This window comes from Camelus ferus, chromosome 2 (assembly GCF_009834535.1).
Source record: "Camelus ferus isolate YT-003-E chromosome 2, BCGSAC_Cfer_1.0, whole genome shotgun sequence".
NCBI classification, from domain to species: Eukaryota; Metazoa; Chordata; class Mammalia; order Artiodactyla; family Camelidae; genus Camelus; species Camelus ferus.
In genome coordinates, this window is record NC_045697.1 from 10,172,074 (window position 1) to 10,298,008 (window position 125,935).

Below are 125,935 nucleotides of genomic sequence, written 5' to 3' on the forward strand. Positions count from 1 at the left end.
TTTACTATGTACCAGGACTTGACGAATATTAACTTCATAAGCCTTATAATGACTCGCTGGAGTGAGTACTATTAGTAACCTCACTTCACAGATGAGGAAACTGAAACCTTGAGACGTTAAGGAAGTTGACCGAGATTCCTCAACTTTAAGAGCCAGCATTCAATGTTTCGCCTCTCTCTCTTCTCTTCACTCCACGAGACACGGTGGACCTTGTCAGTCTCTCCTCCACGTCCTCCAACCACTCTTTCCTACTTTGCATCTCTCTGTGCCACATTTGATTTTTTTTAATCTATCTTTTATATCACGCATTATTTTCCAGTGCTCTCCTCTGTAATGAACCCATCCTTTGCTTTAAAAAAAAATCATGACTTTATTATTCACTTCTAAAAGCTCTAGCTGGTTCTTTTTAACCTTTGCCTGATCTTTTTAACAGTATCTCACTCTTCTTTCATATTTTCAAAGCCTCCTTTTAAGTTCCTTTACGGCCGTTGTTTTTTCCCAGTTCTCCTGTGTTGTCAGAAGCTCTTGATGTCTTTCAGCACCCTCTGATTGTCTGCAGACTCCTGACCGTTCGCCCTCGTGTGTCTGACTTTGGATCGTGAGTGCATCTTCAGCAGTGTTTCCCTGTGGCAGTCCTGAACTGACTACTCCAAGGTGTGTCCCTCCAGAAACCTTCTGTGTCCGCTCTTGCCTCGCACCCCACGGGGATACAGTAGTCTGAGACTATTTTTTAAAATGTGTCACTCGGGGGGTTCCTAAATGATGTAGGTAGCATAAATAAGGCAACTTAAGCAGCATGGCACCAGCCAATGGTTCTGAAGTCTCTGGAGAATATTTTTCCCACCACGCACAGAGCACCAATGGAGAGGGACCAGTTTTCTCGTGGGCTCCCTGTGCCAGCACTAGCTGGTAGTCTCCTTCAATTCAAAGACTTCTTTCAGTTCTGAGAGTCTTCCTTGGATGACTTCTTTGATAAATCCTACCTTTTCATTTCCAGGTTCTCTCTTTCTGTACAGCTACAAGTACTGAATTTCCTAATCTGTGCTCCTCTCACTTTCTCTGGAATGCTTTTCTGGAAAGGCCAGATGCCAGTTCTCTCACTGGAGGGTGCAGAAATGCCAGTGTTGGGGGGGGGGGGTCTGTTTTTTGTGAACATTGAACTCCTCCAGAAAATCACATCCCATGTTTTCCAGTTTGGTGCTGGTGGAGGCGGGGCAGGGCATCGCAGGTGTGTGTGGTCGGCTCAGCTGGTGAGAAGGGCTCACAGTGTGCCCCGCCCACCTCTCCATTTCATACCCAGTTTTCAGCCTGGAGAAACACCCACCCTCTGCTGCACCTGAACTTGAGACCAATGTCTCCAGCTCAGCTTCCCTGGAGAGGAAACCCTGAGTTTCTCTGGGAGGCAGACAAGGGCCCCAGGGAGGATGGGCATGCTTCCTCAGGCTGCCAGGGGTAAGGGAGGGTCTGAGGACCCAGCCCCCCAGTTCACAGACGTTCACATCCTCTTCCATGCTCAGCTTCACGGCCCTCCTCACTTGTCTTGGCATCTGACTGTGGTTATTTCCTGGGGCCTCCATAACAAGGCACCACACCCTGGTTGGCTTAAAACAGCAGAATTGTCTTGCCATTGAGGAGAAAAGGGTGAGAAATCACGGTGCTAGAGGACTGGTCTCCTCTGTGGGCTGCGAGGGAGAGTCTGCTCCAGTCTCACTCCCACTTCCGGGGGCCTCGGGCCTTCCCCGCCTGGTTGGTTGGGCTCTCCCTGTGTCTCCCCGTGGCCTTCCCTCTGTGCACGGCTGGCTGTGCCCAAATCCCCCCTTTCTATAAGGACACGGTCCTACTGGACTAGGGCCCAGCCAATGGCCTCATCTTAACCTGACTACGTCTGTGAAGACCCTGTGTCCAAATAAGGCCACGTTCGGAGGTGCGGGAGGTTAGGACTTGAACGTATCTTTCTGGGGGACACCACTCAGCCCATCACGCTGCTGAGACAAATCCCAGTTCTCTCTGGAGTTCTGCAAAGTGGGCCAGCTCACTTCCTCCTTCCTGCGCCTGGCTTGCCCACCCTACCACGCACATGTGCGCGCGCACACACACACACAGACACACACACACACGCACACACACTAGTGTACTTGGAGTGTGGCTTTCTTTGGTCTGTTCATTCCATTTCTCTGCCATCTGCTTTGCCTCTTTTTTTTTTTTTTTTTTTTTTTTTTTTTTGCTTTTTGAGCCATAACAGTTACACCCCCATCAGTAAGTTCAGTGGGGCTCACAGACTACACAGGGGTTCATCTTGCACATTTACTGTTCCATGCTGAACCAGAAAACACTCCAGAGCAACCTCCAGGGAGCCCGTGCCGCAGATAAGTTAGACATCCTTGCCCTGATGCTAAACCACCCGCCCCTGAGCATCGCCTGTCATTTCCCAGAAATGCCCAGTGAGCAGATGCCATGCGGGAGGGGACGGCTCTGAAAGCTGGACTTAATTTTGACCCAGCTCCCCCACGCCGATTTCTCTTTGTGCTTCTCCTGCAAGCTGGGCGCCTCTGCTCACCCCGCCTGCCTGTGTTCCACTGCTACAAGTGACCTGTCACTTTAAAAGAAAAAAAAGCCAGCGAGTGACCGTCCTTAGGAACGGGTTGCTAAGCGGGTGTTTTTGCTGAGACGTGGCTGCAGCTTCCCAGGGAGCAGCCCGGGGCGGCCCGACCTTCAGCCTTTCCTTCCGGGATTTTTTTTAGAAGATTCAACAGTAAGACCCATCTCTCTCCACTTTCCTTCCATCCCAGAAAGCGGGACCTGCAAAGTGCCTTGTAAAGTTCCTTAAGGTAAATCGGTTGTCCCCGGGAGCAGGGCTGCAGCAGCGGGAGTCCGCTTTCCGTCGCGGGCTTGGAGTTCAGCCTCTCCCCTGGATACCCTGAGCCGATTTAATGAATTGTTCATGCAGGGGTCCTTGTTTTTTACGTTTTACTTTCTGGAATCAAAACATAGAGCATGACTCGGGCTGCTTTGATTTGAGCCACTGCCTGGTGTCTGGTTTGCAAGAAATGTTAAGTCTGGCTCGTGCCAGCCTCTGGGTGGGATTCCTCCCAGAAGGTCTCTCTGCTTCCTTCCCGGGACTTCCACGCCATCCTGTTGTGCTCTGGTCTCCCGGAAACACTTGCTGCTGCATTTCTGGGCCCTTTAGTTCAAACTGTTCGAGAGGCAAGATACTAGTTATTGCTAGCTTCGCATCCCTTGGCACGAGAGGAAGGGCTGTTGCAGACAAAGGATGGCTGCTCTCACCAAAAGACTACAAGGAAATCTACCCTCTGCGATTTAAACTGATTGTTTCCCTTCATTGCAAACAGGTGCTCTGAAAGGCTCATAAAGCTTAACAGGAAATATGTGTATGTTTACTGGGTTTTCGTATAACTTATTCTGCAAGTATATTCAGCACCAGAATGAAATCTCTCTCAAATGATCTCCTAGAGCTCATGCAGAGTCATTCTTTCAAACATTTATTGAGCATCATCAAGGCACCAGGCTGCAGCAAGGTGCAGATGTTTAGAGTGAGCAAAAACGTGCTAAAGCAGGTCAGAAGCTCAGAGCTTACTGGGAAGACAGACCTATAAACAGATCATCACAGTACAATGAGCTAAGAGCCATGAGAGGTTTATAAAAGGGTTTGAGTGCTTACAGCACAGCGAGACTTCTCCCAGGGAGGGGCCGGGAGCACTCAGTGCATCACATAAGTGCACTGGGCACGTGTCACCTCACACAGCCCCACTGTGGTATTTCTGTGTACTCTTTGGAGGCGACATATGTTATCCTGAGCTGATGAAATGATTCCATAAAGCTATTTGTCACTAACCTTGACTACAGGGAGGTGTGGCTGGAATAACTGGTAGAATTAGGTAATGAAATCAAAAGGGTGCACATGGCACCTGCCCGGGGATCCAGGCTTTAACAGAATAGGACAGAAAAGGCAAAGTGCTGTCTACAAGGAGCACACGCTCAAGGGTGTGAGGGCAGCGGGAGGTTTCAGAAGCACCACACATGGAAACAGAAAGGAAACTGCCCTGAGCCCAGCGGGGAGAAGGGAGAGAGGGGCTATGGTTATTGGTGCCAGAGATTGAAAATTGACAACCAAAGATGATAATGGGGAATTTGGCGTCACCTAAGGTCTTTCTTACGACTTTTATTCCTGTACCCTAAGTGCTTTCCCCCACCCCATCCCTTTCTCCTCCTTTTCCCCATCACTTTTTCTTGATAGTAACACTTACTAGTACCGAGAGCCTGGTCCAGGCCAGGCATTTTACTCCAGTCTGTCATTTAACCCTGATAAAATAATCACTCACCGAGGTAGGAATTATGATCACAAGTTTCCAGACACAGAAATGTACCTCAGAGAGGTGCAGGCATTGCTCCAAAGTCACATAGCTGATAAATAGAGCTGGAATTTGAACCCAGGTCCATACAATTTTTTTTTTTACAAAGGTCTCCCTCTTTCTGTAAACCCATGTCTTCCCTGTTCTGGAGTAGGACGCATATGCTGTATTATTTTTTAAGCAGCTAAGGTTGAATTGTGTTACATACAGTGCTGCCCTTTCCATATACCTTCATTCCTTTATTCCTGCATCCTGTAGAATTCCCACAGGTCCTCAGAGTATCTGACAACCCTCAGAAATGGTCCATTTGTTTGGATGAAGATGTCAGTACTTTTCTTGAAAAATATCTTCTGTTTTTTTGCACTGAGTTAAACTAAATAAATCATTGACCCGGGCTAGCCAAAACCCTTTCTCGTGGGGTCAATGCTCTGCAGTTTTCCATTGTAAATATTTCCAGAATAACAGGCTAACAGAGAAGAGTTTCTATATAGTTACTGACATCGCTAAAGCAAGAAAAAGTGTGGAGACAGAGGCAGAGCGGCATGGAGGAGGACTCTGGAGTCACTGAGTCTCAGGGGTCAAACTCTGAATGTGACCTGTAATAACTAAGATGGCAAATCACGTAAGCTGTCAGAGGCTGACCTCCGAGGAAAGCCCGGGTGTGCCCTGTGTAAGTTACGGCATGTGCTCCTAAGCTGGAAATGCAACTGTGAGACCCAGTGGGAACACAGAGCCAGGGCAGTAAATCGCAGCTCTCATTCTGATGCTGCCGATAGGAATCTACTAACAGGCACTCAGGGCACATCAGGATGACAAGCTGCATATTAATATTGGGTAGAATTGATTAGTTTTCTTAGCAAAAGTGTTCATAGAAAAATAAATTTGAATGTCATCTGATTTCCTTAGAAACTCATTCAAAGGTAATGATCAGAAAAAAATGAGGAGAAAAAGTCCGCCCTGTTACATTTTTCATTTTCTACTTCTCTTTCTTTCATACATAAAATTTTTTTCATTTACTGAGAATTTTTTCAGTTGCTAAGATATTTCACAGCTCTTTTTTTTTTCTCACTTCATAATGCCCAGAGCTGGGGTTTAGAGAGCGTCCATGCTCTGTAGCATTTCATTTTTATCACCTGCCTCCTCATTCTCGTTAGATTGCCTCCTCACCCTTTTATTTTCTTTGCTGCTTTCACCATTTCCCTTCCTCCATTTTTTGTCACCTGTGAGGAGGTCTGAACGGGAGACAATAGAATTTCAGATGCTTTATTTCCCTTTAATGTGCTAACTCCCCATTAGGGTCAATGAAACCTTGAACATGTCAGATGAGCTGCTTACAAGACTAGGTCCCAGTTAAGATTCAGATTCCGTGGATGTTAGGAAGGGCTTGTGATTTGTCAGGCCTGGTGTTTCTCCCCGTGTTCTCTTGTTTAATCTTCATAGCAGCCCAACGAGGACAACACTGAAGCTTTGAAGGGTTCCAGAATGTGGCCAAAGGAGACACAGACAATAAAGAGTGATTTAGTCATTCATTCGACACACATTTGTTGTGTCTACTAGATGCCACAGTCCTAAGCTCTAGGGGTAAACAACAAGCAAGCGCTCCTGCCCTCTTGTAGCTTATATTCTAATGAGAATGGGCAGACAGTAACAGATCAGTGCAGGTGTCCGCTGCTGATAAGTGCGATGAAAAAGAAATCGTGATAAGGTGGTTAGGTAGTTTCAGAAGAGGGAGGGTGGGAGGTTATCATTGTTTTATGGGTGTTTAGGGAAGATCTCTCTGATAAAATGAAATCTGAGCAGAGTCCTGTAGGAATCGAAAAAGAGGAGGGAAGATGTCTCAGGAAAGAGAGTTCCAGGCAGACGGAACAGCAAGTGCAAAGGCCCTGAGGTGAGAAGATTCAAGTGCAGATCCTCTGAAAGGATTTAGGATTTACTCTGTTGAGAGAGGGAGGTCACTGGAGGATTCTGAGCAGAGGAGTGACATGATCTCACTTGCATGTTGAACAGTTCACTCGGCACCAATGCAGAGAACTGGCTTTAGGTAGCAAGCACAGTGAGAAGCAGCGATGTCAGGAGGCTCTCGCAAAACCCCTGGGAGACGAGGAGTGCTTGACCAGGGCAATGACAGCAGGGCGCTTAGAGGTGCTTGGTTTCCTGGTATAATCTGAAGGCAAAGGGGGCAGGGTTTCTGACGGACTTGATGCGGTGTATCACATGACAGAGAGGACTCAAGAAAGACGCCAAGGCAAACCGGCCTGGGGACAGTGGAGTTCCGTGTATTGCAGCATGGAAGGTTGTGGGACAAGCAGGCCAGGCATTCTGGGAGATGTGAATTTGGGATTCAGTAGGAGACAGGACGAGCTCAGCAGGGGAAGGCGTTGAGGTGCTGGTGTGCTGCTCGGAAGATGGGGGAAACCGGCCCAGGAGCCTGAGAGGAGACAGTCACCAGTGGGTCGGAGGAAACCAGGAGAGAGCAAGTCTGAGATGCCAAGTGAAGAAGATATTTCAAGAAAAAGAAAGTGACCAGTCACTTTCATTACTAAATGCCTCTGACGGGGCAAATGAGGTGAGGGCTGAGGACTGATCACGAGCCATGGGGATGCCGGGTTACAGAATCCATTACAGGACCTGGCAAGAGCAGTTTCAGGGAGTTCAGCGCTCAGGAAAGAGAGGGTTTGAAGAGTTTTCCTGTAAAGGGCTGAACAACTGAGTAACGTCTAGGAAGAGATGTGACGGCCAGAGAGAACTTTTTCCAAGGAAGGAGCCTTTGTACACGGGCAGGAATGACCCTATTATGATTATGCAGGTGAGGAGGGAAAGTTGTCTGGGCAGGGAGGGGAGGGGATGGGAGCAGAGGTCCCGGAGGGAAGCAGGGAGGGGCCACAGCAGCAAGCAGAAGCCCAGAAGGGGACATGACTCAGTGTGGTGGGGGTGGGGCTGGGGGGGTGGGAGGTTGGGGAACCCCTCTCTGGCTTCATCTCTTTGCTCATTTCAGGGGGGGGCGGTAATTAGATTTATTCATTTTATTTCTTAGTGGAGGTACTGGGGATTGAACCCGGGACCTCATGCATGCTGAGCAGGAACCCTACCACCGAGCTATACCGTCCCTCCATCTCTTCGCTCTTGAAATGAGAACCAAGGCCAAAGGTAGAGCGTGAAGGTAGAAGGGAAGGTGAAGGTTTGAGGGGAAAGGAGAGGCTGTGAAACAGTCTTTTAGGAGCTGGATTCCAACCAGGCCACTTACCCCAGGGGCAGAACCCTTTCTGGCTCGAGCTCCTACACAGGAGAGCCAGGCTCACCACCAGGCTGGTGGAGACAGAGGGCCTGGCCTCTTTCCTTCTCTGGGGCTCATCACCACCTATCCTGGGACCCGCAAGAAGGCACTCCTTGTGAATAGCAGGTCTGCTCAGCCCCAACAATCCCCTAACCATCAAAGTCAGCTTCCGGTTTGTCAACAAGAAGGAAGATGTTTTCCCTGAGTTCAGCTGGCCTGACTTCTTTGTTCTTTGCCTGGCAGGGAGGAGCCGACACAGCACAAATGAATCCCAAGGAAGAAAAAGTGAAAATAATTACAGAGGTGAGTGGCTGCTTAGATGTCCCTGGGGGGTGTGTCTGTGTGTTAAGGCTCATGTCACACGGGCTGGTGAGTGAGGAAGTTAGGCCAGCAACGAGCCTTTACTGCACACCTACTGCATGCAGAAGGTGCCATGTCAGGCACGTGGAGAAGAGGGGCAGGTGGAGTAGGAAACTCAGCTCCAGGGTGGAGTGCCGTGAAGTGGCTTTGTAACCATCTCATGAATTCCAATACACGGCAGTTCTGAATTACCACCTACCGTGGGGTCCAGTTCTGCTGAAGCACATTGATTTCTAAAGAAATTCAAAATGAGGCCAACAATGGCAGATTACAACCATTAATAGAATCCTCTGTCTCATGGAGTCCTGCAACTTCTAACTCACTGTATGTGAAGCATCATTAAACACCATGTGGACCAGAGAAGGGAGGCCGTCTCCAATTTGAGGACTGTAGCATTCCGAACAGAAGGGAAAGTCTTCCTCTCAGTCCTTGCTTCTCTCTTGGCTCCAGCGTTCAGTCACTGGAGACCACAGAGGTAGAAGTGGAGACAATACGCTATTTTCAAAAAGCCTGAAGGAACCCAGATAAAACCATGCAGAGGAACTTTAAGCAAGATACCAAGTACTGACAAATCACCTGAAATCTACACATGCTCATCCGTTCATGCAACAGATATTTACTGTGCCTCTGGTCCCAGGGGAGACAGCAGCGAACAAAAGCCCTGAGCCCTCATGGAGTTTACATTTGGTCTAATTTGAAGTTTACTACTGGAGTTTTCCATGGATGGAGGATCAAAACATTATTGGAAAGCCAGAAAAAAAAAAAAAAGACATAGTTTTCTCACAAGTCTACTTCTAAGGTAATAAGAACAGTGTTGAATTAAGAACCACAATTGCACACCTCTGTACTATCATCTTAGAATTTAAGTTGGAGAATTCCCGATAGGCCCTGAAGAAGGAGGCCTGGGTGAGGATGGGCCTTGCACCCAGAAAATCAGTCAGAGAGATCAGGTCCCACAGACAAAGGAAAAGCCCCAGCTACACCCATCCCTGGTTGGCACCTCAGCTCCTTCGTCTGCAACTGAAGTTCACACCGTCTCTAACCTGACGCCAAGGATGCCGCTGTGTGGTTGGAACCTAGCCCAGCAACCTGCCTGCCGTGTCTTTTGACATCTTAGATGATTAAAAATCTATTCTTTGTGTTCCAAGTTCGTTTCGGTATAAAAACAGAAATTTCCCAATTTTAGGGGAAAAAAAGCCTAATAAATTAGATGTACCAGGAGAGGTTCTGGGTTCCTCTTGCAACTTCTCTTATACCCACAGGTGCTGGTGCTCTGGTTTGTGAAACTCTAGGACTAGAAAACGTGAAAGCTTGAAACTTGAGAGGGTTTGGCTCTAACATTTTATGACTAAAACTTTAGAAAGCATAATATGGGAAAAGAATCAAAGTTTGCACTGTTAAAGGATTTCTCCCTTTTCAAATAGACCTGCAAACATTTCTTTTAAATTGAGACTTCTGTGGTGATTTAACATGGATTTTCACTATTCTCCACCTGATAGTCAGGCTAGGGAGCAGAGAAGCACAGCCCTGGAAAAAAAAAAAAACCCTAATATGATTCTGATGTCACCCTGTGCTGGGGTTGTCTGTCCGTCTGGGCCCGAACATCTGTCCTGGCAGATTCATTTGTTCGTGGCCTTCATTAGATCACAACTTTTGAGGGAAGTCACGGGGAGTATCTCTGTGTCCCCCAAGGCCGGGCACACACATTAAGCACTCAATAGATGCCCTGTGCATGAACAAGCAATGGAAGCTCCAACAGCATCTCATTGACTTCCCATTTGGATATGCTTTTCAAGAACATATCAATTTGGGGAAAAGTAGATGGTGGTGGCTGCTTAGATGGGTCAACTGTCCCTTCACACACACTCAGCGTTAGTGGGTGGAGGCTTCTGGGCAAGATGATAATTTTAACACCTAAAAATCACACCCCTGGTCCTCGCTTACCACTCTTTCCCAACTTACACACACACACACACCAAGTGACAACTCTTCCATTTGCATTTTAACAAAGGAGTTCATTGAAGATGGTGAGGATGCAGATGAGGGGCAACGGAAGAAGACCAAGAAGGTTCCAAGACAAAAAAGAAAGAAACAGGTAAGCAATGACAAGAAGCACAGTCTGTCTAGCAGGCTGTTGGCTAATAACCCGCTGCATGCAGAGATGCCACGCATCCTCCTGTGGGTACCAGCATTTGGCCTTCGCTGGGAGAGGCAGGGATGCGAGTGGATGGTCCAGGTGTGGACCCTGTGCTGGGCCTGACAGAGGACCCTCACAATGAAGCCATGGGCAGTATTTGGAACATTTTTCCTCTAAAGTGTTTCCCATCCCCCAGAGAGAAGTTTAGAAATGATGGAAAAAGCCCCTTCCAACTTGTCATCAAAGGTCATAAACTAAGACCGGCGATAGATGGCAGTGCAGGATTACAAACCTTGGGGAACTCCCACTCTCTCCAACTCCAAGCCCAAATTCCACCTCAGCTGAAACCAGAGGCTGATTCCCGTCTCCCGGGCCTGCAGGCAGCCCCTCCCCCAGTTCTGCCCTCTGCAGAAGTTGCCCTCTGGCCGTGATCATCCCCGTGCAAGCTCCACTTTCTCAAGGTAAATAAATTCTCTTGAAAAGGAGTCGTCCTCTGAGGAGGGAGGCAGGGACGATCTCGTGGATGGGTGATTTGTTTGGAATCAGCCAGATGCCAGCAGGGGAGGGAGGGGAAGGAAGCGCCATTTTGAGCCAGCAGCCACGTGATGGGGCTGCCTGGAGAAGGGTGGCCGGGGAGATGGGAAGGGTACCGGGACCGAGAGCCCAAGTCAGAAAAGAAACCCCTCTCCCTGCTCCCCCTCACCCACAGCACTCCTGTGGGGACGAGCTCCGTCCGGAGCCCCCTTCTCTGCAGCTGGTGTGGACCCGTCCTGGGGAGGGACCAGGGGTGGGAGGTGCTGCCTGGCCATACCGTTGGTCCCTCTGGACACTGAGAAAGCTTTAACCCCATCCTGTAGGTCAGCCAGGGGCTCTGCATCCAGGGCCAGGGGGCCCCGCGACAGCAGATGGGCTGGTGCGGATGGAAAGAGCTCAAAGGCCACAGGCACAGTGAGCAGTGGTGACCAGGCCTGGGGGGTGGAGCTTGGACTGCCCGGCAGAAAGCGGCAGGGATGGAGTGGAGGAGGTCATTCCAGGCACAGCACTTCCCTGAGGCATCTCACGCACTGAACTGCACAAGAGCGTCTGTCACAGACAAGGTGCAGTTTTGAGGGTGTTGGCAAGAAATCTGGAGGAGTGTTGCTTAACCCTAGTGGCACTTCAAAATCACTTGGGGATTTTTTTTTTTAACTAAATGCCTCAGGTCCACCCCAGGCCATTTATTTAAACCAGAATGTCTGCACTTTGCATGATGCTTGATATATAGCAGCATCTCAGTGAATGGGCTATTTTTAGTTCCTTTTTTTCAGAGGAGGAAGGAAGTTTAGAAGTTCAATACTTCACCCAGGGTCCCATAGTAAATCTGAGTTCAGAGCCAAGCCTTTGTCTGGTCCTAAGGACATCACTCACCCATGGCCTCCATTGCCACGCTTGCCCCTTCCTGCCCTCCTCTAAGAGTCTGGGGCAGGAACCAGAGGCTATTCTTTGCCCTGGATTAACCAGAGGCACTTGGACAACTGTTTCCAAATGAATTGGGAGTTGGGATCAAATAGTTCAGTTGTAATTTCCCTGCTTCTCTTTTCCTCCAGATTTCTACAAAGTGCTACACATTATACCTAGAAAAAGTGAAAATATTCATTTTATTTTGGGATGCTGCAAGCATTTTGCCCAAGAAACCTCTTAGAGAAACTCAGGATCCACACCGCTTCCCTGGAGGGATGGGGAGGGGAGGACCACATCGACTCACATGGCAGAGATGACAGTTATCTAGATCTGAATAGTATTACAATCTGTCCCTTTGCTAAGTGACCCATCTCATCCTGAGATAGGATCTGAGTCAACCAAAGCCCCGGGAGTCACAACCTCTGACCATCTGCCCACAGCTGCCAGCTGCTGGCCCCAAGGAAATGGTGTCTGAAAACTCCCACCTCGAGGACCAGCAGGAGCCCGTGCAGGAAGGTTCTGACACTCACCTCCTGAGCATGACGAGTCGACGAGGCCCACGAAGTAAGTGTCTCTCAGTTCTGTTCAACCAGTAGTTATTAATCGCCTCTTGTGATCAGCACAGAGCAACATTTGGATTTCTCATGGGTATTATTTTTCATATATGTCCACTGCCCACCCCTATGCCAGATTTCAGCCCAATTCTGTGGGTCATCTTCTAGGTGAGCATCTGTCTAGGAGACAGGACACAATCCCAGGATATATTTATATAACCACATAAGTTTGGAAGCATTCACTGAAATAGAATGGTGCAAATAGTCAAATAGGTAGAAATTCAAAGGAGGGTGAAATAGTTAGGAAGGCATATTTGTTAATGAAATCGACTGGAATGAGATGTTGGAAAACCTGAGGAGGTTTCTGAGGCTCTTGGGGACCTTGCTCCTTGTGGACCCCTGCTTTTATCCCCCCAGCCCCCCCGACACACACTCTCCCTTCCTCGTCCAGAAACCGTGGCCTGTATTTTACAGCATTATTCTTCCCCACTGCGGTCAGCATCAGTCATTATCAGATCATTGTAGGGAAACTTACTACCCCTCCCTTGTTGCTTTTCATGAAAAATGGAAGAGACCAGAGGAGAAGATGAGTTATACTTTTCAGTTGTTACCTAATCATTACACAATTGATACCCTGTTTCCCTGGAGCTGAGCTGGGGAAGAAAGTAACTATTGGAAATTAGAAGGCTTTGGAAGCAGGCTCATCTGAAGGCCAACCCTAAGAAAAATGCAGTTCCCATCCAAGAGCAGTGACACAATAAAACTGTTACCAATTAGTAAAATAGAGCCAGGATTGATCCCAGAGAGTTGCTTCCTTTCCTAAATGGGCAAATTTATTCATTAGTGAAGATTACAATTTGTCTTAGTATGCTCAGGCTGTCCTAACACAGTATGCCATAGACTGGGTGGCTCAAACAACATCTATTTTCTCACAATTCTGGAGGCTGGAAGTCCAAGATCAGGGTGTCAGTGTGGTCAGAGTCCAGCGAGGCCTCTGTTCCTGGCTTGCGGGCGGCCGCTGTCTCCCTGTGGGCTCACTCTGGTGTCTCTCCCTGTAAAGACACTAATCCTTTTGTGAGAGCCTCACCCGTAAAACCTCGTTTATCCTTCACTCCCTCCTTAGAGACCATATCTCCAAATACAGTCACATTGAGGGTTGGGGCTTCAACATATGAATTTTGTGGGGACACAATTCAGTTCACAGCACAACTATTGAATATTTAAGCAGTTATTTTAAAAATCAAGGGGGGAAATGTCAGAAAGTGTAGCTGATAATGAAGGCTCAGTGTTGTCATGGAACGTGAGTTCTTTTCTTATTCCCAAAATGGGGGAAACACTCTTCACTGTCACCATGGGAGTGATTGTGAGGATCAAATCAAAAAAAAAAAAAAAAAAGAATGTGGAAGGATTTTAAATAGTGTGCACTGTTTTAAACATTTATATAGTCTGCACTGGCGTTTTAAATAGGTAAATGAGCAGTAACTGAGGTGTTTAGAGTAAGAGACAATCTATGTGTTAGTCAAGAGTAGAAAGAAACAAGACAAAAACAAAAGCTGCTCTTTATGATTTGGTGAAGGAAAGAACAACACAAAGCTAAGATTTGCCGCCTGAGCAAGGTCATGACCAGCTGGTATCTGGCAGCCCAGGGTGGAGCTGAAAGCTGTCTCTGACTTGGTGGCACTGATGGGTCAAGATGTAGAAAAAAAAATCCCTGGGAGTGAAGTGGTAGGTATCTGATGGATAAGAAGCCTGGGTGGTCAGGCATCACTCAGAAATGAGCGGTCAAGACCAGCAGAAAGTCAGTTTTGTGGATGGGAGAGTGGAACAGATTTCATCCATTATGTCAACGCACAGTAGAGTGAGAGGCAGAGAAGTCCAGGGAATGAGGGCCACAAGGAGTGTTGACCTGAGATGGGCTGGGCAAGGCACACAGCAGAGGATGTGCGGCATCTCCATGGTAGACTGCTGAGTGGAGAGGACTCCAGACCGAGGGCTCGGGAACGCGTGGCCACATGCAGAAAGCTGTGCATCCAGAGCGAGGCGGAAGCACCCGTGTCTTTTATGACCTCGCCTGGGAAATCACACATGACTGCCATTTGTTAGAGGCATGAAACGAAGTCCAGCCTGTATTCAAGAAGAGGGGAGTTAGGCTCCACGTTTAAAGAGAGGTGTGTCCAAGAAATTTATGGATGTACTTTTAAACCACCACAGTCATCTTTCTTTAAACCTCTACTCGGAAATCTGTAATGAGCATCACATAAAGTCCTCCACAGTCTGGCCCCATCCAGCTGTGTTCTCACTCCTCTCCGATCTGCCTGCATCCTGGTTGTCTGCTTACTGGCCTCTGAAGGCCTCGGGACCACCTGGCATTCCCGGGCTTTGATGTCTACTCAGAAAGCTCTCCATTCATCCCTTTGTTAAGACTGTGACAGAAAAGCAATAGAGTGTGTCAGTGAAGACCACGGTCTCTGGCATCAGAAAGTGTGGGTACCAGCCTCTGTCAATTCCTTACTCGCTTGGGCAAGCTCCCCCACCTCCTTAAACTTCAGTTTCTTTATTTGCAAAATGGGGACAAGAATAGAATGCCTTAAAGCTTCCAATGAGTTTAGATTCCAGTTCCAGGATGAGAGGGTAAAAAAGAAAACAAATGAAAAAAGAAGAAGAAGCACAGTAGATCTACTGTATGGCCAGTGGTGAGAAGTGTTAGAGAGAAAGATAAATTAGCAGGACAGGGCTGCCGTGGCGGTGAGAGCAAGGCTTGCTGTTTTATAAAGGTCATCGGGGGAGGCCTCCCCAGGAAGGTGATGTTAGCACAGAGGCCTGGAGGAAATGAGGGATCCCTGAGGAAAGTGGCCTTAAAGCGCTTGGTGAAGGGCTTGGTGTGTTTAAGGAACAGCAAGGGGGCAGGAGAATGAGTAAGAGGAAGAAGAAGGAATAGGGTCAGAAGGGAGGAGGGGAACCGGACCAGCCTTGTGGGTCCTTCCACTCTTGATTGGAGTGAGATGAGAGCCAGGGGAAGGTTGAGCAGACGAGGGATCTGGGCAGACTCCAGGCTGAAGTCTGCTGGGCTAAGAGCTGACTCTGGAAGGAACAAGGACAGAAGCCCAGAGACCAGGTAGAGGGCACCAGCAGAAATACAGGTGGAGGCGGGGGACTCGGGCCAGGGTCATCGTGGATGGGATGGACAGGAGTGTGGGGATCTGGGGGTCTGGAAGGTAGAGCCAACAGTCTTGTGCTGTATTGAGCCGGGACTGCGGAAGTAGGGAAGATGACTCCAGGCTTTTCAACGTGAGCAACTGGGGAAATGGAGTGACCATTTACAGAGAACAGAAAGATGGTGGAAAGAACAGGTTTGAGGGTAGACAGCAGGAAAAGACGTGCAAGGTTTCAGATGCCTATTTGATATGCATTGGGGATGGATGGAGGGGTCTGGATGTCGGGGAAGAGGTGGAGGCTGGAGTGGTCTCTGCTGACCTTCTACCTGAAATGGCACTTCCCCACCCCATCACCTGCTCTGTCCTCCCCTCTGGGTCTATTTTCCTTCAGAGCACTCATACTCAGTTATCCGGCCCACTCCAGGTACCTGCCCCCCCCTCCGGACGGAAGTTCCCTGAGAACAGGACTTTGATCTCTCCATTCACTGCTGAACCCTAACCCCAGTGCCTAGAGCAATACTTGGTCCATGGCAGAGGCTCAATAAGCAAGTTTTTTCTGTACAGCACAGGGAACTATAGTCAATATCGGGTAGTAACCTACAGTGAAAAAGAACAGGGAAAGGAATACATGTATGTACATGGATGGCTGAAACATGATGCTGTGCACCAGAAATTGACACAACATTGTACACTGACTATACTTCAATTTTAAAAAGGGGGGGGGGGTTGGAAGTTGTTGAGAACTCTGACCTACGCATAACAGCAAATGCTTCAGACACAGCCCGCCCACTCAGGTTGTGTAGCCTTGTGGCAGAATCAGTTGATGGGAGAGGCTACACTGAAGCTGGACTGGCCAAGTGATGGGAGCATCTTCCATAGTCCTCCCCATCTGCCCCATCTCGCTCCGGCTGGCTATAAGAACACAGGGTCGGGAACATGGTTCTCCCGTGACTTCAAGTAGGCTGGCTGCTTTTTAGAGAAAGGAATTTTCATCACACAAGCCCATTTTCTCCTCTACCCCTTTTATTATTATTTTTTTCTCCAGCAAAATTGGAAACATAACTCTATTTCCTCTACTAACAACTCTTCAGCCCATCAATTAAGGCTTTATGTGTATGGTAATCAGCACAGCTTTTGATACACTTAAAGTAAATCAGATGACACCAATTCAACTGCCAAACCATTAAGATCCTAAACATAATGCCCTCTGGAGCCTCTATTTTTTATGAGAAAAATTCAAGCATACACAGAAGTAGATAAAATCTAGTGAACCTTGTGTGCCCATCAGCAGATTCAAGGATTAACAAGATTTTGCCTCATTTGTTTTTCTTTTTTCATCTCTGCCAGAATATTTTTTAATTGTAAAAAAACACATAAAATTTTCCATCCTAATCATTTTTAAATGCATAGTTCAATAGAGTTAACTCTCATCACATTGTTGTGCAATAGAGCTCCAGAACTATTTCATCTTGTAAAATTGAAATGCTATCCCTTTTAAACGATAACTCCCCATTCCCCTGCCCCTCGGCCCCTGGCAACCACCGTTCTATTTTCTGTTTCTATGAATTTGACTACTTTAGATACCTCATGTAAGTTGAGTCATACAGAGTTTGTCTTTGTGACCGGCTAATTTCACTTCACATAATGTCTTTAAGGTTCATTCACACTGTAGCATGTGACAGGAATCCCTTCCTTTTTCAGGCTGAATAATATTCCATGTCTATACCACATTTTGCTTATCCATTTACCCTTCCTGGACATTTGGGTTGCTTCTACCTCTTGACTATTGCTCATAATGCTGCTTTCAATATCAATGTGCAAGTATCTTCAAGATCTTTCTTTTAACTCTTTTGGAGACATACCAAGAAGTGAGATTGATGGTTCCTGTGGTATTTCTACTTTTACTTTCGGGGAACCATCATCCTGCTTTTCACAGTGGGTGCACCAACATTTTACATTCCCACCAGCAATGCACAAAGGCTCCAGTTTCTCCACATCCTTGTCAACACTTGTTATTTTCTGTTTGTTTGGGTTTGAGGTTTTCTCATTGTGGATTTGATTTGCATCTCCCTTATAAGTAGTGATGCTGACCATTTTTCATAGGCTTGTTGACCATTTGTATATCATGTTTGGAAAAATGCCTATCATTTGCCCAGTGTCTGGCCAAATCATTTGTTTTTATTATTGTTGAGTTGTAGGAGTTCTTCAAATATTCTGGGTAATAATCTTTTATCAGATATATGGTTTGCAAATATTTTCTCCCATTCCAAAATCTGTTTTTTCACTTTCTTGATTGTATCCTTTGATGCACAGAAGTTTTTAAGTTTGAGGTTGTCCCGTTTGTCTGTTTTTGCTTTGGTTGCCTGTGCTTTTGTTGTCATAACCAAGAAGTCATTGCCAGATTCAATGTCATGAAGATTTCCTGTTATCTTCCTGGAGTTTATAGTTTTAGGCCTTACATTTATGTGTCTTTAATCCATTTTGAGTTTATTTGTGTAAGGTAAGATCCAACTTCATTCTTTTGCATGTGGATGGAGAGTTTCCCAGCACTATTTGTAGAACACACCACCTCTTTCCCATTGAGTGGTCTTGGCATCTTTGTGGAAAATTATTTGACCATATTCCCAAGGTTTTATTTCTGGTTTCTCTATTCTATCCTATTGGTCTGCATTTTATCTTTATGCCAGTACCACACTGTTTTAATTGCTGTAGTTTTGTAATGTGTTTTGAAATCAGGACATCTGAGATCTCCAAATTTGTTCTTCTTTTTCAAAATTGGTTTGGCTATTTTGGGGTCCATATCAATTTTAGGATGAATTTTTCTTTTTTATGTGAAAATGCCATTGAGATTGTGACAGGGGTTGCATTAAATCTGCAGGTTGCCTTGGGTAGTACTGACATTTTAACAATATTAAGTTTTCCAATCTATGAACATGGGATGGTTTTCCATTTACTGTGTCTTTCATTTATTTCAGCAGTGTTTTGTAGTTGGCAGTGTACTAGTTTTTTGCCTCTTTTGACAAGTTTATTCCCAAGTATTTTATTCTTTTCATGCTGTTGGAAATGGAATTATTTTCTTAATTTCCTTTTTTTAGATTTTTCATTGTTAGTGTATAGAAACACAATTCATTTTTGCATATTAATTTTCTATCCTGCCACTTTGGTAAATTTGCTTCTTAGTTTCAACAGTTGTGTGTGTGTGTGAGTGTGTGTAATTTTTAGGGTTTTCTCCATATAAGACCATGTCATCTGCAAACAGAGATAATTTTACTTCTTCCTTCTCAATCTGGATGCCTTTTGTAACTTTTTCTTCCCATCTTAGCCTGTTTGCCCTGTTAAGATAACTATAGACAGAGTGGCATATAAACAGCAGGAAATTTACTTCTCACAGTTCTGGATCCTAAGTCCAAGATAAGGTTCAAAATAAAGGCACCAGCAGATTTGGTGTCTGGTAAGGAGGGCCTGCTTTGGGGTTCATAAGTGGCTGTCTTCCTGCTGTGTTTTCACACGGTAGAAGGGGCAGGGAGCTCTCTGGAGTCTTTTTCATAAGGGCACTAATCCCATTCATGATAGTTCCACCTTGTGACCTAATCACCTCCCAAAGGCCTCATCTCCAAATACCATCACACTGGGGTTTAAATTTCAACATATGAATTTTGGGAGGACACGAACATTCGGTCCACAGCACTTGCCTACTTGCTCTGGCTTGGACGTCCAGTGCTCTGTTGGATAGAAGTCGTCAGGAGGGCATCCTTGCCTTGTTCCTGATCTCAGAGGAGACACTTTTAGTTTTTCACCCCTGAGGATCATGTTAGTTGTGGGCTTTTCATGTATGGCCTTTACTATGTTGAGGTAATTTTCTTCTATTCCTAGTTTGTTGAATGTTTCTATCATAAGAAGATGTTGAATTTTGTCAAGTGCTTTTCTGTATCAATTGAGATGATCATGTGATTTTTGTCCTTTGTTCTGTTAATGAGATGTATTATATTGATGGATTTTTTTACAGAGGTGCTGGGGATTGAACCCAGGACCTTGTGCATGCTAATCATTTGCTCTACCACTGAGCTATACACCCCCTTGATTGATTTGCGTATATTGAACCATCCTGACACACTCCACCCCCACAACCTGGGCTGGGACTGATACTCTGTTATAAATGTTTCATGATGCTGTCTCTCATGACCAATTTATAAACACAATTTAGCTACATTTTTCTAGGCAAAACCTCAGATGCAGTGGTTTCCCTGGCCCAAACAAGAAAGTTTATGCTAAGAAAGCTCATATGTTTCGATTGTATTTTTCTTTTCTAAGCATTTACTTGTTTACCTGAGGCATCCTCCTCTCCCCCAGAAGGAGAGAGAGAGAGAGAAGAAAGAAAAAAGAAAAGAGAGAAGGAAGAAAGGAGGGAAGGAAGAAAGGAAGGAAGGAAGAAGGGGTGAGTGGACAGACAAACAGATGACTCATCTGACAGCCTTGAATTCTGAGAGCTTAATACCATTGTTCCGAGCCAGGCAGCAAGCCTTCTGATAAGATTTCCATCAAGACTCCTCATTCTCTTTTCTTACTCACACTCCATTCTGTTGCCCAAGGTATTAAGAGAAATAAACAACATTTCAAGTCAGCAAACATTCCATGAGACCCGTAGGAACTGAAATCAGACTCACTACTGCTTGTTAGGATTTTTGGTCATGGGACCTTGAGCAATCGCCCAACCTCCTGAAGCCGCTGGAGTCTCGTTTATAAAACGGGGATCATAAAAGCCTTGGCTTCACGCAGCTATTATGACAATGAAATCAGATGACATACAGAAAGCGCCCCACAGAGGGTCTGGCACATACACGGTAGCTTCCTCCAGCTGGAAGAAGAACTTGATGCTAAATATCCAACAAAAACAATTACCTCTTTTGAGTGTTCGACATGGCAGGAGAGTAAGCACTTTACGGGCATTACGTTACTTCATTCTCGGAATGGTCCTATAATCAGGCCTTGTTTCACAGATTAGGAAACTAAGGTTCGGAGAGGACCAACAGCTAGAGGCGCTGGAGCCAGACTCCAGTCTGTGGACCTTCGGAACCTGTGTTCTTAATCGCTGCATTACAGCATCACTCTACACCCATGAATCTTAACTCTGACTAGTAGGCAAAGCTAGTGGTTGACGGTTGCCCACGGAAGCTCCAATGGCAGTGTACAGCCAGCCCTGTCATCCATGGCTCCCAGGGCCCCCCAGAGGACAGGGGACATAGTGCCAGCTTGGAGTCTTTGCAGAATTGTCATCCTGGCTGTGCCCCATTTTTTCCCCAAAAGAGTGTAAATCACCCACGTCACTCTCCCTGCATAGACTAACCCCTTCTCCTTTGAGAGTTTTTGTTTGTTTTATCCTAGCTTGTTACCTTTCAAAAATCAGTATCCACATCACCTCTGGGAAGTTTCCCCTGTGCCCAGTGTGGGCTGAGTAGACCTTCTTAATGCTTCATGGACCCGGTGCCCATAGGCATGTCTGAAGTCATCCGTTTATTGGTACACAGCCCTCTCTCTCCGCTGGACTAAAAATCCTTGAGGGTGGGGACTAATGTTCAGCTCTGCTTAGCACAGTGCTGGTACACAGAGCGCTCAGCAATGCGTCCTCAGGGGACAGATGTCTCAAGCTTGCCTCTCTGCTTTTTACTCAAGGCCATACTCTGGTTTGGGGACACTCACTTACCACGCCCGCTACCATGCCCACCGCCTCTTTCCAGCCAAGTCTGCTCACCTGGACCCAAATCTCTGAGTCTCTCTGGCCTGTCCCTCAGGGCCACCACCCCAGCGACTCCCCTCGGGCCCACAAGCCTCTCTACACTGTAGCCTTCCTGCAGGGCTCCGAGTGTTACTGAAGGCAGACTGGATTCAGATACTCAGCAGCTTCCCTTGATCAGACAGGCTCCCGCACACGCACATGCCCAGAGGTGCCACCTCCCTGATTAACAGCAGCATAAAACCATGTGGAAAAATCTTTGGCTTCTGATTGGCTATTCAAACCTATGCATAGTCATGGAATTCCAGATAAAGAAAGGATTTCACTGAACAGGCACCGGTTCCAAATCAAATAAACATCCAGAAAAAGCACACACACACGTCCCCTGTGATTCCAGCTCACACCATCTCTTAAGGGAGTGACTATCGAACATTAAGTCATTTCTTAGGAACATAAATTTCTTCATTACTGACATCTGTTTTCCATTCATTCGTGTTAGTGTCTCTGATTAAAGCATCATTTCAGAGCCAATTGCTCAGTATTGGTTGACCATAAAGTTCAGAACCCAGTGAAATTTGGTGCAAATGAAAGGAAATAGAGTATTTATTTCAGGCTTACTTTTTAAAAGTCACCAAGACCTGGAAAGCCTGACCCAGGAAACAAATGTTATAAAGATCAATATGGGACAAAGAGGAGAACTTCCTAAGGGAGCTGGTCTTGGGAGTTACTTTGGAGCTCAGCAGCTGGAGAAGAAGAAACATTCTAGTCAGAGGAGGCACCTGGGAATGTAGGAAATGTCCAAAGTTGGCCAGTGCAGGAGTCTACCCCCTCACGTAGTACTGGGGGCACTAATTTACAGTGCTGAGTTAAATATTTAAGTAGAAAATGAATCATATGTTGTATTTGATCAAGTTTTGGTTTTGTTTGGTTTTTTTGTTGTTTGTTTGTTTTAGATATGATATTTGACATCTTGAGGGGGAAATAAAGCAAATAAAAAAAACCTTTCTGGTTGGAGAAACACTAGGCAATTGTTAGAGATAGCAAAGGACCAGCCTGGAGCACGACCATGATATGAAAACTAACCAGCCCAGAGCCCTGTCTCCTTGCTCTGGCCAGTACAACCCAGGAAGCAGTATTCCTCTGCCTGAACCATCCCAGGGCGGGGTACCAGGCAACTGGAGACCATCCTTACAGCTCAGAACCCCCCAGAACTACTCGAATCGGCCAGTCCTACACTGCTTACCCTGCTCTGTCTTGTCTTTCCCTCAATAATCCCAAGAAAGGCTGTGACCTAGGCTCTAAGCTCTCACCCCCTCCTGTCTTCGGCCTCCAGACCACCTCTGCATCTTACCCTGGCATGCCCCACCTCCTGGCTCTAGGACCTGGGAGTTTACAATGAACTTTGTTTCCTGAGCCTGTCCTCTGTTTCCTCTTGTGGCCCAACTGACTGCCCATCTCATAAGAGAATAAAAAGAATACAAAACAGATCCATTATTATTATTAGTTATAAAGAAAGACACTTTCCAAAACACTCCTTTATAGCAAAACTCCTCCAGAGTCATCTGTCCCCATTCTGTCTCCAGGCTGGAAACTGCTCCCACTCCCTCTCAAAAGTGTCCTCGTTGAGGTCCGCATGCTAAGTTCAGCGGTCAGTTCTTCATCTGCCCTGCTTGACGGTCAGCAGCATCCCCAGGAGCTCACCGTCCCTCCTCCTCTGCACTGCGCTCCCCGGACACCACTCCCCCGGCTCCTTCTGCCTCGCTGGCCGGACCTCTCGGTCTCCTTGCTGGTTCCTACACCCCCAACCTCTAAATGTTGGAGTGCCCTGAGCTCAGGGCGTGGCCCTCTTTTCTTTATCACCATCCATTCTTTTGGTCACCTCAGGACTTTAAATTCTATCTTATAGATATTGTATGTATAACTGACCAGTCCCAAATTTTTATCTCCAGCCTGGGCCTCTTTCAGACTAACTGTGCACCTGCCTACTCAACACCCACTTTTACATGTTTAATAGGATGACTCACACATTTAATAGACTTACTGAAGTATAATCTGCATATCAGAAAATTCACCCACGTGAGGATACAATTCAACGATTTTTAGTACATTTGTAGACTTGTGCAAACATCACCACAATCCAGCTTTAGAGTGTTTTCATTACCCCAGAAAGTCCCTTTATGCCTATTTGCAGATAATTCCCCTTTTCACCCCCAGCCCTGGACAAACACTGATTTGTTTTATTTTCCTAAAAATGTGCCTTTTCTAGACATTTCATGTAAATAGAATATACAATATGTAGTGTTTTGCATCTGACTTCTTAGCATAATGTTTTTTGAGATTCATACATGTTGTAGTGTATATCCACATTTTGTTCCTTTTTATTGCTGAATTGCATTTCATCACCTGGATATACCACATTTTATTTATTCATTCATCTGTTGATGGATATTTGGATTCTTTCCAGGTTGAAGCTGTTATAAATAATGCTACTATGAACTGGGTCATATGATAAATTTATATTTAACGCTATAAGGAGCCGCTGATCTATTTTCCAAAGTGGCTGTATCACTTTACTTTCCCACCGACAGTTTGTGAGAGGTTCAGTTTCTCCACTTCCGGCCCGACAATGTATATAATCTGTCTTTAATTTTAGTCTTAATAGTGTGTGTATGGTGGTATTTCATTGTGCCTTTAACTTGTATTTCCCAAACGATTAATGACACAGAGTATTTATCACATGCTTATTAGTAACTGATACATCTTCTTAGTAAGTCTATTTAAGATTTTACACGTTATTAATTGGATTCTTCGTCTTGCTGTGGAGTTGTAATAGTTCTGTACATATTCTGGATACAAGTACTTTATCAGATATATAACTTGCAAATATTTTTTCCAAGTACATGTCTAATCTTCATTTTCTTAATGATATCTTTTGAAGTACAGACGTTTTTAATTTTGATGAAGTCAAATTTATCACTTTTCTTCTATTATGGATTGTACTGTGGGGATTGTATCTAAAATTTTTTTGTCCCACCCAAAGTCGTGAAAATTTTCTTCTATATTGTCTGGAAGTTTTGTGTTTTTAGTTCTTACATTTGGTTAGGTCCATGGTCTACTTGGAGACCATTCAAATTTTACTCAACTGAAACTGAGCTTCTGATCACCTTTTTCCAACCCCAGCCTGTTTCTCCTACAAAAACATTCCAATTTCAGAAGCTTTACATATGGCTTCCCCTCTGGGAAGTTCGTGAAGCTTGTTAAACAACGTCATGAGGGTGGGGAAGTCCTGCTCTTCCCCATCTCACTAAAGAGACATTTCATTTTTTCCTATTGCTTGGGTCAAAAACTTCTAGTCACCGTAACTCATGTCCTTCTACTTGCCTACACCCAATCTGTCCATGAGTCCTGTTTGCTGTACTTTCAGATCTAAAACATGACCATTTCTCAGCATCCCCATTGCTACCATCCTGACCCAAACCATGTTCAACTCTCACCAGAAGTGTTGTAATAAAATAAAGTGTTGCAATAGCCTCTTATCTGATGCCCCTGCTTCTAGTCTCACCCTCCTGCTCGCCCCAGCACCCAGCGTGGTCTTGGAAAAGTAGTCACGTGACTCCTCTGTTCACATCCTCTGAGGGCTCTCAGTTGACTCAGAGTTAAAGCCAAATTCTGTAGAATGACCTACGCAGTGTGTCTCCCCCTTATCTCTATGACCTGATATCTTAATATTCCATCTCCTACCCCTCGTGGCTCCCTGTTCCGCATATACCCTGTATACACCCTGTATACTTTAAATCATCTCTTGCTTGCTTATAATACCTAATACAACGTTAGTGCTGCATAAATAATAATTGCTGGTTTACAGCAAATTTCGGTCTTGCTTTGTGGAACTTTCTGGAATTTTTTCAGAATATTTTCTATCTGTGGTTGGCAGAATCTTCAGATACAGAACTCCTGGCATGAGGGCCAACCATACTGCACTTCTAATTTTACAGCAAGTCCTTGGAAAGTCCTTGTATCCCCCAAAGTATACAAAGAGCTCTGGTCTGGACAGTGTGATTCACAGAACAATGGCCTATCAAGAAGTGTGGGAATTTCTGCAAAAGTACAGAGAAGAGAGGAGCACATCCAGATGGTGCAGTAAAGACCTTAGAAACCCACGTCTCCATAGACAACACGTCACATCGACTCAGGGACGGTGGACGAGAAGATCGGAAGATTATTTCAAAATGCAAGACCTTTTTTATTAGAAGGTGGTTGTATGTTCTGAGGGGTCAGGTATCATAGAAGTGGTTTAAAGAAAAATGGAACATGTCCGCTGTTTTATTTAGTCTGTAAGGAGAGAGAAATGGACTCAAGCACGTATGGGAGGCAGCACGGGCAAGATCTGGAAGCCACTTGCAAACATGCGGCTGATGAGGCTTTGGGATTCATGGGTTCACTGAGAACCTGTGAGCATGTCCCTGCTGCCTCTGACGGAAAAGCATCACTTTGCCAAGGAAATCCATATTTCATACTAACGGACATTAGGTACATATTTGTAATGGCATGTCTTAAAATTCTCTCTTTATCCATAAGTTCTTGCATGCCCTCGGATCAAATCTTTAATAATTTAAAAAGTTATTTTCATTGCATTCTTTGCATTGCAAGTGGCAGAAACTTTATTCGTGCCAGGTTTTCTCAGCTGTGTCACAGAGCTTCTTTAGTAAATGTGAAATCACGCCCTCTTTCAAGTTTGGCAAATCACTTCTTATCCCTAGGACAGGAAAAATAGAGACAGTTTGGGACCACAAAGCTGATTAGTAATGTAGCGGAGAAACTGACAGTAAGGAGAAAAAAATGCCTTATGAGGGATGTCTTAGTATTTCTAGCTGTTTGAAGAAACTCTTTTGGCCACAGTCTACCAACATAAAAATGAGAAGTCCCTATCAGTTATTACATCAGAGGGAGTGAATTAGTATATTTGGTTTTCCATGGATATCAAGTTAGTAATATTACCATAAAAAAATAGTTGTCATCATCAGATTTCACCCAAATGAGGATTACGTTTACTTTATTTGAAATTCCTCTTTAAGTATAATATCCCTCCCACCCTCATGGTTCCTTCATGTGTTTTCCTTCACTCATTTAGTGCCACAAGGCACCAGATACAAAAGTCACCAACGGTGTCCTTGCCCTCAAGCTGGCCCCATTCTAGCTGAGAAGATAACGTGTCACCACCTAGTGGTACGATCGGATCTGGAAATCTTTGTATCCCCCCGATGCCTTCCACTAACAGAGGGTTTTGAAAAAATCAGGCAGAACTACTTTTTATCATTTCAAAAATTTTCAAGGCCTTTAAAGCTAATACTACTGAAGCCACTTCGGTTTGTTTATTCAGAAAAGAAGGTGTTTATATAAAATATCTTGCCTCTCTTCTAAACAATAATTTATAAAATTATTCTAGTGAACTCCATGTAGGTAGTAGCTATTTTAAGTCAACTTAAAAAATTAGATCTCATCAAAAAAAAAAAAAAGAAAGAGGAGTAAATTAACAAGTTGTTCTTTTCATGTTCAGAGACATTGCGTGTTAACTTAAAAAGGCTTCTCTTTAGGGGCAGAAGCACGGAGGATGGTCACCCGGAGAACAAGAGGGGAAAGCCCCAGGGGCCTAGGCTGGAAGCCCTTCTTTCTTCGCCCAGGTGGGCCACACACTTTCAGTGTCACCTGTGCCCGCCCTGCGGGGCGGGGGACCATGGAACCTGGGGGAGGAAACAGGTATTAGTCGAATAACCACACAAATATGTAAATTCAAAATGCGACAGGACAAGTCTCGGGCCTCTGACGTGGGGCTGTGATCCACCATGTGTGCGCACGTGGTCTATGAAATGGAAAATAATGACTTGAATTTTCTTTAACGAGTTAAAAAAGGGATGCCAAGGGCCACTTCACGGAGCTGATGGAGAGTCTCCTACAGAACTCAGACCTCAGCCCACACATGCAGGACTGCAGTCGTCACTGTGATCACTCCGTGCCTTCGCACAGGCACTGACGACGTGGTACGGTTGGAGCCCAATCAAGGAGCATTTTACATCTCTGTGTCACATGAAAGGAGGAAAGCGCAGCCCAGGCCCCGAGCGGCCAGGCTGCAGAGACAGGTCCCCCGACCGACTGTGACCACCATCTTCTTTTGCATAAGAAGACGTGACGGTGACTAACGGCGGCCTCTGCCTGTCACCTCTTCACTTCCTCCTCTCGGCCGCTTGTCCCTCTACCGCTAATAACACACCTTGTCTTCTCTTTTTTCATTTTTCAGCCTTTCTCCCTTAACAGTGCCGATGGCCAGTGTCAGAAGCCTCCTCTCCCTGCCCTCCCTCCCTCGGGTACGGCTCTCTCAGCACGTCAGCATCACCACGGTAGAAGTGCTTCCTGAGTCTTTCTCTCCGGGCCTGGACCCCTTCCCACCGCTCGGTGTGCAGGGCCAGCACACATTCCCGTGTCCTCCCAGCACCCCAGACTCACCCCACCTCCAGACTAAGTCACTCCAGTGCCTCCCCATCTTGGCTTCTTTCCTCTTTTCTCTTTCTCCCTCAGGAGCGCCAAGCCACTACTCGCCTCAGTCAAGACCTCAGACACCTTCGCCTTCTCTTTCTTGAAACCAGGGGTCCTCCAACTTAAGTGTGTCTTTAAATCACTTAGACGGAAGCTCCACCTCCAGATTCAGATTCAGGGGGTCTGGGGCAGGGCCGAGAACTGGCACGTCCACCAAGAGCCCAGGAGATGCTGCTGCCGTGAGAACTAGTGCCCCACCTCTCAGGGAACGATCAGACTGTCTTTGTGGTCTCTTCGCCGTGGCTCCCACTGACTCTCTCCTCTTATCATCTCACCAGGGCATCCCAGCTGGGGTCCCTGGTGCCTGCGTCCCAACTGCCCTGTACCTGCACCCCCAGGTGCAGCTGCCAACATTCACCTCCTCTTCTCTCCACATCCTTCGAGACGTCCCCCCTGCATGGAGAATATATTCCAGACTGACGTCAGTGGCTCCCCATAACTTGACCTCAAACCCTTTCTGCAATTTCATCTTCTACTTTGTCCCAGTAGAGCCCTCCTGCTCCAGGCATGGTAACACTTTTTTTTTTCCCCAAACACTTTGCTTTGGTTCCACCTTTTTCATCATGATGTAGCGTGTTTGGGAACACTGGGACTGGGACCAAATTCCAAGCACCCCAGCTCCTAGCTCTGTGGTCATCATGCCGGTCGCTGATCACGGAGGACCTCAGAGTCTCCATCTTCAAGACCCCGGGTGATAGTAATACCTGTGTCCTCCTAGCTGGGCTGGCGTGAGACTGATGAGAAAATGCATTCCACACATGTGTCACAAAGCCCGGCGCACAACAGCTGAACGACATTCCATGATATTTATGTATAGTTTTAATAATATGGACAAAATACATGCTGCCTCTAAGATGTAGCCCAGGGCGACAGCCTGGGCTTGCAGGAAAGGTTTCTCTGATTGAAGTTGTGAGCGCTGTTGAAAGTTGAGCCCCAAAATCAATAGCCATCCATTCATCTGACGAGCCTGTTTCTCAGATCATCAAATTTGCGAGCCTCTTCCCAGTGGTAATTGAATCGCTAAGCGTGTCTGTGCCTGGACTAGTCGGGTGTCATTTGTTTTATTCTTAGTTAAGTCGATGTGACAGTCCTGATAGGACCAGCATTTTCACTGTCGGACTTAAAGAAGCCAAGACATGTACGTCTTACATCAGATGGACGGTTGTCAGCATTATCTCATGATGGCTTATATGAAGTTCTAAATTTGCAAAGCAAAGTTACATTCTTTTGCTATTTTTTAATCTACTGTTTCCTTTGGGGGGGGAATGTTCTGTTTAAGTAATATTCTTGTATTTTTTAGGCTTACCTCCAATTCCCTCAGCTTCCAGAACAGGCTTTGCAGAATTTTCCATGAGAGAACGCATGAGGGAGAAATTACAAGCCGCAAGGGTGAGAGAAACCACAGGAATATTTTGTTCAGTGATTGCAGCGCATCCTTTCTGGTTGAGCTTGTTTTGTTTGCTCAAAACTGCATGAATCTGAATACAGCTAAATTTGTTTTTCACATTTTAAATGTTAATGCAGTATTTAACAGTGACACAGATGACAATGATGCTTAAAAAGAATTTAACGTCCTTTTTCTAAGCTATTGCTCTTATCTCGTAAAGAAGTATGATGTGTATTTTTTTACTGATTATTTTCTCCCAAGATTGTGACCGAGGTCTTCATAGCACTACTGACAACTTATAGCAGTAATTTTCTGTTTGATTCTTCAGTCCAAAGCAGAAAGTGCATTGCTGCAGGAAATCCCCACCCCTCGGCCCAGGTGCTCACGAAGTCCCAGTGAGCAACAAGTGGAGACTGAGTTCGGCGCGGAGGTAAGAAGTGGGCCATCCCTACTTTATGACCAAAGACAGTGAAGCAGAATAGAAATTTTCCAGCAGAAGTTCTTGAACAGAGCTATGCAGAGAGGAGGCGTTGAATTCTTACTGAGAATTACAACAGCTCCTATCTATAGCTCAGTATTACTCAGTGCCAGGCATTTTGCCAAGTCTCTTCCCCATGTTATCACATCTTTATCCCAACACTCCTATGAGGTGGGTACTAATAGTTTTCTTTCACATTTGACAGATGAGAAAACTGAGGTTTAGAGGGGCTGCAAAGCCATCCCCAGGTCACAGAGCACGTGTGTAGAGGAGTCACGATTTGATCTCGGCTCCATCCCAACCCCAGTCTGTCTCATGGGCCGGCGTTGCTGGATCCATGGATCTTGCTGGGAAACAGAGAAAGAGATTAGAGTAGAATCGGATGGCGGGGGCCTTGAGGGTTACACTGAGGGGCTCCGATGGTTTTCTGCATGCCCTGGAAAGCTGTTGACAATATAGGATGCAATATTGAATCTACTGGACTGATTTTTGTTTGAACATGAGAGGCTGGTGGGGCATCTCAATGTGTGCTCCCCTGGAGATGCAGACAGTGGAAGGAACCAGGCCTGGAGAAGCAGATGTAGGAGGCAGCTCTACTGTGAGAGTTTTGAAGTTCTGAGAGTGCCTTTGTTTCCCGAGGGCAAGAATGAATGAATGAAGACAATCTTACACTTGGGAAAAAACTGACCATCAAGGCCCGTGAGGCAGAGAGGAAGCCAGTAAAAGAAAGAAAGACATCAGGGATGCAGATGAAGGACAAGCATGTAAGAGGGCAGAAGAAGGAACAGGAGGAGCGGAGGGCGCAGGGAGGTGCTTGCAAGTCTAGTCCAGCTGATGGTTGTTGATGACAGTTCGGGTTGTTTTCCACCCTGAGACAAAGAAGCCCAGGCTTTTAGGGATATTTCTGGAGCACAACCAGTAATTTCTTAGATGATGCCATTTCTTTTCCTATGAGGAGATGCCATAAATTTTTACCTGTATTCATCCCAAACAAGCCAAAGGTTGCGTGATTGTAAGGAAAAGTGCAGCCGTGCTCATGGGCGGGGGCCCGTGGTAGTAGGAACAGCCAGTCAGTTCACAGAAATGACTTTACGACTGTTCGCAACCCCATTCTACTGAGGGCACATGTCTTTTTCTTGAATTCCAGTTTATTCTCTTCCATTAGAGCCATGATTGTCAGAACCATGATTCTAAAATATTGGAAAATAAAGGAAAACTACCTAAAGTCCCCTCAGCTTGACACAGACACTCTGCTGTTTTGGTAGGTGTGTGAGTCCTGGCACCTAGTCAGCTGGGCTACGTGACGGCTGGGAGGGTCTGGTCTCCCACACCTGGCCTCATCTGTACCTTCTGATGGGTAGTTATTTCACAAAGTCACGGTAGCTCTCATTGTCCGTGGGCCGTGAATATGATAGCCCCAGTCCAGCTGGAGGCTTTGGAAGGAAAAATATACTCCCTTGGCTCTCAGGGCATTTGTCTCTCCTTGTGCGCGGGGCCTCGACCTGCGTGTCCATTATATTCCGTAGCCCCTAAGAGTCATTCTGTGCATTTGAGGCAAACATCAGCTGCCTTGTCTTTAGACTCGATCTCAGGGCCCTAAAGGAACATGGCACTCACAAGCATACTTCTTCATGTATATACCTCGACCCGGATGGGACGTCTAAAAAGTGGTCCTTTTATATATATCCCATGGAGCAAAGAGTGGAGAACAGGAAGAACATGGGAGCTGGACCGCAGCTGCCCAGCATTAAATGCTGGCAGGCTCACTCGCTAGCAGCGTGACCTTGGACATGTAAGAGAAAGGAAATAGCTTTGCATGGTCTTGAAAAACAGGTAGGACTTGAGAAGAACACCTGAAGATCCCCAGCGCAGGTACACTACGTTTCATTCCTAGTGATGAGAAGTGTTCCATGCTGTGGAATGTCTCAGTGTGGATTATAATAATAAGGTTTCCATCAGAGGTAGAATAAGTTTGTCCCTTCTTACTGTGAATATCTACATATATGGCCGGGACGGCTAAGACTTGCCCAGAAGGAAGGCTCGGCATTTGGATTGTACTTGCTGAAAAAGGAGGAGTGGCCTGGTTCTAGAAGGAGTGGATTAGGAATGAAGTTTTCCTTTACTGGAGGGGGTGGGTAATGAGGTTTATTTATTTAGTTAGTTTTTTCTTTTAATTGGAAGTACTGGGGATTGAACCCAGGACCTCGTGCATGCTAAGCACACACTCTACCACGGAGCTATACCCTCCCCACTAGAAGGGGTGGGTTTGAAGGAGAGATGAGGACAAAGCAGTAGCAGCACCTGGTGGACTGGCTCTCAGGAGAAAGGAGACACCCAGAATGACAACGAGAGCATCAAGCCCATGTGAGCAGGAGGCTGAGCTCCCCACGGGGACAGCAGGTCCAGAGGCGCCCGAGGAGGACTGGCCTGCACCCTGGAGTGTGTGTGCTGCACTTATTTACAATTGGACATTATAGATGCTTCTCATCACAGGCTGTTTGCCTTTTGTTTTTGTTTTTTTAATGGAAGTACAGTCAGTTACAATGTGTCAGTCTCTGGTGTACAGCACGATGTCCCTAGTCATGCACATACATACAAATATTCTTTTTCATTAAAGATTATTACAAGATATTGAACATAGTTCCCTGTGCCATACAGAAGAAACTTTTTAAATCTATTATATTTTTAATCTATTTTTATATGAAACTATTTAGAAATGATCCTCTGTGAACTGGATAATCTATTGATCTGTAGGAGGAAATAAGACATTTCATTTTAGGGTTTCTTGATGATGAAATTTTATATTTGTCCAGTCTTGAGAGAGACAGAGCTGAGAAAGAAAATATTCAGCAAACCTGAACCTTCAAATATATTTGAAATTTGTAAACATTTCATGAGATGCATCAATGGTCAGAAGATAAGCCTTTTGAGGGTTAATGCTTGCTCTAGAACATCCTTAGTTTCTCGATTTAAATGGTGTATCTATCATTTTTTCCACTTACATAGACAGGCAGAGAGGTACAAAGGACTCAACTAGAAGAAGACTCCCGAGCTTACTCAAGAGTAAAGTTCCATGACTCGGCACGAAAAATCAAGTCTAAACCCCCGGTGAGAAATCCTGTCTTTTTAAATTATGCTTGTTTTAAATTATGCATACTTTACATCAAATAGTTTGTTGATTTGTTTGTGGTTTTCAAAACTATCCAATGAGAGATGACTATGTCCATGAGTTGACCCCTACTGCCATGGACTATGTAAGAAAAAAGTATGAGAAGTGATTCCCACTTTTGAAATCCTGGAATCTAGCTGGAGAGATGAGAATACTGCCTGACTCGGGGAAGGGAGATGCCTGGAGGGGCAGGAAATGTTTATGATAAGACTCCTTGCTCAGCTGTACAGTTGCACCAGCTTTTATTATGGGGAAAAGGGGCTACCAACTCAAGAAGAATCAAAACAAACCAAAATATTGTCTTTTTTTAAAAAATGTTAAACGTGTTGCTCATAATTAAACAAAAGTATCTTGCGCTGTTCTGTAAAGTATTGAATCCACTTTTTGGCATTTTAATCATCTTTTTTAAAGTTTTTACTGCTGTAAATAATATAGTTACATGTTTGCTGGAATGTAAATAACTGCTGATTTATAAAAAAAAAAAAAGTGACTCATTAAAGCTACTTAATAAAGGAGGCCTGTTGCACCTGTTAAAGTTGATTACCTTCAACCGAGGTAATGTGCTTAGGAAGCCTAGGGTGTCCCAGACGTCATTAGCACCCAGCCAGCTGTCAGTGAGCCGCGTGGAGCTTGTCCCAGCCCAGATTATTGAAATTCTGTTGCTTGCTATACTTCTCGGCAGGTTCCGCCTGGCTTCCCTTCTGCCGAGGAAGCCTACAACTTCTTCACTTTCAACTTTGATCCCGAACCAGAGGAATCAGAGGAAAAACCAAAAGCAAAACATAGAGATGGAACTAACCAAGAGGAGAAGGAAGGGGAGGAAGAAGAGCCACCTGTGCAAGAAGGAGCAGACAAAACGGTATTTAGTTCTCTGGTGGGAACCAGGACAGGGATGAAGATGATGGTGGTGGTGGTGGTGATGGTGGTGATGACATCCTAGCCAGGAAGAAAGCGGCTGAGGACAGACTCACCACCACCACATAGAACCGTTCATCCATGTCTTAGCTGAAAGCAGTAGGACTACTAGGTTCACATGACTTTCTGAAGCCCTGATTTCATCCCATAATTTGGGCAATGAGGGCCCTGATTAAATCCGTCCATCTTTCCTTTGTGGGAAAGATGAAAGCAGAACAATGTGGCTTGCAGATTTTTCTGGCTGGATTCCACACAAGGATTAATATTCATTTCACATGCAAAATATTTGCCTCTCTGAGGCAAATGCAACCTAGCTCTCTCTCTCCCCACCACCTTACAGGTGAGCATCTTTTTGCGCCCCGTATCACACCCCCGCGACAACTCACATTCCTTAATGGTGGGTGGCATGTGTGAGATAAAAGAAAACAGGCCGTTAAAAAACGGGCAGAGGACTTGAATAGCCATCTCTCCAAGGGAGATATAAAATGGCCAATAAGGACATAAAAAGAGACTTAGCATCACTAATCATTAGGGAAATGCAAATCCAAGCCACAATGAGGTGCTGCTTTACACAAAGCAGAATGACTATTATAAAATAGATGGTAGGTAGATGGAAGAAGGAAGGAAGGACGGACACAAAGAAGGAGGGAAAGAAGGAAGGACGGACAAGTGTTGGCAAGGATGTGGAGAAACCGGACCCTTGTACATTGCTACTGGTGATGCCAAGTGATGCAGCTGCTATGAAAAGCAATCTAGTGGATCCTATAAAATTCAAACATAGAACTACCACACAATCTAGCAGTCCCACTTCCGGTGTATACCCAAAAATTTGAAAGCAACCACTCAAACAGATATTTGTACACTCATGTTGATAGAAGCATTATTGACAATAGCCAAAAGCAGAAGCAATCTACCTACCCACCAGCAGGTGAATAGCTACATACAATGTAGTCTATACATACCGCAGAATATTATTCAGCATTAAGAAGCAAGGACATTCTGACATACGCTGGACACAGATGAACCTTGAAGACGGTGTGCTTAGTGAAATAAGCTAAGAGGACAAATACCGTTTGATCTCACTTCCATGAGGTACCCAGAGTTGTCAAGTTCATGGAGAAAGACAGCAGAATGGCGGTTGCCAGGGGCTGCAGGGGCGGGTTTCAGCTGGGGAGAATGAGAAAGTTCTGGAGAAGGATGGTGACAGATGGCTGTATGGCAGGCTAAATGTACTTAACGCCACCAAACTGTACACTTACATATGCTTAAAACGATCAATGTTACGTTACTTATATTTTACCATAATAAAAAACAGTAATGGAAGCACATCAGCATTTGTACAGTTGACCTATTTCTGGACTTACCTTTTACCACTTTCTTTGAAAAATGGCTCCCAGAAAGGTAGTTTCTCACCCAGGCCTATGAAAACTCGGCAACACTTGAGCGTGTTCTGTAATGATTGTTTTACAAATCCATGTTCGGCTCGTTCTGGCTCAGGACCTCCCTGAGGTGGCAGACAAGGCGGCCCAGGCTGCAGGCATCTGAAGGCTTGACTGAGTCGGGGGGCTTTGTGTCCGAGGCAGGTCATCCGTCTGCCCAGCAAGTGCTGGCTGGTGGCCGGAGGCCTCAGCTCAGACATCCCCGACGAGCTCCCCGAGTGTCCTCATGACATCACAGCTGGTTTCCCCAAAGCAAGCGATCCCAGAGGGAGCAAGGAGGGAGCCAGGGTGCCTTTTATGACCTAGTGTCAGAAACTACACACCGCACTTATATGTTACTCACAGAAGCACGTCCGCACAGCCCACGTGGAAAGGGAGGCGAGTCAGGTCCCACTTTCAGGAGGCAGGACTGTCAGCAAGTTTGTGGGTTTCTTAAATCAGGACCCCTCTCTCCAAAAGCCACGTGTCCCTGGAAGCTCCGTGCTCCTAAAGCTGCCCTTTTAAGTCATGCCTACTTTGAAGCCGCTCCCCTGTAGCCAGCAGTCCGGGCTCTGGTCTGTCAGACGCTTTTGTAGTCTTTTCGTGCTCAAAGTGGATTTAGTCTTCCTGGTGGAGGGTTTGGGTCACCTGCGGGTCCCATCGCTAGCTTCCCTCTCCTGCCTTCTCTGCAGCTTTATGTCTTCACTCACCGCAAGGCAGAGGTGGAGGGCGAGCAAGAAGGATCACACACTGACACGAGGCGGTGTTCCTCCTTTCACGTTTTTGACGTTTTCAGCATTCTCTGTCTTCAGATTAGGCGGAGAGTGTGGGCGCCACGTAGGTTTACCTCTCCCTGATCATTTTGCATATCTGGGGAGGAAATATTAGGAGGAGGGAAGTGAGGCTACCTCCGTGGGCTTCAGCTCCCTGGCAGTCTCCACGGGCTCTTACAAGGTGGTGATCCTAAATAATGTCAAGTTTAAATTTTTAAAAGAAGAACAAGAAGGAGAAAGAAAAGGAGGAGACAGGGAAGAAGGGAAAGGAGAGAGGAGGAGAAAGAAAAGGGAAAAAAATGTTTGGAAAATATTCAAACTAAATGAACATACTTCAGCTGACATATGTGATGTCAGGCCCTGTGCTTGGAATTTTTACATACATCATTTAATTTCATTCTCACAAAACCCTAAGAGGTAAGCTCTATTAATATCCCTGTCTTACAAGGATCGGAAGGGCAGGTTAGTTTCCCTGCAGTTGCCCAGGCAGCGTGCGGTGAAGCCAGGATTCAAGCCCAGGCGTCTGCTCAGCGTGTGTGGGCCCCGCACTCGGTGCATTTGCCCTGGGGTCGCTGCCAGGGGGAAGGTTAAAACACTACACAACTTATGAACCCAGGCTCTTTAAGTGCCAAAGACTCAGCACCCTCATAGGAGGTCAGAGTCCTTGAGGTTTCACTCGCTTTGCTTAGCATATGTCTTCTGACCACAGCCCATTCTGATTTTGACATTCTTGAAATATGCAGAATAGGGAAAAATAAAGCTTATTAAATATGAAAGGCCATACAGTTTTATGCTTTCATTCGGAGAAACGTAAAAGGAAAAGGTAGCTTTATTGTAGGATATGTCGTCTGATGCATTTAGTATCTTTGATTGTTCTTCTAAGTAAATTAATTATCTTTGCCTGATTGTTTCTTGTTGTTGATGTCATGCAGGGTGAGGAGGAGCTCCTTGAAGGCAAGGATGCTGAGGATCTCCTGCTGGGCTTAGATCACACGGATGCAGATTTTGTGGCAGTCAGACCAGCAGATTATGAAGGTGTCCACATTCGGCTGCAGATGGAAAAAGAACTCCTGTTCACACCCAGTAGGCTGACAGGTTCGTGCTCTTTTTATCTTCCTGCTCAGCACAGGCATCTTCATTTTCCTCCAAATGAAATCTGGCTGGTGTACAAGGATGCCCGATTTCCACAGCCAGTCCCAACTTCTAATCTGATTTAATAATCTGGAAGAAATATGTTCAGACAAAAAAATGCAGAAGGTGAGAAAATATCCATTCAACAACACTTGTTGGTGGGAGAGCAGAGGAAATGCCAGGATGCTGTGGGAGCCCCTTCACCAAATCCGTGACCAGTTCTGGGCACTGAGAGCATGTGAGACTCTCAGATTTGGGCCGTGAAAAGGGAAGACTCTGTTTCAGCCTCTAGTCACACTCGGCACTTCTAGACCACTTCTGTGACCAGTTGGGAGGGTTCCTTCCTACACTGACCAGTTCTCCACCACCAGCACTACAATTCAGTTCCGACACTACCTGGGGTTAGCACAGAACCCACAGAGGAAGGGCTCAGTCCCACAAGACTGCCCCTCCTTCACGTGCCCACCACAGGGTGTGGGTCCCCAGGTTTCTCACACTTCCGTTTGACTCTGCGACAAATCAGGGGTACCCATGACTTCCTCTTCACGTTCAATAAGTTGCTACAACAGAACATAAAACTGGTTATAGTTACTGGTTTATTCTTTATACAATACAGAATATGATAGAGGATACAGAGGAAGAGAGGCGTTGGGCAAGGTGTGTGGGAGGGACGTGGAGCTTCCATGCCCCCTCCAGGCACACAGCCCTCCTGGCACATCCACGCATTCACCAGCCAGGAAGCTCTCTGAACCCCTTCAGTTAGGATTATTATGGAGGCTTCATTATCTAGGCAGGATGGAGTAAATCGTTGCCTTTGGTGATTAATATAATCTCTAGTCCCTCTCCTGTCCCAGAGGTGAAGGTAGAGAGATGGGGATGTTGGGGGTCCCAGCCGTCTGCTCTCATGCTTGGTTCCCTGGCCACCGGCACCCATCCTGATGCTATGCCGAGACTCCCAGGGCTTGAGATGCTGTGCGCCCGGAGGCAGGTTGACAAAGACTCCTCCCCCATGGGGCCATGGCCAGGGTACCAGAGCCGGGACCATTTGATTAGCTCCTAGGTGTAGCTCCTTGCTTCTTCTTCTTCTTCTCCTCCTTCTTCTTCTCCTCCTCCTTCTTCTCCTCCTCCTCCTTCTTCTTCTTCATGGAGGTACTGGGGATTGAACCCAGGACCTCGTGCATGTTAAGCACGCACTTACCCCTCTCCTTACTTCCTCTCTCTCCTGAGTCTCCCTTAGCTCCTTTTTCCCCTGGAATTGCCTTTCCTCCTGAGAGTACCTGAGGAATCCCCCAGTTCCAATATTTCACACCCAACAAGGCAGGGCAGCCCGAGTCCTGCAGGAGAGCCCCTCAGGCTGGGAAGGGGGCCTGTGCTTACCTTACTTGGAGGTTGGCTCTCTTTTCATTTGTCATGTTCTGAGTTCCAATTAAATTATCTAAGTTCTAATTAAAGGCTGAGCTATGGGTAGACTATTGTTTTGTTTCGATGGGTCATTTTGAACCATCTGTGTTCAAAGTATCGGAATTTGTTGGCCATCCCAGGTTTCTTTTAAAGCAGGCGGCTGGCCAAAGTGTGCGACAGCTGTAACTTTTCATGATAACAATAGTAATAATAATAGTGACCGTGTTCGGTGCGCTCACTCCACCAGGCACCTTTCTAGGTGCTTGATGCCAACTAACGTGGCCCGACCAGGGCTGGGGAGGTGATCTTTTCAGGCCCATTTCACAGATGAAGGAGCAGAAGCGCAGAGAAGTCAGAGCTCTGGCCCGAGACCACATGGCTAGCAAGGCAGGCAGGCTTGTGATGCCGGCGGCCCGCCCCAGGGGCCACCCGCCTGCACCTGAGTCCTGATGCTTCCCGGGGGAGAAGCACTGCAGCTGCCCCGGCCAGGGGGGAGCTTCGTCACCTGTGGATTTGCTCAGAGGACTCGCTGTTAGACCTCCCAGAGCCTACCCGGGTCGGGGACAGGGGTTAGCCCCCAGGGGCTGGCTTAGACAGGGCCAGAAGCTGGGAGTCGGCAGGGCCATGGAAGAGGCTTAGGGGATCCTGGTTGCACTGCGCCTGCTCGGAGCTGGGAATCGGAGCAGATCCGGCCTCCACCCTGCTCTGATCCACAGGGAGGGCCCTGTGAGGAGGCGGCCGTGGGGCCAAGCACACAGACCCAGCTCTTCCTTCACGAGGTCAGACCTTGAACATGTTCATCTATCCTCAGGTGCCTCACCTGAAGCCAGGGGGAGATGAAACCGTCCTGTAAGATGACTCAAGGCTTTTTTTTTTTTTTTTTTTTTTTGAGAATTGAGGGGATAACATGACTGAAGTGCCTGTGTTGTGACTAGCACATAGCAGGGGATCAAAACTAATAACTTCTAGATGGGGAGAGCATAGCTCAGTGGTAGAGTGCGTGCTGAAGCATGTCTGAGTTCCTGGGTTCAAGCCCCAGTACCTCCATTAAATAAATAAACCTAATTACCTCCCCCTCCAAAAACAAACAAAAACCAAAATGGTAAAAAAAAATTTTTTTAATTAAAAAAATAAAGGTTGCACTCCATCTATAATAATAATAATAACAACTTCTAGTGCCATTGCTGTTATTCTTGTTACTGCTTAGAGAATGGTCACCAGAGCAGGTGAATTCACTCCAGACACACAGGAAGAAAACATCAAGATTTCTACTTACGTGTATTTTCACTCTCATCCTTTCCTGGTTTAATTCTGTACGTGCAGTAGTACATGCATTTACTGGCCGAGTGCCCAGGAATGTTTTGACGACAAGTTCTGAAGACCACTGGGATAGTGGTGGTGTGGTGTCTAGACATGTGAACGGAGGGGTGGGGGACAGAAAAAAGAGTAAAGCTATTGTTTGCTCCTCATTTTCTGCGGACCTAGAGATAGGTTTTTCTAGGAATCCTGGGAACAATATTAGTTGTGTTTTGCAGATGGGTCTGGGGTGCAGTGTGCCCAAACGGCCACACACTGGAAAATGAGCAGATTCGGGGTTTGGTGTGGTTTCGAGTGAGATCATTATAAAACTGGATTAAGTCTCTCAACTGTCATGGTCAATTCCCAAACGACCTGACCCTCAGGTCAGCATCTGCTGGCTCTCCCGTAGCCCACTGTGCCAAAGAGCGGCCCACACGTGCTTTTAGAATCGGGAATCTGCTCCATCACTCCCAGTGCAGGGCCTTCAGTGATCCCAGCCTCTGGACCAGAACCCAAGCTCCTCCAAGACCTGCCAGCCTCCGCCTCCCACCGCCGCACCACTGCACTCCCGTGTTTCTCCATTTCCCACTCCGTCGCGCACGCTCTTCTCTTGGGCAGACACACACACTTGTCCCATCACCTTCCCTCTCCACCTTCAGCTGTCTGCAAATGTAAGGGCCTTTCTCCACTGCTGTGGCTCCAGTCTGTCGCCCGCCCGCCCTGAGTTACTCTCACCGCTGTGTTCTCTTCACCTCACCTATTGCTCTCTGTCTCTGACATTTTGTCCAGTCCTTCGCCTACGGCTGCTGCCTGTCCTCCCACTGAGTCCGCAAAGCGCCGGGCACGGGGAGGCTCTCTGCAAAGATCTGTCCATGAACCAATCAAAGAGTGAGGGAATATGTGAGGTCACAGTCACATTGCCTCACATAAAGCTTTTTAATTTACAAAGCACTTTGTCATGCATTACCTCGTTTAAATCTCCCAAGAACCCAGTGAAATAGATATTATCACCCTTTTCTCATCTCCTGGTCCAAATGCATTCCACTAAAGAGCAGAGTCGCTCCTTCGATTTGAGAATCCCCTCCTCCCAGTGTATGAGCCCCACGGGTCGGTTAGGTGTTAAGTTCTTTCATGATCCTACAACAGGATTCTGTGGGTAAACACATGCATCTCTTCCTTGGTTCTGCTTCTAGAAATCAGCTTGAAGCATTTGAAGCTTCCAAGCACATAACTAAAATCTGCAGGTGTGGTTTTAATTCACCAGATTGCGGTCTGAAATGCTTAGGTGGGCACTAACGTGGCTCGCATTTATTGGTGAACTGTCTAGTGCCTACGTATAAAAAGCTTCCTGAGAACGTGCAGCCCAGATACCTGGAAGACGAGGGCCTTTACATCGGGGCGAGGCCAGAGGTGCCGCAAACCAACCAGAACATCATGGAGAACAGGCTGCTGACTCAGGAGCCGGTGAGCACTCAGCCCCTGCTCCCAGTGCAGCCCGTGAGGGACTCGCAGAGGCTTTTCCCTGAGGGACCGTCACTGCAACCTGGTACTCCTTTCCTCCTGAGGGTGTCTACGGAGTGGGTCCATTTTTTTTTTTTTTTTTTTTTTTGGTCCTCAGTACGTTTAGTGATCCTCAAGCAACACAACCCTCTCCACTGCTCCAGTCCCATCTTCTGGAAGCTAGATTCAGGCTCCTCCTGCTAAATCAGATATTGGCAGCCTTTTCCCAACTCACAGAAAATTCTTAATTGTCCAAAGGTGGAATGTTCTCAATTGTTTTTCTCCATGGTTCTCTTTCTTAAATTTTTGATGAATAAATAATCCATTTTTCTTAAGCACTCATTTAAGCTTTTTCTTAAACTTCTTTTGGTGGGGAGGGGGTTGAAGACTATACCTTAAATTAATTGTGAGAAGCATTAGTGAAGACTCAACTTTTTTTTTTTTCTACTGAAGTTCAGTCAGTTACAATGTGTCAGTTTCTGGTGTGCCGCACAATGTCCCAGTCGTGCATATACATACATATATTCATTTTCATATTTTTCCATTAAAAGTTATTATGAGGTATTGAACATCATTCCCCGTGTTATACAAAAGAAACTTTTTAAAATCTATTTTTATATATCGTGGCTAATATTTGTAAATCTCAAGCTCCCAAACTTACCTCTTCCCACCCCCTTTCCCCAGTAACCATGACTGTTTACGACATCTGCAAGTCTGTTTCTATTTTGTAGCTGAATTCATACTGCCTGTTTTCTCTTTTTTCAGATTCCACACTTGAATGATCTCATGTGGTATTTTTCTTTCTCTTTCTGGCTTACTTCACTTATAATGATGTTCTCCAGGTCCATCCATGTTGCTGCAAATGGCATTATTTTATTCTTTTTTATGGCTGAGTAGTTTTCTATTGTATAAATACACCACAGCTTCTTTATCCAGTCATCTGTCAATGGACATTTAGGTTGCTTCCATGGAAGACTCAGTTTCTGATGGAAATAGAGACTTTACAAGCAGGGGTAGGGAGGAGGTGCGTGAAATGAGTATGTTGACAGAGAATGGCCCTGCAAGTGCTGTTTATTCTGTAAACCATATTCTGTCGGTCTGTGTGCTCCACAGGGGAGGAGATGGTTCGGAGATGATGGCAGGATCCTGGCGCTGCCGAACCCCATCAGGCCATTTCCTTCAAGACCCCCAGTGTTGACACAGGAGCAAGACATTAAGGCAGAACTTGAAACACTGTATACAAAGGTAACCCCCACCTTCCCCATTTTAATACAGGAATTTGCTTGAAAGTACTTTGCTTTTTGAATAGCTTGGAGTGGTGAATTTGCAGCACTCTAGAACATCTTGTTTTAAATAATTCACTATCTTACACATAGAGAACAAACAGCAGGCATATTACATGTAAGTGTGTCTCCTGCCCTCACCTAATCCCGTCTTTAACAAGGAATGAGTTTCTCTGGGAGGAATGGCTAAGTCAGCATCTTTTTTCACATTCCCTTAGTGAGCAGCCCTTATTTTTCCTCTTCTCTCTCCGTCATCTCATATACTGCAGGATGACTTCCCACACACTGTCTCTTTATTATATAACGGGAGATTTTCTGTCCTCGCAAATCCTTTTTATGGTAATTTCCTCAGCTCAGGTACCACGCTGCCTGATTTAAGCCCCAGCTCGGCCACTCACTGGGTGAACTTGCCCTCCACCCCTCTGTGCCGTAATTTCTTTCTCTCTTTCTTTTCTATTTTTAATTGAGGTATAGTCAGTTTTCAATGTTATGTCCATTTCTGGTGTACAGCATAATGTTTCAGTCATACATATATATACATATATTCCTTTTCATATTCTTTTTCATTATAGGTTACTAAAAGGTATTGAATAGAGTTCCCTGTGCTATACAGTAGAAACTTGTTGTTTATCTATTTTATATATAGTAGTTAGTATCTGCAAATCTTGAACTCCCAATTTATCCCTCCCCACTCCCTTTCCCCCTGGTAACCGTAAGTCTGTTGCAATTTCTTCATCTGTAAAATGAACATCATATTAGCATCTGCCTCCTAGGATTGTTGTGCAGACTGGTTGAGATAGCACATAAAATGTCTTCGAACAGAGCTCAGTTGAGTGCTGGCTGGTGTCGAATAGACAGTCACCTGCCTTCACGATGGATTGCCTTGCTCTTGCTTTCCTGAAGTGTCAAGCAAGGATCACCTCCTTCAGAAACCCGTGTAATCATGGATTTGTAACATTCCAACACTGCTCAAGTAAGACAGGATGAGGGAATGTAATGATTCTATACAGCTACAAGTGGGGTGATGAACAGAGAAGACAGTGGTGCAAGTCAGAGAATCTGAGCAGAGTCAGGAAGGCCTACCAGGTGGTGGCTTCAGGCCTCTCCCTTTACATCTCTGGACCTGTTTCCTTCATTGAAAAATCCTCCTCCTCATCATCTCTACCTCATACCATTGTGAGTATTGAGATGATGTGATTTAATTGTGCATTTCTATAAAATATTATTGCAAACAAATATTGATGAATGGCTACCTTGTGCAGAAATGTGACCCTGGGAGTAGATTTACAGAACAAGCATAAACCTAAGTCCCAGTTCGTGAGGGATTTATCATCTATTGGCTTATATGACAAAGATACATGATATAATTAGTGATCGAGATAGTATCAACTTATGCATATATTGAATAATCCATCAGTTTATCTCTTCACCCATCCATCCATTTCAGCATAAAACACTGATATAATGAAGCACTAAATTATGGGTTAAAATTAGAAAATAGCAGGATAATTACTGTGGAAAGTAGGATCTTGAAAGAGCCAATTAATCTTATGTCTCCTGCGGAAGTTCTGAGCTGACTGGGAAGTGCACAGGAATCAGAGAGGGAGGCAGATTTCAGTTGCCCTAAGGGTGAACATGGACAAGGGAATGCCAGTGGGACCCAAGGCCAGTTGGGCTTCCTGCTCTCTCTGCAGTGAATTATGTCCCCCCCGCAATCCAAGTTCACCGGGTGAGCCACCGGTTACTTTGTCCAGCAAAGAACCTGGACCAAGGGCTCTCAGGCTCCAGCCGACTCTCCAGTCACATTCCTCCTGTTCTTCTGGGGATGGAGGCAGTGGGGTAGGAGAGTGCGGAGAGCACAGGGGGTTTCCTCCCAGGATTCTGAGAAGGGAGAGCTTCCTATCTTGTGGGCAGAAATAGGACAGTAGAGGAAGAGGATAGTTCCACTAAGAGGAGCCGGTCACCCTGCATGAAAGAGCGGAAGAAGTGAGTGAAGGGAGAGACCTAACGGGGCTGATGCCTCCCAGGGTCGTTTTACAGAGGTTTAGGCTTTGAACACAGCAGAGCACGGAGAAGCCGTGCAGGTGCCTAGGAGGGAAGCAAAGCGCTTAATCAGAGGGCCGCGATGCTATGCTTACCTCTTTGTTTCTCCAGAACAGGTTGCCTATTCATTGCACTGTTGATTTGTATACCTCAGTCTTTTTTTTTTTAATGTGGTCATGGAACCCTCTGGTGATTCAAAACACATTGCATTTCTTTCAGAATTAGTATTTTTACAATTTTATTTATCTACTGACTTTTACCTTTTCTTACGTTTATTCATGTCTGTCTGATGCCAAGCCCATTTTTCCCCACTGGTCCATGTCATAGGCTTGCCTTTAAGAAACAGGAAACAGTGTTAACTTCATACGGCCTGTGTTTTCAATCTAATGTCCAAACGTATCTTACATCTGGGAGTTTGGAGACGATGCAGGAGCAGAGAAATTGATAAACAGGCAGAGATGGCTTTATTCATAGATTGTTCATCCATCTGCTCTCTCCCTCCTCCAAGACCCTGAGAGTAACCAGGGGCAAATACTGTTTTGTTCCTCTTCTAACCCTAGCGTTTAGCAGGAAGCCTGGCACGTAGTACACTTCAACAAAAGTGTGAATTGAGTATCATTTAAATGATTCAGCTGAGCTGAATGAATCTAGAAGAAATTCCTTATTTTCTACTCCTTTCCTTAACTTGGCTGTCTCTCCTGTAAAACTGTAGCTGACCTAGCACCTGGCTGAATCCTGGCAAGTAATGGAAAACCTAGTCAGCGTGCTCCATCAGGTACTGGAAATTCCTGGAGCCGTCAATGGAGCCTTGATGAATCACACCTCAGAGTTCCCAGGTCTGATAATTAATCAGATTAATCCCAGCAGGATTAACCAAACCCATCCCTGACTGGAGTCAAACTTGATTGTTCTTTGATTCAAAACGCTAGACTGCCGATTCAGATGCCAGATTGCATGCCCTCCCATTAGATAAATTAGGAGGTTTATTTAGAAGGAAGTTGACAAATACCAACTTCTTCATTGAACGTTTTCCTTAATTGCAGAGGGAAAAAAGTAGTTTTTAAAAGTGAAACATTCTGCTGCTTCTAAATTGAGAGTCTTTTTTAAAGCCCATTAAAGATAGAGAAACGCAAAAAGAAATTAGATATCGTGCAAAGAACAAAGGTAAACTTCCAATGAGAAAGATTGCAATTTAGTATCTCTCAAGAAGTAAGTAACCCAAAACTAAAAATTAAAACTGCCAAATAGGACATTGCAGGCAGAACGTAAACAACATTATGCAGTTTGCCTTAGCGTGTTGGCAAAGGAGGTTTAGGGTTAACACCTCTGACAGTTTTGGTTTTCAGTTTTCAGCTGAAGACTGAGGGATCAAATCAGTTTCAAAATTAAAACAACACACCCTATAAATACTGTTTATTCTTGGAGAAATTGTTGCTACTGTCGTCATGACAGTTTTCAGTGTGCGAGAAAAGAGAGCAGATACAACAGAACGAAAGACAAGGAACGAGGGGTCTTACTCCCTAAAAGGAAGGGAGTTGGGGTGTTTTGAGCAGCCTAACCCAGTGATCACCAGGAGTCCTGGGGGCTTTTTACACTTGGTTGAGCTGAGCTCAGGACAGAGACAACCCGCAATCCGTTACACGTGGGCTCATGCAGGTTTGGGGAAGGAGACGCGAAGTGCAGCTGGCCTAGGTCACCCTACGTGTAAATGGAGCCATGCTACCGACGCTACGTACTCATACCGACAAGAGTACAGGCTGGAACCTGAGGGCAACACCCTCAGTGACCTCAGAACTCTGGAACCTGAGTAAGAGAAAAGGCCAAAGCCAGAGCCAGCAGGGGCCAAGCAATTAGAGTGGAATTTTCCATTAAGTCTGTACATTGAGGTTTAGTTGTACCTGTCTTTGTGAGGTGGGAATTTTTTAATTTGTCCAGGTGGTCAGGGTGATCATCAGACACACAGTCGACACATGCAGATTGAAAACTTCCAATACGAATGCAGTTATAACTGAATACTTTTACCTGAATGAAAGAGAAAAGAGATGGGCGGTCTGAAGTGTGAGGATGTTAGTGTCAGAACTAGTGCTTTCGTAAGTTAGGAAATGCCGGTGGAATATGACCCCTGTAGGTATGGTCTTGCCTCCCTGTAAATCCAAATGAGAGTCAGGTCAGCACATTTCAGAAGGTTCTGAGGTGTGTCAGTCCGTTCCTATTCGAGCCTGCCATATCTGTAAACACATCCCAGTTGTAGAAGAACATTTTTAAAATATACAAAAATCTCTAGATCTTCTCATCAAAGACAGACGGAAGTGTTGTTTTATGGGAGAAAACTTGTTATTTTATGAAAATATAGGCTACCCTGGACTGCAGTCCTGTAGGAAATCACAGGACAGCACAACACAACAACACATTTACTGGTAAACAAAGACTCACATGTATGTGCTTTCCTGAAAATGCAAATATAGGTGCCATTTCAATGACTAGTAGTAACTGAAAAGCAGATCACACCATATATCAAAGGTGAATGTATTTCCGTACATATACATACACACTCACACACACAGTCTGGACCTCCCTTTTCCGTCCCCAAGCTGATCGAGGATTCTAACTCTGAAGCCCCCTCTTCCGGGTTCCCACCCCTCCCTCTACACATCTCAGGCTTTATCCTTCCTGCCCCACATTATAAAGATCAGATCACAGGTCCCCCCTCTAAATCTGTCGCTGCTTAGAAACAGGACCATCACACTGTAGACAACCAACCACTCGTCTCTGTGGCGTGAATGAGATGACACATGTGAAGTGCTTCACGTGATGCCTAGCGACCCGCAAGGTGCCCGCGGGAAGCTCTTCCTCCACCTCCCATTTCTACGTTAGAGAGACAGAGGCACGGACATGCGCAGTGACTGGCCCAAGGCTCCAGAGCAAGTTAGAGGCAGAGCCAGAGCCAGAATCCCAGCTTCCCGGCCCCAGTGCAGCATTTTCACGTGGCACCGTGAAGAAGATTAAATGGTGAGATCACTGAACACGTTACCCACAGTTTGTGAAGGGTAGAAGTTTCACCTCTGACCAGAGTAGTTGCAACTTCCATTTAACCTCGTAACTTGTAAGTAATGCTTTCGGGCTGCACAATCTTACACTGTCATCTTCCAGGTAACATGAGATAGCTTCCCAAGCTCCTCTCTGCAAACAGGGAGGATCGCATCCTCTTGGTGTCTGTGATGAGGAGAGAACACGGAGACAAAGGAAAAAAAGACACCTTGGAGCTCCCCAGCCTCAAAAACTAGACTCCCCAGGAACAGCAGAGATCAACATAGAATATCTTGATGACTTTAAGGAAGAAAAATGGAGATTTATCTGACACGCTGTACACCAAGCAATCCAGGAAAGTCCCGGTGGAAATTTCCACTCCCATTTTCTGCACACTCAGCAGCTCCATGTCCCTCTCCCTGTTGCTCTGCAGGCGGGTTTTCCTCTTCCCCAGGAAAACTCGGTGTCAGCAGGAAGCTCGGTGCAGTAAATTAGTCCCTGGCTGTTGTCTACACACTAAAAACTTCTCCACATAGAGAATATATCTATGATCCAAATAATGATCAGTTTGGACTAGAATCTATGCTTCTCTCATTAAAAGAATTTCAAGGTCATCAGCTGCAAAACCCAAGATTTCCAAGAAATGGGACAGTCACATGAGAAAGATGAGGACTGTCACTCAGTAGAGATAAACTCCAAAACACCTAGGAAAGCAAGGTGGAAATGGTTTCTTTTCTCACTCCTTGCCTTCTGTTTCACTTTTCAAGTGTTCAGAAAAGAGCAGCCCCTGAAAACAGCAGGGAACAGGGAAGGGAGCATCGTTCTCCTGGCTTGATCAGGGCAGGAGGTATTGTGCATCTGACTTTTCCCACTGCACATTAGCTCAGTGTCTCGTAAGGGTTTAACTGTGTCTCCCCCCACCCCCTCTACTCTGCTCTCCTCGGCAGGCAGTAAAATACATCCACAGAAGTCAGCATATGATTGGATCTGGAGACCCTCCTGGAAATTTCCAACTGGACATTGATATTTCAGGGCTCATCTTCACACATCATCCCTGTTTCAGCCGAGAGCATGTTTTGGCAGCCAAGCTGGCCCAGTTATACGACCAGTACCTTGCAAGACGCCAGAGAAACAAGGCAAAATTTCTTACTGATAAGGTACCTGTGATCTCTTCCACGCCGGTTGTGATGGGGTTGGTTCATCTGAGGAGCCCAAATAACAAAAATAGCTTCCAGCAGCAAATGCTCAGCAAACGCCTTTCTCGCTTCCTCTGTCTAGAATGTGCTATGTTGTCCTCCCTAGAGGCAAAAGAAAGGATACAACAGTGTTTAACGTGTGCAAATTCAGTGGCATACACTTGGCTTAAAGAAAGATTTGTGCAAACAGACAAGTGATCTCACCCACCAGGAGTGGGTGTTGGGTGGAAGGTACGGGGCTGTGTCTTGCTTAACGTGATCTCAGGTGCTGAGACCGCTCATGGCTTGAGAACCTTTCTGCCCTTAGAGATACTCTCATTATGTGTAATTTCCCCTAACGTGGTACCTAGACACAAGTCAGTTGTTTCAGCTGACGCTCAAAGAAATGGCTGTCCATCTTGGATTTACTTCTAACGTGATCGTACCCCGTGGGAGTTCCATGGGTAGTTTTGACTGTAGGCAATTTTAGTCTTATGCTCTGACTTTAAAACCTCACTGCCCAAACAAGAGATAACTCCACAGTACCTCCTCTTACGAGTCTATAATTTAATGCTTCCTTTATATCACAAGAATATCACTGTATGTCCAGGTCCCAGAAAGGCCCCCTCTCTACCTTGAAAGAAAACTTATTTCTGAGATGCTAGAGTAAAAATAGCATTTATCGCGAGCAGCTGGATCTGGGCCACAGAACAAGGATGGACACACACTGTTACTTATTATTCCTTCTTTTTTTAAAGAATAGAAGCAAAAGATCCCTGTCAAAGTTAACTTTGGTGAAAGCATGGAGACAGCTGGATGCTTGAACATGCATTTAGTTTTCTGGCAGCATTGGTCCTGGAGAAGTGGGTGCGTCCAAGAACATTGTTTGTAGTAAGGAGTAGGACTTCTAACTCAAAATGGGTATCCATATTTTTTTTCAGCTCCAAGCTCTAAGAAATGCTGTTCAGATGGGACTTCATCCAGCAAAATCTCCTAAGTCTCTGGAAACAACCCCAAAAGCCATCAATGAATATAAATCTGAAATTCGGTGAGTGAAGTCTGTAATTGTAACTACTGCTTTTTTTTTTTCCCTGTCCTTGTTGAGAGTTTATTTTCCAGAGTTCTTCTGAATGCACTGAATACATGTGAAATTAAGCCAAATGAAATGATAATGAGACGTCCATCAAATTAACACCAAAGTTGAATGAGGACATGGCGGTTCGGGGGTTAGGGTAACTTGAACTCTCTGCTGGTATAAACAGAGAGGAGAGAAGAGTTGAAAATTCCCACAGTCTAGGACCCAGAAATTCTGCTTCGGACACGTGTACACTGCTTCAGACATGTGTGCACAGGCCCACTGGTGGATTTCACAGCATCACTTACAAAGCTAGAAATAACCCCAAACCAGAATGAACACATCAGCTTTAATCTTATAATGAACGTCCATACCACAGTTAAAATGACTCAATTAGAGCTGCATATATCCTGGGTGAAATCATGTTGAATAACAAAATCCAGCTGTAAGAGGATTCGTGCTCTGGCATGGGTGACAAGATCTAAACAGCACGTGAAACAATACTCGTGTTCCAGGTACACGCATGTGTGGTACATACGGATGGAAAAGACACACATGCCAGTTTCTTCCTCCGAGGAGTGAGAGAAGGGAATGGAATGGGAGAGAGCTTCAAAAGTAACCCTAAAGGGGAGGGTAAAGCTCAGTGGTAGAGCGCACGCTTAGCATGCATGAGGTCCTGGGTTCAATCCTCGGTACCGCTATTAAAATAAATAAGTAAATGAACCTAATTACCTCCCCCAAAACAAAAACAAACAAACAAAAAATAAATAGATAAATAAACTATTTTTTAAAAAGTAACTCTAACATTTTATACAAAAACAAACAAATGAAAAAACTCTGAGAAAATGTAACAAAATGTTAAATATCATATTTTTATATGTGCTTTTCTATTTCTTGGACTTTTGCATAATTAAAACTCAGAATTCAAAAATTAAAACCCTGACCATTACCAAACAGTGGGGAAATACATAATGTAGAAGGTGAACATTTTCTAGAGTCCCATCGCTCATGGAAAATCAAGATTAATAGTTTTTTGCTAGTTCTCCCACATACATATCACATGTGTGTGTATATATTCATATATATACATCCATGTGTTTATGGGTATATATGTGTATATTTTAAGGAATCATACTGCATGTACCATCTTGCAACTTGCTTTTTTATGTAAAATGCATCTTAGACCTTTTCCTATCATACTACATCTAGTGCATTGTTTAAATACTGACATTACATCGATTTGCAATCCCCCGTTGATAGGCATTTGCATTACTCCTATTTTTTATTATTTACATTGTTCTGTAACATGTCTATACGTATATATGTATGTACCTGATGAGTATTTCCACAGCATAAATTCTTAGAACAGGAATTAATAAATCAAGGAGTTAAAATATATACTTTCCTATATATAATCTACACTTGAGTTGGAAATTCTTCCACCAAAGCAGAAATTAGTGATGTTTGTATACTATTAATTGTAAAAGTATGAAAAGCATGCTTACAAGTGAAAATTCTTACTTATGTTAAAAGAATTGCACACTGCTGCCTCCTTGTGAAAGGAATTTTGTTTTACATACACTGAGTAAGAAAAAGTGAGGAAAGCTGTTCTGGATACAATGAAGGTTTGATATGGAGTCGTATGGATGCATCAGTACTCGGAAACAGTAGCAGGAGTGTGTGTGAGACCCACAGACCATGCCAGGTGGACCCCTGGACCACAGCCCCACTGACATCATTCTGCCGCCCCTGAGGGTAAAAACCTCTGAGACCCAGCATTTCTGATCCAGTGAAAGAGTGGATGTTAGTCCTTTACTGACTTTTCAGTTGGTGGTGAAACAGATTCTAAGCAGAGGACCTGTTCCTGGATGTCTCATCAAGTGAACCCATTCCCTGGAGCCCCCTGCCCCTGGCATCCGTTGAGTCCCCAGTTGGTGCCAGCACCACGGGATGCACTTTCCTCCTTATTTTCCACAAGCAGATCCCGGCCACACGGCTTGTCCTCTGACCTGGAGCCAAGCTGTATAAGAAAGGAGACACGGGGGTCCGTGCGGTACAGGGGACACTTTACTTAACCTTGTCCCCTGGATCTTAACCCTCAGACATGCTCAATCTTGAACAAATAAAAATTCTAGGACCCCCAGATTCCAATCCGTCTACCGCTTTATCTATTTCCCTTCACAGCGAACTTCTGGAAAATATTTACTAATGAATACTTTAAATATAACTTCTGGCAAATACGCTGTCACTACTCCCTCCCCTCCCTTCAGTGTCCAAATCATCAACCATGCTCGTTCCTGCGCCCCCCTCTCCTCTGAGGCTGCTCTCACCGCGGTCCCGGGGAACCTCTGCGTTGCTAAGCGCAAGGGCACATCTAAGTCCCCCAGTGCTTGGCACCGGGCACTGTTCCCACATCTCCACGTCCAGGCACCACCCTCTCCTGGATGTCCTCACCCCTTTCCAGCTGCCCGTCCTTCCCACAGTCCTTTGCCTAATCTCCCTCCTCTGCCCAGCTTCTAAGTGTTCAGAGTTCCTCACAAGTTTGGTTTTTTTTTCTTTTTAAGTCTTTTATTAATCTGCACTTTCTCTGGAGATGAATCCAGTCCTGAGGTTTTAAATACCATTTAGATGCCAGTAGCTCCCAAAGTTTCACCTCTGGGCTGGACCCCCTTCCACACACCAGACCCCGCCTACATCAGGCTTCAGGAAAGTGTTACCCGACTCCCTGCTCACAATTGTCTTTTCTCTTCTGCCATAGCTCTGGCCACAATTGTAATTAAATATTCTTTCATTATTCTTTGCTCCTCTAGCTCATATGTCAAATTTTACTTGCCCAAGTTCTTTTTAGCATTTCTGAGAGACTATTTTGTCAGGCACTAAAAAAGGAAGTAGGAAATATATCAGAAGGGCCTAAGCTGTCATATATCTCAGTAAAATAATTTTATATTGGAGGATTTTTTTTGTTGTTGTTTTTTTTTTAAAGAGGCAGGGGAGTTAGCAGCTGAAGGCATAAGGGAAGAACAGACCATTTGGTAATGACAGATTCCATTTGTGGACCACTTATCAGATGTCAGGCTTGGTTCTAGTATTAACTCTTTCACTCCTCACAACAACCCTGCAAAGTAAATTCTGTTAGCATCCCTAATTTACAGATAAAGCATGGAGAAGTCAAGGAGTTTGTCCAAGACCAGGCAGTAAACCAGAGAACCAGGATTTAAATCTGGGTAGTCGGATTCCAGCATCTGTGCTCTTAACCAGAATGCTTCACTGCTCCTCCACTGAAGAGTGTTTCTTATTCCAGATCATTGCTCTCTAGCTTTTCTAAGTTCTTCCAAGAGTCCCAAATCTTGGCTACCCAACCTCTTCCGCCATCTTCCTTTTCCGCAGCCACCAATTGAATGATTAGAAACCTTGACCTCTGTGCGTCTCTGTACCATCCCCATAGACTAAGTCATCACCAGTACAACCTCCAGACTCAGGCCTTCCCCCTGGAGCTGGTGCTGACTCACGAAACTGCCCGCATGGTTTCCTAAGGCACTCTCTTAGTCACTTACCCGTGTGTCTGTCTCCTGGGCTGACTGCAAACTCCCTGAGGACAGAGATATTTATCTTCTAGACACTGCTGAATCCTCTGAAGTGGCACTTGGTACTTGATCATGAAAAAGAAATTATCTAATTAATTAATTGACTGACTAATTAATGGCATATTGGAGCACACCTAGGTTCTGAATTTGGCTATCATTTTTAGAGGGGGCCTAAAGTACGGCCTTGAATAGTTCTCAAACACTTTAAATAATAGAAAGAAAAATGAAAGCATTTTCAAACAATGCCTCTTCAAATCGAAGTCAAAAATATTGTGAATTTAGTTAGCACTGAAAACTCTCCAAGGCATGTAGTAACATTACTTTGTCTCCTAAACATAGAACTTGTGGTTTGTGTCAATACAGGCAGGCTTTAATATGCTTGTTGCCAACTGGGACAGCAACATAAACATTTTCCTGTTTACAATAATTTAGTCCATGAGAACATTTACTGAGTCCTTTATTTGCATAACTTCAAAGGTGGCTGTTTGCTTAAGATTACACAGTATTAATAAGAATTTTAAATGGTAATTTAGTTTAATTGAAGTCAGATTCTCCTAGAGAAAACAAAATCAAGTAAGCTCTCAAAACAGACTGGGATCCTATTGACTTCAAATTTGCATTCACATTTTTGGTTTTCTAGTACTTTAGAAATATTATAGCTATGAAACGAGCTATACAATCATTAATTGTAGCACTATTAGTTTCTCTTTTTAATTTGCAAGCACACCTAAATAACTTTTTAATATATACCCACGTATTATATTTTGTAGGCAAACAAGAAGACTGCGTGATGCTGAACAAGAAAAAGATCGAACATTGCTTAAGACCATCATAAAAGTTTGGAAAGAGATGAAATCCCTTCGAGAGTTCCAGAGGTTCACAAATACACCCCTGAAACTTGTTTTGAGAAGGTAGGCTTTTTTTGAAAACTGTTCTACTGGGTTTTATCATGCACAGGAAAACATACAAAATATAGATGCAAGTTTCAAAATAATTTTAAAAAAAATAATTACAAATGAATAACCATGTAGCCACTCCCCAAGTTAAGAACTAGAGCACTGCCAGTGTCTGAGCAGCCCCATGTCCTCCCCCGCAACTACACTCTCCTCCATCCCGGAAGTAAGCATTCTCTGGACTTCTGTGATCAGTGTTTCCTCGCCTTTATTTATAGCTTTGCCATCTCTGTGTAATCCCTAAAAACATATAGTCTAGATTGCCTGCATCTGACTTGTCCACAAGTGAAAGTATATTGCATGGATGGTTCAGTGAGTTTGTGTGCTTCAGTGAATACACACGTTTCTTGTCTTCAGGACCGTTTGAGATTCATCCACTTTATGGCACATGGCTGTAGTTTATTTTCTTTGCTTTATAATGCTTCATTATATGAATATAACAAAATTTGTCTGCTTTACTGTTGATGGACATTTGAACTGATCCATTTTTCAACAGCACAGAAGTGTTATACATGGCACTTCTGTTGCCGGTGGATGTAACCGGAGTCCAGGTTCTTGTCCCGTCCCAGAAAGATTTCAGAGACAAGACGCAGTGGTGAAGAAAGCAAAGTGGGGATTTATTAAGGGATGGATAGTACACTCTCAAGGGGAGGGAGGGCAGGCTCAGGTGAGCGGCTGCCCTGAGTTTCTTTGGCAAGTTGGTTACATAGAGTGTAAAAAATGAATGGGCGGAATATTCATTAGGGAGGGAGGCTCTGGGGTCACATTCCCTGATTTATCCCAAATCCACCTTCCCAAAGGGAAGAGGGATTCTTGTTCCTTATTTAGTCTGGATCAGAAGTGCCCTGATGGGTACTTCCAATCTGCAAGGCTAATTTTATTGAAATAAGGGCATAATGAGCAAAAGGTCATATTCAGACACTGGAGATTCCTGCCTTTTCCCACGTTTCTTTGTCGGCCTCCAGGATACTTGTCACCCAAAAGGTGTGACCGCTTATCAGCCCAGAGGTTCCTGCTTCTCTCTCTGCTCAGGGACCCCTACTGCTTACATGACGCATGGTTTCCTGCATTTGGCCCGGGCCCCTCCTTTCTGCCCAGTTCGTGCCATTTGGCCTGCGTCCCCTTTTTCTGCTCATATGTAGATATCTGCCTGCTCTAACACTTCTAGAGACATGTTGATGCATGTCTTTTAGGGTACACGTATCTATGAAATTCAGAAATACACCTGGAAGTGGAATCATCGAGTCTTGGTGGATACGCTTCTCCAAATACTTACATGCTGATTGCACACACTTTCCCAGGGCGACTGTGCTGACTCACACTTTGACCAGCGCCCCCTGGGTCCGTGTCAGCCGCGTCACCCACATCCCTGGTCTTGTCTAGCATAACATTTTGCCAATCTGATGAACTGTTTTAATCTGTATTTCCCATGCATGAAATGGCCACTTCGAATTCCTCTTTTATGAGGTGTCTGCTGAAGGCTTTTGTCGATTTTTGAACTGAATTGTTTGTCTTTTTATCTCTTCTATAACTTGTGGGAGTTTGGTGTATATCCTGGAGGTTGGACCCCTGTCAGTGACATGTGTTGCAGAAGCTTTTGTGGTTGTCTTTTTAGTAGTTTGCTGTTTTGTTTTGTTTGGTGGAGAGAGGTACTGGGAATTAAATGCAGGACCCCGTGCATGCTAGGCACACACTCTACCACTGAGCTGTACTCTTCCCCATTGTTGCTTTTTGAAGAATAGTAATTCTCAATTTTAAAGAAATAGAAGGTTTTCGTCTTTTATGATGGTGCTTCTTGTGTGTTGCTGGAGAATCCTTCCCCTGAGTCAAGCAGATATACTAGTATACTGTCTCCTATAATCTTTATAGTTTTATCTGTCAAATTCATCTTTAATCCGTTTGGATTTGATCTTCACATATGGTGCGGAGAAAGTATGCTTTGAGAGTCTGTATGCTGCCTAACCGGCTAGACTCCGACACGTGATTAAGAGCGCAGTTCTCCCAGCAAAACCATGCTCTGCAAACTAACTCAAGAGCATCTCTGCTGCGGGTCTGGTCCCTCCCCGTCTGTTTCATCTGAGTAAGCATGGTGCCCGGACAGCTATCTGAAAGTGCCAAACGCGGGCAGCCATCTGATACTTTGCTTTGAAAACAGTCAGGCTTTAGCCAAAGATAGCCGCAAATTGTGATCTTCGGGGATTGCAATTATCATAAAACTGAGAAAACATTCTACAGCTTCCAGAACAAATACAAGACTCTATTTTCCGAGGGAGGGGCCTTGCCACCATGGGCTATCTGATCCCAGATGGTGCACCTGCCACTTAGTGTCTGCCCAATTAACAAAAAACATGTAGTATAAAATAACAACAAATTCAAAGAGTCTGCCCACAGAAACCATGGATGTTCCCCAGAAATTCCCATGTGTTTCGGCTTCCAAATTCCATCTTCCAGGCCACCCCTCCCATCCAGAAGCAGAACATGAATATTTACGAGATTGTTTTCACCTTCCTTACTTAAGTTTAGGATAAACAAAAATTTATAGAAAATTTACCTTTAAAGTCCCCTCTAGGTTGCAAACTTCCTTTTTGTGATACTTCCCATCGCTTTGCCCCATTAAGTAGCTGTCTCCTGAATTCTTGTGGAGGGCCTTTTTTTCACACTCTTGTCATCCAACTACCTTATTATATGGCATAATTTTTTTTCTGCAAAAATATTTAAATTTCAACTAGCTTATTCATGCCTCTGATTAACAAGGAGAAAAGCAGATGGTTCCCTATATATCAGAACCTAATGTGGAGGTCAGATTTCCCTGATGTTTATACATTTCACGTGCCACTGTGTTTCCAAAATGATTTCTTCAGAAACCTAGAGATCTTTAAGAGTCTTTGCCTGGGGGGCTGTTAATTGCTAACCCACCAGGTCACACATGTACAGAAGCAAACAATGGTCAGCTCTGGGCACTTGACAAAGTTTCTCTAAAGAAGAGGAGGAACGTCAGGAGCGTAGAGCCTGTGGGCCAGACCACACTGATTGCATTAGGAGATCGGCACAGAGGATGGGTTGGAACACCTCTGACGCTCCAGGTGAGATGTGCTGGGTACCATGCCTGCCCTCTGTACTCCTGGGGAGTCACTCTGCCCATCAACATATAAAAGGCTCTGCAAAGCCCTTTAAAAGCAACAGGAAAACTTCCACATTTGTTCAGCCTCGTGTTGATTTGGCCACAGCACCTTTTTTTGTAGGGCATCTCACAGGACCAACGTTTCTACAGAACACACTGTGGGAGATGCTGCTTTGGGTTGGGCTGAACTCTCCATGGACTGTCAGCAGAATCAACAAAGAAAAACTCATATCATCAATCCAAAGTCAAAAAAAGTGGTTTCAAGGACTCAGTAGTGACATAATGAAGTGGTTCCTCAGGGACTTGAAGACTTGACAAAATAACTCCCATGAAACTGCTACCCCTGCAGGCTGAGAATTCAGCATGTTGGTGTGCCGTCTGAACGTTTAACTCAGCGCGGCATTGTTGCTTAGTGGTAAATAGACTGGGCTCGTATTCCAGCTCTTCCACTCACCTACTGTGTGATCTTGGGCAAGTTACTTAACCTCTCTGTGCCGCAGTCGCCTCATGTATAAAATGCTGATGGTAATAGTATCTGCCGCACTGGGCTGTGAGCTAACCTGTGCAAAGCTGTTAGGAGAGCACCTGCCACAGAGCAAGCCCATACAGGTACCTGCTGTTACTATTACTCTATCCCTTAATTTCAAGAAAGAATAAAGGCTCTGTAAATTATTTTACAGGGAGAAAGTTGACCAGAAAGCAGATGAAGAAGCATATGAAGCAGAAATTCAAGCCGAGATAAGGGAATTGTCGGAAGAGCACACAGAAGATTACTGAACAGAAGATGGAGGAATACAGAACCGCGCATCAGCAGTGGAAAGCCTGGAAGAAAGCTCAAGTCTGTAAACGGTCCCTGAGCTTTGAACAGAGCTGCCCCTGGGGACAGAAGGGGATGGGAGGGTGCCCCTTTAGACGGGAGGAGGGAAACTGAGCAGCAGTCTGGGATCCCCTACTGGCTCTGCTCTGTCTCCCTCCTGGCCCCCTCACTAGGGGATGAAAGGATGAGAGAATGCACTTGTTTCAAAAGCCACCCAGCCAGCTGGTACCAGAGCCAGCTCTCTCCTAAGCCAGTTCTCTGTGTCACTCTGTGGCTGAGGGAGCAAACAAGTAACAAGGTAATTACTGCTCAGATATGTGTCAAGCACTGTGCTAAGTATTGTATATGCCTTACCCTATTGGCTGTAGGGTATTGATGCTTCTGGTTTCCCTCAGAAAATTATATAACTTTGTACACATGACCGTGCAAAACGTAACCCAGTGGCAATAAGCAATAGATCAGGGTGAACGTCAGTGTCGGTTGTGCTCACAAGCCTTACTTTAATTTCAGGATATGTCCTTGGTCTTTAGAGCTGATACAAATGATCACTGAATAGCTGACATTTTTAAAACTCTTTCTAGGGGCCAGGCAGTGCGATAAGTGCTTCACAGGCATTACTTCACTTCAACAGCCCTGGGGAAAAAATTTCATGTGGTTGTCCCCACTTTGTAGATGAGAAAACTGAGGCATAGAAAGGTTGAATGGCTTAGCGAGCTGCCTGAGTGCACATGGCTGGTTGAGGTGGAGCTGGGTTTACATTCAGGTCTAGTAGATTCTGAAGACCGTGCTTTTCAAAGAAACGCCAGAATTCCTGTTTGACATAAGGCTGCCTCTTACCCAACAGAGGGCCAAGAAGAAGAAAAAGAAACAAGCAGTTGAGGAACATCCCGATGAGGAGATGGAGGAGCCAGATCCCGGGAGAGACTCCTGTGAAACCCCTCCCTCCAGAGCCCACGGATCGGGCTGCCATAGAGCAGCAGGTGAGGGAGAGAGCCGCCCGGAGCTGGAGGAGGCCCGGGGAGCCCACGCTGGTCCCGGAGTTGAGCCTGGCGGGGAGCGTGACGCCCAACGACCAGTGCCCCAGGTGAGCAGATGCTCCGACCTTAAATGAGGTTGACGTGTGACGCACACGCCGTACGGAGCGCATGGTGTCTCCTGACTGACGTGGGATGGTCGGAGAATCCTGCATTCTCTGTAGATATGGATTAGGTTGGACCTTATGAAATTGCGGGTATTTGTCCAGATTTTGGTGATTTCATGTGGTTCACCTACCCATTGCCTCCTCACTGGCCACTCAGGAGCGCAGTACCCGAAGCTGCCTGTAGGAGGTGCTCTGCACAGTGCCTGCCAGAATGGCTTCTGACTTGGAGCCTTTATCTGCAACCTCAGTGCGACTGTTCTGTCTCCTGCTGGCACGTGCGCCCTCTGCGCACAGACACCCAGGGCTCTCCAGCAGCAACACAGGCCAGCTTCTCTCTCTCAGGGCCTTGGAGAGCCTCCCAAAGGGATTGTAGGTATTGTGATTGAGCTAGGCCATCTGAGGCAGTCCTGTCCAGATTTGGTAGAAATTCATTTCTAGTCATTCATATGTGACGTCTAAGAGCTATCTAGCATATGTAAATCTATACACATAGTAAGTTCATAAACACACGTGTATGTTCATCCTCTTTTTAAAATTTATAATTTAATAAAAATATTTTTATTTTTTATGGTGAAATACATAATTAAAATATTTTTAAATTTCCCATGTATTTCCTCCCTACACACTACAGAGATGGCTCTCAAAGTGTAACCCCAGAAGCAGCAGCGTTAGCAGCGCTGGAGAACGTGTTAGGAATGCAGATCCCCAGGTTCCGCTGAGACCTGCTGGATCAGAAGTCCTAGCGCAGGGGCCAGAAAGCTGTGTTTTCATAAGGTTGCCAGTTGATTCTGACGCATGTGAAAGCGTACTGATATCTATTAATGGAAATCCACTGAAATAATCGATACCACCAGAGCCCAGGCTCAGTGCTCCAGTAACAGAGGCCCTGTCCTGGACACAGGGAACACCTCAGACTGGAATCGTCAGTATTCCACCGTAGAAAGTGAGCCTTCAGCTGAGTCAGCGAGCCTCAGCGATAACTAGGATTCAGGGATTAACTAGGATGTCATTTTAAGGCTCCCATAACCTTCTTGGTTTCAAACTTCTGTTAGCATGCTAGTAACTTACTATTAAAGTGTGGCTTCTTGTGCATTTTCATCTGTCCCCTCAACTTCATAGCATTCAGATGCTATATATCAACTATTCCCTAGCACTCAATTAGCTACTTTTAAGCCACAAATACTATACCATCTAACTAGACTATGTGATTACACGCATGCTTTTTAAAGGGAAAACTTAGGTTTGGCTTGACAGTCTTTTGTGGTGAGTCACATTTTGACCGAGAAGATGTACCTCAGTCTGAAGTTCCTGAGTTTTCACTGGGTTTGGGGACTATAAACCAGGTTACCCCAAGCCAATGATTATAATCCACCCTCTTCATCAGACCGTCAGGTAAGGGGGCCACGCAGCAAAAGGGGGTGTTTTAGGTTTGATTGTAGCATGAAGTTACTGGGAATAAGGCTTAAAACAACTCTGAGTAGAGTGTGTGGGTGTCTTGGAAACTTGTTGAGATTGACGTTAAATGTCTTTCATAGAAAAAAAAAATACTCAAATCATTTGAGCAATGTCATGTCTAGCATGGGTCTAAATTGCAGAGATGTAAACAGTTACAAGAACCACCCAATTTAAGGAGTACAGAATTTCTATTTGGAATGATGAAAATATTCTAGAGAAAGGTAGTGGTGATGGTTGCACAACGCTGTGAATGTGCTTCATCCCACTGGATGGGATGTTTAAAAAAGCTAAAACGATAAACGTTATGTTGTGTATATGTCATCATAATATAAAAAAAAAAAAGCTACCACCCCCAAAAGCCTGAGTGTGTTTTGGATTTTTATGCTCTAACTTTTTCATTTCCTTAACAAGCTTGAGTTGCTGTTGATTTAAGCAGTAACTGGTGTTTTGGGTGGGCATCTCTGCAAATATCTACGATGAAATTAAAGACCGCTCTGGAAGGTTTTGATTTTTTTTTAACTTCCTGGCTATAAGAATGATATGCTTGCCAGGATACCTTCTAACTTCTATTGGGGCTCAAATGACTTTTAAAAATAAGGAAAATCTGGGAGGAGGGTATAGCTCAGTGGTAGAGCACATGCTTAGTATGCATGAGGTTGTGGGTTCAATTCCCACTACCTCCATCAAAAATAACTAAACAAATAATTATCTCCCCCCAAATTAAAAACAAATGGAATCAAAAATAAGGAAGATTTCTTTCTCTCTCACAGCCAGTGAGCAGTGACTCACCATCGGAAAGTGTTCAGAAAAAGCTTAAGTCTTGGGAAAGGAGCCTTGACCCAACTGCTGCAACGTGCTGTTATATTTTTAGGATAAAGTACCCTACACAAATGTAAATCACTGCTAGCCCTTGGAGTCTGGATTCACTCCATTTAACAAATAATGTAATTCTGTTTACGTAAAACATTGGGAAGCAAACGTAAGGCTTGTTGGAACAAAACTAAGGAGGCTGTAGCACAGTGATGCTCGAGCCACAGTTCTAAATCCCTGTGGCCCTGTCAGTGCCTCTTTTCTCATATCACGGTGTACTATCCTCTCTCCCCACCTCCCCTTTTTTTGGTGGCGGGGGAGGTAGTTAGGTTTACTTATTTATTTACTTTCAGAGGAGGGACTGGGGATTGAACCTGGGACCTTGGGTATGCAAAGCATGTGCTTTACCACTTGAGCTATGACCTCCCCCTTGGATCACAATGTACTGTTGTATTAAGTTCTGCAAGACCCGTGACTGTCTTGGTTCAATGAAAGCTAAAGTGACTGGCAGGGTCTCCGCCTGTGTTCCTTATTCTGTTCGGTGCCTATTTGTCAAATGCTCACTTAGCCTTGGTGCATGAATACTCACCCCACCCGTGGACCGTCTCACTTTGCAGGGGGGAGGTCTTGCGAAGGGAAGACGTCAAGAGGCGCTCGTTGTATTTGAAGGTGATCTTCAACGACAAGGAAGTGTCCAGGACCGACAGTCGGCCGCTCGGGGCAGACTTCCGTGTTCACTTTGGACAGATTTTCAATTTGCAAATAGTCAACTGGCCCGAGAGTTTAACACTGCAGGTACGTATTTTAATTATAGTCATTGTCCTAAGAAGTTTTGGTCATCACAGATGTGAGATGGTTTTAAATCATTCATTGGCTCTGCTGGTGTCCTGATAGGCTCTCAAGGGACACCGGAGGTCAGTTTCCTCCTGGGCGTATCTTAAGGCCTTGGCAGGAGAGATCTGTTACCCACTCACGTACCGAAAGTGCTGGCAGAGTAGCTGCCTCGGTGCGCAAGCATATGTCTGTTTGGAGATGAGGTGGGGGCTGGGGGAGGACCGGCGTAGAGGGGTCTCTGATTCATTCATGGGGGAGTTTCAACATTACGCTGTACCAAGACCCTAGCATAATATTCCAGAGAAATCAGTTTCCATAATCACAGCTGGGTATGATGGGGTTGGGAGGTACAGGTGCCAGGATCCCCCCAAATAAATAAAACTCCCTACTAGCCTAAATCCCACTTATTTGTGTCTGTTTTAGTTTCCTAAGGCTGCCATAACCAAGCACCACCAACTTGGTGCCTTAAACAGCAGGCATTTATCTTCTCACGGTTCTGGAGGCCCTGAAGTCTGAAATCAAGGTATCACTGGGCCATGCTCCCTCCAAAACCTGCAGAGAAGCACCCTTCCTGCCTCTTCAGCTCCTGGTGGCCCTAGGCGTTCCTTGGCTTGTGGTAGCATCACTGCCATCTCTGCCCCATCTCCATCTGGCCTTCCTGTGTCTCTGTGTGTCCTTTTTTGTCTCTTACAAGGACATTCTCAGTGAACTTAGGGACCCCCCCTCACTCATCTCCATTTTTATACCTGGGAAGCCCCGATCTCCAAGTGAGGTCACGTTTTCTAGTTCCCGGTGCACGTGAATTTTTAGAGGACACTCTTCAAATCAACAGTGTCTTAGACCTGCTGATCTTATGGTGAAAACTCTCTTAAGATGCTGACAGATTCTCTTCCATGACACTAATAGGCATGCTAATTAGACTTGCAAATACGTGGCGCACGTGCCTCTGTTTGCTGCCCACCACCCACGCAGAAATCACTAATCCTCATCCACCGCTTGTGCAGAAACTTCTCATTCTCATCCACCACCCTTGCTGGAAATGACAACTGATCATGCCTCTTGTCCCCCACTGAGCCTAGATGTAGGTAACTTCAGAGCCCTTCTCACACTGTCGTCCAGGCTGCCACTACCTCGTGATTGTAACTGACATTGTCTGCAGATACAATTACAGCTGTATAATTATTAAAATATTTACACACTTCTCTACTGAATGGCAAATGGTTGCCATCCTGGAGCCCCAAATTGCCACCCTGGCCACATAGACCCCACTTCCAAGACCCTCTGGACCTTCCCACAATGGACCAGTTAAAGGGAGTGTCTGAACAAGGTTAACGCCTCCAGGACCCCGTTCCCTGTATGATTGACAGCTCTTCTGACTGGTTAGCACTGGGCTGTGAGCACTGCTCAACATTTTGAATCTCAACTCCTGTGTAGACCTAGGTAGCTGACCTTCTAAAACTGGTAGAGGAAGTTTGAGACAGGCTAAGATACGGGGCTCCTTTGACAGTAGAAATGCTCAGAACCAAGTTGGGACGCCAGGAAATGGGATGGGGACCGGAAAGGGTCAGCCCTGAGCACCCAAAGTCAGCCCCCTGGCATTGGGACTTTCCAGGGACTGAGGCTACTTTGTCCTACCCCTGTCATCCCTGATCTGGAGGTGGTGAGGGCAGAGGGCAACCCTCATAGCAAAGCGCCAGGCATCATGACTCAAGCCAAAGTCCTTTGCGTGCTGGTGACAGCTCTGATATCCACAAAAAGGGAAAATGTTTTCCTTGAAAAACAGAGCTAGGCTTAGTCCAGCTGCTCATATAATTCTTTAAAACCTCATCGAATTTTTAAGAAACATCTGTGTATGCTAGAACTTGAGAAAAACAGAACTTATTTTGCTGCTCAACTTAATATGGGTGAGAGGAGAAAGCAAGGGCAGTTTGTTAAGGTAAAGAATGGTATGAGAAAAGGGATTGAAGTTCTGCTGAAAAGCCTGAAAATTCCCTCTGAATATCACCCATGAGAAAACAATCTCTATACATTCTTGCATGTTCCCCCCTTGATTTATAACCCTGTGTGGATACAGAGAGTGAAGTGGGGTGACTGTGGCTAAAGCTGAGAGCGGGAGCCGCCTAGCTCTGCACCGGGAAGGGGAGGTGGGACCACCCCCAGGTGGGCAGCGGTGGGCTTACCCGGTACCTGCTCTAGGTGCCAGGTCCACACCGACTGTCCATCCTGTCTCCTCCAGAGGCCCTGCGGTGCCTGACTGCCCGGAGCACGTGGAGGATTCCTCTCCCACTGTCCTTTCAGCCAGGCTGTGTCTGAGGGGCTCTGGGATCCAGCTGACTGCGTTTCATCCCCTCACCTCTCCCTGTGACATGCACCATTATTTGTGTCACTTAACCACCACGCATCATGGACCAAAAGACACAATCCCATTTCAGATATGTTCAAATTAGAAAATCTAGTATTCTCCGTACCACGAACACCTGGCCTTTCTTAGCCAGAGATTCCAACAGTGAGGAGCCGGAGGGTAGGTCTTTCTGTTTGGATGATGAGGGGCTATGGAACATTTAAAATCTGAACACCTTTGGGAGAAAGGTCGCACTCTGCTGGTCCCAAAGCACCCCACTCCCCTCCCCATCACAAACCCTCCTGCCCTGGCCCCGGACACATGCACTTAATCTACAGTTTAAAGTAAGACTTGCTGCACATGGAAAACTGTCCAAATTAAGAATAAAACTTGATGGAGAAAGTAAATGAACACAAACTCCAGAAGCCAGCGCAGGGCGTTCCTGTCGTCTGCTCTTAACAGGGAGGGATTGCGGGGGCCCAGGGTGAGTCTCACCCATTGCGCACCACAGAAATGCAATGATTTCAGCTACTCAGAGTTTGCCCCCTCCTTTGAGGTTCATCCTTAACTCCTCCTCCCCTCCTCCCCTGCAGAGGAAGAGCTGACTGAGGAAGACCGAGAGTAACATGAGAAGATAAGACAGGGGTAGAGTGAGGCCAGGGAGCGGCAGCCCAGCACGCAGCAGGTAGGAAGGAGAGGGCGCCCTGGAAGGAGGACCACCCCCTCAGGCCCCTCGCCCACTGGAAAGAGTGCAAAGGATGCGAGAGAGGGCCCTGCCCTCCCAGCACGTGCCCAGCCACGCCCCTGTTGCTTGCTGAGAGCTCAGACCTCCCGGCTGGTCTGCGACACCCTCTCCCGCTCTGGGCAGTTCTCAGTGTCCTGAATTACTATGTAAGGAAAAACATCTTCACGTTGCACTAGTGTGCCAATATTTTATTTCATATATTTTCTAAAATATAAGATAATCCTCCTAGACTATCTCCTGCTGACTGCCTTGAATATTAGCTTGCTGGGAATGTTACCATCAGAACAGTTTTTTTTTTAAGTAATGTGAAGAGTATTCTCTAAAATATTATGAAATGACTTTTTTAAATCAAAGAGCAAAACTTTATCCTATAATATTAAGAATATACTCGTAGGCATTTACCTTCGCCTTAAGAGCTGAATCATGCCATCTTTTAAAAATTGCAAACTAAGGGAGTCTTGGCTAAGTTCTTATTAAGCTCTCTATAAAGATTTGACAACTGATCAAATCAATGTTATAGCGGTTTAGAGGCATAATTTTTTATGATTGGGTAACAGTCACAGATGAAATTAATTTAGAGGACATTGTTGACTCTCTAGGAATAATACTGTGCCATTTGGAAATTTTCCATATAATTGTAAGTTCTGAGTTAGAGAAGGTTCAAGAATTATTGGCAACCTTAGGAGGGTAAGAAAAATCACCTTAAATGTATTTCTTTATGCCGCTGCTATCGCACTCTTAACTTAAGGATCTAACGTGTTTCAGAAGATGTTCTGAGATTCTCAGAACTGCAATGCATCAGTTGGTTCAACAACCAAGCCCTGAATGTTTGTTGCCTGATTGTGCAGAGCCAGCAGACTGTCTGATGCTGAGCCAGGAGTCTAGTGGAGAATTGGAAGCCACATAAAAAGTAGGGTGTAAACAGCCCTGCCTCAGGGAGCTTTAAATCCAGCTAGAGATGCGAGGGAAGCGAATGCAAAGAAACAGCACTCAGCGGAGTACAGATACACAGGACCACTGCAGGGAACAGGGCTGACGGAGGTGTTTGACTTCCTGCGTGTTTTGAACCACAAGCCTCAGTGTTTCCTAGCCAGGCCTGAGATGGGAATGCCAGGGCAGCCCTACAAAGCAGAAGAAAAGTCCACAGGCTGGCATAGAAAGCTAGGAGTGGGGGATGGATCGGGGCCTGGCAGCAGACGGGGGAGGAAGGAGTGAATTAGGGCAACATGGCAGCCTTGAAAGAAGAGATTGACAGGACTTGGTGATGCTTTAACTAGCGGGAGTGAAAAGGAAGGGAATCAAAGTTGGTCCCAAGGAAAAGTGAGATGGGACTTCACAGGATGGGAGCCGGAGCGGGGCCAGAGTCCTTCCAGAAAGGTCTTGAAAAACATGGTTTCTGAGGTCTCTCCAAAATAAAAATGCTTGGCCTTTCACAAAGATGAAATTTGATTTGGAAACAAAAAAGCTTTGTGATGATTACCTTGACCCCTTTATCATTCACATCTATAATATCACCCCATAGTCATCTTCTTGACTCCCCAAAACTAGCCACAGTGTGTAAGATCGCTGGGCGGCTTTTAAATGTGCTAGCATTATTGGTTTTTCCTTATGAATCAATGCAGTTGAGCTTTCATATTCCTAGCATGTGGACTGAGATAGGGAAATTTTCCCTTTAACTGAGCTGGCAGGAACATGAGTTTCCCTTCCTGGAGCCTCTCCCAATTTCTCTGGCTCGTCTGCAGAATTGGACCATCACAGTGGGAAAAAGTCCTACTTGGAGAAGTGTCCTTGATAACCCTCATCTAGCTCACTGGGGTCGGGGACCTAAAATGAAGATACCAAGAGGAGGCTCCCCTCCCAGAAGCTCAGCAGGGAGGAGAGGGAGGGAAATGAATCAGGGGTTTGAAAGGAGACCGCGGTTTACTTTAGGGTGTGGTTAATTGGAGCACATCTGCCAGCCTGAGAAAAGCAGCCAGTCCAGAAAAGACTGATGACTGTGAAAATGAAAAGGAAAGTTGCTGGGGAGGGTGGGAGAGAGGAAGGAGAGAGGGTGGGATCAAGCTGTGTTGAGAATGCCCTCCAAGTTGGGAGTGATAACACAGGGGAGGGGTGGAAGGCAGCTGGGAGGGGGTTCACCTCAGATGCGATGCCCACGGTCTTTCCAGTGAAAGAAGGGAGTCTGTGGACCCGAGAGGAAAAAAGGTTTGATTCCACACTGAGGGGAAGCGGGGAGGGACCTCTACCAAGAGATGACTAACAGACTGGTGAACAACATCACTGGCGGCCGAGATTAAACCGCAGCCACTTGTACCAAATCCAACACCACCAAGTGGAAGAGATGAAACTGCTGTGTCTTGTTTTACTTTTTTTGTTTAGGTTTTAAAATCAGAGAAATATGACTTTTAAATCATGCAATATAAACTACTTCATGATGGATTATTGTCTGTCTTAACTTAATGCCCCTACATGTTTAAGATTTGTCTTACCTATGCAATTCTAAATACTGTTAGTGTAAATTTGCACCAGATTGCTGAGTTAAAGCAAACACTCTTTCAAATGCAGGGGAAGTAACAGTAATTTCATAAATGGTCCCAATTTGGTAGCAGTTGATATAATTGCTATTCTGAATTCACTGCTGCCTTGCTTTACAAAACAGGAATTTTTGAACAGTTGTACATAAATCAAACCATATTTCCTGTCTTGTTTCTTCATTAACATTACACTTACAAACACACTCATTTTGCTTCAAGCAGTGCTTTTCAATGGAGATAATGTTGCCCCCAGGGGACATCTGGCAATGTCTAAAGACATTTTAATTATCACACGTGGTGAGTTGCTGCTGGCACCACTAATGCAACTGAGGCCAGGAATGCTGCTAAACATCCTACGATGTGCAGGACAGCTGACCACAATGAAGAACTGTTCAGCCCAAAATGTCTGAGAACGGCTGACTTAGAAAGAAACCAAAAATTAAACTGAATTGTACAGAAAGTCATTTACAGATACCTATTTAAAGCCCAGAATGCCCATTTTCTGATTTTTAAAACTAGCATTTCACCCTAGCATTAATTAAATTGAGCTGCTATTTTAAAAAATGAGGGTGTCTCAGAAAGACAGATCTTACCAGTCAAAGTTTAATTTAAATAAAAGAAATTCTTATTTCACGAAGCTTACGAAAATCAATTGGCTGCCTTAAAAGAGTAGGGTGAAAAGTTAGGGAAATCTTTGGATTTTTTGGCTTTCTGGGATGGAATCTATTTTTATTTATTAGAAAAACTTTGATAATTATCTGCTGAGACAGTAGCCCCAATTGGCAAACTCTCCATTCCCCCAGAGTTTATCGTTGCCTCTGTCCTACCGACTCAGCACCGAGAATCTCCATTCAGTACCTCTTCTGACTCTAGGTATGAGTGTGATTGCAGAGACTAGGAACACAGCCCCCTCCACTGACATCTACCAGAAATGCCCCTTATGTAATAACTGCATGTTCTCTTGGCCACTTTTAACCATGGTGACCAGCACAGAGCACATCCACAGGAATTAAAAACCAAACAGAAGCTCAGAAGCACCTCTTAAGGTCCTTCCACAATAAAGTAGTTGATAAATGACTAACGTCTAGGAGGGATGTCTTTGCAAAGCAATTGGAATCATATAATATAGAAACTTTGTCTTGTGCAGCTCAGCAAACACTTGATTCTTCTATTATGGAAAGGGATGTAGGTATCTGAAAAATACTTGGATTTGTTCCTATTTTCAGATATGTTTTACACCCTGATTTAGCTGCCCTGGCTGTTGGGCTGCTTTGGAATTCTATAGTCATCAGAGTAGTTAAGAGAGACACAAAGTCAGGAAAGATTTAACAAAATACTAAATACTGTATTATGTCACCTTCTGAAGCATTTTACCAGCCTTAAACAGTATTTTCTGACTGGTGATTCCCTTAACTTGAAGTTATATCAGGATTTTATTAGCTCCTGATGTTTTTAAAGCATTTAAGCCTTACTATAGTTCATTTTTCACCTCCCTACCTTTGCGTGCCCAGAAACATACATGATGTAATTACAAGTATGGAATATGCCATAGAATTCTGGGCTCACTATTCTGTTCCATTGATATCTGTGTCTATTTTGGTGCCAGCACCATACTGTTCTGGTTATTGTAGCTTTGCAGTACAGTCTGTAGTCAAGGAGATTGATTCTTCCTTGTCTGTTCTTTCTCAGGATTGTTTTGGCTTTTCAGGGTTTTTTTGTGTTTCCATACAAATTTTTAATTCTTTGTTCTAGTTCTGTGAAAAAAATGTCATTGGTATTTTGATGTGGATAGCATCGAATCTGTAGATTGCTTTGGGCAGTATGGTTATTTTAACAGTATTAATTCTTCCAGTCCAAGAACACAGTTTATCTTCCCATCTGTTTGTGTCTCCATCAGTTTCTTGCATCAGTGTCTTGGAGTTTTCTGAGCACAGGCATTTTATCTCAAAGTGTATGAGTTTTGAAGGAAACAGTTGTAGATTCAGATCCCAGCTTTGTGACCAGGGAGGCCTCTCCCCTTCATCGAGCCTCACATCCATCAGCTAGAATTGCTGAGCCTGTTATCTCGCCTAATCTTTACCACAAACCACCAGATTCTGGTTAAGATTAAACGTGATAACAGACCTAAAGCCTCTCATGGCCTCATACAAAGGAATATCTCAATGAATTAAAACTGGGGAGAAAGTACAAAAATTTCTAAAGGGAAAAATGTCAGGATGAAACGTCATGCCAGTGAGTCCCTAATTTAACAGGTCACACCAAGCTCTCCTGTGCAATAAATGACCACCTGGCGCACGTTCTTGAGGCTCTGTGATATTCTAAAACTGCAGGCTCTTATGAGAGGTTGGGATAAGCAAAAAAAACAAACAAACAAACAAACAAAAACTTCTTTTAGAGTTCTGAACCAATAAAAATATGGTGAAAAAGTGTTAAAAATACAAAAAAGGGGGTCACTATAAGTTAACAGAAGTTTGAGGGACATTTCGATCATTTGGAATGTATGGAATACATTTTGATCTTGATCAAAGTACCACAATAATTTTTTGAGACTCTGAAGAATATCTGAAACTTACTGATATTTGATGTTATCAAGGAATTGCTGTGAAAACAGTATTGGCAATTATTTTTTTTTGTATCATTCTCTTTTAGTGATACATACTGAAATAGTTACAGATGAAATGATGTCTAGGTTCAGAATATTGGTGGAGAGGCAAGTTGTTGAGACTATAGATAAAACCAGATTGGCTCTAAATTAGTGGTAGTTGAAGCTAGGTGATGGGTTCATGGTATATTATTCTTCCAAAATTACATATATTTGAAATGTTCACTAAATGATCTTTCTACTATAGATTAAAATATTACCTTTTTTACTGGTAAAGGTGAATTTGGAGAGTGTGGCTTAAATGTACCACTCCTGGGCTTCTTGCTGAACTTCTAAATTAGGCGGAGGTAAGCCCTGAACAGTCAGAGGTGTCTTGGTGCACTCAGCCTGTGAGAATAGCTCACAGTGGTACTAAGTCTGGGGTCCTGAGTCCAATTCCTATGCGGTTTCTGCCTTTGTCTTTACTCCAGTAGCATCTCCAAACTCGGTCAGCCATCTTGCAAATGTGAGCTCGTGGGTACCAGGGAGACGAGGCCAGGATAGCAGCCCAGTACAAATTCACCTTCACCCTCATCCTTGGAAAAGAATTCATATCATGTGCCCTGTGAGGGAGGAAGGGTGGAGGGGAGCTGTCGTGTCATCTTGGTGCATTCAGGTGGTAAATGGAAAGTATTCATCAGAGGGGAACTCTACTGCTTAAGAAGAAAAATAGGAAGGTTGAATTCATGGAAATTTTAAAAGTCAAATCAGCATTTTAGAGAAACGTGTGCCAGCCAGAGAGACCTCATGGAGAGAAAGAGTAAAGTACAGGAAAAAAGCCAGCAGAGCTGTGGAATGTTTTATCTTCTTACCGCAAAGGTGAAATGAACCACAGATACAAGGGAGACTTGATCGAATGGAGCAGAGGGTCCTACTGAGGCCGCATCATGTCTTCATAATCTGTGGCTGCCAGGCAACGGGTCCTCCATCTCGCAGTGACGGCATTGTAACGAGACACACCGCAGTAATTAGCGTCAGAGCTACAGGTGGACTAGTTGGCTCTGTCGTGGGAGAAGGCCTGAGACGGAGCTGGATAGGGTTGCAGCAACTAACAAATAAAGTGAAATCTTGCAGGAAAGAGTTTGAGAGATTTACCGAAGAGCAGATTTGAACCTGATACCCTGGAGTACTTCCTACTGCCGTGGAGGCTGGCGCAGGCAGTAGCCCTTCTCGTGGCATGTCTGTATTGTCTCCCTTTTCTCCCTGATGGCCTTTCTCTCTGAAGTAACTTGAACCAGGAAAAAAAGGAAGCCCATTCTCCAAACTAATGTGTATTGGCTTGAAATAAGAATAATTGTACTAACCTGATAATTTGATTAAGCTCTCTACCCCAGGAGATTAAGCCAGGCAAGAGGACAGGATGTCCAAAACTTGACCATAAGTAGGGTATAATCTGTTCTCTATGGGAACCACAGCAACACAACTCAGCTTTCCACTCTGAGATGGTGCTCTGGACTGGAACAGTGACCAGACCAGCACAGCACAAATGGACTGATTATCTAGGACTGATCACCCTTTATTACCGTTTTTTTTTTGGCCGTTTCTCTTCCTCAATCTCAGGTATATGAAACAGTTGGACACAGTGGTGCCACCTTGCTAGCAGAAGTGTTTCTACCCATTCCTGAAACTACTGTTGTCACTGGAAGGGCTCCCATCGAAGAAGTGGAGTTTAGCAGTAACCAGCACGTGACACTGGACCATGAGGGAGTCGGAAGCGGTAAGGAAGGCCTCAGTGGCTCACCGTTTCACAGTCACATATGAAGGTTTCTTTTTTTTTTTTTCCCCACTTCTCAGACAACCAGACAATTATAAGATTTTTATCAGAAATTTAAATTAAAACAATAATCATACATAATTTTTTTGCAAGGTAATTTGCTATGTACTATGTTTGGCCAGTAAATTCATACAACTACACAAGTGTAAAGTAGTTTGGCCATGTGAATTCAAAGTCTTTAGATTGCCTTTGACACCTTAATTCAACTTCTGGGAAAGTAATTTGAAATGACAAAACCTTGTGCATAAAAATATGTACATCACAGTATTATCTGTAAGGCTTTCAACTTTGAAATAACTTACATAATTATAACAGATTATTAAATAATAGTCTCTCTTGTCTCCTTCTAGAATTGTGACTGGATATGTGATGGACTGTCTCACTCTGTCCACCATGTTTCTTAATCTCTCTTTAATATACTTGACATCTTTTTCTTTCACTGCTACATTCTTTGTAATTTCTTTAAATCTGTCTTCCAAGTCATGGATTCACTCTTTGACTGTGTCCAGTCATGGAAACTCATCATGGCATTTCTCATTTCCATGATAGTATTTTTCACCTCTAGACATTCTATTTAGTTCTTTTATAATCACCTGGTCAGTTCTGATAACGTTTTGTCCTTTTCTCACACTCTCAATCATTTCTTTTATTCATTCATTAATTCATTTATTTTTAAACACATAAAAATATTTTTCAATTTTACAATCTGTACCTGATCATTCCAATACCTATGTGCTTATTGGCCTGATTCTAATTCTGTTTCCTCATGTGACTGGTGATTTTTTTATTGTGAGTGCACACCTGGAACTTTGCAAGAATTCAGACTCCCAAATCCAATCACCAATCTAAAAGTCTAAAGACCTAGGCTTTTAGTTCCAGCTCTGGTACTGACAAACTGCATGACCCCAGTAATCTTGTAACCTCTTTGAATATCATCTCCCTCATTCATAAAATGGATCTAGTAATACCTCTCTTAGTGTCTTACAGGGTTATTTTAAGTATCAAGATGGAGTGTTCAGCCATCTACAAAACAGAAACAGCCTCACAGACACAGTAAACAATCTTATGGTTACTGGAGTAAAGGGGGTGAAAAGAGATAAATTTGGGAGTTTGAGATTTGCAAATATTAGCTATATATTTAATAGATAGAAAACAAATTTCTTCTTTGTAGCACAGGGAACTGTATTCAATATCTTGTAATAACCTTTAACGAAAAAGAATAGGAAAACAAATGTATGTATGTGTATATATGGCTGCGACACTGTGCTGTACACCAGAAACTGACACATTGTAACTGACTACACTTCAATTTTTAAAAAATGAAGTGTTCAGTATGAGGAAAAGATCTTGAAAAGATGCTATTACAGGGTTAGCAGTGACACTGTTTTGTGTTAATAATGTTAACTGGAACTCTAGAGAATGAAGCTGCTATATGTTGTGCTTTAAAACCTTTTCTTTGTTTACTTGAGTAAATGTCCTGCTCCAAAACCTTTCATCATTAATTTCTGATCAGTGGGGCCAAATCCGTGAGGCTTTGCTGTTGTCGTGACAGCCCAGCAGCAGAACTGTTGAGCGGTCAGTGTCTGCCCGGCCCCGTCTGAGTCTTTGGAGGTTCACCTCCCCCCAACTTAGGGCGTCTGCCCTTGTTCCTTCTGCTGAGGATGCTCGTTCTCAAGACCCCGACGTGCCTCACTTCCTCACTGTCTTCAGGCCCTTATTCAAAAGTGACCTCTCACGGAGCCTTCCCTGGCCACCCCACCTACAAGTTCAGCCGCACCCCAGCACACATGTTCTATACCCTTCCTGAATTTGTTTCTCTTGTACTTATCACCCTCTAGCATACTGCTCATTTCTCTTATTTATCTTGTTTGTAACTTGTCTCCCCTACTTGAATGCAAACTCATGAGACAGGGATTCCTGTCGGTTTTGTTTCTTTTTTTGTTTTGTTTTGTTTTGTTTTTTTCTCTTTTGGTGGGGGAGGGAGCTAATTAGGTTTATTTATTTTTGGACAAGGTACTGGGGATGGAACCCAGGACCTCATGCATGCTAAGCACACACTTTACCACTTGAGCTATACCCTCCCCCCCAAGTTTTGTTTCTTTACTCCTGTCTTCAGTGACTAGAATGATGCCTGGTATGAAGTAGGAGCTCAAATAAGCATCTACTAAATGAATGAATGAATGAATGAATGAATGAATAATATCTTCACCATAATCCTTTAGGGTCCACTACTATTATCCCTATTTTATGCATAAAGAAACTAAGGTTCAGAGAAGCTAAGTAATTTGTCTGCAGTCACACAGCTGTTAAGTGGCAGGGCCAGAATATATACACAAATGGTCCCACTCCAGTGTTTATCATTCATCATAATGTCTACACTCTGCTGTCAGAGAGAGAGCCACACAGTCAGCTGTGAGCGCCACCACCTGAAGAAGTTCAGTGATGTTACTGGAGTTGTGTGTTCCATCCCCACCCCTCCACCCACTCGTTCCTTTTGTCTGCCGTCTGCTTTCTCACCAGTGCTGGGCTCACTCCCTCTTCCTAACCAACATCCTGTATAATTTGGTGTTTCCCTAGGAGTACCCTTCTCATTTGAAGCTGACGGCAGTAATCAGCTGACTCTAATGACCTCGGGGAGAGTGTCCAACAGCGTGGCATGGGCCATTGGAGAAAATGGGATTCCTCTAATTCCCCCACTGTCACAGCAGAACATTGGATTTAGGAGGTAATGTGTGGCTAGAATAAACTGGTGAGTGGTGTCAGCATTGGTGTTAACGCTATACAGTGGGAAAAAAAATGCTTGCAATATCACATTCTTTCCTTTTATTGTCATGTGCCAGCATTTTCAGGGTTTTTTTTTTAATTGTTCTTAAGGTAAAAAAGTAAAATAGTAATATCCTAACAAATACTGATGTTTATCAGCGTCAGATACAGTGACAAGCACTTTATTTCATCTTCGCCAAGGAGTCTGTGCTGTATTCTTTCCCCCGTTTCGCAGATGGGGATAGCGCATGGCACACTTGTATGTATCTGGTCCTCAGCAGAGCTTCACTGTGAGTGATGTTGGTGTGAAAACTTCTGGTTATATGAACGCCCCTATTCTCAGTCCCCTTCCTTGATGGCTAGCCCTAGGTTTCTGCTCGGAACAGCAGAAAGGGACTCGGGGCCTCAGCAGTTCACCCCAGGCAGGCCCCGCTCTCGGCAGTTGATCTGTCCAGACTGTGGAGCCAGGTGGCGTGGGTTCGAGTCTTGCTTCTGTCCTTCCCCAGTAGGTGTGTCTTGAATGGACCATCCTACCATTGCAGGCTCAGTTGCCTCCATAAAATAAAAGGACTTATCTCGATCATCAAGAAGACATTGTCATTTTCAACACGTGGAAAACCCAAATGGGGTTTATTTTGTTCCCTTTACTCCCTCTCCAACCAAATGCAAACACCTGTGTCCATGTGATAAAAACAGCCAAGGACCTTCTCAGCCAGGAGACTGGCCGCGTTTCCAGTGGAGGCGTGTTTTTGCCTTTGAGTGTAAGCCTTTTGCATTCGTTGCATTGAGTTGCACGCTGGGGAAATTTGCTGGGGATTAAAGCTTCAGCTCCTCAGGAGAGGAGGAAAAACGGCGTGAGCGACAGGAGATGCAGCACTGTTCGTAAAGCCCAGCCCGGCCGTGGTGACCACTCTGGCCCCTCGGAATTCAGTCGTGTCCAAAGTTGGTGCTTAAGTTAGTTGCATAAGTGTTTATTTTTTTCTCTTTTATTGTAGCCTCGGCGATAAGTGGTCCCCAGCTGTCTGGGAAAGGAGGCCTTCAGGGCGTCCTGCACCAGTTGCAGCGGCTCCTTTCCTTGGCCTGGATCCAGGAACTCGGGACACTTTCAAGCACTGGGCAGAGTTGCAGGAATGGGTCACATTTGCACTCCTTCCATTTATGCCTCTTTTTTTCCAGTTTTATTGAGATATAACTGACACATAACATTGTATACATTTAAGGTATACAACGTAGTGATTTGATATTTATACATATTGCAAAATGATTATCACAGTAAGTTTAGTTAACATCCATCACCACATAGTTACAGGCTTTTTTCCTTGTGATGAGAAATGTTAAGATCTACCGTCTTAGTCATTTACAAGTATACAATATGGCGTTAGTAACTATAGTCACCATGCTGTACATTAGATTCCCAGGACTTGCTCATCTTAGAATTGGAAGTTCGTCCTCTTGACTCCCTTCGTTCATGTCTCCACCCTGCCTCCACCTCTGGCTCCACCAATCAGTTCTCTGTTTCTATGAGTTTGGTTTCTTTTAGATTCCACATGTAAGTGAGATCCTCTCACTTCGCATAATGCCCTCAAGGTCCATCCATGTTGTTGCAAATGGCAGGATTTCCTTCTTTTATGACTGAATAATACTCTGTTGTATATATCTACACCACATTTTCTTTATTCATTCATCCATCGATGGACATGTAGGTTATTTCCACATCTCGGTTATTGTAAATAATGCTGCAGTAAACATGGGGGTGCAGAAATCTCTTCTGGATACTGATTTTGTTTCCTTTTGATATTTACCAAGAAGTGGGATTGCTGGGTCATTCAAGTAGTTTCACTTTCAATTTCTTGAGGACCCTCCGTACTGTTTTTCACGGTGGCTGTGCCCATTTACATTCCCCGCAAGAGCACACATCCTAGTTTCCACATCCTTGCCAGCATTACTACCACTTGTCTTTTTGATGAGAGCCATTCTGAGACGTGTGAGGTGACACTTCATTGGGTTTTGATTTGCATTTCCCTGGTGATCAGTGATGTGGAGCATACTTCATGTGTCTGTTGGCCATTTGTATGTCTTCTTTGGAACAATGTCTATTCAGATCCTTTGCCCATTTTTTAACTAGATTCTTTGTTTTATGGCCATTGAGTCGTATGAGCTCCTTATATATTTTGGATATTAACCCCTTATCTGATGTGTGCTTTGAAAATATTTTCTCCCACCATTCATACTTCTTCATTTTCCTTGTAATATTTAATAGCAACCAACAAGTAAAGAAAAATAGCAGAAGTCCTTCCTTATGATTAGATTTTCTCTCCTAGAGAGTAGCCTCCTTAAGCAGTGCTGTCCCTGGGATTTTGGGGTCCTGACAACAAATTGCTCTGTGATGAAGTTTGTCTCATGGAATCAACTTTTTTTTTCCCAGTGCTTTGAAGAGAGCAGATGCCATCTCCTCTATTGGCACATCAGGACTGACAGACATGAAAAAGTTGGCCAAGTGGGCAGCAGAGTCCAAGCTCGACCCCAACGACCCCAGCAACGCTCCTTTGATGCAGCTCATCTCGGTAACGTGGCCAGAGATCTGCACACACACCATTTCTCTACTTGGTGTGATGAGAGCAGAAACGGCTTCTCTTTACCCACACTTTCTTTCCCACTGTGTCCTCCCACGCAATGGGGTTTAAGAACGTGAGTGCCGGGTTGAGTGACAGGTTTAAATTCTAGCCCTGTGCTCAGCTGGATGTGCAGGCACTCGTGCTTCTGAGCCCGGTGACGCCCCCACGGTGTTGCCAGGAGGAAGTGAGCTGCTGCAGGTCAGCCCTGAGCTGAGCACACGATCAGCGTGCGGTCAGTGTTAGCTCTTATTGTTGCTCTTACCTCTAACATCTGTGAAAGCCCTAAAGAAAGGTTTCACTTTGCCCTTTCTCTAATCTGGCCCCAGACACTCAGAGTTCCCTGCTCCAGGTCACACAGCTGGTAAGGACTCAGATCCAAGTCGAGGTGACTTCAGGGCACGTGTTCTTTCCATCCCATCTTGAAGGACTGATGGGGCAGTTTAAGAAACAGGGATTTTGTTTGTTTTCTTGTTGGATGATTAATTAGATTATCATTTAGGTTTCATTTAAGTATTCCTGAGATAAACTATTTGTATCTATCATAACATTCTAAATTCTTTCTTCGGTGAATTTACAAATAAAATGGAACATTAGTCAGTAAATGATTTCTCTTGGTATCAAGTACAATTGTTTTTACTCCCAAGTTCAAAATTTCCACAGAAACATAATAAACACGCAGATGACCCAGAAAGTGACCATAGCAACACATCTAAGATCACGTTTATTGGTGTGAGTTCGTCAGTAAGGTAACTATAACGGGGTGGAATTTTTCACTTCTCCCCTAGCGATTCTAAGATAAGTCCCAAAGCAAGCTTTGGTTTATTCTGACTTTTGTGTTTATAAATTCTCCTTCCAACATACTTCACAGTGCAGATAACAGAAATATTAGAAAGAACAGGCCATATTACCTGAAGTATAGCCTCTTCTATGTAAAGTTTTCAAATTATGTTTCAATTACTACCTTCAAACTGGTAGCGTTATATATAGGACACGTGTCACTTTCGTTTTTTTCTTTTCGACTCTTTGCCTTCTCATAGAAGGACCAAAAACTCAGGGACTGCCTTCCTGCCTGGCCTCGTTTCATGAACCAGGGTTTTCACAGCAGGAACGCCTTTCCCATCACAAAGCCCCAGCAAATCTCTGCTCCCTGATTTTCCCTCTGCCTGGGAGGAGGTTGCAGCTGGCAGAGCACCCGGGCCGTGGGTGGGGGAGCAAGCAGACACCCGGGCGGCATGCAGCCCACACTTGCACATCCCCAGCGTGGCACTGAAGCCGTCCTCTCTGGACCAGGGCACAGGGGCACTGGAGGTTGGCGCCAAGATCCATCTCTGGCTCGCTTTTCCCAATGACCAAGGCCATGAGGTGCTGTTCGGGGCAGGAGAACATGGCCGTGGAGCCAAGTAATGTGGATCAGCTGACAGTGGGGCCTTTATCTACATTTATGCATAAATATATTCAGAAAGTGCTTGTCAAAAATAGTTTAAAATATTTTTTAAATGTTAAAATATAAAAAATATTAAAATATTTTACAGATATATGTACAATACATATATTAGATTTTATAGACGCTATGTATGTGAGTAATCTTATTTGCAGTAGGCACTTGGTAATACACTGATGTAAATCTCTCATTTTTCAGTCTGTATATTTTCATAACACCTACTAGGGGAGCATGAGTACCAAAAATAAACCTTACAGTTTTCATTTCTTTGACCCATGGTACTTTTTATAGCTACTAAATGAATAGAACAGTGCCTGCCCCATCTTGTAATGTATTTCAGTGTATTTTCTCTTTAAACAAAATGCTGGAAGTTTCAGGTCTCCCAGCCTAAAACCCCATTAAACGTCATTCCCAGCAGCTGAGCCACGAGTCTCCTTGAGTGAAATCTGCCTGGCACCTAGAGGTTCTTATTTTCTGGTTTTCCCAGGTTGCTACCAGTGGGGAATCTTACGTGCCTGATTTCTTTCGCCTGGAACAGCTACAACAGGAATTTAACTTCGTCTCAGACGAGGAATTAAACAGATCCAGACGGTTCAGGCTCCTCCGTCTGAGAAGCCAAGAGGTGCCAGAGTTCCGAAATTATAAGCAAATTCCATTATATGACCGAGAAATCATGGAAAAGGTGTTCCAGGTGAGAAATTGCCGCAGGGGAGCTAATAAAATAATAAAGTCACCGCCGCGCCGTTTGGGGTGCTGTCATGTCCGTGTTGTGCAGTTGCTGCTGTGTTCTCAGCAGAGGTACTGGCTCCTCTTTTATAGCACTTTGCATAACCTTTCCATTACTTTTTCTTGAATCCAATGTTTAAATAATCTTTGTCTCAGTATAACGACACATAAACTAGGGAAAAATTAGAGTGTTAGGGTTGAAAAATATCTCAAGTGGTACTGAAGCCATCCACTTGAGGCTTTTTGCCTGGCTGAACTGCCATTAATGTGACAAATTATCCTGCCTTCGTCAGGAATTCAATGCCTTTTTAATCCAACAAGTATTTACTAAGCACAAAGCGCAGTGGTAAGCACTGTAGGGAAAACAGATGGGTAGGATCTGAGCAGCGTTGGGGTGGGTGGGCCTGGAAGGAAGTGGGGCACGGGGCTGACACCCCGCACCGGCAGCAGGGTGCACTGAGGCTGGGCGGAGGAGGACTCATGGTGGGTGTGAGGCAGGGAGCCCTTGAGGAGTTACAGGTAAGAGGTCCGTGTAGGTGGGGCAGGCGAGAGAAAGCCAGCGTTTGTTTGATGAGGTAAGTGGAGAGCCATTAGAAACTGACACCAGTATGGTTTTTCATGCAGAAACTATTCTTGGGAAACATTTTTGGTAACTTGGTTCCTCTTTGTATCAGTTTGGATTTGTGATTATAAATGATAAAAACCCAGTTTGAACCAGCTCACAGACCAAGGGGAGTTTACTGGATGATGAAATCACAGAGTAGGTTGAACAGCTAAGACGTGTGAACGACAGGGGCTCTTCTCCGCCTCAAGGACACCTAGTCCAGGGCCTGACTATTGCCCGGCCCCTTCTCCGCCCTGTCTGGGCTTCCCTTGGTACGGTGGCTTCATCTCCCCCATCGCAGACAGATTTCTCCCCTTGGCTACACGGTCACCGGTATCACCCAAGTTCACATCTAGTAGCTTCAGCCAGGCAGAGAAATGCGTCCTGTTGTCCCAAGTTTAAACATCTTGTGGACGGCTCTTGAGCCACGAAGCCTGGTCAGGGACCACCCTGGGCATTCAGCTGTGACCAGAGACGCATTAAAGGAGAAATAGCAGCTCCCTGGGGCCCACGTGGAATTTAATTGATAGGAAAAGAGTGGAAAGTTCAGTGGCCTAATAAAAGCCCAAAGCACCCACTACTCTCCTCCAAGTAGGTGACCCGAGTCAGCTGCAGCCAAATGCTATTTACTATTTTTGTAATTGCTTTACTTTAAGTAGAAAAGGCAAAACTTAAGCAGGGGCTTTAGTGAAGTTGCTTGGGTGAGCTGAGCATCATGAACAACAGCGACTCTCTCTGCTATCTCTGTGGCCTCTGTTTCTTTCCACATGAACATTTTCACTTGCAATTACATATTTCTCTTCTACTTATAAGGCAGTTTAATCAACTGACTCCAAATCCTGGATATTACATCAAAGATCAATTCTGAACCAAAAGTTCAGAGGGAAATGGAAGGAACATTTAGAACCATAGTTTGCGACTTAACCCACATGTGATAAATAATTCTCCAATCTCCAGAAGGGAATGAGAGAGGACTAGTATTTCAAAACCATCAAAGTATTGCTTCCTTTTAATTTCAGGACTATGAGAAACGGTTACAGGACAGAAACGTAATTGAAACCAAGGACCACATAGATATCAATAGGGCCACAGTAGCCAAGTACTTCCAGCAGGTAAGGAAAATCATTTTAAACAGTCCTCCTAGGGGAAAAACAGCCAGCATCCTAAGGCTGGAGGAGGGAGGTCTCTATTCTTTTATTTTCTCGTAATTGCAGATATGAAATTGATTAACAGCTATCTTCATCTTTTGAACATGGTTACTTGGTTCTTCTTTGTATTAGTTTGGACTTGTGATTATAAGTGATAAAAACCCAATGTGAACTAGCTTGGCACCAAGGGGAGTGTATTGGATGATGAAACACTGAAAACACTAAGATATGTCTCAGTTCATTACCAGTGGTTATCTTAAGAGGGGTATGATTACAAGGGACTCGCATTCTAAGTCATGATTTTTTTAAATATTTGCATGTTTGCATCTTATTACCTTTGTAATTAAAAAAAAGTTTTATAAACCACATACTAACTGTCCTGCACTAGAAAGTCAAAATATCCCTTTTTCCTTCCTTCCTGTAATAAATTTAACTTATAAGAAATGCTACAGTGACTACTGTTCATTTCCCCCATCCAGTTCATCTACCCTGTACCTCGTGTGAAAAACCGATTTATGACATTTAAGAGGCCCTCTCTTTAAAGGATAATCAGGTAGTAAGTCGGTCTGAGTAGGGGAAGAACTTAAGAATCACTTCTTGAAATGTGTGTGCTTCGAGACTGGTCCTGTTTTTTGTAATTGTTAATTCATTCATTCAGCTAAATTTTACCATCTTATCTGCCAGGAACTTTTCCAGGTCCTGAGAATGTAGCAGTGAACAAAACAGAAACCCTGTGTCTCAGGGAGCTCATGGTAGTGAGGAAAGCTGGATGCTCTGCGGGAGGAAACGGTCAGAGCTGTGGAGAAAAGTGAAGGGGGGCTGGGCAGTGACACCGAGGTGACATCAGAGCAGTGAGCTGAGAAGTTCATAGAACAAGAACATTTTAAATAAAATGTATTTCTTTCCTCAGGTTAGGGACTCAGTGATAAATCGCTTCCTTGTTGCAAAACACCATTTTCTTCTTTCGGATTTGATAGTAGAGGAAGAAGTTCCCAATATCAGGTAAAAAAACCTTTTCTCATTTCTTATAAAAATTATTTGTATTTTATTGTATGAAAAGTTTCATGTAAATATAAGATTTATATCAGTGTCTGGTGTGCATTTGGGCCCCTAATAATACTGGAAACTGGTAAAACCTGATTAAGGCTTAATGGTACCTTAGTGGGGAGGTTTCTGTTAGAACAAGTCATACAAGATGCTCTCCATCACATTCCAGTGGACCCCATCTCACCTCCCATGACCTCCAAGTCAACTTCCCCAGCCTTGTCCATTTTCTCGTTCCAATCAAATGAAGTTCCCCTCCAGCACATCCTCCTCCAGCCTTCATCATCTCCCAACGCCGGGCCCTGCTTTACGCTCCCAGCACAGGGCAGTGGGGTGGCTGAGCACCAGCCCCCTAAGGCTCTAGGCGGCAGGGCGAGGCCAGGCTCCAGCACCACAGCCAGGAGGCACACAGCTGCTGTGTGTCTGGTGAGGGGCAAGGGCAGCAGGGAATAATGGATATTTACATAGAAAATGCATTTGCTTGATTGTCTCCCTATCATTTAGAATAATCCTCAAATGGTCTCAACTCGGGGTGGATGCGTGAAAGATGAGAGAGAACTTTCTCTGTCGGTGGGCTTGCGCAGTCCATTAACTTCATGACCTTCCTGTGATTGAACCTCTTGGTCTCCTAAAAAAAGGTCATTTCCTGTGCATGTACTTTTACCCACCATCAAGTTGGCAAGGAGACAAAAAACTGTGCTGTCACGGCAGCCCCTTTCTTTGCCTCCATCCTCACACAGAAGGGAGGCTGTGCCCACATAACTTCATGCAAACTGTCTCTCTCTCTCTTCCAGGCCCAGAGTCCTGTCATTGAATGTTTTTTTCAGCCATGATAATTACACGTTAGAATAGATGATGATTTTTCATGCTGTTTTTCCATTTCTTTTCTTTCTTTTTCTTTTTTCTGCTTTACTTTCTGCATTAAGTTCTGAAGGCTCAGGGTATGTTCTTTCTTCTTTTACTTTTGGTTTGTTCTTGACTTTAAATTAAGATGTTGCTGTATTTAATGGTCCCAGCCACCAAGATGCTCTCATGCTGACTGCTGTGGGGCAGCAAAGTCTATGAGAGGAGGCGCCTCTTGGGGAGGGCGGAAGTATTGAGAAAAGATGGAATGTGTCATATTATGACCCCGGGGCAAAGATTTCTCTCTGAGGTCCCCACGTTTGGCTTAGGGAGGTGTCCTGGCAGAGAAATTCAGAAGATGGACTTTAATTTGTGACAACATGGCTTTATGTTAAGTGAAGTGAGTCAGTCTGAGAAAGACAAATACTATGTGATCTCACTTATAGGTGGAACCTAAAAAAACCAAACTAATAAGAACAGAGACTAATAGTGATCACCAGGGGCTGGGGACAGGGAAATGGGGAGATGTGGTTTAAGGGTACAAACCTGCAACCAGGAGCTAAGTCAGTCCTGGAGATCAAATAAACAGCATAGTGATTATCGTCAACAATGCTACTTCAAAGTTACTAAGAGTTACTAGCTCTTACAAAGTCACTAGATCTTAATTGTTCTCACCACAAAAAAGAAATGATAATTAGGCGAAGTGATAGAGATGTTGGCTCATGCTGCAGTGGTGATCATATTGCAATAATAAATGTATCAAACCAGCACATTGTACACCTTAAACCTACACAGTGTTGTATGTGAATTATATCTCAATTAAAATTTTAAAATGTACAATAAGTCAAAAAAAGAGTTGCAAAGATGTCAAACAATGTTACTCTTCCCTTGCTCTTTGTTTTGCAAAAGATAGTTATTTTTCATACTTTTACATTATGTTAATATGTAATGGGCTTATTCTTGTCTTAAATGAGTTCATAAATAAATATATGTAAATATTTTTCAAAAGGAGAAGAAGCTGGGCTGTGAAGTTAGGGTGATCTGGTTTTGAACCCCAGCCCTCTCTCCTCCTATATAGGAGCCTCCAGCAAATTCCATCACCTCTCAGAGCCTCCAGTTTCTTCATATGAAAAATGGGGTTAATATACTTGTAAGGATTAGAACTATTTTATGTAAGGCACCTAGCACTCTGCTTGAATCAGAGAAAGTGCTGGTAAATGGTAGCCACTCCATGCCCTGTGGGACAGGAGACCCTGGGGAGCAAACAACCCCTGGAAGTGCCTTGGGAGCCAGTATCCCCCCAGCAGGCACCTGCCTCTTGCGAAGAAGGACCCAGTCCTGCAGTCCAGCTCTGATACTCCTGGGGGGCAGACAAGCGTGAGCGTTGCCAGCCTGAGGCCAGCTTGGCACAGCTGGCTCTGTTCCGTGGCTGCTGGGCATTGTCATTAATGTCAGCTTCCTGATACAATGTCCCATCTGTGTTTCTGTTTAGTCTCTGGGGCAGAATTAAATTATTTGCTCCATGACCCTTTCCCCCAGGTTCACTGACTGCATTGCTTTCATCTTCCGGGAAGTGTTGATGGATATCATCTCAGTGAGAGGCAGAAAGACATGCTCCCTCGCTCCTCCTCCCCCACCTTCCCGCATCTCCATCCCTTCCTTTCTCCGGCATAATCACTGGCATCATAATCATTGTCATCATCCCAGCAGTCATCATTTTAGGGCATCTCCTAATGCTAGACTAGTGCCCGGGGGCTTTGTACACACCTTCTCACTACGTCCTCTCCACAACCCCGAGAGGTAGGTATTATTATCCCCATTTTACAGATGATGAAACAGAGACTTAAAGAGGTGCAGCAGTTTGCCCAAGGTGAGCAGGATTCATACCGAGTTTTGTCTAACTCCAGAGAGCCAATCCCAGGAGGCTCCCCAGGAGGCGGTAACCTCAGGGCTCTGTGAATGGACAGGCTGAGAAATGCCCCGGGGGCCCAGGAGAGGGAGAATTTCTTGACAATTTCCACCCTCTTTAAAAAGACAAAGAGTTTTTCAGGGGCCTGTGAGGGACCCTGGGGCAGACTTTGGGAAATGGTCTTGACTCTCCAGATCTTTCTTTTCCCTAGAGTCTTAATCCTGTTCTGTAATCATTAGCATTTTGGGCCTGAGCCTTTTCAAGCTGGCAGAACAAAAGCGACCACTGAGGCCAAGGAGGAAAGGTCGGAAGAAGGTGACTGCCCAGAACCTGTCTGACGGAGACATAAAGCTGCTGGTGAACATTATCCGGGCTTATGACATTCCGGTGAGGAAGCCAACGACAAGGTGAGAGCCCTCTGCACACGCCGGGATGGGATGTGCAGGATCCCACCCCTTTACAGCTTGTTCACTCTTGTCTTGAACATAGTTGTTATCCTGTGGAGGCCGAGGGCAGGGTGGTGGGGGGTCTTGATGAAGGCAGGGCCCGACTGGTTGCAAGTAACAGAACCACCTCAGCCAATTGAAGGTAAAGGGGGGATTTACTGGGAATCTCTCAGAGAACTCAAGGCCAAGAGGTACAGCTAAACTGCACAGTGGACTATAAGGGTTAAGATGGTTTCTTCAGAGGCCCCACTGTCTTGCTCACCAGCTTCCTTCTATGTGTGATGGGAGTGGGCCATCCAGTCAGGGTACCACCCACCAAGGGTTAGCTTCCCAGGAGAGAATCTGAAGGCCCTGACTTGGGTCAGGTGTTGATCCATGATCTGGTCACCTAAAGCCAGAGAGGCAGATCACAAGGACCAGTCCTGAAGGTGGGGGACAGTTCTCAGAGAAGTGGGTGACAGCTGAGCAGACACCCACAGGTGTATAGTCCAGATTCTGAGACATGTGCGATGAGCACAAAAATGTGAGTGACTTCTCCTTTATCTGCTTTATCTGTACTTCACTACACTGGGACAAGGGGGGCCCCTCAGCCATCAGTAAGGTGAGCAGGTGAGCCTAGGTTTTTTATCCCCTTAGAGAACCGAGATGGAAGGACCAGGAATCTCTTCTCTTTGCTCGTGTCCTCTCCAGTGTAACTTGGAAGCTGTCATTCATTACACACTCACAGTGTTCTAGGCACTATGTTAGGTACTTTCATGTATGTTATCTCACTTACCTCTCACCGCTAGTACTGTCGCCATTTTACAAAAAGTAAAATGGAAGCGAAGGGAGCGTAAGTGGCTTTGCCCAAGGTCATCTAGCTGTCTGATCACAGAAGAGCACAGGTGTAGCCTTTGGCATCTTTCCTTCCTCGGTTCTCCCCTTTAAATTATCCACCCTCACCTCCCATTATTTTGCCCTACTTTTTTTTTTTTCTGCTAACTAACTTTTCTACCCGTTATAGAACATCTGAGCATCACCAATATTCCCAGAATTTTGTTTCATGTAAATGTCTGTTTATGCTCCTGAATCTGCATCATAGCATTGCTTCCTTGAGCTTCAGCTCAACCCTTTCATCTTGATTGCATCAAAGCTCAACTGTGGGGTGAAAAGCTGCTTTTTAAAAGAATACCTAGGTGTTTCTCTTATTTTTGGGCTCTGTGAAGTTTTTTAGGAGGTAAGTCATTTCATTCAAATAATTACAAGGAAGCACAGCTGATCATGTACGTTATACATTTGAGAGCAGACTCATCAAGATAGCTCAGAGATCAACTCTTGCATTAAACCCACCCTAATCATAACTCTCTCTGCGCTTGCAACTCAGCTAAACAGGACTTTTCACTCCCTCTCTGTGCTCTTATGGCCCATGCCCATCCCCCTAGTCTAACATACATACTTCCTGCGTATTGTGACTATGTACTTATCTAGTCTGAGCTGAAGTGTGTCTTATTTGTCTTTGCAGCCCCAAAGTCTAAAGTCTAACACAGGGCCTAAAGTATAGTAGGTGCTTAACAACTGTTTGTGTGATAATGTGACTGATGATGTTCCAAGCAGAAAAGGGTTTTCTCTGGCAGCCATTATGTTAAATGTTCCACTTCCATTGTCTCAGAGTTTGTCTGAAACCCTTATCTGTGAAAAGGTAAGACAGTCTGGTGGAAAGAGAGAATTTGTACTTTGCCACGTAACGAACATGAAATAAACCACAAAGTTCAGAACAAATATGCAAGTGGGTTGTGGGGATGAGGGGTAAAGTGTCTGAGAGAGGCTCTCTACACGTGATCTTCATTTCTTCCTTTAAGAATGGCAGCTCAAAAGGGAAAGAGAACAAGACCCATAGATCCTAACTCAAGCTAGGGATCCCTGACCATCCTTTCCCAGTGGTGTTTGGCCGGCCCAGAGAGAGATGTCTTACCTGGGATGTGTAGCTCAAGTCTACAGGAGAATGCTGGTTCAAAGAAAATACAGTGGGAGAGGACCAGAATTCGATGGAGACAGGGCAGACTGGCTAGGAAGCTCAGAATTCTGCTACCTGAGACAGGGACTGAGGCTCTCAATTACAGGGGCAAAGGCACTCATGAGAGAGCAGAGAGAAGAGGTCTCTTTCCTCTCTTCCAGCCAGACATGCTGGCCTAGGGATGGGTGTGGGGAAGACTCTATTATCACTAGGTGACTGGGGAGGCCCGGAGCATCGTAGAAGACTGCTGACGAATCAGCAAGCTTAGAGAGAATGCCAGTCACCATAGCCACCAGCACCATACGCCTTGGGAGAAACTGTCTGCTCAGTATATAATTAGATTTGCCCTGTCATTTATTTCTTTCATACATTTTCCCTCCTAGCAAATTCCAGCAGCCATCGAGATCGTCAAGGGCTTTCGGCGAAAAGCATGCTGCTTCCCCGACCGCACGCAGCCCGACCCACAGTGCTGACTACCCCCTCAGGCCAGGTAAAGTACCCAAATGCTGGCTCTCCACTTAGATGCTTGCCCCTTATGTTTTTTAAGAATTGCCTAGAAACTTCATAGTCTGTTGTCTGCCTCGTTTTCTCTGGAAACATGCTATTTAGAAACATATTCTACCTCTGCTAAGAGCTGAACAATTCCACTGACTGTTAGGGACTCTTTGCTCTTGATTTCAAGGTTTTAGTGCGTCCGTTTGTAGAAGTTTCATTTCAGCGAACAATATGCCATACAACTACGGCTGAAGGACCAAATCCCAGCTGGAATGAAGAACTTGAACTTCCATTTAGGTAAGCATTATTTTTCTCAAACCACAAGTGACTCAAACCAAGAATGAAATGGGAAAATGTCCAACTTTGAAACTCGGGCTCACTGTTAGGACACCCCCTCCTCTCCAGGCTCTGGCTTCTTATATCCCGAGCTTCGCATCCCCTTGTCCCACAGCCCCTACCCGGCTTTTCTTTCCTTCCCCATCTCTCCAATTCTGGAAGACTTAAGTGATTTTGAAGCTCCCTAGTTCCCATAAATTAAGCTTTCTCCCTCATCAGAAATAAATTGGCATTTAAATTTTTTGATTAAATGATTTTAGGTATTTAAAAGACTCATTATTTCAGATCTTGAGGAAATCTTAGAAAGTACTTAGTCTACTGCTCTACTTTTATAGAAGACAAACTAAAACCTAAAGACAGAAGGTGACACTTAATGCCAAATGGTAGACACAGAGTAAGGATTAGAACTAATTAAGTCAAAAGAGGGAAACGTACCCTGTTACACATAGTACAAGCAAAAAGAATGAGAAAAGTGAGAGGCAGATGCTCAACAAAACAGATGCAGTAGCTTGGTCTCGAGCCACGCCATGGAGAGGCCTGCCTGGGCCAGGCGTGGCTGGACTCAGAGCAGGTGACGTGACAGGAGGTAAACTTCACCCCTGCGTTGCTTTACTTATCTGTGGGGAAAGTGAGTGGGAGGCAGGGACCATTCAACCAGCCACATAACAAAAGGACGTTTATGACCAGGGAATGGTCTAACAGAGAAGCACCTTTTAGAGCCCAGTTGCTCAGGAGCCCACACACCAGCCCCAGTGTCAGTTGGAGACCTTGTATGTAGCCCACCCCCTGAGCCAGCCCAGCCCCGGCCAGCCAGCTCCTTACAAAGCTCACGGTGACTGGAGGATGATGTGACACTCACCAGGACAAGCCAGCAGAAGGTTCGTCTCCCTGCCCGGAGCCTCCAGTCCAGGGCCCCTTCCATGTGTGTACAGGTGCTGTGTTACAGTATCTCTGTGTTGCATAAGTCCTTTTAGTGAGAGACCTTCCTTTAGTCCTCATGTCTGTGCTCATATGCAGGTATTTTTCCAATCTGGACATTTGAGTGCTCATTATTTCTGTTTTGCTCTTTTCATGTTCCCTGGTCACGCGTACCCATTTGCAGGGCCCCCAATGGGGACTACAGCACCACCAGTTTGCAGTCAGTGAAAGATGACGTGTTCATTAATATTTTTGATGAAGTTCTGCATGATGTCTTGGAGGTAAGTTCACAGTTGTGAGGAAGACATCTGTACTCATTTTCATCTCCTCTACCCACTGCATAAGCCCTGTCAGGGAGGAGAAAAGTTCCCCTGACCTTTGTGGGCTCTTTTGGCTGGTCTAATAATTAAATTGCCACAAGACAGACTAACAGTGGAAAAAAACACAAATTTTAATTTTGTACATATAGAGATGTCATAGATATAGGATCTAAGACATGACCAAAGCAGACAGCTTTTATACCTTTTAGACAAGGAAAACAATAAATTTGTGAAGAATTGACAATTCAGACAGACAGACAATTGACAAGACAGACATTTGGGCTTGGGATAATAAATTAGCAAAGAAGTAACAGGGTGTGTTTGTACAGCCTCATCAGCCCTGGATTCCCCGTCTCTGGTGATAAGGAAGTCTCTCCACCTCCCGGTGCAGGGAGGGCACCTTTCACACGGGAGATCTATTTCCGGCTTTCTGGAGACAAAGGAGGGTCAGAGTGTTCTTGCCCCAGCTGTTTTTCAAGAAATTTGAATTCAAAATAAACAATATTCCACTCTGACATATTTGGGACAGCCTGCCCTGAGCTCCATTAGTCCCCAGATTTGGAATATTTGAACCCTGATTTGTATACACAGGGAAAGGGAGAAGGGAGGAAGAAAACTAGCTTTTTAAAATTTTCAGTGTCTGCTGCGATCCAGGAATTGTACTAGGAGCTTTTCATACATTGTCTTAATTCTAAAATAACCCTACTAGATGGTTAAATCCCTAATTTATTCATGAGGAAACTGAGGTTCAGAGAGGTTAATTGACTTTCCTAGGGTCACACAACTAGTAAGTATCTTGTGAATGAAAAATATTGCCTGCCATATCACTAAACAAAGGGTGCTGCAGCCATCAAGACACTGCAGCCACCCCCAACCGCGTACCCTGAGGGGCTCAGGAGGGGAAAGAACAGAACACTGGCTCTAGATAGCTAAGATGTGCATCAAAGGAATGATTTCATGGAGTCCAGACCCTCGTACCTTCCCTTACACAGAAAAGTGCTTAATACATTAACTTGAGATACCTGGTTTTCTTTAATTAACAGTACTCTTTTGAAGTTCCGACAATCTGGTTTTTTATATATATATATATATATATAAATATATACATATATTTATATATGTATATATTTATATATATATGTATATGGGGGGGTGTGTGTGTGTATGTATACACACACATATATACACACACACATACCCTGGCTTTTCCTTTACCTCTTCAGAGCAGTCTCTCAGAGACTGTCTTCGGAGCTTCAAGTCCTCAGAAAGACCACTGAATAAAACATAATTCTCAACTTTTAAGTTGTGCATTTTTTTCAGGTGACAGTTTCAACCAGAATGTGACTTAGGTCTGTTTAACCTAAACCAAGTGTGCTTTCAGCTATAATCTGCTGCTTTACTGCAGCTGAATTAATTAAATGACTGTCTGGAGTTGTTAACCAATTATTACTTCCCACCCCTCCTCTAGGATGACCGTGAAAGGGGCAGTGGAATCCACACGCGCATTGAGAGGCACTGGTTGGGATGTGTGAAAATTCCATTTAGCACAATCTATTTCCAAGCACGGGTAAGCATCTGAAGTCAGAATTCTCTGGGAATAGGCAACTGCTCTAACTGCTCTATCCATTTTTCCTGATGAAGCTTTCTTTGTGGATATGCACCCTTACCTCTGAGAGAACTATATGCAAGACCGCTACTGGAAAGATAAAAAACCACTACATAAAGCCATTGATCTTCTGTCATATTTGCATGACTTATTAAAACATCTGTCTTCCTTACAGTTAGTAGTTCATGTATGACGTTTCAAATCTGAGAATTTTTTTTAACATTTAAATAGAAGTGAAGAAGAAGGTGGGACAAAGTAGAAACTTACCAAAATGACAGAAGTGGAGTGGACAGATGCCTGAAAGTAACTTGAAGCAAACAATCGGGACAGCCAATGGCCCATTTGATCAAGTGCACTCCGTTAATGTTTCCAGAGTCCTCACTATTTAAAATGTGAAAAATGGTTGGTAGGGACTTGCTCAACTAAGACACCGTTCTTCAGAGTTCAGCAGTTTTGCTTAAGGGGGTCCATTAGGTTAACAATCCTTGAATGACTTAGTAGCTTTAATCTGGGACAGTTAAGGATTCTGAACCGGCTTTAATATCCCAGTATTAAATCCATGGCAACAGGAGGCTTTGAGCCATAGACTGTAGCTAATCTCACTCAGACACAAAGGAAACGGTTTAATTCCACACGTGATGACCACATGGAGAAAATGCTGCCTGGGCCACAGTCTCAAGCAAGGTCAAGACCAAAACTCAAGTCTGAGAGGCCTGGACCAGGTGCAATCTCGAGCATCATTTGGAATTGCAGTGCTCCCCAGGCCAGAGGGACAGTCTGCAGGTGAGGCTGCAGTTACACGCTTGCCAAAAAATTTACATTTCCTTCTTTGAATAGATTCGAAAGGAAAAAAGTTTTAAAGAGCACATCATTTTGCAAATCAAACTGCCCACGTTATTTGGCATCACATTTGGAAGGGTACTCAGAAGTAATGACTCCAAACCCCTTCTTGATAAAGGAATCTCCTTTCCTCTACCCTGGAGAAGTCCATACTCTGGTAATGTCCCTCTAGAAGGAGGGCCCTCCCTACCTCACGGGGTAGCTTGCTCTCTTTCCAATAGCTCTGTTGTAAATCTCTTTTCTGTCCTCCCTGGAACCCTCATTTGTAGGTCCTAGTATGAAACTACACAAAGCAAGTAGAATCCTGATTCAGTATTAATAATAGGAGTAACTATATTATATTATACAGGCGCATATTATATACCATTACCAGCTAGTTTATATGTCACCTAAATTAAACGTCACAGCAACCCAATAGGCATTATTGTCTCCATTTTATAGATGAAGAAATGGAAGAAAAGGGTGAGTAACTACTCAAATCCCAAAGCTTACAGCAGAGCTGGAATTCAACTTTTACCAGCTTCCAACATGCTTGCATTGGCTTATTCTTAAAGGAGACTGGTAAAAGGAGAGCTATTCAGTGTTTGCGTTTATTTGTTTCAGTATTGCTTTTGAGACTGATTTTGCATTAGGTTTGTCAGTTTAAAAGGTCTGTCTGCTTCCAAAGCTCATGCTCTGAAGTGAACCCACAGGGGACATTCTGCAGTATCTGAGGACATTTTTGGTTGTTACAACTAGCAGGGGTGCAACTGGTATCCAGTGTGCTGAGGCCAGAAACACTACAAGCGTCCCACAACGCACAGGACAGCTCTCCAGAACAAAGCACTGCCCAGCTCCAGACGTGAGCATTGCCGGTCCCCTCCCGGCTCATCTGTCTCGTTGACAGCAGAGCAGATGTGCTGGCTGTTCCCGCTGGACTTCACACGGCGCTGGCTTTATGCTCTCTTCTCCCTCTTCCGCCTGGTATGGGCTTTGGGGGAGCTCTACCAATGCAAGGAGGAAAATAAACAAAAGCTTACTTAATCCCTCTCTAGAGGGCATTAAGTTCTTTCTCTTACGTCTCCTGAGACATAACTGCCACAAAAGACTGAAATAAAAATTGGATTCTTTGAGAGTCCGTGAATCTCAGATGCTCGCCTCAGTAGTTTTGCAGCAGTGGACAGTCTTTCGTAACCTCACTGGTGCTTTGACTACACAGGACTAAAAATTCTGCCTTTTTGAACCTCTACCTAAGTTAGGTCATTTCATGTAAACGGCCTGAAATTCATTCAGCCTACATTTATTGAGCACCTACTCAATACAAAACACTGCTATACATTGGAGAAGGGTGCACAGATTTTATTTGCAAAGAGCAATTATCTAAAAAATACGATAAATATGCACGTGACGACAAAGTCTGGCAGAACGTGTCTGTGCAACAGGTGAAAGCAGTGCCCCGTACGTGAGGCTGGCGGAGGTAACAAAAGCAACCATGAAGATGACACCTGACCCGAGCCTTGAAGAATGACTGAAGTCTAAAAGGTGGAGACGGGAAGCTGGGGCATTCCAGAGAAGGGGACCGACCGCTAGCTGACACTCACTTACCTTACGACAGGCATTTTCCTTAGTGTTCTACGTCTGTTAAGCCTTGAGTGCACGCAACTGCCCCACAAAGTAGGTACTACTGCTGTCTCCTTTTTACAAATGCAGAAGCCGAGTCACTTAGAGTTTAATCCAAGATTTGAGCCCAGGCAATCTGGTGTTGGTTTCAACTTGCATAATTTGTACATGCTCTCATGAACTAAGGAGAGAAGGCAGGAAAAGACAGAGCCCTTTCTATGCGAGCTTAAGGAGACCAGCCTGGAGAGACCAGGTTAGGGGGGTGGGGCCCTGAATACCAGTCTGAGCAGCGTTTACTAAATTCATCAGATGATGAGGAGTTGACACTTGCCCTTGAACTTCTGTTGGAAAATCACCAGGAGGCTTACCAAGTCGCATTTTCTTCACAGATTGAAGGAACCTTTAAAATCAATATTCCCCCAGTTCTTCTGGGCTACAGCAAGGAGCGAAGCGTGATTGCTGAGCGGGGTTTTGACTCTGTCCGAAGCCTCAGTGAAGGCTCCTACATCACCCTGTTCATTACCCTGGAGCCCCAGCTGGTTCCCGGGGAGTCAGTTCGAGAAAAGGTAACTGCATACTCTTTGAAATCGCGCGTCTGACGCAGATGAAACGTGGGAAGTGCTTGCCAGGCTCCACTTTTATAAACTTGGACTAAATGGCACAAGCAGAGATTCCCTTACTTCAGCGACTGTTTATTACTCTGTTAGTCTGGACAGAACAAAGGTGAGAGAACAGCTGTGTGAGTCTGTTTTTTCCACTGTGTCAATAATTACGTCGATCAGCAATTTAAACTTTTAGCAAAGCGAGACAAATATGAACATGCTTTGCTTTTCAAAGAATTTTCTCAACAGGAAGAAAACGAAATATGACAGACTGGAAAAGCAGGCTGCTCTATTATCTTGACATTTATTGGCAAGGGTGCTGACATACATTTCCAAGGCTGACCTCACAATCCTGGTTGTGTTGTATATTGAATCAATTCATAGGATCATAAAGCTAAGACCCTCAGTGGTCACCACAGTCCATTTCAGTGCCTTCAGACAGAAACAAATAAATATATGCACACGTCCTCTAATTTTGCATAGCTCTAGACAAAAAATTTCTAGGACTTCTATTTGTTAGCATCTGTTTCTCCACCTTCATAACTGGGAGATACTTTCTTAATTTAACATACTTTGAGCAGCATTGATGCATACTGCCCTCATGGGATTTAGGAGAAAGTATTGATCGTGACCTTTTATTATTATAAATTCATACAGTAATAACAACCTCCACCAACACCATGTATTGACTTGTTACTCTGTCAGACAGTGATGTATGTCCTCTCTTTTAAACTCACAGCTGTCCTGTACACTGGGTCTGCTACTGAGAGACGAGGGCAGTGAGGCTCAACTGTCCAGGGTCACCCGGGCAGTAAATGGCAGAGCTAACAATTAAACAACTGTCTGACTTTAAAGCATATGTCTTCAACAAATATTTACTGAGCATCTTCTATATGACAGGCATTTTTTTAGGTACTGGGGACAAAGCAGCCTAAAGAAGTGGCTAAAAATTCCTCGGAGCTTACACTCATACGTGAGCCCACACGGTTAACTAAGCCATTCTGCACATGTTGTTATGCTGACTCTTTATCCACTGTAATTAAGACTCAGAGATGACAAAGAATGAGCAATTCCTCTGTTTCTTTTTCAGTTTTACAATGTGGTTCACAGAGAAAAATACCACCATTATTTCCTATTTGCAAGGCATTTACAGGAAAACATGAAGGATTGTTGGAAAAACGAATCTACTGAAATTCAAATTAATCTCATATGCTAGCATTTGTCACTAACGCTGTGACAAATATGTTCTCCAGAAAACATGTTAGCATATATACATTTCAGAATATTTCTAGAGAGGGAAACATGTATTCAGAGTGCTCTTCTTCATGTATAAACTCAAGAGAAAGCCAACAAGCATGTCTACCAGAAGAACACTCTCAGATAAAAGATGATTTTGCTATTTCAGACGCAGTCAGCAAGCACTCCATCTGGAGGTGAGCTTCCAAAACACGTGCGAGCAGTGTGACTGAGGCTGAAAACCAGAGATGTCCTTGCTGTCAGGCGTTCTTCCCAGGCACTGACCAATGCAGGAGTTTTTAAGATCCTATAGCCTTCCTTCCTTAAAATGAGATGTCTAAGCGGTCAGCCGCTGCCTTCCGTGGCATTTCACTGCCCCGCTGTGGCTGTTACGGAGTGTTGCTCTTAGACCTTTACAGTGAAGGCATAAGGAAGCCCCTTCAGAACGCAGACCCTGGAGATCCTTGATAAGGAAGGCTTGTGCACTGACAGAACCCGGCGCCCTGCACACGCAGCGGCAGAAACCACCACTCAGTGACCCCCTGCAGATTATTCAGGACCGAGAAGCACTCATTTTGAATCATAGGGACCACAAACCCAGAATTGTTTTTCTGCTTAACAGCAACTTTCAGGATTAGCAGATCAGTGCTCTCTCCACCATGACCCCATATTGAACCAATCCATATGATTTTTTTTTCAAGGTATTTACTCATAGAACTTCCCAAAAAATTCGTAGCAACTCCTGAAATTCTTATTTTAACATCCCCTACTTTACATTGTCTCAGGAAAAACAGAAAAAAAAAATTTTAAATAGATCATTTCTGTTAATAAAGTCTTCCTCTTGTTTCCTCTTTTTTTCTTTCTTGCATCTGATAGATGAGTGACATGCTTAAAAAGGTACTAAGTGTTTTGTTTTGTCATCAGTCAATAGTTATTAGGCTTCAATTAGCTGCTTCTGTCCTCTGCCGTCTAACAGAAGCTGCTGGGTCCTAACATGTGTGTGATCCCTTGGCCATGAACTACAGATGCCTGTAATTCATGAAGAATGTCCAGCTTTGTCTTTTGGCCCATTTCTTTTCGTCAGAAAGATTCTTACTTAGCTCTGAATCGGGAAGTCACGTGTCTGAATGTCACTTGCGTACTGGGAGCTACCTCCACTGTTTCCAGGTCCTTAAATCCATGGGCTGCTTCTTACAGAAACAGTGTGGTTGTGACAGTTCTTTCTGGTCAGTGGAGCTGCCACAGTTTAGGTATTCAAAGGGAAAATCAACCTCATTCAGTTTTCTGCAAATATTTACATTAACCTAGAGGTCAAAGAATCGGCCCAGTTAAGAATCTTCCAAATTTCATGTTCAGTCAGATTGTGAATTTGTCAGATTCACATTTATTTGTTTCATAATAAACGACCCAAATCCTTTTACTATTTAACTTCCGCTTGGCACTTCTTAGATTACCAACATAACAGACTACTCCTTAGATTACTGTTTCAATCCATTGAATGGCACCCTGGTGGCCTAAATAAGTATGAATGATCATTAACAGATACCTGTTAAATGCTTACCTTCTGCATACTCAGTGTAGAGAAGAGCGCAGATGATTCCGACATGAGCCCTGCTCTCAGGAAGCACTGGTTAGAGTCAAAATACACAGCAGTACATAAAGGTCCAAGTGGTAGGAAAGGTTTTATACATACTTTTTTCAACTTGGACAGCCAGTAGTCAGGGCTGATTCAAGATCTTTCCTGTTCTTGCTGGACGGTGCCAACAGCTGCCTCTCGTCAATGCTTCGGTAGCATACTGTGTCTATCACCGTAGGATCTCTGGTCAAGTATTTTAAGTGCCTGATTGCTTATTGCTGTTCTCCTCTAGACTAGCAGTTTCTTGTGGGTACCATTTCATATACATTAATCCAGAGTGCCTGGAACCTTTTAGACTTTCAGCAAACACTTTTCAAATAATTGGAGAAATATGTAAATTAGTGAGTTGGAAGGAAACACAGATGAATTCAACAGGGTGCTTTTTTTCACACCACCCATCCATTTCGTAATTCTTAACCTTTCTAAAGTTACAATTATTTCTGCCTTAAGAGTCTGTGACACACCCATACCAAAGTCTTATAAGCTCACCTTTTTCATTTATTTATCTATCCTTCATCATACCTAGTTGGTAGCTGCCATGTCTTGGCACTTTGCAGAGTAGTGGATGGTTATGATTATGACGATGTTAAGATTCGGGTGTCGAGGGACATCCAGTGATAACGTATAGGAGGCTTCTGGAGATGCCCCCATCCTACCTAACCCCCACAACTGCTACCCAAATTTCTCAGGATACAACAATCAAATTAGAACCAAGAGCCACAATCCAGCTCCAATATAAGAGGATCAAGAACAATTAGGATATTTTAGATTGTATTTAAAGTCATAAAAAAGTAATGGGATATTTTCTATGTTCCCATTCATTTACTCAACAACATTTGTTAAGCAGTTATCATGTGCTGAGTAGTATCCTCGATACTGGAGATAAAAAACTGATAAAAACAAAATCCCTGACTTCAGGAATCTTACTCTATGAGGGAGACAAAGTAAACGAATGTATCAGTAGATTTAAATGCTAAAAAAATAAAGCCGAGTGTGAAGGGGATATAGCTGGATGTATTTCCCTCCTCAAAAACGAACAAAACTGACAAATTTCTATAAATAAATAAATAAATAAATAAATAAATACTGTCAAGTACTGCCTGGAATCTAAATTCTACTTAGAGTTAATTTTCTAATAAAATTGTGCATTTGTCTTCAAATCCTTTGAAATATAAGCAATCATACATATACTTTTATACTAAACAACAAAATTCTTATAAAAATATTTAAATATCTGCTTTTTTCATGCTACTTTTCAGCAATTGCTGGAGGGAGTAATGACACCATACATCTAGAGACAACTGAAATTTGTTCTGTTTCATCTGTTTTGAGTTACTTTAAAAAGTCTGGGACTTGGCTCATCTTGGATCAGAAAACCACCTAAGAAAACTATTACACATTTTACATTTCTAGGTCTGCTTCCTTGTACGTTGAGACACGTTAGTGTTATCTATCACATTGATTATGGATTTCAAATTTTTGAACATACCCATAAATACCTGTAAATTTGTTGTCCTTTTAACATGAGTTGCTTTGGCTTTGCATTTGAGATGCTAGATTTCTAAGCTCCTCTCCCCTCTAAAACCAGTCTCAGAATACAAATAAAACCATTGCTGGGTCTCATCAGAATTAGTACATCATAGTTTAATTATTATATGTTGTTTTATTAACCCAGTAATTTCCATAGCGCTGCTTGCCTGTTGACTACTTTCTTTCAATCCTGTTGGATATATTTAATGTATTTAATAAACCCATCTAATTTTTAGATTATAAATATAATTAAACAAAGCTTCAGGAACACCAGGGCGTGACAGTTCTGTAAGAGGTCGTTAAATCATGCTTCCTGACACATGTTGAGTTTATGTTGACTGTGGGATCTGAACAGGTTCTACTGCGTCTCCTGTAATCATAAAAAAATTCCACAGAGTCTTTCTTTTTAAAGTTTGATTCTCAGGAAGATGAGAAATTGCTTCAAGCAACAGAGAAGTTTCAAGCTGAATGTGCCCTAAAGTTTCCAAATCGTCAGTGCCTTACAACAGTGATTGACATCAGCGGGAAGACCGTCTTTATTACGCGTTATCTCAAGCCTTTGAACCCTCCTCAGGAGCTCCTTAATGCCTACCCCAACAACCCCCAGGCAACAGCAGTAAGTATTTCATAGCCAATCAGTGTTGGTGCTAAAAAGGTTTTAAAATTTCAATGTACTGCCCTCTCAGTTACCGTATTTCACAGTACTTAGGACAGTAACTATATCAAGGTCATTGGTGATTAAAGTCAGGATTACAACTATTTTAGTACCACGAGGCTTACTTTCTTTAACAGAGTCTGAAGGTGCCAGCGAGGATAATCATTTAGTCCATCCATTCCGTGAGCAGTTAAGTACTGAGTGCTTACTGCTTCCCTGGCATTATGTTGGGTGCTAGAAAATTAACACTGGGAAGATGCTGTATCTACACTTTCTCCACGTCTTATACAAACACGTTTTCATTACGTGTTCTCTATAACTTTGCTAGAATTTGAATCTAGGCCTCTGATGTCAAAACTCATGCACTTTCTATTATAGCAAGATAACTATTCAGTATTATACTTAATGCTCTAATCATTAAATTCAAAACAAGCAAAAATTATTTCCAAGATTTAAGTATATACATAGGCCATCACCACAAAAAGCATCCATGCTGATGTATTAAATATACATGCACCATGTTCTGCCTGCAGAGCACCAGACCTATTGTGATCTCACGTGAACAGACACTGTACGTTAAACGGGCTATTCTTAGGTCGATACTGTAACCCCTAACTGTCTGGAGGGTGGACAGTATAGAGAGTAATTGCTGCTAATAAGTCATTAATATTGTAATTTAGGGATAAGGTAATGATACACCTATTTGCATATATAAACACCTTGTGTTCCACATTTCATTTACCTTTTTATTATTCAACTTTTATTAAAAGCCAGAATAGGGACTTCTATTCTCTTTAGCATAGAAGATATGCAGAAACCTTCTCCAGTAGAGAACACTTAAGAGTTATGAGTAAAATATTTAAAACATGTTTTAAATCATGACTGAAATAGAAATAAGGTGAGGAGGAAACCAGAGACAGGGAACAAGAAAGCAAGACTCTACAAGGGTGAGGGCTTGGAATAGTGTTCGCTCTGAGGTCATCCTGTAATTCCTGATGCCCAGAGCTCAGTTTCAATGGGCCACAGGCTGCTAGAGACAGGAAACAGAGTGTGGCGCTAGAGTAGGCTGCAAGGCTGAATTAGAGACTCAGCTACAGAGCTGGGACTCCCGAAGGGCAAAATCATTGGGAGGTAAACTAGGAAATACCCTGCCCTGTAGAAAGAAACCTCCTGTGCTCAATCTTGTCTCTGGATGGAAGAGAAAAAAGGAAAAGTCTCTCCTGAGAATTCCTAATCACTGGGCTGTATTTATTCACATTTGGGACTGAAATTTACACTACCGCTATGACCCCCAAAAACTTCAACAAAAAATTAAAGTAGTCCATATTGGTAATGGCCCTGAGTTTTTGTCAGAAGCAAAAACAAATCCTTCTAGAAGAACATCCTTTAAATTCAGCCTCAGAAAGTTTCCACAGAAAGATTTCCAAGAAACACGAACATATAAAAGATCATCAGTGAAGAAATAAGTCACTATGAAAGAAGGTAGGAATTAGCAGAAACAACCAACTGCAGAATCAGGCTGCAAAGCCTGCACTTATTAGAATGATCAGATTCAGAATATAAAATAGGTATGTTTAATAAATTTAAGAAGTCTAGGGAATTGAAAATAGAACAAAAGAACAACAGACTATTAGAACTGACAAGCAGAGTGTTAAAAGTACTACATGGAACTTGTAGAAATAAAAGAATAAGTTAAAATGAGAAACTGAACAGTTTAAACATGACAGCAAAGAAAATTAAATACAGAGTTAAATTACATACAGTTAAATAGAGAATTAGTGAACTGTAATACACACGCCAAGAAATTACTTGGAGTATAGCACAGAGAAAGAAAAAAATGGAAGATATAAAGGAGTGGTTAACAGACATGGATGAGAAGGGGAAGGACCGAATTGTGTATAAAAGGAGAAAAGCAATATTCAAAGAGACAGAGCTGAGAACGTTCAAGGTCTGACGAAAGACAACAGTTCTCTGATTCAAAAAGCCCAATGAATCCTACAGAAGATAAGTAAAATGAAATTAAATCTTAGGCATACCATAGGGAACTACAAAAACAAAGATGATGTTAAAAGCAGCTAGGGAGAAAATGCAGATTGTCTACAAAAGAACAATAATTAGGCCAGTGGATTTTTTAGCTACACAAGTGAAAGCCAGAAAAGGAATAACATCTTCAAAAGCCTAAAAGAAAATAACCATCAAACTAGTCATTTCTATCCAGTGAAACTATCATTTACACAAACACTGGGAGAACTTGCAACCAAAAGATTCTCCCTTAAGAAGTTTCTAAAAAATATACTTTAAAGAGAAGGAAGGAGGGAGGGGAATAGCTCAGTGGTAGAGCGCATCCTTAGCATGCACGAGGTTCTGGGTTCAGTCCCCAGTAGCTCCATTTAAAAAGAGAGAGAGAGAGAGAAGGAAGGAAGGTTATCAGAAAATCCTAGATGCAGCACAGAATGATAGGCGAAGAGAACGGGAAATTTGTGAGTCAGTCAGCAAACACTGTAAATCACAGCAATAATAAAAAGATGTGGTTGAAAAATCAGGACAGGACAAAAATCCTGAAGAAATGCATGTATGTCAGGACAGGATTGATGAGAGTATTTTAATGCCCCTGTATTTTCCAAGATGAAGGCAAAGATAATTATTAATTTTAGAGTTTAAGTTAAATATTCATATTGAAATTTCTAGATTAAGAATTTAAAAGGATTTTTTAAAGTGAGTATAACTTCTAAACTAGAAGATAAAGTAGTGAAATGGGGTAAAGCGAGTGGGGAAGAAAAAAAAAACATTGGAAAAGTGTGAAAAATAAAAAATAAAAAGCACAGAATAAGGTAGTAGAAATAGTCTAAAATATTTACCAGTAATCACAATCAACGCAAAGGGATGAAACTTTCCAGTTAAAAGACAAAGACTGTAAAACCAGATTTTTAAAACGATCTGTAGTGGAACTTGACAAGCTGATTCTAACATATATATGGCAGAGCAAAGGGCCAAAAAATAACAAAGACAGTTCTGAAGAAGAAGAAGTCAGTGGGAAGGGCCACCATATCATATATCCAGGTACTTACGAGACCCTGGTAATTAAGGTACAGTGGTACTGACACACACATACCAAACAGAAAAATGGAAGAGAATTAAAAAATCCAGACAGATCCACTCAAATGTCACTCCCTCAATCCTGATATATGACAAATTGTACTGGGATCACCAATCTTACACATGGAAAAAATAAAAAACAGATGCCTGCTTCACACCATTCAACTGCACATAGATTTTAAAAGACATTCCCAGAAGTCAGAAACATGAAAGGCCAATAAGCATATGAGAGGATGTTCAACTTCCTTAGCAATTACAGAAATATGAGTTATACCCACAATGATGCACTAACCTTGGTTACTATATACTACTGCCCTCTAGAAGGAACCAGGGCTTCTTGGAGAACTGGCTGCTTTCAGGATTGAGCTAGGGGAAATACAAGATGATCCTGGAAAGTCCTGTTATGCCAGAAAGTAAGTGGGGGAGAAAAGAAGATGAATGAGGTCATTTCAAAGAGACACAAGAGCCAGTTCCTCCATCTGTAAAAGATGGGTGGATGCTGACAGTAATCCTCCTCAGGATGTTTAGAGAAGATTAAATGAGATAGTATTAACACAACACTTAGCTGCACTTGTGAGCATTTGTTTCATTTCATTCACATAAATGTTTGTGATATATGAAACTTTCTTGCAAGAAATAAGAGCCAGCTTTCTATTTTATTAGAAAAAAATTACAGCTAATTTTGTTTGACCAGGAACTGGTGGCTCGATACGTGTCTTTGATTCCCTTCTTGCCTGACTCTGTTTCGTTTGCTGGTATCTGTGACCTGTGGAGCACATCTGATGTAAGTAGTTCTTCCTCACAGATTCACTGGTTTGAGCTGACTTCATGGAATACTACTAAATGGCTTGCATAATTTTAAACTGCAACACTCATTAGTCATTATAAAAATCTACATGGCCATCTCTTTAGCAGGATGAGCTAAATTCTGAAGTATTTTTTTTCTTCCTGGTTCAAGTTGCCCAAAGTTCAGAAGTTAAAGAAAAGTATCTGTGCGCACACACACACACATCCCACTTCAGATATCTTAATGCTATTTTATCCTCCCAATGTTACTTTAACAACATCCCAATTTTATTTATTAAATAATCAAAATCACAATATATATTACATTTGAAAATTGCATATTCCTTAATTTACAGGCATCTGAAAGCATGTTATTAGTCATTCAGTATGGATTTCTTGGTCACCTATCACGTAGTAGACACTGTGCCGAGTTCTGGCTATGAGCAAAATAAACATGGCCTCTGACCTCATGGAACTTACAACCAATGCACGCTACACAAACTTACAAATGGGTCTTCAGTAGTATGAAACAAACATGTATTATCACTGGTATTCATTCTGCTTCTGAATCTCACATCACACTGTGTTTGCATAAAATTGAACTGTGTTATACAACTCCCTTTGAAGGATAGCTCTAAATGAAAGAAATTTAAGTATACTTTAAAATTTTTTCTCCAATATATTTTGGCAACATAATGTTGACAATTTTAAAGATAAAATTTCCATAACCTCAAGATATCCATAAGAAGATATACAAAGAATAGAATAATTAATATGCTCTAGAGTCAGACTATCTTGACCACTTCCGAGGTGATGCCTTATCTCTCTGTGCCTCCACTTCCTCATCTGTAAAATGGGAAGAGTATCACCCCCAAAGGTTTATTCTAGGATTAAGTGAATTAATGCATGCAATGTGCTTAAAGCAGTGTGGTGGCAGGGTTGGAGGATATGAACAGGCAGAGCACAGAGGATTTTCAGGTCAATGAAGACACTCTGCATGATGCTGTAATGACGGAGTTGTCAACACCCACAGAATGTATAACACCGAGAGTGAACCTTACGTATAAACTATGGACTTTGGGTAATTAGACAGTGTGTCCAGGTAGGTTTATCGGTTGTAATACGTGTACCGCTCTGGTGGGGCATGTTGATAGTGGGAGGCTTTGCCTGTATGGGAGCAAGAAAAATCCGGGAATTCCTTTGCTGTGAACCTAAAACTGCTCTAAAAAAATCAAGCTTTTAAAAAGTGTTTAGCACATAGGGAGCTATCATATATAAATTCAAAATAAAAAAAGTTTAACCTTTGAAATTTGTCTCCCCCACTCCACCTCGTAACTGATTCTAGAAGCCTGTGTCATCAGTGTCAGAGAAAACATCATGTCCAACTAAAAGTGGTTTTTTTAATTTTATTGAATTAACAACACAGCACCAAAATTTGGAAAAAATATTTTTAAAATAGGTCTTATGCTTTAAGGCACTAATTTTAACAATAACTTTTTAAAATTCTGTACAGCCCATGTAGAGTGAAGCAGTCAGTCAGTGCAACATTTTTTTTTTTTCTTTTTTCTTTTTGTCAGCAATTTCTTGATCTCCTGGCAGGAGATGAAGAAGAGCATGCAGTATTGTTATGCAATTATTTCCTGTCCCTGGGGAAGAAGGCCTGGCTGGTGATGGGCAGTGCCATTCCCGAGGTAAGGCCAGGCAGGACGGCTCTAACAGCGTCATTGTCTAACGTGGTTGTGTTATGTTCCAAGTCATGGACAGGAGTTTCTTCATAACAGTCCTTTGAGTTGCAAGGAAAGTGGTCCAGAAATTCCAGTGGTAAGACACAAAATGGTTTTGAGGGTACTTGGGCCCTACACAATAAATGCTGCAGGGTGTTTTTGGCAAATCTGAGCCCTTTCGCACCCATAGACCCTACCTAGCTCTGTCTTTTTAGTATGAGCTCCCTCCAGCCTCTGTTACTAAGAATTCTGATTTCCTTAGTGATCTAAGTGTCATTCATGCCAAGGAGTGAGGTGAGGGAGATTAAAAAGTACAAACTTTTAGTTCTAAAATACGTGAGTCACAGGTATGAAATGTACAGTGTGGGGGATATAGTCAGCAATTATGTAACACCTTTGTATGGCGACAGATGACAACTAGGCTGATCATGGTGATCATTCTGAAATGAATAGAAATATCACTATGTTGTATACCCGGAACTAACATACTGTTGTCGGTCAATTACACTTCAAAAACAAACAGACAAACACCCACAGAAAAGAGATCGATTTGTGTCTACCAGAGGCAGGGAGTAGCAGGGAAGGGGAATTAGATAAAGGTAAGCAAAAGGTACAAAGCTCCAGTTATAAGATAAACAAGTAATGTACAACACAATAAAGATAACTAAAAGTGCTCATGGTAGAATTACTGCTGTTATTCTGAGACATGTATACAGGTAATAAGGGGAAAAGTTAATGAGTAATTATGTAATTTTTTCATTCTATCATTCCATGTTTTTGAGAATTTTAATTCTAGGTGTGGAAGAAAGGAGATGATACAGTTACAGTATTAAAGAGGTTGAATAAAAAGCCTAAAAGAAAAAATGAAAACTGCTGTGCATTATAAATGAAAGCTATTAAGAGAGTAAATCCTAAGAATTCTCATGATAAGAAAAATTTTTTTGTTTCTTTAATGTTATTTGAGACGATACATGTTCGCTAAACCTACTGTGGTAATCATTTCATGAAGTATGGAAGTCAAATCACGTTGTACACCTTAAACTTATACAGTGCTGGATGTCAGTTTTATCTCAATAAAACTGAAAAAATATATATCCCATTTAATTAATTCTTTTAAAGAATATTGGTTGGAGTAACACACTTCTCCTATCCCTGTGGGGTCACTTACACTGCACTAGTAGCACATGCAAGAATTTTGCAAAAATAAACTTGATTTTATTTTTCAGTCCAGCACAATCTAGAACTTCAAACTAATTTTCACCATTAGCCATGGGGTTTAGAAAACAGGGCCCAACTAAAGTTATGATTATCTGTGAACTACTCTCGACCCGAATTGCATAATTAATCAGAAACTGTTTTAATGGCTATTTTCCTTCAGGGCCCAACTGCCTATGTGCTAACTCGGGAGCAAAGTCACTATTTAATATGGAATCCCTGCAGCGGACATTTTTATGGACAATTTGATACATTCTGTCCCTTAAAAAGTGTGGGCTGTTTAATAGGTCCTGATAATGTAAGTAGTACCATTTCCTCTTAAATACAGTCGGTTGACTATTGCTTTTTTTTTTTTTGACCTACTGACTTTAATAACATGTTACATATCAAAAATTTTATATAAACATCTACATATACCATTTAAAGAAATGTAGCGTCAAGCACAGTGGCAGAACGGTCCTAAATAACAATTTTTGGTTGAATTAGTCACCCAATCGGCAAGATGCAGAATGAGGCTAAAGAAGAATGTAGGATTTAGATTCAGAGGACCTGAGATTGTATCCTGGCTCTGCCCCGTCTTCCTTTCCAAAATACGTATTTACAATGCCTAATTCGTAGTGCTGGAGAACTAAATAAGGCACATTTATCACCTGAAAAGACTTTTCTTCCTTTCTTCTTTTTCCTTTTTTCTTAAGAGATTCCCATGTACCATCAGATGATCCAGTTGCACCCGGTTTCGCGGGGGAGGCGCATTTAATTACGAAGGGTCCTGTAGAAAGCACTGTTCAAAAACACGAGTTATGGGATCAGACTGCCTGAATTTAAACGCCAGCTTCATCATTTACTAGCTGTGTGATCTTAGGAAAGTTTCTTAATCTTATACAGCCTCAGTTTCTTCATTGGTAAAATGAAGGTATTTCCTAGTCATTTCTTCGTAGAGTAGTTGTGAGAAGTAAATGAGATAATCAATGCAAAGCAGCTAACACACAGTAGCAACTGTGTTGGCTAACGTGACTGTTTTTTAAATCACTGTCTAACCGTAGTGATCTCTGTCAGAAAAATCATTTAAGCATGCATCCCCAATATATGTTTTTTTCATTTATAAGTTATATATGTGTCGTTATATTATTTATATTATACACAGAAGAAACTCTTGAAGTAAAAATAAATAATTAGAAGATCTAATATTCTCTTCTCACATCCCTGTGATGTGCCCCCTGCTTTGCAGACCACCAGTCTGCTCTTCAGGATTACTGCCAAAATTAGAAATACATGGCAAGCATCCGGCGAAGTACTTGTCTTTCATAGGTATTCGGCAAATGATAATTGTTATTAATTACAATGTGAAAAGAGCATTGTAGAGCGCCATCTGCATGTTAATTATTATTTTTAATTAAAAGCTCCATCTACATGTGGAGAACCATTCTAAGGTCATATTAGCAATCAGGCAGAGTCAACAGGTATTGAAAAAGCCTTCAAAGAACTCCACTTTCCGTCAAAATTATCATTAGTTCTCAAAACAATTACTGTATGATTGACTAATTTCCATAAAGCTCAAGTCTTGTGAGGAAGACAGACCCCCTTTTCTCCTCTTCTGACCAGACAGGCTCATGATGCCAGCCATCCCTCACGGCAGCTGTTCTGAACCTGCTCTAAGCCCCGGCCATGCGCAGGAGAGGACGGTCAGGCTCGCTTTGTTGGCCTGGCACTCTAGGGACCTCAACTGCCCTCTGCTCCACCGCACCACCTCTTTGGACTGTCAGTCTTTCTCTTCCTTCACTCCTTTGCCAAGACGGAAGCCTCCTTCTCCACCCATGTGTGTGTTTCCATTACTACTCCAACATTTGGCTCCGCTAATTGTTCCAACTTGGCTCTATATGTTTTCTCGCTCCTTCTCAACCTCTAGATGGGCTCAGAAGTCCAACAATTCTAAGCTGTGTTCTCCCCACCTGGCTACACCCCAAACTACCATTGCCCCTCTCTTTCCAAAATTCTTTAAATACTAATTATATCCTCTGGCTTCCACTTTCTCAGTAAACTCAGACTTGAACCCCCTATAATCTAGCTCCTCTTCCCGACCATTTTACAGAAATAAACTCTGAGAAGTACCATTGTCTTACTAATGGATAGATAAATAAATCCAATGGTATACTCGCATCCTCACTCTCCTCTCCCTTTTATGGCTCATGACACAACACCTTCCCGTCTTTGGTTTACTGATAAAGGACTGTTTTCATTTCTCTGCAATAGCTTCTTAGGTTTCTTTCACTGGCTCTTCTTCCCACACCTTAAAAGTAGATTTTCTGAAAATTCTCTATTTAGATTTCTTGCAGGACCATACCTATTATTATTCATCATAGCTCTAACTAGTTTATCCTGGCAAGGAAGTCATCATTCTGACCAGAATCTTTGGGTCCTCAACTTTCAGCTGTTTGCTGGACACCCAGGTGCTTTGTCAAAGTCTCAAATTCAGGATGTCCATAACTCAAATTACTTCTCCTTTGTTTCTTAAAACAGCTCCTCCTCCAGGCCTTCCTATTTCTATGGATGTCAATTACCCGGATTCAAACCCCAGAACTGTCCTTGATTCCCCCCCCCCCTTACTTCTTTCTAATTCAATCCTATTAATAGATACCAAGTCACATAGATTCTACCTCTTCTGTTTTCCAGTCATGCCATTATCGTCTCATCCTGCATTACTGTAGTCAACTTAATCATCTGTCTTCAGTTCAGTCCATTATTTGGTACACTGACACCTGATGTTTCCGAATGTTCAGCTTTCATCATTTGATGGCTCAAAAAGTATTGACAGTACCTCACTGTATACAGATTTTAGAATAAACTTCTCACCTTTTATTTGAAAGCCTTTATGTAACCTGACTTCAGCTCTTTCCTCAGTGTTATTTCTCACTGCTTTTCTAACACATTCCCTACCCTATAGCCAAAGTGTAGTTCTGAAAGATTTTGTCTTCTTAAAACAATTGCTTGATTTGGATTCCAAGGATCAAGGCCTCCTACCTCCTTGGCTGCCACTTTTCTGTGACCTTTGCTGCTTTTTGTTATTTCTCCAAATTTGAAAAACCAGGGATCCTCAAAGTTCATCAAACCCCTTTTCTATCTATACTTCCCCCTAGGAACACACACAAGCTGATGACCCCCAAATCTGTATCTCTATCTCACCTAGCTCCCAGAACTTCAGACTCAAATGTCCAACTACCTACTCAACACTTTCATGTACCTAACATGCCCAAATTAAACTCCCAGTTTCCTTTTGCAGTCTTTCTGATCTCAATAAATGGCAACTCCATCAATCCAGTTACTTAGGTCAAAATACTTGGAAACATGTTTGATTCCTTTCTTTCTCTGACATCCAATCCATCAGCCAATTCTACTGGCTCTGCCTTCAACTGCTACCATTTTTGTCCATACCACTGTAGCTTTCACCTGGATTATTATTTATTTTTTAAATTTTTATACAATTTTAAAGGTCACATTCCATATAGTTATTATAAAATACTGGCTATATTACCCATGTTGTACAGTACACCCCTGTAGCTTATCTTAGACCCAGTAGTGTGTACCTCCCACCACTGGTAACCACTAGTTTGTTCTCTGTATCTGAGTGTGGTTTTTTTTGTTACCGTTACTAGTTTGTTTTATTTTTTAGAGTCCACATATAAGTGATATCATACTGTATCTTGTCTTTCTGTTTGCCTTATTTCACTTGGCATAATGCCCTCCAAGTCCATCTATGTTGCTGCAAAGGGCAATATTTTGTTCTTTTTTATGACTGAATAGTATTCCGTTGTATACATATACCACATCTTGATACATTTGTTGATGGATGGTTAGGTTGCTTCCGTATCTTGGCAACTGTAAATAATGCTGCTATGAACTCTGGGGTATATCCATCCTTCCGGATTAGTGTTTTTGTTTTTTTCAGATATATACACAGAAGTGCAACTACTGGGTCATATGGTAGTTCTAATTTTAGGTTTTTGAGAAACCTTCACATTGTTTTCCAAAGTGGCTGCACCAATTTTCATTCCCACCAACAGTATAAGAGGGTTCCCTTTCCTCTATATCTTCACCAACATTTGTGTTCTTATTTGATGACAGCATTCTGACAGGTGTGAGGTAATAGCTCACTGTGATTTAAATTTGCATTTCCCTGATGATTAGCAATGCCGAGCACCTTTTCATGTGCCTTTTCGCCATCTACATTTCCTCTTTGGAAAAATGTCTATGTAGTTCTTCAGCCCATTTTTCAACCTGGTTGCTTATTTTTTTGATGTTGAGTTGTGTGAGCTTTTTATACATGTCAAATACTAACCCCTTATCAGTCATATCATTTACAAATCTCCCATTCAGCAGGTTCTCTTTTTATCTTGTTGATGGTTTCCTTTGCTGTGCAAAAGCTTTTAAGTTTAATTAGGTTTCATTTGTTAATTTTTGTTTTTATTTCCTTTACTTTAGGAGACAGATCCAAAAAAATATTGCTGCAATTTATGTCAAAGAGTGTTCTTTATTTTCCTCTAGGAGTTTTAAAGTATCTGGTCTTACATTTAGGTCTTTAATCCATTTTGAGTTTATTTTTGTATATTCTCATCTGGACTATTCAAAATAGCCCAACAGGAGACTTACCTACTTGAATCTACCCTCTTCTGTTTAATCTCAAAAGAACAAAGAATATTCCTGTTAAAATAGAAGGTAAATTATGTCACTCCTCTGCTTAAAATACTCCAGTGGCTTCTTAGTCACTTACGAGTCAAAGCTTAAATCTTTAAAGTGGCTCACAAGGCCTTCTATGATCTGACAACTGCCCTGCCCCCACATCTTCTGCTGATCTCTTTCTTGCTCTAATTTGCTCACTCCTCTGAAGTCACTGTCTTCTTCTTGTTCCTCAAACACATCAAGCACTTTGCATCTGCTAGTTCCTCTGCATAGATGACCCTTCCCCTTATCAGATATCTTCATTAATTTGTCACTTACTTCTTATATCTATGATCAAAAGCTATCTTTCCAGTGAAAACTTCTCTGCTTACCCTAAAATTTCACCTCTTCCTGCAGTTTTCTCCACAGAGTTTGTAAGCTTAGCTATTGCCACAATAAAATAGTAAAACCCCGTCTTCAAACTAGATGGCTTCAGACAATTACTCTTATGCAACTGTGGGTCAGCAGGGATGGTTCTGGGCAGGGACAGCTCTGCTTCATGCGTTTTTATTCTGGGACTTGCGGCGATGGCAGAGGCACAAGAGGGCAAGCAGGAACACACAGAGCTTCTTAAGCTTGGACACAGAAGTTACACACTGACCTTTCTATCCCATTCTCCTGACCAAGAGGCAAGGAAATACTTCTACCCTTTTAGTGGTAGGAACTGCCAAGTAACAGGGCCAAGGATGTGCGTATAGAATGAGTGGAGAATCGGGGCCAATAGTTCAGTCTACTACATCATGTATCATCTGATATTCCATGGGTTTACTTGTTTGTTTGCACTGTCTTCTCATTAGCTACTGCATGTTGGTAGAAACTCTGTTTCATTCACAACTTTATCCCCAGTGATTAGAACAGAGCCTAAATATAATAGGTACTTGCTGATTATGTTGAATGAACAAATTTACCACTCATGCACGCAGTCACTCATATGCCTACCATATGCCGACTGGGAACTATGCTAGATGCTAAAGATACAACAGTGAATAAAGCACATGGCAAATGTCCTCAAGGCAACATTTAATAGTCTAGTGAGATAGATAATTATAAACAATGATAAATACTAATAATAGTAATAAGATAGCTAACACTTTTTGAGTACTTACTATGTACCAGGCATTGTTGTAAGAGGTACAGTTGAAATAAGGACTCATTTAATCTGCTCAGTAACTTTATGAGGTAAGGACCATTATCCTACTTGTGTAGAGGAGGAAGCTGAGGCACACAGTAGTTAATTGTCTAAAGTCACATATGTAGTAAATGTTGGAGCCAGAATGCAAATGCAAGTGGTCTGGTTCCAGAATCAGTATGCTACAGTGCCTCAACAAGACAGCCACTCACATACCAGAGGTTACAGAGTGCTATGGAAGCAGAGAGATGGAGACTTAACACTAGTGAGGAGGCTGGGAAGAGCAGGGTTAGGAGAGAATAGCCCAAGAAAGGAGTAGCCTTGTCTGTCTTCTAAAAAATTCTAGGTTATCACCAGGAACTACCTTATTTCATCAACATACAATCAACAGTAAGGTGTACCTCAACTGCAGATATAAAAAAAATCTGGAAAAATGGCTCATGACAACTATATGATGCCACTGATTGTAAAATTCTCATCAGTTTTACAGATAAAAATATGACAGTGTGCAAGCTACATGTTCTCTTGCTGTCTCCATACATACCTGCACACACATGCATATATACGTAGACGTCTGCTACCATATATGCTGATGTAGTCTTGTCTTTTTTAGATCTGGTTTAATATTCAACGATATGACTCCCCACTAAGGATAAATTTTGATGTCACCAAGCCCAAGCTTTGGAAATCTTTCTTTTCAAGAAGCCTTCCATATCCTGGCCTTTCCAGTGTTCAGGTACTTTTTTTTTTTTATTATTAACAAATGTAGACAAAGAAAGTGGGGAATTTGACATCATTATACTGGGGGGCCAGATATTTTCTGAGCCTTAATTCTACTCCTAGATATTTAGTCTAGAATAATATTTGATTTTCAAAATTAGTTAAGCCCAACTCACAATAAGAAATAGACCATCATATCATGAACCAGGATATACATACATGAAAGAAGAAGTTCTGATATAGAATCCCATGACTTTAAAAAATACCACAAAACATATTCCATGTAATTTTTTAAATGCTGGTCTCAATTCACTAAATTAATTTCATCACTGCCACTGAAACATGAAATCAAACTGTACAGCGTGACCCAGGAGGGGCTCATAACATTAATTCAGAGAGACCTGGACAGCAGTAGATTATGTAAAGCATGCGATTAAAACTTTAAACTTGCTAGCTAGGTATATACATATGTCTTTCTGTGTGTCTAATAGAAAATGCATTTTTTACTGTGGATCAAACCTTTCCCAAAAAAGCTTCAAAAAAAATCACCATAGATAAGTTCTCCTACGTATACAAGGTAACATAAGAGTTTTCACAGGAACATTGTCTGTAGAAACCTAGGAAACAGAATGACAGAAGGAAAAAGGGATATGATGGATTTTATAGTAGTTACACAAATATGTCAATATCAATGAATCTTAGTAAATACTTGAAAATAGCATTTGCTATTATCTCTAAATACAACGTTAAGGAGAAAAAGCAAGTTGCATAGTCACAGTATAAAATTATTACATAAAGTTTAGAAAACATGCAAAACCATACAATATATTGTTTAGGAAAACATACATTTGTAGTTAAATCATAAACACATTTCACTAATTTGCTTATCTCCACTGACTGTAATGTAAACACCATGAGGGCAGGAATTTTATTCACAGCTGTATCCCCTCACCTGTAAAAGTCCGCGGCACGCAGCAGGTGTTCAATATATGTTGAATGAAAGAGTGCTAAAAAACAAATTCAGGGCACGGTTACTTCTGTGAGGAGAGAGAAGGGTAGTAAAATGGAGAGAGAACTACAAAGCACTATAAGGTAGGTCATGGATACACTGGCAGCTCTTACATTATTCTCTATATCTAACTGAAAGTCTGAGAATTTATAATTTTTTTAAAAAAGATTTAGAAAATGATGTATAGCTATGGAAATGAAGTGTAAATGATTTACAGAATTTCTGAACTATTTTTTCTTTTGTAGCCAGAAGAGCTAATTTACCAGCGCACAGACAAAGTGGCCGCCGCCGAACTACAAGACAGGTCACGTGATACCCATAAATCCACATGCAACCTGCCACTAGGAGTGTTAATACCAAACCAAACAATTCTCAGCCTGCATCGATGTGAGATAATTCGGGCAACTAAATTTCAATTCGTGTTTATAGATACCAAGTACAGATATGATCTCTAAATCCCAAGGCCCAGAAGAAGGCTGTGGTATATAACATGGTGTGGGACACACAGCCGTGAAGTCCAGCAATGATAGGTAGTTCTCCAAAAGCTTCACCTCGGACCTGAGTTCAACATCATGTTATTTATGGGTCTTGTTCAGACAGTGTCATAATCTTCAGCTTAAATATGCTTTTGTCCAATTAGTGGTTAACTGACCTTCAGCTACTTTATAAACCTAACACAGGCAGAAAGCTGTTAAGAGCCCATTTGAGGCCCAATAAACCTTATAATCTGGTAAAATATAACTTATTTTCCCAGTTTCACAAGCATGGAAACTGAGGCTCAGAGAGGCCCACATACATGTTAAGTGTTAGAGGGCGCTTCTGAGCCCAGCCAGATACAATTTCAAAGCCAGTAGTGCCCTTTCTAATGTCTCAAGCCATGTGAAGAGCAGCATGTCAAACTGCATAAGGTTAAATCTGACTCTTTTTGAGGTATTATTACTAGAAAACACCAGTTTACTCTCAAATGCAAGTTTTGAAGCCTGATTTGGGCTCCTCACAGAGAACAACTAATTCCTGAAAACATCTTCTTTCTTTTAATAGTTTCTAAACATTATTTTTTATTTCTGCTTACAAGGGAAAAGTCAAGTCACCGAGAAATGGAGTTTATTTTTTATAAACAGGATTGAAAAAATACTGAAAGAAAAAATCATGGACTGGAGGCCACGCCGTCTGACGCGGTGGAACAGATACTGCGCCTCCACCCTGCGCCACTTCCTGCCTCTGTTAGAAAGGAGTCAAGGAGAAGGCGCGGAAGACGACCACCGGGCAGAGCTGCTCCGGCAGCTGGGAGACTACAGGGTTGGTAGAAGTCTGTGGGTTTCTTCATTTCAAATTGGAAACTGCTCGGTAATAGGTTTTTGGAATGAAAATACCTACACTGCTCTCCAAAGTACACAGATGAAGCAGCACAGACTGAAAAATGTGATTAAAAGTTCAAATGCAAAAATGAACCAATCATTAAACAGCAAAATGCCTCTATACAATGAAAATACCATCCCTTTTTGTAGGAGTATCCAATGAAAAATAGTACCTTTTAAAAACTGCAGGAGTATTAAATAAATTCAAACTATCTGGCTAAGAGCATATTAGACTCAACTGAGCATAAAGCTGAAACCAACCACTCTAGATCAGATTTTTTTTAAAGGATATGATTTTATACTAACTGCTTTTCATTGGAAAGAAAAATTCTCATTACTAGATAATATATATTCTCTACTGCCTGCCAGTAGTGCTGTGTGTTCATATCCTATAGCTGGATAATAAAACCTAGAGAGCCGTCTCAAACTAAAACAGTAAGCCTTGTTGGCTCAACAGTGTGGTATCACCTTGGATATTTAATTCTATTCGCTGACTAAAACGTATCCTTTAACTTCTACAGCTAAGTTTTCAGCCACAATTCAATTCAAGTAACAGAAAACTTAGTTCAAACAAGCTTGAGCAAGAAAAAGAACTTACTGGCTTATTTAGGTAAAAGTTAGGGTGAGGAGCTATCAGGGCTGTACCATTTTTCCTTGTCGCCCACTCTGCCCTCCTCCACGTGACGGCATCATCCTCAGGCTGGCTTTTCTCGTGGTATCAAACGGCTGGATGGGTCCTGGCAAGACTCACATCTGCACCCACGGTTCTGACTGAGCAGGAGATCACCCATGCGCCATCACTTTTTCACAAGTTTCCTTGATCATATGCTCTTCCCTGTGGATCAACACTGAGGCCAGGGGAACAGAATGTATTAACTTAACCCAGGTCCCTGGAATTGCATGGGTTTCTATTCCAACTCAGGGATGTAAGGAAGAGGGAGGGGAACAGTGGATGGTGACCGGGTCACTAACTGGTGTCTCATACACCAAGTAAATATGCTAGCAATCAAAACAAAAAGACATTTAGCTGCTTTCCATTTTCTGTATTGCTAATACATAGCTGAATAGAAAAACAAAACTAAATAAATGACTCCGAGATCTAGAAGGAACACTTCTTATTAAGAATGTTAAGAATTGCACTCATTTATCTAGGGAAAATATAGTGAAAACTTCAGGTTCCCTAATAATTTAAAATGTCGGGTTTTTTTCTTTCAGTTCTCTGGATTCCCCCTTCACATGCCCTACTCTGAAGTAAAGCCTTTGATTGAAGCTGTGTATAGCACTGGAGTGCACAGCATCGATGCTCCAAATGTTGAGTTCGCTTTAGCTGTATATATCCACCCGTATCCCAAAAATGTTTTGTCCGTTTGGATCTATGTTGCCTCCCTTATACGCAACAGGTAATTTTTTTTTCATTGTACTTTTATATCATGTTAAAACTGTAAGATATGAGAATATTTTTTAAGCTCTACTGATCCATCAGAGGGAAGAAAATACTTGCAAATAATGAAATAAAATTAGCATTATTTTCCAAATGTGCAAAATAAGTGTTTTTATTTAGTAGTCGGCCTCGTCTCTGCCACTCTGAGCCTAAAGTCAATTGTGACTACCTAGAGCTGGCCCTTACCCTGCGAACGTCCACCTGGGTCTGTATTTGCTCACTTTCTACTTGGAATACTCTTCTTTTTTGCCTGTACGGCAGAGTATCAATCGTATTTTTAAGACCTAGTAAAAGATACAACTTCTCTGGGGGAAGGAGAAATAACTTTGCAATATAAAATGTGTATTTTTAACAACTGAATTCCTCCCTAAGACCTTATCCTTCAAGAATACTGAGCAAGCACACACATGTACACACGTGCCCCCACATACACACACATGCACCAATTGAAGCAACAGAGTATTTTAAATATTCATCAAAAGGGAAGTAGTTTTAAAAATTAAGACATTTCTCTGGACTGAATGTGTCCCCCACCTCGCCAAATTCGTATGTTGAAACCATAATCCCTAGGCAATGGTACTAGAGACAGGTAATTAGGGAGTAATTAGGTCATAAGGACGGAGCCCTCATGATGGGACGAGTGCCCTCTAAGAAGAGACACGAGAGCACACTTCCTCTCCAGGCCATGTGCGGACACAACGAGAAGACAGCTGTCTGCAAACCAGAGAGAATTCTCACGCGACACCAGACCTGCTGGCATCCTGACTCTGGACTTTTTCAGCCTCCAGAACTGTGAGAAATGAATGCTTGCTGTTTAAGCCATCCAGCCTATGGTAATCTGTCTTAGCAGCCCAAAGTGACTAAGCCAGACAAAGTCAGATAATATTAAAAGGGATTAAATGTGTGACATGGAGACATGTGCAAAAATAGAAATATGTAACACAGGCTCCCTCAACAGCAGCACTACTGACGCTGTTCCAAGTAATCACTTGTCATGTGGGGCTCTGTGGGATGCTGAGCAGCGTCCCTGGACTCTACCCACTAGCTGCCCGCTGCATTCTTCCCCTCTGCCAAGTGCTGACAACCAAATGTGCTGTCAGATATTGCCAGATGTCCTTTATCGGATGAAATGCCTCCAGCTGAGAACCACTGATGTAGCTGGAATAGTCTCACTTAAAAAAGCAAAATAAAACAAAAACAAAACGTAAAGACAGGGGGACCAAGTTAAGGAAAAACTTTCAACTTTTGCTTTATTCTTTTATGCCCTTCTCTATCAAATTATATTATGATTATGTGTTTACATGACTCTGACACCTCTACTGTGAACTCTTCAAAGGAATTTCAAGGTCTGACCCAAAAGAGTCATTACCAATATACCATTATAGAGACAGGATAGCTTAGTGGTTAAGGGCATGAGCTTTGGAGAAATACTAGTTCTGCCAATCACTAGCTGGGTAATCCATCAGCAAGTTACTTAACCTGTTACTTAACTTCCCCGTATATAAGATCAGAGTGGTCCTGTTATCGACTTCATCACATTGCTGTCCTAATTTTAAAAGTCAGTGTATATAAAGTACTTACAACACTGCCCAGTATGTGGCACCTAGTTTGTCAGGTACCACAAGGCATTTGACATAACTGTGGCCTTTTATTCTTAAAATAAAGTTTTACTATTTCACAAAATCAATCACAAAACCAAGATAAATTTAAATCAAGTAACAATGTTTTATCAAGCAACATATGAATAGGAAGACCCTGAGCTCACCTAATCCACAGGCTCATAAAGATAACAACCATCTATGAGAGCAATCTGAAGACTAGCAGAAAAGATTTTCAACAACTAAGGATATAACCAAGGAACCATAATAAGATGGGTAATAGGGACAGACACAGTAGACTCAAGACCTACTCCCTGGGTAGGCAACCCACAAACAGAAGGATAACATCAATTGCATGGGTTCTCCCCAAGAAGCAAGGGGTCCAAGTCTTGCACTGGGCTCCAGGAGTTCCACACCTGTAAGACAAACCCCTAGAAGGTCTGGTTTTGAAGGCCAGTGGGGCTTGCATATGTGAGACAGAGTGGGCTGCAGGAAACAATTTCACTCTTAAAAGGTGCATGCAAAACCTCACTTGCTCCAAGCCCCAGTGAGGGGCGGTAATTTGAAAGAAGTCTGGGTCAGACCCACTTGCTGATCGTGGAGAGCCTCCTGGAGGGGCAGAGGGCAACTGGGACTCCCCCTGGGGACATACATGCTGGTGATGCCAGGCTAGGGGAGCTCATTCTACCACAAGGACACTAGTGCTGGCAAGCGCCATTTTGTGGTCCTCCCTTTAGTCTACTAGTGCAAAAGGCTTAACAGCTCACCAGTGGACCACTATCAGCACCAGGTCCCCTAGCCCTGAAAGCCAGGACCCCAGCCCCAAAACCAGGGGGCAAGCACCAGCCCCAGAATGCCCTGGGACATGCAGCCTGCCACAGGAGGACTCAGCCCCACCAACAGTGCTCTAGCAGCCATCGTACAAAGCAGGCCCTGGCAGCCAAATGGGCCAGGGGCCAGCCCCACTGACAAGTACACCCACGGTAGTCAGCCCTACCACAGCAGAGGGGCCCACACAGCTCACAGAGGGAACAACCCTAAAACATACAGCACTAGTGAGCTGATGGAAGGTGCTGCTGGGCCCCACAGGATGTCTCCCAATGTAAATCCTCTTTTCCAACCTTGGAAGGGAAACCGGCTTACCAGGTATACAGAAATAAATAGAGAATTAGGCCAAATGTGGAGGAATATGTTTCAAATGAGGAAAAACATCAAAACCCTAGAAGAACTACACAAAATGGAAATAAGCAATCTAACCCATAAAGAAGTCAAGATAATGATGTAAGATGCTCAACGAACTCAGAAGAATGTATGAACACAGTGAGAAGTTTAACAAATACTAGAAAATGTAAAGAAAAAAACAAACAGCTGAAAAACACAATAACTAAAATAAAAATTAACTAGAAGGAATCAACAGTACATTAGATAATACAGAAGAATAGTCAGCGAACTGGAAGACAGAGTAGTGGAAAGTACCAAAGCTGAACAAAAAAAGAATTTTAGAAAGTGAGGGAAGTTTAAGAACCTCTGACATAACATCAAGTCTACTAACAATTGCATTACAGGGGTTCCAGGAGGAGGAGAAAGGGGCAGATAATTTATTTGAAGAAATAACAGCTAAAAACCTCCCTAACCTGGGAAAAGAAACACATCTAGACTCAGGAAGCACAGAGAGTCCAAAGAGGTCCACACTAAGACATATTACAATTAAAATGGCAGAAGTTAAAGATAAAAAGAAAATATTAAAGCAGCAAGAGAAGAGCAACTAGATACATACAAGGGAACTACCCTAAGACAATCACCAGACTTTTTAGCAGAAACAATGCAGGTCAATATATGCAAAGTGATGAAAGGAAAAAATCTAAAACCAAGGATACGTTATCTGGCAAGGCTATATGAAGGAGAGATAAAGAGTTTCAGACATGTAAAAGCTAAGAGTTCAGCATCACTAAATCAACTTTACAAGAAATGTTAAAGGAACTTATCTAAGTGAAAAAGGGTCACTATCATCCAGACAGAAAATCAATAAAGAAACACTGGCCTTAAAGGACACATTAGAACAGATGGCCTTAACAGATACGTATAGAAAATTCCATCTAAAAGCAGCACAACATACATTACTTTCAAGTGCATATGGCACATTCTTCAGGATAGATCACATGCTAGGCCACAAAACAAATCTCAGTAAATTTAAGAAGACTGAGATCATACCAAGTATCTTTTCCAATTACAAAGCTATAAAACTAGAAATCAATTACCAAAAAAAAAAAAAAAAACAAAAACAAAACCCCACAAACACATGGAGGCTAAACAATATACTACTAAACACCCAACAGATCACTGAAATCAAAATTTTTTTAAATACCTGGAGACAAATGAAAATGGAAACACAATGATCCAATATCTATGGAATGCAGTAAAAGCATTTCTTGAGAGAATGTTATAAGGAAACAAACAAAAAAGCAAATACAAATCTAACCTTATACCTAGAGGAACTAGAAAAAGAATAAAAAAACACCAAAGTTAGTAGAAGGAAAGAAAAAGATCACAGCAGAAATTAATGAGACATAAATTATAAAAAAAAAAAAAAATAGAAAAGACTAATGAAACTAAGAGCTGATTCTTTGAAAAGATAAACAAAATTGATAAACCTTTAGCTAGACTCACCCAGGTGGAAAAAAAAAAAGAGAGGCTTCAAATAAATAAAATAAAAAATGAAAGATGAGATGTTACAACCAACACTACAGAAATACAAAGAATCATAAGAGATTATTATGAGCAGTTATATGCCAATAAAACAGACAACCTACAAGAAATGAATAAATTCCTAGAAATGTACAACCTTCCTAGACTACATTAGGAAGAAACAGAAAATATGAAAAGACAAATTACCCAGTATGAAATTGAATCAGTAATCAAAACACTCCTAATAAACTGAAGTCCAGGATCAGACAGCTTCATTGGTGAACTCTACCAAATATATGAAGAGAAATTAGCATCTATCATCAAACTATTCCAAAAACCTGAAGAGAAAGAAACCCTTCCTAACTCATTCAATGAGGACAGAATCACCCTGATACCAAAACCAAAGATACTGCAAAAAAAAAAAAAACAAAAAAAAACAAAAAAAACAAGACCAGTATCACTGATGAACATAGATGCAAAAAAATCCTCAATAAAATATAAGCAAACCAAATTCAACAATCTTTAAAAGGATCATACACCATGATCAAGTGGAATTTATCCCAGGGATGCACGGATGATTCAGTATCTGCAAATCAATGAAAGTGTTATACCACCTTAACAAACAGAGTAATAAAAACCACATGATCATCTCAAGAGAAGCAGAAAAGGTTTTTGAAAAAATTCAACATCCATTTATCAAAAAAACTCTCAACACAGTTAAGTACAGAGGGAACATACCTCAACATAATAAAGGCCAAATATGACAAATCCACAGCCAACATCACACTCAAAAGTGAAAAGCTGAAAGTTTTTCCTCTAAGATCAGGAACCAGACAAGGATGCCTACTCTTGCCACTTTCATTCATACGAAACTTTCACTCATATGCCACTTTAAACATATTACTGGAAGTCCTAGCCACAGCAATCAGACAAGAAAAAAGAATAAAAAGCAACCAAATTGGAAAGGAAAACATAAAACTGTCACTGCTTGCAGATGACATGATACAATATACAGAAAATCCTGAAGACACCACCAAAATACTATCCAAATTAATAAATGAATTCAATAAAAGTGCAGAATTCAAAATTAGTATATAGTCATTCCTCAGTATATGCAGGGGATTGGTTCCAGGACCCCCTGTGGAAACCTAAGTCTGCAGATTCTTGAGTCCCTTACAGCTGATCCTCCTTATCTGCTCAGTATCCACAGACTCAACCAACCAGAGACTGTGGAGTATTTTCCACCTGTATTTGGTTGAATGCTGTGGATGCAGAACCCACTTTACCGAGGGCTGACTGCATGGAAATCTGCTGCATTTCTATACAGTAACAACCAACTATCAGAAAGATAAATTAAGAAAACAATCCCATTTACAACTGCATCAAAAAGAATAAAAGATCTAGGAATAAACTTAGCCAAAGAGATAAAAGATTTGTACTCAAAAAAGTCAAGACACTGATTAAAGAAACTGAAGACTTCATAAGCAAATGGGAAGACATACCATGCTCACAGACTGAAGAAGTAATATTGTTAAAATGATCATACTAATCAAGACAATCTACAGATTCAATGTAATCCCTGTCAAAATACCAATGCCATCTGTCACAGAACTAGAATAAATAATTCTAAAATTGAATGGAAACACAGAAGACCCTGAATAGCCAAAATGATCTTGAAAAAGAAAAACAAAGCCGGAAGTATCATGCTCCCTGATTTCTAACTATACTACAAAACTACAGTAATTAACATGGTATGGTGCTGGCACATATAAACAAATAGATATATCAATAGAACAGAATAGAGAGTCCAGAAGTAAATCCACACTTATGACCAATTAATCTATAAGAAAGGAGGTAAGAATATATAATGGGGAAATGGAACTGGGAAAACTGGACAGCAACATGCAAAAGAATCAAATTGGACTACTTTCTCACACCACATACAAAAATAAACTCAAAATGGATTAAAGACTTAACTGTAAGATCTGAAACCATAAAACTCCCAGAATAAAACAGAGAGTATGCTCTTTGACACTGGTCTTAGCAATAGTTTGGATATGTCTTTTCAGGTAAGGGCAACAAAAGCAAAAACAAGCAAATAGGACTACATCAAACTAAAAAGCTTTTGTACAGCAAAAATTAAAAACTCTCAAAACAAAAAGGCAGCCTATTGAATGGGAGAAGATATTTGTAAATGATTTATCTGACAAAGGGTTAATATTCAAAATACACAAAGAACTCATACAACTTGACATCAAAAAAAACAAACCAACAGATTAAAAAATGGACAAAGGATCTGAATATTTTTCCAAAAACATACAGATGGCCAACAGACGCATGAAAAGATGCTCAACATCACAATAACCAGGGAAATGCAAATCAAAACCACCGTGAGATACCATCTCACACCTATCAGAATGGCTATCAACCAAAAGCCAACAAATAACAAGTGCTGGCGACATGTGGAGAAAAGGGAACCCTTGTGAGCTGTAGATGGGACTGTAAGTTGAGGCAGCCCCTATGGAAAACAGTATGGAGGTTCCTCAAAAATTTTAAAGTAGAATGCCGTATTACCCAACAATTTCCCTTCTGAGTATATCTGAAGAAAACAAAAACACTAAGTCGAAAAGTTACATGCACTCCAGTGTTCACTGCTACATTACTTACAACCCAGCCATTATATGGAAGCAACCTAAGTGTCCACGGAAAGAAAAAGATAAAGGTGTGAGATACACACACACACACATTACTCAGCCATTAAAAAAAGACATCTTGCCACTCAAGAACATGGATGGTCTAAAGGATATTATGTTAAGTGAAATAAGGCAGAGAAAGACAAATACATGATTTCACTTATATGTGGAATTTAAAATACAAGACAAAAGCACAGATACAGAAAACCAGTGGCTGCCACAAGGGAGGGGCATGGGGGAGTGGGGGAAATAGGTGAAGAGGATTAAAAGGTACAAACCCTGTTATATAAAATCAGAAGGACATAATATACAGCATAAAGAATATGGTCAGTAATACAGTAAGAACTTTATATGGGTACAGATGATTACCAGATGTATCGCAGATGTATGACCATTTCATAATGTATGCAAATATCAAATAATTATGCAATATACTTGAAATTAACACAATGTATGTCAACTATATTTCAATGAAAAATGAATTTTTAAAAAATTTAAAGTATTAACTGCCCCCTTAATAGTAGAAGAGCAATAAGGGAGTTTGGGATTGACGGATATACATTACTGTATGTGACGTGAATAAGCAGCAAGGACCTACTGTATACCATAGGGAACAACATTCAATTTCTTGTAATGAGCCATAATGGAAAAGAAACTGAACATATATATATGTATGTATATATATGTATAACTGTATCATTTTGCTGTACACCTGAAATGAACATTTTAAATCAACCACACTTCAATAAAAAAGAGTAATTTTTAAAAAAGAAAAGAAATACTAATAATATTTAAAAGTTAAATGCAGATTATGCTATCTCCCCATGGAATTTCTGGTGGGGGGGGGGGAAATCAGTTTCCGCATGAAATGTGCTCACATATTGAAGTCAGTTTGGTTCAAGATTGCCAATCCTATTAAATGGTTTGCTAACATCAAGTAGTACAGGACAGAGCAAAAGTGGGGAGGCACCTCAATTACCTGGAACCTCTGGGAAATCAACTGCTCAAATTAATTAATTTATAATGAATACACTTAGGCTAAGTCCCAAAACATCATTTAATCATGATTTTTTTGTCTGTAAGTATGATCAAAAATTTTACTCCCAAAATATTACACTGTTTTCTGATTACATGGGGTATAAATTGTAGTCCTCCCTTGATGACTCAGAACCATGGTTACAGATGAGTAATTTTACCATGCAGTTCATATAAATACTTAAGAGATGAAGTATGGGGTTGAATAGGACTCACTCCAGAAGACTTATTTAAGCTTACTTTCCTGAAATAGTCCCTGATGTCAGTTTTTCAAATAAACTTTATTAAATACTTAAGGAAATAAAAATACAGTGACCACAAAACAGTCAACCTACAAAATAACTTCTGACCTACTTCTGACCCTGTAACTGCTCACTAAACTCAAATTTCCTTTCAGTTTCTCTAAGTCTTGACTTTTTTCCTTTGTGCTTAAGCCAGACTTTTAAAGCAGACAGCTAGGTGTAGTGGTGTCACAAAAGACCCGAGGACTTTGAGCTAAGAGACAAACTCAAAAGGTAAGATGGTCTGCTTACACAGCTACCTTATCCCTCATTCAAGAAACTTACGGGGTTCTATCTTTTATTTTGCAAATGTTAACAGCGATGGAATCAAAATGAGAGAACCCTTAGAGGAAGGTGAAATTTCAGAGTCATTAGATGTCCTCCCTTAAAGGTGATCTTCCCTTGAAGTGTTTAACTCAAATGTCATTCAAAATAAGTTTAAAAGCTGAGTGTTCTCCTTGTTCATATTCCCATCAAATGATTCTTCATTTACCTTTAGAAAACTGTGTAAAATAAAGCCTGAACTGAAATCTGTCTACCTGTAGTTTACATCTTTCCTACTCCTCTCACCCAATAAAACAAACAAAAAATACCTGGGACTACAAAGAACAAGATTACAAGACCACCTCCTCTTCCACAGCCTTGCAGGTATTTATAAAAACAGAAGACATGCTGCAGATTGTTCTCTTCTTCATGATGTAAAATTATACACAG

General features: G+C 43.0%; 1 protein-coding gene and 1 non-coding gene across 2 annotated transcripts; both read left to right on the plus strand.

The window, feature by feature from the left end:
- Positions 1–2,652: 2,652 nt before the first annotated feature.
- CC2D2A (coiled-coil and C2 domain containing 2A) lies at positions 2,653–117,023 on the plus strand. Its single transcript, XM_032494328.1, is given in 39 exon segments — positions 2,653–2,828; positions 7,888–7,947; positions 10,016–10,099; positions 12,022–12,145; positions 28,913–29,001; positions 29,328–29,429; positions 32,484–32,585; positions 33,329–33,505; positions 36,685–36,847; positions 40,911–41,047; positions 42,197–42,328; positions 48,384–48,593; positions 49,553–49,659; positions 54,041–54,181; positions 58,025–58,118; positions 58,120–58,182; positions 59,006–59,089; positions 59,091–59,245; positions 62,185–62,362; positions 72,220–72,376; positions 75,011–75,158; positions 77,622–77,760; positions 79,740–79,943; positions 81,602–81,694; positions 82,641–82,732; positions 85,766–85,933; positions 88,349–88,460; positions 88,648–88,757; positions 89,899–89,995; positions 91,503–91,601; positions 94,469–94,645; positions 99,496–99,699; positions 103,529–103,618; positions 105,198–105,311; positions 106,723–106,857; positions 113,015–113,137; positions 114,376–114,434; positions 115,252–115,429; positions 116,704–117,023. Coding segments are annotated over 38 exon segments (4,869 nt in total). The 5' UTR covers positions 2,653–2,828; positions 7,888–7,908; the 3' UTR covers positions 116,893–117,023.
- On the plus strand, positions 61,369–61,440 carry TRNAT-AGU. Its single transcript has one exon. It is a non-coding gene; the product is annotated as a tRNA-Thr (tRNA).
- Positions 117,024–125,935: the final 8,912 nt, after the last annotated feature.